Source organism: Aethalodelphis obliquidens, unplaced genomic scaffold, assembly GCF_003676395.1.
Source record: "Aethalodelphis obliquidens isolate GAN/ISIS:26980383/991018 unplaced genomic scaffold, ASM367639v1 scaffold9, whole genome shotgun sequence".
In the NCBI taxonomy this organism is placed as follows: domain Eukaryota; kingdom Metazoa; phylum Chordata; class Mammalia; order Artiodactyla; family Delphinidae; genus Aethalodelphis; species Aethalodelphis obliquidens.
In genome coordinates this window covers 33,428,392-33,571,187 of record NW_020837953.1, presented here as the reverse complement: position 1 = coordinate 33,571,187, position 142,796 = coordinate 33,428,392, and the positions used below count along the sequence as shown (strand labels likewise).

General features: G+C 50.9%; 2 protein-coding genes across 2 annotated transcripts in view; one reads left to right on the top strand and one right to left on the bottom strand.

The window, feature by feature from the left end:
• CLIC4 (CLIC family member 4) overlaps positions 1–5,349 on the top strand; it is an 86,657-nt gene extending 81,308 nt beyond the window's left edge. The window contains exons 5-6 of the mRNA XM_027109671.1: positions 952–1,133; positions 1,832–5,349. Coding sequence (XP_026965472.1) covers positions 952–1,133; positions 1,832–1,996 — 347 coding nt within the window. The 3' untranslated portion in view covers positions 1,997–5,349. The remainder of the gene's footprint in view (positions 1–951; positions 1,134–1,831) is intronic.
• Positions 5,350–54,315: 48,966 nt separating this feature from the next.
• Positions 54,316–116,892, bottom strand: RUNX3 (RUNX family transcription factor 3). The gene is made up of 6 exons (XM_027109670.1): positions 116,717–116,892; positions 82,904–83,172; positions 80,866–81,022; positions 73,164–73,268; positions 62,224–62,382; positions 54,316–57,480 (listed from the first exon to the last, which is right to left on the bottom strand). Exons 1-6 carry the CDS (start codon positions 116,772–116,774, stop codon positions 56,936–56,938), a joined length of 1,293 nt encoding a protein of 430 aa, XP_026965471.1. The 5' UTR covers positions 116,775–116,892; the 3' UTR covers positions 54,316–56,935.
• Between the last annotated feature and the right edge of the window lie 25,904 nt (positions 116,893–142,796).

The window sequence follows — 142,796 nt, the reverse complement described above, 5'->3', positions numbered from 1 at the left end:
CTTTGCCTTTTTCTGTGATGGATCCAACTTTATTCAAAGTTATAACTAATATGGAGTGTCACCTCATGATTTTAACTTTCTTTTATGGCCAAGTACTGTACTCATCAGTGTGAACTCATCTATTCTGGGAGTGGGAGGTGAAGGTGGGTTGAGAGGATAAAAGACAAAAAGGGATAAGGGAGGATCTGTCTTTTTAACGTTAGTTTCATATTCCTTTCTAATGATGTTCGCATCCCCTCTTTGCTAAGGGTCACTAACCTTGACTTTCTAGATATACAGGGTGGCTGCATCCTGCTTCTCTCTGAATTATAACATATAGTATCTTGATCTATTTTGCTAATGAGGCCTCCAATTCAGATTGTAAATTGAACTTTCTAATCTGACCTCTATTTTTCATGTTATTATAAGATAGTGCTATTTTTGGCTTCTTACGAATATTAAGGCAGTGCAAAAACTTCAGGCTTCTCTGCTTGGAGTGGAGTGCTTAGATTGGAGTTTCTTAACACAATTCATGGATATAAATCCAAATATTTTTACGGGAGCAGGACTTAAAATTGAGGGCAAGAATCTGTCTTGGCAAGATTTTCTTTCCTAGATTTGAAATAATAGGTTTGCCTTTTCTCACCCATTTTTCCCCCCAGTTTAAATATCAACTGTATTGGGCCATGATGTGTTTGTATATGGGGCATTTAGTTATTAACAAATTTTTATAGATACCACTATCTGAAATTATCATGCTTTTTAAAATATTTATCTATAATTTTATCTATAAATTTGTTTGTCTTATCTTTCTCCCCCAAGTAAATAAGCTCCATGAGAGCAGGAACCTTGTCTGTTTCGTCCTCCTGTGTCAGAGAAACATTTGACAAATAGTTATTGACTGAAGGAGTAATGCTTCTACTTGGGGCTTGGGTGGTTTTTCTTCTTAGAGTATTTCCATTTTTCTTTCAGCATTGGAGAGGGGTCTCTTGAAAACACTGCAGAAACTGGATGAATATCTGAATTCTCCCCTCCCCGATGAAATTGATGAGAATAGTATGGAGGACATTAAGTTTTCCACACGTAAATTTCTGGATGGCAATGAAATGACACTAGCTGATTGCAACCTGCTGCCCAAACTGCACATTGTCAAGGTAGGCCTGCAGGATGTGGGGCACTATTACACCTAGTATCTGTTTACTAAGGCAGCACTTCCTCTGTGTAAAACTTGGCTGATCTTCTGACACGCACTATTTAGCACCCCCCAAATAGTGTAACTTAATGTTGTTCAGGCAATAGTTGAAACACCCTAGGGTTGATTAAATGGAAAATTATGTCTTAAAATCAAGGCATATGAGAAATAGGATTTTTTTTTTCTGCGACTGCATAAAAATTCAAAGATGTAACAGGTAACTTTGAAGTGGTGGCTACACTGACTTATAGCATCAAACTTTGTTCTCTGATCACCTGGCTTTTTCTTTTCAAGGCAGAAAATATTTATTGAGCATTTATTGTGTGAAACACTATGCTGTGTAGGATGGTTGTGCATTAAAGATCAAAATCAAGAAAAACAGAGATCTAGTGTGTGTGTGTTTCAAGTATTTATCCAGTGATTATACTTGGCTGTTTCTCTGGATGGCCAAGGCAGGCATTTGCGACGACCATCACACTTCTCAATCTCTGGTGTAGCGTGCAGTCCTTATTTAAAAGTCTAGTTAGAGTGAAGGTGACAGACTTCAGGTAGAAGCAGTTTTCAGAGATTCACAGAATTAATTTGCCCTGAAATCAGATATATGTCTGGTTTATAAGACATGGCATATAAATGTTAATTTTTGATCTCTTTGTATTTCAGGTGGTGGCCAAAAAATATCGCAACTTTGATATTCCAAAAGGAATGACCGGCATCTGGAGATACTTAACTAACGCATATAGTAGGGATGAGTTCACCAATACCTGCCCCAGTGATAAGGAGGTTGAAATAGCATATAGTGATGTAGCCAAAAGACTTACCAAATAAAATAACACTTACGAGAGAGATGTCTTCACATCTTCCCCTAAGAACATGCTTTTCCTAACAGACTGCTCCTCTTCCTATAAAATAGAAACTTTATTTTGCACAAACATGCAGTTATTCCAGATTAGGATAAAGGATAGACAAGGTATAGTAGCTATCTTTAAATATATACTCCTAAGCAGTATTATTTGAAAATTCTTTTACCCTGCCTACCTCCCCTACCCCGTATCCTCCTAATTTGGAGACACTCCATAAAAACTTTTCACTTTAAAGGCAGTTTGCCATCTCTCTAGAGCCCTCACCACTGTCTCCATTCACTGTGTACAGATGGCAGAACTTTTGAGGTGCACTGTTTAACTGTTAAAATAGTAATCACAACCTCATCAGGCCCAAACTGGTGCATAATGCACGGTACAAGGAATATTTATGTATTTTTGGAATTTTATAATATTTAGTAAGAGTATATGAAAGGATTGCTACTGTATCAAAATATTGTTTCAATTTAGTCTATCCTGGATATGTACTAAAGGATGTTACCACCAGAGAAGAGAGCCTTCTCCAGAAAGTCACTACAGATATTGCTATGTTACTTTGTATGTGGATTTTTACTTTTGCCTAAACGCATTTATCCTTCATATCAATTATAATATCTGACACTACGTAGAAGCTAAAAGTCTAGAGGGAGGAACAATATTTGCAAGATCTTCTTCAAGCCTTTTATGCATATAAGAGAAACCAATGGGCACATGATACTCTCTGTCTAAATATGTTACTGGTTATATGTATTTTGCCCAGTGCCATTCATTTGGAACATTATTACTTTCTTCCTTTATTTTAAAAATGCTCCTTTTTTTAGGTAGGCATCGGCCTTGCTGTTTGTAGATCGTTTGAGCAACACTACGTACACTGATATTTAGTTGATTTAGCTGTAGCAGTACAATGGTTAGTAATGTAAAAACTAACCTAAGGAATGTAGTGTGGGTTTGTCAAAATATCAAGTAGAATTTTGTTTCTAAAGCACATTTAATGTGGATAATCTAAAGAATGCATTATCCATCCTATATTAAAAACAAGATAAAACACATAGATTACCACTCCACCCCCATTTACTGTTAGACTTTGGGTAGAGGATGGTTCACTTCTTTTGGACTAAACTATAGTTGTGATGGTGACTACACACTGACTGCAGTTTTGCCTAATCTCAATCATTGCACTTCCTTCAGTTAAATTTTCCTACAGCCACATTGAGGAATAGCAGTCTTCATGTTTGTTTGTTTCTTAAATTGAAGTCCTAAACCAGGAATTGTGTTGTAACAAGGGAGGATGAACTTGGTGAAAATAAAACAAAAGTTTGCTATGTATTTATTCATTAAAAAAAAAAAAAGACTTTCTATGTACTACTCCAAAGACTGTGATTGTGACTATAATAATGTTTTGGTAATTTTTATACCTAACCTGTTTAAGAAATGCTATTTCTCATAGGCTGCTTTTGGAAATTTTAAGTATATTGCTTTAAAATGGCAGTGTTTTCTTCCCTATGATATGCTAACGTTTAGTAAGCACTGGCTTTATGGAAGCAGCTTGATTTTTTAATAAGCATTCTGCATTTTTTAAACCTATCAGTGACTAGCTTGGTATAGAAAGATAAGAAAAACTCCATATTGTGTCCATTTCGCTCAGGGAGATTTCTTTGCTTTACCTTTCTTAGAACTCCTTATTGCTGATCAAAAGTTTGGGTACCCACCTTTTTGTAATAAAATGTTGGATGATGATTTATCTTGTTCCAGGAAGAAGCATTATCAGGTTATATATTGAGAAATTCTATAGCAGTAGCTTCCGTGGGTGAATATGTCACCTCTGCACCAATACACAGACAGTCATCTTCACTTTTCACTTACTTTTACGATAGTGGTAACTTGGCATCAGGTGATATTGAATCTTGCCTCATAGCTTAAAGCATAGAAAAGATTCAAGAGAAGTGGGGGTGTCTATTTCAAGTGAACAGTGGACTAAGTGGTACAGAGTAGAAGACTAATGAGGAAAGAGCTACAGTCCTCAAAACGGATGAAAAAACACATTCTGAAACTCAGTTGTGAAGTGTTTTCCACTTTGGATATTTATTCTCTTCTTCTCCTTTTTAAAAATTTATCCCCTGATTGTACTTGGCTGTCTCTCTGGATGTCCAAGGAAGGCAAGGTCTATCTGTTATAATTTTGATGAAGGCAGAATTATTTTTCTGTTGAAAGACAAATCTTATTACTTTATCAGGGAAATTAGATGAGGTTGAGATTGGCAAATGAACGAAAGCTACTAAGAAAGATGATCCTAGAATATGCTTTTTACCCCATCTTACATTTGTGGAAAGATCATAGCTTCATGTCTTGGGAGATTTGGGACACGAAAGTTTTCATGGCAGTTCATGTAGTATATGGGCTGACACAGTAGAAATCATCTGTTATTATTTCTACAACTACTGAATCATTTTCCCCTTCATTTAAACCCCTTTTGTTCCATTTAAACAAGATTAGACTCTGAATGGAAGATCTTACTAATTTCCAAGGGATTCTGAGAAATTTTTGTGTTCAACATTTGGAAAGCTGTCTACTGTTTCAGTTGATGTAACTTCCTTTTTTAAAAAATGTAGATGCCGATTTTCTATACAGTTCTGTTATTTTCTTTTACTAGGATTGTTGACTTTAGTGATAAAATTCATGTAAGATTTTATTTCTTGGTAACTTTGGTTTATACAACTACCTTTATTATTATTTTTTAATACAACTATCTTTAAACCCTTGAGCAATCTGTATACAATGAAGAGGTTTCTGACATTTATTCTTACACTCAGTTGATTGACTTTAGAATTTAGGCATATTTACTTCTGTTGTTTTGAATCTCTCCAGAGTTGCATGTAGATAGCTTTTGTTTCTGTGCATTTAAAATATCCATTTAGAAAATATCTACATGGTAAAAATGAGAAGAAATAGAAATGTATTTTTTCATGGACATTTTGATACACATTTCATCAAGTTTATCGATTAACCAATTTCTTACACTGGTTATAATCAGTATTTGATTCAAAGAGAGGGAAGCATTCATTATTGTTATAATATATGGGTTTTTTTATTCCATCCTTTACAAATTACTAAGGCTGGGGCTGTCAAAATTATATTTTTATCATGGAAAAAAATTTCAAATCCCCCAAATCATAATGTTGAACAGAATTGGAGTATTTTCTTTAAATCAGTTGAAAAGGAAAATGAAAGCTTATAGAATGCTTGTATTTTCTTTTCTGTCTCTGGAACCAGTATATTGCTGGCAGCTATTGTATTAAAAAATAAAATATATTTTCACTATCATACAAGGTTCTTTTTTACCCCCTCATGAAAATAAATAACAATTTGGGGTAAAAGTGTTTTATTTGAGACTACTTTTTTTTCATGAGTGGCGATTCAGCACATTTAGTAGATTAAAGGAGGAAAACCATATGTTCATCTCAATAGGTGCATAAAATAATTTATAAAAACTTTCATGCTACCCATTCTTAGCGAAATAGGACCAGAGATTAACTTTTTTTAACCCAATAAAGACATCTGCCAAGAACCTACAGCAAATTTCATACATAAATATGAAACAGAAGCCCTCTCATTAAAGTCAGAAATAAAACAGGATTGCCTTCCGTCACAGCTATTATTCAGCTATTTTCCATAGCTGCTTTATTAGAGGCATCCTACACCAATGCAGTAAAATCAGTAAAAAGAATAAGGAATGGAAAAGAATAGACCAAATGACTTCTTTGCAGATGATGCATACATAAAAAATTCAAAATAACCTACTATTAGAAATAATAAAATTCAGGGGCTTCCCTAGTGGCACAGTGGTTAAGAATCCGCCTGCCAATGCAGGGGACATGGGTTCGATCCCTGATCCGGGAAGATCCCACATGCCGCAGAGCAGCTAAGCCCGTGCGCCACGACTACTGAGCCTGTGCTCTAGAGCCCACAAGCCACAACTACTGAGCCCGTGTGCCACAACTACTGAGGCCCGTGTGCTCTAGGGCCTGTGTGCTGCAACTACTGAGGCCCGTGTGCCTAGAGCCCATGCTCTGCAACAAGAGAAGCCACTGCAATGAGAAGCCCGCACACCGCAACGAAGAGTAGCCCTTGCTTGCCGCAGCTAGAGAAAGCCCGCACGCAGCAACGAAGACCCAGTGCAGCCAAAAAAAAAATAATAATAAAATTCAGATGCTTACTAGATAAAAGATTTAGGAACAAAAATCAATGTAATTTCTATATACTAATATTAACTACATTAAAAATAAACTAGGGCTTCCCTGGTGGCACAGTAGTTAGGAACCTGCCTGCCAATGCAGGGGACACGGGTTCAAGCCCTGGTCCGGGGAGATCCCACATGTAGCAATTGGGCCCGTGCGCCACGGCTACTGAGCCTGTGCTCTGGAGCCCATGAGCCACAACTACTGAAGCCTGCATGGCTAGACCCCGTGCTCTGCAACAAGAGAAGCCACCGCAATGAGAAGGCCATGCACCACAACGAAGAGTAGCCCCTGCTCGCTGCAACTAGAGAAAGCCCGTGCGCAGCAAGGAAGACCAAACACAGCCAATAAATAAATCAATAAATTTATTTTTTAAAAAAATAAATAAACTAGTAACATTGGTTTCTTCTGGAAGAAAACTGGGTGACTGAGAAAAATGGATGGGAAATTGTCAGTGTATACTTTTTTGAGCTTTTAGAAATTTGTACCATAAATATATTACCTATTCTAAAAAATTAGAAGTGTTTTAAAAGATAATCTAATATATTTAGGATCAAGTCTAATAAAGAATGTGCAATTCCTTTATGGAGAAAAGTACAAAATATTATCAAAGGACCTAATAGAAACCTGCTCGGTGGACAGGTGTACCATGTTCATGGATGGAAAATGTAAAAGTATAAGAATTTCAATTCTGTCTTAAGTAATTTATAAATGCAATATATTTTCCCAACAAAATCCCAAGAGGACTTTTTGGGAACACAGATAAATGGATTTAAAACATTCATATGGAAGAAGTGTGGCCCCCAAATAGCCAACATATATCTGGAGGGGGGAGGGAAAGAAAGGAAACTTACTTGACAAGATATAAAGTCTTAAAATAGCTTATAGTAATTGCTGGGTAGGATATAGTAAGTCACACAAACACAGCACTCCTGCTGCAACTACCAGAAAAAAACTGGTTTAAAACACTATAATACTATTCTTAAACATCAGAAAACTGGAAGCAATGACTAAATGAATTGGATTTCAGAGGAGAAAGCCTTTCTGAGGTGAACTGATGGTCTGGCCATTTTTTCCTTTGGGGGCATTTCCTGATTCTGGGCCCTGAAGTGAGGATTGGGTTTGGCCCATGGAGAGGGCTTTACTGGGTAAAAGAAAATCATACGGCTCTTGGTGATAGGGCATACTGGAAACCGGAGACATCTTAAATATGTGACTGGTTTTCTCACAGGACATTTGCTGAATTCCAGAGCTCTACATGCCATGCTAGAAGCTAAGCCCAGGGCCTCCAAGAGGCATAGTGAAATCTCCCACGATGACACAATACTTGGGAGACAGAATTTCATTAGAGGGAGGGCTTACCTGAAACACACCCGAAAGCAGCTGCAGCTTAGTGGTTGCCAGTCACTAGGGGTGGGAGAGGGAATTGACCACAAATGGACGTGAGTGGTCTGTTTTAAACATGGATTGTAGATGAGGGTCTAGTATCCAGAACATATAAAGAATTCTTACAACTCAATAATAGAAAGACAACCCAATTAAAAAATGAGGAAGGATTTAAATATACATGTCTCCAAATAAGATATACAGGTGACCAATAAATACATAGAAGCTTAACATTATTAGTCGTTGGGGAAGTGTAAAGCAAAAACACCCTCTAGGATGGCTATAATTAAGAAGACAGATAAGTGCAGTGATGTGGAGAAATTAGAACTCTCATACATTGCTAGCGGGAAAGTAAAATTGTGCAGCCACTTTGGAAAACAGTGCGGCAGTTCCTCAAAAAGTTAAGGATAGAGCTACCCTATGATCCAGCAATTCCACTCCTAGGTTTATAACCAGGAGAGTTGAAAACTACATCATTGTACATAGATGTTCATGGCATCATTCTTCACAGTAGCCCCAAATGGAAACAACCTACCTAAATGTCCATCAACCAGTGACTGGATAAACATACCCATATCATGGCCATTAAAAAAGTACTGATACAAGCTACAACATGAACCTTGAAAACATTATGCTTAGTGAAGCCAGACACAAAAGGCTACATATTTTATGGTTCCACTTATATGAAATGCCCAGCATAGACAAATCTATAGCGACAGACAGTAGATTAGTGGTTGCCAAGAGCTGGAGGAGGAGAGAATGGGGAGTGACTGCTAGTGAGTACAGGTTTCTTTCTGGAGTGATGAAAATGTTCTGGAATTAGCCAATAGTGATGATTGCACAACTTAGTGAATATACTAAAACCCACTGAATTGTATACTTTAAAAGGGTAAACTTTATGATATATAAATTATATCTCAATTAAAAAAAAATTACAACGGGGGCAATTCTGCCTGCTTAAAACTTTTGGATAATCAGTGTATACACAGGTTGATTAGCAAAGTTAGTGATGTCGATTTCCCTTGTATTTGAATTAAAGTTCAATTTAAATGTTTTCCAAAATAGTTTCTTAAAGAGGAAAGAGGAAAAAAAAATTGTGCTAATGGCTGCTCAACTTTATAAATTTACTAAAAATCATTTAATTTTGTTCATCTAAAATGGGTGAATTCTACAGTTCGTAAATTATACCTCAGTAAAGCTGTTTGGAAAAAAAAAGAAATAAAAGCTCAAATCTGAAATTAAGAATTCATCATGTGGGTCTAACAGCAGAGTGCACACAGCAGAAGACAGGATTAGTGTTTGAAGATAGGCCAATAGAAAAAATCCAAGCAGAGAGTAAAAAGAATGCACAAACAAAACAAACAAAAGAGCATAAGAAACATGTAATTGAGGTCCCAGACATAAAAGGGAATGGGGCAGAAGCAATATTTGATGAAATAATGGCTGAGAATTTTCCAAAACCGTTGACAAACATCAACCCACAGATTCATAAAACTCAGCAAACTCATTATGGAATAACAAAACAAAACAAAACAGAACACACCTAAGAATATCATAGTCAAACGGCTGGAAACCAAAGACAGAAAATTCTAAAGACGGCCAGAGAGAAATATCATGTAACCTTTGAAGGAGCGATGGCTGACTTTTCAGCAGAAACTTTGGAAGCCAGAATCTTTAAAGCACTGAAAAAGATCTGCCAACTTAGTGAAAATATTCTCAAAAGGGAAGGAAAAATAAAGCCATTTTCAGACGGACAAAAGCTGAAAGAATTAAGCACCAGCAGACCTGTGCTACAAAAATACTTAAGGAAGTACTTCAGCCCAAAGGAAAATGACCCCAGATGGTAGTACAGAACCAGAAGGAAGATGAAGAGCAATGGAAAGGGTAAATATATGGGCAAATATGAAAGAGTATTGACTACTTAAGCAGCAGTAATGTCTTGAAGATATATACTGTTAAAAAATATATAATGTGGAATACATAACTGTGGCTATATATTATACATATATAACACCATGGAAGGGTGGAAGAAAGGTTTAAGTGTATGTACTTGTATGATCCTTTCATTATTTGGCAAGCGGTAAAAGTACTAATTCAAGAAAACGAATAAATTGTAGATAAATACTGTAATCTCTAGGGAAACAGGTAATATTAAGATAATTATGAGAATAACTTAAAAATCTAAGATTCAAGGGGAAAATGGAATTAAAACAAAACCAACAATGAATCCAGAAGAAAGGACAGGGACTTCCCTACTGGCGCAGTGGTTAAGAATCCACCTGCCAATGCAGGGGGTATGGGTTCGAGCCCTGGTCTGGGAAGATCCCACATGCTGCGGAGCAACTAAGCCCGTGCGCCACAACTACTGAGCCTGCGCTCTAGAGCCTGCGAGCCACAACTACTGAAGCCCACGTGCCTAGAGCGCATGCTCCGCAACAAGAGAAGCCACCGCAATGAGAAGCCCATGCACAGAAACGAAGAGTAGCCTCCGCTTGATGCAACTAGAGAAAGCCCGCGCGCAGCAACGAAGACCCAATGCAGCCAAAAATAAATAAATAAATTTTAAAAAACGAAAGAAAGGACTAAAGGAACAAAGGACAGGACAACTTGGAAAAACAGCAAAAGTTTAGCTATAAACCCTACACCATTAATTATATTCAATATAAGTGTGCAAAACAATCCAGTTAAAAGGGAGTATGAAACTATTTAAAACAATCAAAGCCTAATATATGACATTCACAAGAAACAAACTTTATAAGGACATAGAAAGGTTGAAATTAAAGGGTTTAATTCATTGACACAGCAAACACAAGAGAGCAGATGTAACTATTTATCATAAAATGCAGGCTTTGAGGCAAGAAGTATTACTAGAGACAAAGGACATTTTATAATACAGCCATGTATAATGTACTTTTATAATGATGAAAGTTTTATTCATTAGGAAGATATAACAGTCCTAAATTTATATGCACCTGATAACACAGCCTTGGATACATACAGCAAAAGTTAATGACGCTGAAAGGAGGACTAGACAAATACACCATCATAACTGGAGTTTTTTTTTTCTTTTTCTTTTTTTTGCTGTACGCGGGCCTCTCACTGTTGTGGCCTCTCCAGTTGCGGAACACAGGCTCCGGAGGCGCAGGCTCAGCGGCCATGGCTCACGGGCCCAGCCGCTCTGCGGCATGTGGAATGTGGAATCCTCCCGGACTGGGGCACGAACCCGTGTCCCCTGCATCGGCAGGCGGACTCTCAACCACTGCGCCACCAGGGAAGCCCATAGCTGGAGATTTTTAACATAGCTCTCTTACTGACAGAATGAGCAGGAAATAAACCAGACCCACCCCCACCCCCCAACACAGTAAGGAATAACTCAATTAAGTAATTTGACTTAATTGACATTGCAACACTACATCCAATAACTGTAGAATGCACATTCTTTTCAAGTGCACATGGAGCTTTTAGCAAAGTAGTCCATTCGCTGGCCCATAAAGCAAGCCTCGACAAATTTCAAAGGAGTGACATCATACAAAGTATGTTCTCTGACTGCAGTGGAATTGAACTAGAAATCAGTATGATTGAAAGACAGCAAGAAAATCCCCAGAATAAGGAATCACTTACAGCATGTGCAACAAGCCTACACCCTACAGTGAAATTTAAACATTTTAATTTAACAGACGTATGTTCGGTAAGCCTGGAACGATTCTAAGCACTTTACATATATTAACTCAGTCTTCCTAACAATCCTGTGAGATCTAGACTATGATTCCCACGTTATGAATGAGGAAACTGAGGCATAGGGTGGTTAAGAAACTTGCTCAAGGTCACACAGCTAGTGAATGACAGCAAAATTAGAGGCCAAGAAATATAGCACTGTGCAGATCGTGCTCTGCAATCTTGAGACGTGCTTTTATTGATACTTTTCTCATTAGGGTGGACTTGGGTTGCCAGGTAAGCGGAGCCCATCTGGAGCAAACCTATTCTTGTGTTTCTTCTGTGGGGCAGGTTTCTTGCGAAGGTAAAGGATCCAGGCCCAGACAAGCCCCGCCTTCCCCTGGGGACTTACCATCCCAAGGGCGTTACCACCTCCTGCCCAGGAGGCAGTGGCCGCGCCGCGTCCCCAAGCCCTGCCAGCTTTCCTTGCCCGGGATGGTCGTTCTAAAACGACCGGCAGGGGGCGCAGGCTCCCCTCCTTTCTGCCCCGCGGCTGCAAGCAGGGCTGTGACAGCTGCAGGACCTCGTCCGTTTGGGGAGCCGGCAGCTCGGTTCAGCCACTTCGAGGGCTTCCTTCCTCTTTATCAGATCTGTCAGGGCTGCTGCGCTGTGAAGGCACCTCCGGCCTCTTCCCTCCTTCCTGTGGCGAACGGACGCTCCCCCCGAAGCCGCTAATCTACACCCCGGCGCCTGCAGCCCGCCGGAGGCCGGGCCGGCCCCCCTCGCACCTTTTTCGGGGGCGGGACCCTGCTTTGAGGTCAGATCGCCGGGGGCTCCGGCTTCCCCCCTAACTGGCCAGGGCCGCGCGTGCCCGTTTTCCGCAGCCCTTTCGCACTTGTGCACGCGCTCGGCTCTCGCTGGCCCGCGAGGCGGCTGGAGAAAGCGCCTCCGAAGCAAAACTAACAGGTCTGATGGCAGTTGGCACGAGGGGGGAAGAGGTGCTGCCGCGGTTAGTCCCGGGGCTCCTCCCCGCCTCGCCCGCGCCACAGCCGGCCGCGTGCCGCCACCGCGCCAGGTGCGGGGCCGCGGGGCCGAGCTCCCGAAGGCGCCCCGTGCGGCGCCCAGCTGACCGCCACCGGCGTGGAAGAGAACCGCCCGCACGCCTCCCCGAGAGGGGCCCTGCGCAGTGAGCTGAACGTGACAGCTAGGAGGGGGTTCCCCTCTGCAGACGGCCCTGGAGGGAGGAGTGGCCTCACGGGAGGCGAGCTGTCGTTGGGGGACAAAAAAGGGAAAGCCAGTGACTCGCTTCTGATCCCATTTCTTATAAGAAATGAACATGCTTCCGTTTTTCCCTCGTTCTCTGATTTCCTCAATCAAGTAAAAATAAATGATTTTCCTTAAACACTATGCGCCAGTTATCGTACTGAGTTTATATACATATAGGTATAAATATGTTTTAAAAATATATAACTGTTTCAAGTCTTTTAATCTTGTCAATAGTATCTTGGGGTAGGGATGATTATTACCCCCATTTTAAAAATAAGAAACTTTAAGCGTCCAGAGGTTCAGTAATTTGCTCAAGCTCACGCAGCCAGGAATGCATGGAGGCCGTCTGGCTCCAGAGCTTAACCATCAGGGCGCTGGATTCCGTGCTGTCACCTCTCCTGTGCTGGGAGGGGCTCAAGTTGGGGACTCAGGAAGGCTGGTTTCTTGGTCCAGCGGTGGAAGCAGCCCGGAGCTCCCCAAGCAGACTTTTCCAGTAGGAAGGCTGCACCATGCCCACTCCAGCCTCCCAAGCGCACAGGGAAGTCGGGACGAGGCAAGCAGAGCTAAGGGCTCTAATACCACGTACCAAGTGCAGGGACCAGCGCTCCATTTCTGTGTAATAAGGAGGGTCCTGCTTGGTGAGAGGGGGACTCTGGGAAGCCAGGGAGAGCAGAAGGGGCTCTCCACCTCCTTGGCTCAGAGACAGATGTGCAGCAACTCCCTGCTGTCTGTAGAGGTCACTGTAAGGTCACCCTTACAGAGGTCACCCTGCTGTGGATGAACGGGAGGTTTCCCCACCAAGGAAGGGGCTGGAGAAGAAAAGCCCAGGACCCTCTCCACTCCCTGCCTTCACCGGCACTTCAGCGATGTGATCTCATTCTCTGAAATCGTTTACTGTAGAGGAATTGTTCCGCATCTCTACAGATGCTCCAGGAATCCCATGGACCTTACCAGAACCTTAAGGTTCCTAATTTAATTATTTTAAAAATTGAAGATAAAGACAAAATGTACATGAAGCGGAGCCCAGCTCATGGATGCACATCACTGCCTTGATTATCAACAGAGGGTTATTGGTTTCTTTTTAAGAAGAATTCTGCCATGTTCTAAAGATACCTTTCACCTTGCTATTCCAAACCAACTTTCATTATCAGATGCATTTTAGAAATCATAGTGACAGCAGTGCTAGAAATACTCCAGCACCTTTGGTTCATCACTGAATGAACTAAGGATGAGTGACTTGCCCAAGACCCCATAGGTAGTTAATTGCGGCATGGGGACTCCTAGGACAGTGCTCTCAGGACTAGACAGCAGATTTGGCATAAACACATGATGGCTACCAGGTAGGGGCAGAGTTGCCACTAGAACCCCTTCTTGATCCCCTTGTCCATGGCTTTCAGGGAGTCCCCTTACTTCATAAGACATGGGTTTAACATAGTCCTTGGCATCCAGAATCTTTATCTCATGTTAAAACACACTTAACTTATGAGATGCTCCATTCATTAAAAAATAACACTTTGAGCTCCTCCTGGATGCAAGGCACTGGCTGGATGTGAATGAATGGAGACACGTGACTTCTACCTTCTGGGAACTTCCAGGATCACAAGGGAGAAAGACATAAACACAAATAACCAGGCAATAAAAGCAGAAGGTGAGAAACAATTCACAAGAGACTTAAAAGCACTATTCATTCATTCATTTTATTGAGCCTACCTCATGCCAATTCATAAAGGGAACAATTGCTTTTCACTAGGAAAATCGAGAGTGTATCAAGAATAATTTTTTTTACAGGTTTTTAACTGCTTAAGTGATTGTCAAAGTAATTCTGCACATTGTAGAAATTTTGGAAAGTACAGAAAAGGGTAAAGAAGCACGTACACAAATTTCCCCCAAATTCACCACCCAGAGGCGGCGTGTTTTCCAGTCTATTGGCTAAAATTTTTTTCTTTAGGAAGTTTAGAGCTTGCTTCCCATTGCAAACCGATTACATCATAAGCATTTCCCCACGTCATCTGGAACCCTTGACTATTACATGGCTCTTTACCCAATGCTTTCAGTCATATGGACACACGGTAATTGACTCAACAGCTCCTGGACTGTAGGGCATTTAGGTTCTTTCCAGCTTTTCATTATTACACGTTCGCATTGCAGAAAACATCTCTTTACGTACATACATCTTCGGCTGAATTTCAACTTTTAGGTTTTGGAGAAAATAATCAGAAATGTGAGTCAAAAGTACAAACATCTTAAGAAGATTGATAAATATCACCAAATTATTTGCTGAAAAGTTTCTAAAGAAATGGTAAAAAAAAAAAAGTGAACCAAAAGTAGGAACATTTTCCAGGCTTTCGATAATCACCAAGTGGCTTGCCAGAAATATCTCATGAATTTACACGCCGCCAGCGCCTGTGCACGAATGCCATCTCTCTGTGCTTCAGCTAGCAGGGAGCAGTGTCTTTGATAACTTAATCTATCTTATTTCTATTTTCATTTCTTTGACCTTTAGAGAGATTGAGCGTTCTTTTTTCCCCCAAAATGTTTATTGGCCACTTATATTTGCTTTTCATTACGTCCTTTGCCCTTTTATCTGTGAGCATCTTCGTATTTTTTTATATTGATTTATGTTGGTTCTTTATAAAGTAAGGGTTCTAACCATCTGTCTGTGGTATTTGCTGCAAACATTTTCCCCCAATTGTTTGTCTTTTAATTTTGCTTGAATTTTTTAATCACACCAGAATTTTTTGTTTTAATGTAGTGCGGGACTGTCAAGCATTTCCTTTGTGGTTTCTTCCACAGCTTTGAAGCTTAGAAAGCCCTTCCCCATGTAAAGATCAGTTGGTGAAGGGAGTTCCCAGGTGATGGATACAGTGGGCCCTTGGCCGGGTGGCAAGAGGTGACACAGTCTGGGGTGCATGGGTTGTCTTTGTCACTTGAGGCCAGATCAGGGACACCTTTTAAGGCTGGGCTTGTGGTTACAGGTGGGGGATCGATCCACTGACCGTTTTTGAGCTGGGAGATGGCATATGGGAGTAGTTTGCCAAACAGAGTCTGTGTCTTCAAGATGCTACCTGAATATTGGAATGTGTGATTTCTACCGAGAACAATGTGGAACCTATTCTGGAAAGCTGTTATGGGAAATCCAAAGTTTATAGCTCAGTGAAACTTGAGAATTTTCTGCACTGTCTTCTGAATCTGCAGCTGTTTGGGGATTTGAGGGTGATGTTTCTGCTCTGATACTGTTACTATCAGCATTGAGAGGGCCCTTCCAGGCCCGCACATTTCCTTACTTCCCAGCAAGTTAATACTTACCGCTCTGTTTGCACGTCGCTGACATGCCCTCTCTGCTTGACGTGGCTTCCCTCCCAGCCCGGCTGGACCACGAACCTCGAGAGCAGGCCTCCACTCTTCTGCTTAATGAAAACGGCAGTTTCAATAACCCGATTCTGCTAGAGAAACCGCACTTGAACAATTTGTAAAATTTCTGGGAAGGAGTTATTCTGGGTGGCCAAATTTTTGGTGAATAAAAAGCTTACTCCTTAGAAGACCATGTTTTAGTTTCTGGTTAGACACCCTGTGAAAATGTATTATACCTCTCGGCCCTTTATTCATTCTCTTCAACAAGACAGTATAACCCATTCCTAAATGAAATACTTAGAAGATGTTTAAGTTACCCAGAATCCCTGCCTCCCAACACAAACATTTCAGTTTTTTTCCCATCCTGTCTTCCGCGTGTGTGCATTTTACAGGGCTGCAAATCATTGTACAGGCTCTCCTGAGGTTCTGCCCTTTTTGTGGACCAGGGCCTGATCATAGGTGTCTAGATTTCAAACAGTGCCCATAAAATGATCATTTGAGACATTTCATATTGAATTATAGTGTGCATACAGACTCGAGCACAAATCATAAATGTACAGCTTGATGAAGTTTTGCAAACAAAACACACCCATGATCTAAACTCTACAGCTCCCAGATCGAGGAGTAGAACATTACCAGCACCCGGAGGCCCCCTCCTGCCTGGTCACCGTCGCCAACCGCCTCCCAAAGAGAACTCTATTCGGATAGCACAGATTAACCTTGAGTGTTTTGGATCTCTGTGCCAATAAAATCAGAGAATATCCTCTTTGGTATCTGGCTTCTTTTGCTTAACATCATGTTTGTGAAATTCACCCATACTGTGTGTGTAGCAGTAGTTCATTCACTTTTCACTTCCACTGCTGCATGGTATTCCATCGTGGGCGGCGTTGGTTGTCTATTGCTTTGGAACAAACTACTCCAAAACCTAGTGACTTAAAACAATGACATTTATTATCTCTCATAGTTTCTATGGGTTAAGAATATCAGGGGCAGCTTAGCTGGGCAGTACAGGCTCAGGATCTGTCATGAGGTTGCCCTTGAGACATTGGGTAGGGCTGCAGTCATCTGAACCCTTGACCAGGGCTGGACATCCGTTCCCAAGATGATGCAATTGCATGGAATTGTCCTTGAGACATTGGGTAGGGCTGCAGTCATCTGAACACTTGACCAGGGCTGGACATCCGTTCCCAAGATGGTGCAATGGCATGGGGTTGCCCTTGAGACATTGGGTAGGGCTGCAGTCATCTGAACCCTTGACCAGGGCTGGACATCTGTTCCCAAGATTGTGCACTTGCATGGCTGTTAGCCAGAGGCCTCAGTGCCTCTCTGGGGCTTGGGTTTCTTTATGACGTGGTGGCTGCCTTCCCCCAGAGTGAATGATCAAGAGACCAAGGCAGAAGCTGCAACATCTTCTAGACCGTCTCCTTGGAAGTCATACATGATCACTTCCACCCGACCCTACAGGTTACCAAGTCAGCTCTATTTAGCATTGAGAGGGAAATTTCACCAAGGCATGACTACCAGGAAGTGAGGATCATGAAGGGCTCCTTGGAAGCTGGCTACTACACACGGATAAACTATCCATTGTAAAAGGTCACTTTTTATAGCATCTCCCATCACATTGTTGTATTATAAGTTATTTGCTGTTGTAGTTAATATTGACACGAACATATTTATGCATGTCACTCGCTTTCTATTTTTTCTGCTGAAGTAGTTCTTAGAAATACATCCCTGGGAATGGAATTCCTGAGTCAAAAGATCTCAACCTGTTTATGACTCTTGCTCTACTGTCACTTATAGCTTCCAAAAGGATTGTTCGGATTTTCAGTGCTACCGGCAACCAAATGGTAGACGGAGTCCACTGCAGCTTTATCTACATTAGGCATTAACACCACCAGACAAAACATTGTACATGGAACATAAAAAGACACTCTGTCATCAAGAAAATGGCAAACAATAGACACCAGTCACTGTTCTGGGATACAATACTGTGATGCCTGGAGGGGCAGCTGCATCATGAAGAACTGGTGACTCTTTTCTAAGAAGCCCCAGATAATAGGTACTCTGAATGTCTGTAAATCAAACTGGTTTTGAAATTGCATTTTCTGCCACCTCGTGGAGAGGCAGCATGGTGAGTGGAAAGAGCAGTTGCTTTCACTCTCAGCGTCCCCATCTGTAAAATGGGGATCATGGCACCAAACTCCCAGGGTCGGTGTGAGGATTGAAGAGATAATGGAGGAGATGTTCCTAGCACCATGCTTGCAACATGCTAGGCACCCAACAGACATTGGTCGCCCCCTCTCTCCTGCTCCTGTTTCCTCTTCTTGGTTTAACAAGGATGTGTTACCCTCACTGGCTGAAATACTTCGTGTGATATGTCCTTGGTTTCTCCTGGAGGGAAAAAAAGAAACATGGTAATTCTTTTCTAATTATAACAGTGATGTGTGTTCATCGAATAAAAATTTGGAAACTGTGGGAAAGTACAAAGAAGGAAATAAAAATTACCTGCAATTTCACGCCCCATATCTGCCACTGCTAACATCTGGGTGTGTCCTCAGGGGTGTTGGGCCACTTTTTTTTTTATTATTTAATTTTATTTATTTATTTTCACAAAATCTTTTCTACCGGCCTTATTTTAGGAAGGCAAGAATCTTCATTCTTGTCTAAATAATAGTAATAATACTAGAAAGTGACTATTTCAAGTATATAAAGCCACTTTTTGAAATTAATATATAAAGATGAAAGTGCCAACATGGAAATACATAGTACTAAATTAGCCTGTATTACAGGTGGAGTAAGTTAATTTTGGCATTAATTTATTATGCATTTTTATTATAACATTTTTTCCAATGCCAATTATTTTATTTATTTTTTTAAACAGCAGGTTCTTATTAGTTATCCATTTTATACATATTCATGTATATATGTCAATCCCAATCTCCCAATTCATCACACCACCACCACCACCACCTCACCGCTTTCCCCCCTTGGTGTCCATAAGTTCGTTCTCTACATCTGTGTCTCAATTTCTGCCCTGCAAACCAGTTCATCTGTACCATTTTTCTAGGTTCCACATATATGTGTTAATATATGATATTTGTTTTTCTCTTTCTGACTTACTTCACTCTGTACGACAGTCTCTAGATTCATCCATGTCTCTACAAATGAGCCAATTTCGTTCCTTTTTATGGCTGAGTAACATTCCATTGTATATATGTACCACATCTTCTGTATCCATTCGTCTGCTGATGGGCATTTAGGTTGCTTCCATGACCTGGCTGTTGTAAATAGTGCTGCAATGAACATTGGGGTGCATGTGTCTTTTTGAATTATGGTTTTCTCTGGGTATGTGCCCAGTAGTAGGATTGCTGGATCATATGGTAATCCTATTTTTAGTTTTTTAAGGAACCTCCATACTGTTCTCCATAGTGGCTGTATCAATTTACATTCCCACCAACAGTGCAAGAGCGTTCCCTTTTCTCCACACCCTCTCCAGCATTTGTTGTTTGTAGGTTTTCTGATGATGCCCATTCTAACTGGTGTGAGGTGATACCTCATTGTAGTTTTGATTTTCATTTCTCTAACAATTAGTGATGTTTAGCAGGTTTTCATGTGCTTCTTGGCCATCTGTATGTCTTCTTTGGAGAAATGTCTCTTTAGGTCTTCTGCCCACTTTTTGATTGGGTTGCTTGTTTCTTTAATATTGAGTTCCATGAGCTGTTTATATATTTTGGAGATTAATCCTTTGTCCGTTAATTTGTTTGCAAATATTTTCTCCCATTCTGAGGGTTGTCTTTTCGTCTTGTTTGTAGTTTCCTTTGCTTTGCAAAAGCTTTTAAGTTTCATTAGGTCCCATTTGTTTATTTTTGGTTTTATTTCCATTACTCTAGGAGGTGGATCAAAAAAGATCTTGCTGTGATTTATGTCAAGGAGTGTTCTTCCTATGTTTTCCTCTAAGAGTTTTATGGTGTCCGGTTTTACATTTAGGTCTCTAATCCATTTTGAGTTTATTTTTGTGTATGGTGTTAGGGAGTGTTCTAATTTCATTCTTTTACATGTAGCTGTCCAGTTTTCCCAGCGCCACTTATTGAAGAGACTCTCTTTTCTCCATTGTATATCCTTGCCTCCTTTGTCATAGATTAGTTGACCATAGGTGCGTGGGTTTATCTCTGGACTTTCTATCCTGTTCCACTGATCTATACTTCTGTTTTTGTGCCAGTACCATATTGTCTTGATTACTGTAGTTTTGTAGTATAGTCTGAAGTCAGGGAACCTGATTCCTCCAGCTCTGTTTCTTTTCCCTCAAGACTGCTTTGGCTATTTGGGGTCTTTTGTGTCTCCATACAAATTTTAAGATTTTTTGTTCTTGTTCTGTAAAAAATGCCATTGGTAATTTGATAGGGATTGCATTGAATATGTAGATTGCTTTGGGTAGTAGAGTTATTTTCACAATGTTATTTCACAATTTTCACAATATCAATTAAATCTATCTGGTCTATTGTGTCATTTAAAGCTCGTGTTTCCTTATTAATTTTCTGTTTGGATGATCTGTCCATTGGTGTAAATGAGGTGTTAAAGTCCCCCACTATTATTGTGTTACTGTCAATTTCCTCTTTTATAGCTGTTAGCAGTTGCCTTATGTATTGAGGTGCTCCTATGTTGGGTGCATATATATTTATAATTGTTATATCTTCTTCTTGGATTGATCCTTTAATAATTATGTAGTGTCCTTCCTTGTCTCTTGTAACATTCTTTATTTTAAAGTCTATTTTATCTGATATGAGTATTGCTACTCCAGCTTTTTTTTGATTTCCATTTGCATGGAATATCTTTTTCCATCCCCTCACTTTCAGTCTGTATGTGTCCCTAGGTCTGAAATGGGTCTCTGGTAGACAGCATATATATGGGTCTTATTTTTGTATCCATTCAGCAAGCCTGTGTCTTTTGGTTGGAGCATTTAATCCATTCACGTTTAAGGTAACTATTGATATGTATGCTCCTATTACCATTTTCTTAATTGTTATGGGTTTGTTTTTGTAGGTCCTTTTCTTCTCTTGTGTTTCCCACTTAGAGAAGTTCCTTTAGCATTTGTTGTAGAGCTGGTTTGGTGGTGCTGAATTCTCTTAGCTTTTGCTTGTCTGTAAAGCTTTTGATTTCTCCATCGAATCTGAATGAGATCCTTGCCAGGTAGAGTAAACTCGGTTGTAGGTTCTTCCCTTTCATCACTTTAAATATGTCATGTCACTCCCTTCTGGCTTGTAGAGTTTCTGCTGAGAAAGCAGCTGTTAACCTTATGGGAGTTCCTTTGTATGTTACTTGTCATTTTTCCATTGCTGCTTTCAATAATTTCTCTTTGTCTTTAATTTTTGCCAGCTTGATTACTATGTGTCTCTGTGTGTTTCTCCTTGGGTTTATCCTGTATGGGACTCCTTGCATTTCCTGGACTTGGGCGGCTATTTCCTTTCCCATGTTAGGGAAGTTTTTGACTATAATCTCTTCAAACATTTTCTCAGGTCCTTTCTCTTTTTCTTCTCCTTCTGGGACCCCTATAATGCAAATGTTGTTGCATTTAATGTTGTCCCAGAGGTCTCTTAGGCTGTCTTCATTCTTTTTTCTTTATTCTGTTCCATAGCAGTGAATTCCACCATTCTGTCTTCCAGGTCACTTATCTGTTCTTCTGCTATTTATTCCTTCTAGTGTACTTTTCATTTCAGTTATTGTATTGTTCATCTCTGTTTGTTTGTTCTTTAATTCTTCTAGGTCTTTGTTAAACATTTCTTGCATCTTCTTGATCTTTGCCTCCATTCTTTTTCCGAGGTCCTGGATCATCTTCACTATCATTATTCTGAATTCTTTTTCTGGAAGGTTGCCTATCTCCACTTCATTTAGTTGTTTTTCTGGGGTTTTATCTTGTTCCTTCATCTGGTACATAGCGTTCTGCCTTTTCACGTTGTCTATCTTTCTGTGAATGTGGTTTTTGTTCCACAGACTGCAGGATTGTAGTTATTCTTGCTTCTGCTGTCTGCCCTCTGGTGGATGAGGCTATATCTGGGCCACTTTTTATTTTCAGAATTCTAAGGTGTGGTTCCAGGCCAGTGGACACCTCTGTCCAGGCCCCAGTGATGTCTTGGATAGGGTGTGTGCTGGAGCCATCGGGTCCCAGCTATGATGGGGTCCCCAGGCGGTCGCACCTTTTGCTGCACGTGGGAAGCAGATAGAATTTCAAGACTTGTCCTCACTGACTATGGAGAGCAAGACCAGGAACCCTGCAGTGGGAAGGACTGTCTTCGTTCTTCCCCTTTCCCTTGCAAGGCCCTGACCAAACTCATCCAGGCTTGGGCACTTCCTGTCTCTGGACCTCAGTTTCCTCATCTGTCAAATGAGCATCTGGGCTTCGATTTGCAGGATTAACACTGTGAGGCCCCAGAGATGTCTGTGTAGCCTGTATACACCCACGTCTTCTTTATTTCTCAGGTGCCCTCACCTTCTCCTTCTTAGGAGGGGATGAGCCTCCCACAGCTTCAGATCGTGGTAGTACCCGGGCCATCTCAGATCATGCTCCTTGGGAGTCTCGAGTCGGGCAAGGAGCCCCTCTGAGAGCTTCATGAGGAGGAAATGAAAGAACACGTGTACAGGCCTCTGTGCGGATATAATCGAGTTGTTATGGCACCACCAGCGAAAAGGGACTGCATGGGTTCAAATCCCAGCTCTGCCACTAACTGGCTGTGTGACCTTGGGCAACTTCCTTAAAGCTCTGTGCCTCACTCATCTCTAAACTGGGAAAGATGAAGATGATAATGTGTGGATTAAATTGTATGTGGATTAACTGAGTTAAGCTGCATGACGTCCTTGGCACGTGGTAAGGGCTATGTGGGTAGTGGTATTATTACACCGTCCAGAAGGTAGTAAGTGCTCTGAGATGTGCGCTATGTAGAATTGTAAGCAGTTTCCAAAAATGCAAATGTGATTGACATGAAAAGTGAGCTTCTCCTCTGTCACCTATTCTCACACTCCAGAAGTAACCACTGAGAATAGTTCAGTGGGCCACCTTCCAGATCTTTCTCTAGAAGTACATGATGAGCATATATAGGGAGTGTTTTCTTTTAAAAGCATGATACCTCGCATATTGCTCTGCAACTTGCTTTTTCACTCAGAATATCATGGACATACTTTCATGTCACAAGGTGCAGATATATGACTGTTAAATGTATACCTCCAACTCCCTGTGAGGGACAGTTAGGCTATTTCCATTTTTTTTGATTATGCAAATACAGCAAGGAGTATTGTCGCTACCCTGGGAGGGTCGGGTCAGAGATGGTGAGGGTTCTGAGTGGCTCTACCGTGTCACCCTGGGAGGACCCCCTAGATAGCCCCGAAGGAGGCAGGGGTCTGCCCAGGAGGTTCCCTCCTGGAGGTGAAGATAGCAGTGCACCTTGGAGACAGGACAATGGGGACTCAGATGACCCTGAAGCCCCTTTCTCACCATTGCCTTTTAAAAAATATTGTTATTAAATATTTTTATTATAAAAAATTTCAATGAAAAGATGCAAGACTAGTCCAACGTATAGGTATATACCTACCATTAGATGTAATGGCTGTTGACACTTGGCCACATGTGTTTTACCCATTTATATGATATCTCTATCTCTCTATCTCTAGCCCTATATTTTGGCTAGAACATTTCAAAGTAAGTTGTAAACTTCATGACATATCCCTCATAAATAATTCAATAATTTCTTAGGCTCAACACCTAATAAAATTAACACGTATTTCCTAATATCATCTGATAATAAATGGATTTTCAAATTTCCCAAGTTGTCCTCTCTCTCTCTCTCTCTCTCTCTCTCTCTCTCTCTCTCTCTCTCTATATATATATATATATATATATATATATATATATAGTTTTTACAAACCAGGTTCCAGTGAGCTGGGGCTGGATGACAGTCCTTGACAAACGTTGATCCTGGTCTGTTGACGGGAAGTGGCCAGGGCTCTGTAAAACTCCTCACTGCCTGTGTGGTACTTCTGGGCAGATTAGAAAACGTGCCCCTTGTGGGCACAGCTCACATGCCAGTGCACCTGGCTTAGTGGAGTCAGATTGGATTTCAACCCCAATGCCAATGACAGCACTTTGTGCAGTGCACAGACTAGGCAACCACATGTGGCAGCCCTGACTGGGAGGGGCAGTTTGGTCAGCAAGGCAGGGCAGAGATATTCCAGCCTGAAAGCGAGCAAGGTTGTGGTTCACAGTGGGCTCCCTGTCACCCAGCAACAGCAATGACAACGGTGGCGTTCAGTGAGCATCACTCTGCTGAGTCCTGCACTGAGTGCTGTCTTGAATCCTCTTGTGTTTTATTCACGACCAGGTGAGATTGGTGCCAGTAGCATCCTCACTTTAGGGATGCGAACACAGGCTCAGAGAGGTTCAGTTATTTGCTCAAGGCTGCACTGCTCATAAGGGGCTGAATCAGGGCTCTGCCCTGAGTCTGTTGGTTCTTGGGACTGTACCTTAAGAACTGTGCCCCACATGGCATTGTCAGGGGGCCTAGGAGCCCCATTCAGGGCCAGGGCATCAGGGGTTTCATTTAGTAGATCTGCAGTGGGGTCTGAGCAGTCAAATTTCAAATGAGTCCCCCCAGCCACCCTGGGGGATCCTGGTTCCTGATGTGTCACTCACCGCACACCCGTTAGTAACCACTGGGTGGCAAGAGCATCCGGAAATCCAGGGCCCCAGCCCTCTCTTGGCCACTGTTGATGGCTGTTTGCTGACCTGTAGGTCCCCAAGGCAAGAAGTCCCGTCACCTGGAGGTGCAAAGAGCATCAGGAGGCATTGGGAATTCTGTGACTGCAGCCACCAAGGGCCCCAGTCTTGTCACTCCCCCTCCCTGGGCATCAGACATGGGGCAGGATTGGCAGGAAGGAGGCAAGGTTGGGTGTGACCCACAAAGGCACCCAGCTGTCCTGGCGACCCTGCCAGCTAAGCAGCCCCTGATGGTGAGACAAGCTGGAACCTGGAACCCTTTGCTTCAGTGCTTGCACCTGAACGCACCTCTCCTCCAGCAACAAAATACAAAGAAACTGAATGGGACTAAAAATAACTGTGTGCATGCGCAGTTGGGGCAAATTCTGGACAAAACATACAAAGAGACCAAAAAACCCAACTGCAACTTTCGAAGAGCCTGGAGCAAAAGCAGGCTCCTGCGCATGCCCCCTGCACACACCACCACTAAACGGGTGGGCAAACCCCCTAAGCCACGCCTCCGGCCAGACCCCTGGACACACCCCTACCCTCACCCCATATAAGGAACAAGCTTGCCCCCCCCCCGCCCACCATCGGGAGCCAGCAACCAAGGGAAACTGTTGTTTGTTCTCTCTCCCCGCTGCTGCTGCAGAGGCCCCAGTAAAGCTTGCAGGAATTTCTTGTCTGGCTTCTGATCAATTTCTATTGATTAAGGAGGCCAAGAACCCTGGTGGATAACAATGGACTGGGGAACATGACTCGCCCTGGGCTCCCCCAGAAACAGGGTGATGTTGCTGGCTTCCCTAACCCTGGCCATGACCACAGCTGGGGTCTGGGGAGTCCTGGTGGAGCTGTGGGGGCCGATGGGAGGGCTTCCTGAAGCCTCCAGCTCACAACTCTTAAAGGAGCAGGAGAGCATGGAGGCGGGGCTGGTGCCGAGGTCTCTGCCCCTGGTACCACCCCCAAGCCGTCCTTCAGACAATGGACAATTTACCGCCCACCTGCCCAGAAGCTGGCCCCGGGGCTTCGGGCTCTGACCGGCACTCCCTCCTGGCAGGACCCGTTGTTAACTTTGACGCATTCACTACGGGCCCTCCACAGTTTGGGTGTGTGCTTAGGGCTGGGGTGCGGCCTTGAATAATTTCAATTCTGCACTCACCAGTCTACGACTTGCCAGATTACCTGCTGTCCGGAACAAACATCAGAACCCAGTTCTCTTTCTCAATCGTCAGATAAAGTAGCATTTTGTATAACTGGGCCTCAAGGAAATCGGGCAGGGCTTCAGGAAGACCAGCAGCAGACCCAAAGCGCGCTTGGATCGTGACTCCTTCTGGTTTGTTTTGGAGGGAGAGACAGTTAGTAGAACTTCCTGGCTGCTGCCTGAGCTATGGAGGCTCAGGGCGAGGCGGGGGGTGCAGGGAACACTCTTGGTGGGGCCAGTGGGCAGCGTCAGACTGAGCCATAAATCTGTGGGGAGGCGGGATCCTGAGATTCCCAGAGAGGAAACTGAGGCTCAGAATGGTCAGGGGTGAGCCCAGGGTCACACAGTTTGAGGCGAAGCTTCTATGTACAACTGAGTGGACACCAGGCATCTTTCCAGGACACCCCCTGTCCCTCCTCCTGGTGACAGAGCCCATATTCCCCCTTCCCCCGCCCACACTCAGTGGTAGATGCTCAGACCCCATCCTCAGGGGACCCGTTTGTCCCTGCTCTCATTCACATCCAGTTTTCCTTTCTGACTGCCAGTCTGGGTGACCTTCGGTGACTCTGGCCTCACACCAGCTCCCTAACCCTACTGCAGACCCTAGCTCGGGCCCTCGGGACAGGCCTGTTCCCTGGCGGGACACTGCTCGGCAGTCCCTCCCCGAACACGCCTGCTCCAGCTTCCTTGGTCCTCTGCTTCTCTCCCCCTTACTCCTGACCCCCGACACAGGCTCTCCCAAGGTCCCTGCTAATGATAATAACATGACATGAAAAATAATACCTCCCATTCACCAAGACTGTACATAGCCCTGTGCTAAGCTCTTCCAAGCCTCATCGGGCCCTCATCCAACCCCACGTGGGGAAAAACTGTCTCTTCCTGCAGTGGGTGAGGGGGAGGGGGGAGGGGCGGAGGGGGGAGGGAGGGACGCGCTGGCGATTTTGCCCCACTCCCACCCCCATGGAGGACCTTCTGATGGTTTTGATGGTTGGTCAAGATGTTTCCCCCAAGAGGAAAAGAAATGAAAGTGGTGTGTGTGTAAATGAGCGTGCGAGTGTGAAGGAGAGATGTGTCTTCAGCCAGGCCCAACACCTACACCCTATGGGAGGGGCAGGAGGACGATAAAGTGAGACCCGGCGCTCCACGCAGGTGACCATGACCCTGGAGGGTTCTAACAAAGGGACTCTGCTGGGATGGTTCCCGAGTTCTAACCTTGCAGGTGTGTTTTCTCCCCAACCCCTTTTTTTCTCGGAGCAGATACGTGTGTGTGTGGCACATGTGCATTTGTATTCACCGTGATCCGATCCTGCATCTCCCCCGACTCCCTGCATCTCCCCCGACTCGGTCCCCTAGACTTTCCCGGAGTCGTCTTCTTAGCGGCTGCGTGCTTCATCGTGTGAGGGGATTTAATGCCGCTTGTAAAACACGATGTTTTCTTTCCCCCTCTGACTCTCTCTCAGCCCCTCCGCTCGGCAGCCCGGTTTCTCCCCTGCGTTTGGCCAGCTCCATAAAATAAATACATCTACTGCACAGGAGGAAATGACCTTCGGGCCTGGGGGCCTTTTTAATGGGGCCTGAGCTCCCGCTGACAGCTCCACGCTTCCCGGCTTACCTGCTCAGCACCTAAGGCTTTGCTGGGAGCCTGGAGCTTTGGGGCGCCTCGCGGAGTCCTCCAGTCACCCATTTCTCACCCGGCTTTACCTGCTGAACCTCTGTCACGACTTCCGCCCACTTTGTGCTTGCTTTTTTTATTTTTTTCTTTTTAAGTAACGAAAGAAATGTGTGTTTGTCTTTAAGACTGTAAACGGCACAGACACGAAGGTCCTCGCCTCTTCTTGTCTGAATCGCCTGCACTGTCTCCAGAGCAGCTATGGATTTCTCACCCCTCATTTGGAGTGGAAATTGCTCGAGGCCCCTGTTGGAATCCCTACCCCAGCGGGAGGCCTGGCTTGTGACAGGCCCTTGGTAAAGGCTGAACGAATGAATGAGTGAATGAAGATGTGCTGAGCAGTCTGTCCCTGCCTGGGTGGTTCATCTCAGGAGGCACCTGTTCAGCCTTCCTGCTTTGGGATGTGGCCCCACTCCTTCCTCCTCTGTGACCTGGGGCAATTGTCATTTACTTTTTGAAACTTCAGTTTTTTCATCTGCATAATGGGGATATTGCCTGCCCAGCTCCCATCACAGGCCTGTGAAGTTCAAGGTAGAAGATGGGAGGGAAACACTCCATGAAAGATGAAGCATGAGGACATCTCTGAGACGAAGTGCTGATGGGAAAATCAAGTTCAGGCTGAGCCACGCGGGATGGTGATGTTCATTATTTCAACTGCCGCCCCCCCACCCCGTCCCATCTCTCCAGATGAGGAGAAAAGTGTCTGGAAATTTCTCACCAAACCAACAGCGGTTGCTAGGAGCTCTTTAGCTTTATTTACAATGTTTTAATATTTTTGTAACAGAAATGTACTGAGGTTCTACTTTTGTATTGAAAATATTTTAATATATTTGTATATGAATAAATAATAATAATAGTCTCCATTTATTGAACTCTGACTCTGTAGCAGGCTGTGAGGATCATTAAGATGCCCATTTTACAGATGAGGAAACTGAAGCCCAGAGGAGTGGGTGACTGGCCCAGGCTCACACAGCCAGGAAAGGTTGAGGCCGATTCTGACCCCAAGCACAGCTGACCCCTGTGGGAGATTATTAGTCCCTTAGTAGATATTGATCACAACAGCCACTGGGCAACTGGCTCGGTAGGACAGGATGCAGAGCGGCCTCCTCACACAAGGGCAGAAACAGCCCAAAGAACATGTTACCAGGGACAGAATTTATGACATCGTGTTGAAGAGCAAGGGTTTGGGCATCAGAAGGACACGCCTGTGTCCAAGCTCTGCCACTTCCTGGCTTTGTGACCTCAGGCAAGCCCCTTCACCTCTTTGGGCCTCAGTTTGCTCATCTTCGAAAGGGGGTGAGAAACCACCTGCCTGCCAGGCTCTTGGGGATTGAGCATATTGTGGACATGGCAACACCGTGTAAACTGTAAAGTGCTGCTTATTCATTCCTGAGAAGTGCATTTATAATGCACCTGCTTTCACGCCAGGCAGGCCCTTCTCATGACAGACGAGGTCCTGGTCCCCCAAGGTGGCCTACAGGGCTGGAACCAGACAATCAACAGGGAAACCAGTGAGAGGATTCATGGGTGGTGACGCGGCGGGGGGCGGAGGGCTGGTGCTGGTGGGATGGAGCCGCCTCAGAGGCTGGGCCCTGCGCGGGTGGCTGGTGGAGGCCTCTCTGGGGAGGTGACATCTGACAGCGGCCAAGACGTGGGAGGTCCATGTGTCACGCTCTTTAGGGGAAGTGCCCTGGGCAGAGGGAGAGCCCCAAGGAAGGGAAGAGCTGGCGTGGCTGAGGGGTGAGGAAGGCCAGGGCGGCGAGAGCAGGGAAGGAGTCGGAAGGACTCCTGAAGACAGTAGGTGGCTTTCCCAGGGCTGCGCACGTGACTTCTCGCGCCGCCTGGCCGGGGGCCCGTCAGGTGGGGTCTGTGTACACGTCTCAGGAGGCGGGCACGTGTCAGAGGACATGTGTCCTTTCCTTGAAGCCGAGAGAGGCTTCCCCACTCAGAGAGGGGAGAAAGCAGGAGCCCTGGGCAGGGCCACTGGGGAGGCGGGAGGAGGAGGCCCCTGCCCAGAGCCCCTGGTCCTCTGGAGCGGCTCCAGTGGGAAGATGAGAGGCCAGGCAGGATTAAATGTCAGAAATGGGGCCTGGGAGCAAAGCAGGGGGGATCAAGGCGCAAGAGGAGCCTGATGTCCCCAGATGCGGGGAGATGTGCACAGGCCCAGAGCGGAGCCCAAGGCGGTCCAGAGGCGGGTCCGGGGGGTGCCCAGGGAGGCTCTGGAACACATCTCCAAGGCAGGTTTCCAGGTGCCCTGGGCAGAGGCAGACGTCTAATGCCCAGCCACTGATCATGATCCTTAGCAAGATGGATCTTTCCAGAAATGTCATTTTCTCCCCAGGGCAATTGGTTTGATTAGGGGTGCCCGTGGGACGTCTCAGGAAGGTGGTTAGTGCCATCCACTGCCCTGCAGGGGTGGAGTCTGACAGTGTCACTCTGGCTCCCTGAGTCGTTTCCTCGTCTGGAAGACAGGAAAGCAGTAGCATCCCACCCGCAGCTTTGCTGTGAGGCTTGAGGCGCTCGTGTTTGCACAGCCCGCTGCTCAGCACGTGGGCCAAAGTGAGGAAGCAGCAAAGGGGGCTGTCCCGGCCCTGGGTCCTCCAGTCACAGGATCACGGACTCTCAGGGTGGAAGAAAGGTCGAAGAATCCACCCCTCCATCCTGTAATTGATCACTTCTGTGGTGTCCTGCTGGGCAGTGCCAACCTCAGCTTGATCTCCTCTGACAGGATGCTCACTCCCCACCCTTCAAAGTAGTGTATTCCATCTTAGGCAGGTCTGTTGGAAGTTCTTCCTGATGTGGAACCCAGCTCTATACCCTGGGGGGGTCTCCTCCCATGGGTTCCAGTCCTTTCTCTTGGGACCGCATGGAGCACATCACACGTCTAATCCACATACGAGTTACAGTTATCTGGGTCTGCTCTCTGGTCCCCCCAGCCATTCTCCATCAGGATGCTCCAGGCCCCCCACTCTTCTTATCTCCCACCTCCCACCCTTCTCGTTTGTCCAGATCCTTCTTCCATGCAGGGCTGAGCACAAGACTCTGGCTGCAGAATGCAGAGAAGATACAGGGGCCTCCGGCATCCTCATATAGGGTGGGCTTACCTGACATATGACCTTTGCCAGCTCTCTCTCGCTCTCATTCTTTTCTTTCTCTGGGCGTCCTAAAAGCACAGGCACAGCTGTCTGAGGCCTGGAGGTCTTAGCCAGAGGAGGGTCAGGCTGAGTCAGCCTTGTGCCCAGAGACCAGAGGAGACCCTGGCAAACCACCGTCATTTTTAACTGAAAACATGTTTTCTTCCTCTCATCTTTATTTTTATTAATTTATTTATTTTTGGCTGCATTGGGTCTTCGTTGCTGCGCGCGGGCTTTCTCTAGTTGCGGCAAGCGGGGGCTACTCTTCGTTGTGGTGCGCGGGCTTCTCATTGCAGTGGCTATTCTTGTTGCAGACCACGGGCTCTAGGCACACGGGCTTCAGTAATTGTGGCACGTGGGCTCAGTAGTTGTGGCTCGTGGGCTCTAGAGCACAGGCTTAGTGGTTGTGGTGCACAGGCTTAGTTGCTCCGTGGCATGTGGGATCTTCCCAGCCAGGGCTCGAACCCATGTCCCCTGCATTGGCAGGTGGATTCTTAACCACTGCGCCACCAGGGAAGTCCTTCCTCTCATCTTTAAATGACAAAAATGAAACAAGCTCACTGTAAAAATGTGAAGCAATTCCAAAGTGTATAGAGTAAAAAGCAAAGCCCTTTTTCATTGCTCTCTCTCTCCCCAGATCTTAACCTCTGTCGACAGATTGGTGAGTCTCCTTCAAGGCATTTTTCTTTCCACATGGAGAACCTTTTTTCCTCCCAAAGGTAGCACTACACATAGTGATCGTTCATTTATCTGGGACAGGTTTCCATGTCGGCACATAGAGCGCAACCTCATTCTTTTTTATTTTTTAAACGAAATATGAAAAACAACTTTATTAACTCTTCTTAGAACAATGCTGTCCCTGAGGCAGCCACGTAAATAGCATAAAAGGTTTACTGTGAAAAACGAGTTATCTTCAGTCCCACCCCCCACACTGACCCCTGCTATGCGTTCTCTGAACCCCCAAACACACAGGGGAGGGCAGGTCATACTGCATTTGGTCTAACGGCTACCCCGGGGGGCTAAGTGTGGGCGTGCCATGCTCTGTGACCGACCTCCTACTAATGTCACTTAGCTTATCTGCAGCTTTTCACTTTTAAACAAGGCTTCAGTGACCCCACTGCACTGATACGCTTAGGCTGGCGTAGGAAACCTTCCCAAGGGTGGACTGGCCGGACCACAGCATCGCCAGTCACAATCAGGGTACCAGCAGACCTGAGACCCTGATTCCTGGGAGGTGGCTGGGAACAGGATGACGCAGGAGGGGAAAGAGTCCCGGGCCAGGAGTCAGGAGGCCTGGGCTCTTAGAGAGTCACTTCCCCTCTCTGAGCCTGTTTCCTCTACCTCAAAAGAGGATGCTGGCCAGAGGGCACGGGCAGCCTTTCTTGGCTTGCATCAGATGCCAGTCCACAAAACGTGGCAAGGACTCTTCTCCAGCGCCCTGCAATTCTTCCCTGCTGTCCGAAAGGACTCTCTCTGCTCTGGTGACAATGAAGGGCTACTGGACTTTTCTGATGGCTTGGGGGTGGTTCACTTTCTGCTCTAGGACCTCTCTGGGTGGAGCCAGCCTGTCCAATGCCCCATCAGAGGGAAGTGGGCACTGGGATGGGCAGGGGGCTGTGGACTCCTGGGTGAGAGTCGCGGGCTTACAAAGGACCTCCCGGATCAGCCTCTATCCATGACTTGTCAGGACAAGGCTCTTCATGTGGCTTCAGGAAGGACTTGTGTCCTTTCAGACCCAATCGAGTAACAGACACGCTCTAGGTATTTCAGATAGAGGGACTTAAAACAGGGAGTTGGTCACCCAGGTGTATAGGAGAGCCGAGAGGCCAGAGGGGTGATGAGTCAAACCAGAGATCATCCACCGTGGGAAACTGCCACCACCCAGGCGTGGAGGGACCAGGGGAGGCGGTGGGGTGGGCAGAAGCCAGGATCCTGGGCTACCTGGTGCCAGCTGGAACCTTGCTGGGTGGAGCACAGAGGGAAAGCAGCTGCCGCCAGTGACCCCACCTGGGGCAGACTTGAAGTGGGGAGGAATAGTCCAGCTTCTCTCTTCACGCCCCCCTCCTCCAGGTCCTCACCCAACTGGAAACCGGCTGGCAGGACAGCCTGGGCAATGCAGCCCGCAGGCATCAGCCCCATGCAACACAGACAGGGAGGTATTTGAGAATGGAAGCTCAGGACTGGCCTGTGACTCCTTGCTTAAATGCTTCAGGTGCTGGGGAGCTCACTCTCTAATCCTAGAGGGAGCAGCAGCAGCTCATTTCACTGCCTGCTGAGTATGAACGTTGGCTCAGGATAAGGAAAAGATGTTTGCGACTCCCACCCTGAAGATGACGGTTCGTCTTTGGAGCAGGAGCCCTTTGTGTAAGACAGTCGCCTCATGCCTCCCGGCGTTGCTCATGCTGTCATAGCTGCCAGGAATGCCCTTCCCACCCTCCACTGCTCAGCTGACTTTCGCCCACCTGATGAGATTCAGCTCTTCCAGGAAACCTCCCAGCACACCCATCTTGGGTGACGCTACCCTTGTGCCCGTTCAAAGCACCTCGTGCCTCCTTCTCTACTTGGCACTAATTGCATCACATCACACATGAATTTCCACGTTTGTCCACCTGATTCAGCGGAGCACAGAGCTTGATGGACACGACTTTGCCTCCCCAGTGCTAACATACTAAATGTTTTGCATGCATTGTTTAATTCTCCCAATAACCTGAACTTAGGCACTATTATCCCCATGTCTCAGCTGGAGAATCTGAGGTTCAGAGAGGAGAGGGTCCAAGCCCACTCGGCTCTGGGGGGCAGACAGGGATTTGAACCCTTTTCCCTGGCTGTGAAGACCTGGGGCCAGTCCACATGGTCTTGGCACAGCATAGCTGGGCAGTGGGGCGGAAATGCATGGGATGCCTCCCTGGGAACGTTTTCAGTTCATCTCTGGTGCCTCATTCCCCGCCCTCTGTCCAAGCCCCTACGTCAGTCCCTTACAGACGAGGAGGCCGTTCCCATGGCCACTTCTCCATTCTGAAATGACCAAGAGACCAGGCTGGGACGGGAGGTCTAACCACAGATTGACAGATGTTTCCACATGTGGAAGTGAGTTTGAGCCTTGACGTGTGTTTTCACGGTTCCCCTTTCACTCTCTCCCTTGGGTGATGTGTTCCAGTCCTGATCTTGATGCTCTGATGTGTTTCATGTCTATTGCACACACTCCTTAGACTGCTCTTAACAATCTTTCTCGTTAGCAGAACACTTTCTAGTTTGCATAGCACTTAGATATGCAACAGCTCAGGGGATCTTCCCAGCAAACCTGGGACTTGGTGCATTTGATAGATGGAGGCTCAGAGAAGCTAAGAAATGACAACGACATCAATTTGCTGCCCTTTGTTGAGCTCTTTTATGCCTCACTAAAAGCATGAGGCTCAATCATGCTGCACACAGCATCTCCTTTAATCTTCCCAGCAGCTGGAAGAGGTAGACAATATTATCATCCCTGTTTTAGAAGTATGGAAACTGAAGCTTGGAGAGGATAACTGACTTGCCCAAGGTCACAGAGCAGCAAATCCAGACTTAGAACTCATCTCTTGATTCCTGGCCCAGTGCTCTAAACAGTTCTTGAGAACAGCTGTAAAACTGAAAAAAATACATTACTATATTTCAGTAAATCCACAACATCATTGAACATAGATACACCAGTATTTTATATACCCTAGGATATAAAAATGCTGTCGGTTAAACCAAGACACAATACGTTATCACTTAGGATTTTTTTGTTTCCTACTTAGTAAAAGAGCTCTTTTAGACTGAGATGCATATCATATATATGTATATATATACATATCATTCTTGTGCATAATAAAAGGAAATTTATATTAAATTTATGTGAAATTTATATTTCACATAAATTTATGTGAAATTTATATTAAATTTATGTGAAAATAAACTTCTTCACATTCAAAATCTGACTCTGACTCAGAGTGGCCAAGGCTGGTGCTTTTTCACACGACATCATCCTCTGTGTCGGCCAGCGCTGGTGACGCAGACCTCACTCTCTCTTTCTATTTTTAAAAACATTTTACTGCACTACAGCTTCCATATAATAACATGCACAAATCAGAAGTATATCTGATGAGTTTTTTTTTTTACATCTTTATTGGAGTGTAATTGCTTTACAATGGTGTGTTAGTTTCTACTTTATAACAAAGCGAATCAGTTATACATATACATATGTTCCCATATCTCTTCCCTCTTGCGTCTCCCTCCCTCCCTCCCACCCTCTCTATCCCACCCCTCTAGGTGGTCACAAAGCACCGAGCTGATCTCCCTGTGCTATGCGGCTCCTTCCCACTAGCTATCTATTTTACGTTTGGTAGTGTATATATGTCCATGCCACTCTCTCACTTTGTCCCAACTTACCCTTCCCCCTCCCCATATCCTCAAGTCCATTCTCTAGTAGGTCTGTGCCTTTATTCCTGTCTTACCCCTAGGCTCTTCATGACATTTTTTTCTTAAATTGCATATATATGTGTTAGCATACGGTATTTGTCTTTTTCTTTCTGACTTACTTCACTCTGTATGACAGACTCTAGGTCTATCCACCTCATTACAAATAGCTCAATTTCGTTTCTTTTTATGGCTGAGTAATATTCCATTGTATATATGTGCCACATCTTCTTTATCCATTCACCTGATGATGGACACTTAGGTTGTTTCCATCTCCGGGCTATTGTAAATAGAGCTGCAATGAACATTTTGGTACATGACTCTTTTTGAATTATGGTTTTCTCAGGGTATATGCCCAGTAGTGGGATTGCTGGGTCGTATGGTAGTTCTATTTGTAGTTTTTTAAGGAACCTCCATACTGTTCTCCATAGTGGCTCTACCAATTCACATTCCCACCAGCAGTGCAAGAGTGTTCCCTTTCTCCACACCCTCTCCAGCATTTATTGTTTCTAGATTTTTTGATGATGGCCATTCTGACTGGTATGAGATGATATCTCATTGTAGTTTTGATTTGCATTTCTCTAATGATTAATGATGTTGAGCATTCTTTCATGTGTTTGTTGGCAGTCTGTATATCTTCTTTGGAGAAATGTCTATTTAGGTCTTCTGCCCATTTTTGGATTGGGTTGTTTGTTGTTTTGTTATTGAGCTGCATGAGCTGCTTATAAATTTTGGAGATTAATCCTTTGTCAGTTGCTTCATTTGCAAATATTTTCTCCTATTCTGAGGGTTGTCTTCTCGTTTTGTTTATGGTTTCCTTTGCTGTGCAAAAGCTTTTAAGTTTCATTAGGTCCCATTTGTTTATTTTTGTTTTAATTTCCATTTCTCTAGGAGGTGGGTCAAAAAGGATCTTGCTGTGATTTATGTCATAGAGTGTTCTGCCTATGTTTTCCTCTAAGAGTTTGATAGTTTCTGGCCTTACATTTAGGTCTTTAATCCATTTTGAGCTTATTTTTGCGTATGGTGTTAGGGAGTGATCTAATCTCATACTTTTACATGTACCTGTCCAGTTTTCCCAGCACCATTTATTGAAGAGGCTGTCCTTTCTCCACCGTACATTCCTGCCTCCTTTATCAAAGATAAGGTGACCATATGTGCGTGGGTTTATGTCTGGGCTTTCTATCCTGTTCCATTGACCTATCTTTCTGTTTTTGTGCCAGTACCATACTGTCTTGATTACTGTAGCTTTGTAGTATAGTCTGAAGTCAGGGAACCTGATTCCTCCAGTTCCTTCTTTCGTTCTCAAGATTGCTTTGGCTATTCGGGGTCTTTTGTGTTTCCATACAAATTGTGAAATTTTTTGTTCTAGTTCTGTGAAAAATGCCAGTGCTAGTTTGATAGGGATTGCCTTGAATCTGTAGATTGCTTTCGGTAGTAGAGTCATTTTCACAATGTTGATTCTTCCAATCCAAGAACATGGTATATCTCTCCATCTATTTGTATCATCTTTAATTTCTTTCATCAGTGTCTTATAATTTTCTACATACAGGTCTTTTGTCTCCTTAGGTAGGTTTATTCCTAGATATTTTATTCTTTTTGTTGCAGTGGTAAATGGGAGTGTTTTCTTGATTTCTCTTTCAGATTTTTCATCATTAGTGTATAGGAATGCCAGAGATTTCTGTGCATTAATTTTGTATGCTGCTACTTTACCAAATTCATTGATTAGCTCTAGTAGTTTTCTGGTAGCATTTTTAGGATTCTCTATGTATAGTATCATGTCATCTGCAAACAGTGGCAGCTTTACTTCTTCTTTTCCGATTTGGATTCCTTTTATTTCCTTTTCTTCTCTGATTGCTGTGGCTAAAACTTCCAAAGCTATGTTGAATAAGAGTGGTGAGAGTGGGCAATCTTGTCTTGTTCCTGATCTTAGTGGGAATAGTTTCAGTTTTTCACCATTGAGGATGATGTTGGCTGTGGGTTTGTCATATATGGCCTTTATTATGTTGAGGAAAGTTCCCTCTATGCCTACTTTCTGCAGAGTTTTTATCATAAATGGGTGTTGAATTTTGTCGAAAGCTTTCTCTGCATCTATTGAGATGATCATGAGAGATTAATACAGGCAACTCTATGCCAATAAAATGGACAACCTGGAAGAAATGGACAAATTCTTAGAAATGCACGATCTGCCAAGACTGAATCAGGAAGAAATAGAAAATATGAACAGACCAATCACAAGCACTGAAATTGAAACTGTGATTAAAAATCTTCCAACAAACAAAAACCCAGGACCAGATGGCTTCACAGGCGAATTCTATCAAACATTTAGATAAGAGCTAACACCTATCCTTCTCAAACTCTTCCAAAATATAACAGAGGGAACACTCCCAAACTCATTCTACAAGGCCACCATCACCTTGAAACCAAAACCAGACAAGGATGTCACAAAGAAAGAAAACTACAGGCCAATATCACTGATGAACATAGATGCAAAAATCCTCAACAAAATACTAGCAAACAGAATCCAACAGCACATTAAAAGGATCATACACCATGATCAAGTGGGGTTTATTCCAGGAATACAAGGATTCTTCAATATACACAAATCAATCAACGTGATACACCATATTAACAAATTGAAGAAGAAAAGCCATATGATTATCTGATGAGTTTTTGTCCACGTATGTATACATCAGTCGTGGGCTCATGGTTAAATATCTAGGAATTTTGCACACTGGTTTTTAAACTCTTGGTCACTTAAAATGAGCCATGGTGAAAATATTTACACCATGGAAATTGGCAAGCGCTACAATTCAGGGTCTCCCCTCCCCCCCTCAGAGACTGGTTTACGAGCACCTCATTGAGTGTGACCACTGTAGTGGTCAGGAGAGAGTTTTCCAGCAGCCTAGAAGGCCCCTTTGTGCTCTCCCTAGCCCACCTCCACCAAGGAGCCTCTCTGAAGCAGCATTTCTTACAAGAATTCACAGATAAATTGAAAGCCAAGGGTCCTTACATTGGCCTTGCCTTTTGTGGCTCTTCCCACATTTGATCCCCGCGTGAGGAATGCGGCTGAACACGTCTGCTTTACGGACTCCTCCACCCTCTACCCACAACCGGTTGGTTCCTAGAGGTTAAAAGAATACTCTTTTATTGTCTCTAGGGTTTTCTTCCAAGCCACAGAAACCCATACCAGAGTGCTGGGCAGGCAATAATGACTCCATCCAGAGGGCTCCCGGCCAGCAGATACTGGGAGACGCACCCTCATTTCAGAGCTATTAAAATGTGAAAAACCATGCCTCTTAGAATGGCTGAGTTACAGCGTATTGTTACACCTTTGAACATCTTTCCCTGCTGAAGCAGTTTCCTTTGAGAAGCAGCTCGTCTTGATGATTAAGCTCCGTAAAGCAGATGTGCCTCCGTTTCCTCACGGCCAGCAGTCTCACTGGTCATCCCATCCCTAAACAGGTGGCATCTGCCCATATCTCTAGGGTGTTACTACCTCTGGCCCTGACCTGGAAAGAGAGGGAAACCGTGGCTCTGACACCTGGCTGCTTCTGGACCATCTTTTCTGGGTGCAGACGAAGGTGGGGCTTGTGCTCTCTGGGGATGGTTCAAGGTGTTCTTTATGGGGTCTCACCTCAGACAGACCCCTCTAATGACTGTTTCGGGGTCAGTGTCGTCTTCCCAACCTGGCTGTGACCTTCTGCAACTTTGTGTTCCCTCAAAACCCAGAACCGGGCTTCCCTGGTGGCGCAGTGGTTGAGAGCCTGCCTGCCGATGCAGGGGACACGGGTTCGTGCCCTGGTCCAGGAGGATCCCACATGCCGCGGAGCGGCTGGGCCCGTGAGCCATGGCCGCTGAGCCTGCGTGTCCGGAGCCTGTGCTCCGCAACGGGAGAGGCCACAACAGTGAGAGGCCCGTGTACCGCAAAAAACAAAAACAAAAACAAACAAACAAACAAAAAAACCCAGCACACCCGACACGGAGCAGGTGCCCTGGAAATATTTAAATGAATGAGCCAATGACAGACCCTGGTGGAGGGACGTCATCCTGCATCCTGTAACCTGCCTGACTCCCTGCCCTTGAGAAAGTTCCCTTTTGTGAAATTGACAGGAGCGACTAGGATGGCATGCAACATGGCTTCGCAGGAACTCTGAGGGGTTCACTGAGAGCATCGTTATGTGACCCCTTTGGAGACCTCAGGACCACCCCTTCCTTCTGTGACTTGGTTCAGGCTGCTCTACCCTAACCCTGCCTGTTGGGTCCAAGGACTGCGTCTCTGGTGGGTGGGGCAGGGAGGCTAAGGCTGAGACCTGGCCTGGAGCTGGCGGAGGCGGTGGCCGGAAGCAGCATCCAGATTGAAGGGGATTGAGAGCAGAGGGTTTAGATAAAACCCCAGAATAGCAGGGAGATTGCAGTGAGTTTGCTGAAGATGGAGCGAGTGGATTGGATCACTGGGAGTCTGGAACGGACCTAGCATGTGCTTCAGGAACTGTGGGGAATTCAGAGGGAAGTACACAGACCAGAATATCTGGGCTCGAGTCCCAGTCCTGCCACCTCCAGTCCTCATGACTCCAGGTGGTTACTGCTTTCTCTAAGCCTCAATTTCACCACCACGATAATAGCCCTGGTCCTGCAAACCTCCCAGTTATGGTTATGGGAATAATTAAAATGTGCTTACGTGATAGTGAGTCCTTGCTCAGAGGCCAGACCCGGAGCGCTTTACAGGAATTAATTCAGTGTTTCTCCAAGTGTGGTCCAGGGACAGCAGCAGCATCAGCATCACTTAAGAACTTGTTAGAAATCAAATCCTGGGGCTCCTTTGGAATCTGAAACCCTGGGAATGTGGCCAGCAGTTGGTATTTTAACAACCTCCCCAGGAGATTCTGCTAAAATGTAAAATTTGAGAATCACGGCATTAGCTTATCAGCCTGCCCATCCCTCCTGTGAGGTAGGTGCTGTTATCATGAAGAGTAGAAGCCTCAGTCATGCCAGATTGTCCCCAGTTTTTCCAGACTCAAAAGCATTTTTCTGAAAAAAGCTATGATTCATATATCATACAATTAACCCTTTTACAAAGTGTACAATTCAGTGGTTTTTAGTATAGTCATACAGTCATGCAGCCATTACCACTAATTCCAGAATATTTTCATTGCCCCCCATAGAAATGATGTACCTTCTAGCAGTCGCTCCCCATCCCCCTTTCTTCTTAGCCCTTAGCAACCACTCATCTATTCTGTTTCTATGGATAGACATTTCTAAACATTGTGAACAATAGACAACGTTAATGTCAATGTCTCTTCTGGACATTTCAGATAAATAGAATCATATAGTATGTGCTGGTTTGTTTTACTTAGCGCATAATGTTTTCAAGCTTCTTCCATGTTGTACTTGATTCATTTTCATGGCCAAATAATACTTCATTGTATGGATACAGCACATTTTGTTTATCCTTTCAACCACTGATAGACAGTTGGATTGTTTCCATTTCTTGTTAATTTCATTGCATACTGAATGTACAATTCAGTGACATTTAGTTCATTTACAAGGTTGTGTAACCGTCACCTCTATCTAGTTCCAAACATTTAATCACTCCCAAAGGAGACCCTGTACCCGCTAAGCAGTCACTCCTCAGTCCTTCCCCCCCAAGCCCTGGCAACCACTCGTGTGCTTTCTGTCTCTATGGATTTAATTATTCTGGATATTTCATATAAAAGGAATCATATAATATGCGATCTTCTTTGTCGGACTTATTTGACTTAACATAACGTTTTCAGGTTCATCCATGTTGTAGCATGTGCCAGTCCTTCACTCTTTTTTATGGCTGAATAATAGTTTATTGTATGGATAGACCACATTCTGTTTACCCATTCACCCACTGATGGACATTAGGGTTGTTTCTACCTTTTAGCTAATGTGAATAGTGCTACTATGAACATTCATGTACTTGTTTGAATACCTATTTTCAATTCTTTGAGGTATACATCTAGGAGCAGAAATGCTGGGGCATGTGGTAACTCTGTGTACAACTTTTAGAGGAAATGCCAGTCTGTTTTTTCAAAGTGGCTGCACCATTCTACATTCTCACCAGTAATGTATGAGCGTTCCAATTTCTTCACATCTTTGTCAACACTTGCCATTTTCTTTCTTTTTTAAACATTTTGGCCATTCTAGTGGATGTAAAGTAGTATCTCATTGTGGGTTGGATTTGCATTTCCCTAATGATTTTTTTTTTTTTTTTTGCGGTACGCGGGCCTCTCACTGTTGCGGCCTCTCCCATTGTGGAGCACAGGCTCTGGACGTGCAGGCTCAGCGGCCATGGCTCACAGGCCCAGCCGCTCCGCGGCATGTGGGATCTTCCCGGACCGGGGCATGAACCCGTGTCTCCTGCATCGGCAGGCGGACTCTCAACCACTGCACCACCAGGGAAGCCCCTAGTAGTGTCTTTTGATGCACAACATTTTTTATTTTGAAGAAGTCCAATTTATCTACTTTTTTCTTTTGTTGCTTGTGCTTTCGTGTCATATGTCTAAGAAGTCATTGCTAAATTCAAGGTCATGAAGATTTAACCTCTATAAGCTTTAGTGCTTACATGTAGGTCTTTGATCCATTTTGAGTTGGTTTTTGTATATGATGTGAGGTAGGGGTCCAACTTCATTCTTTTGCATACGGATATCCAGTTGTCCCAGCACCATGTGTTGAAGAGACTAGAAAGAAGCAATATTTTATTTTATTTTTTTATTTTTTTGAGGTACACGGGCCTCTCACTGTTGTGGCCTCTCCCGTTGCGGAGCACAGGCTCCGGACGCGCAGGCTCAGCGGCCATGGCTCACAGGCCCAGCCGATCCATGGCATGTGGGATCTTCCCGAACTGGGGCACGAACCCGTGTCCCCTGCATCGGCAGGCGGACTCCCAACCACTGCGCCACCAGGGAAGCCCCAAGGCAATATTTTAAAGAAAAATGTTAAGTAAAACACCTGTGTAGCTGATATGGGCCAGATATGGGAAAAAGTGGAGAGACGATACTTGAGTGAGTGAAGTTTGGGAGATGCTGTTTCTAGTGGATTTCTGTTCCTTGAAGATTTCCTCTGGCCTGGGAAGATGCTCTGTTTAGTGAAAGATGCCAGGTCTGAGGTGATAGGGCTGTTGGTCTCCCACCCAGAGGGACAACTTGGCAAGGTCCCAGCCAGGTTTCACCTCCCCTGCTCTTCCTAGACCTGCATTCATGGACAAGGGGTCTCCAGGAGCAACGAAGAGCCATCCCTCTTGCTTGCTCACCTGGTGCCCGTCTGCTCCCTCCTCTTCCCCCAACTGGGCCTTGGTCCAGCTGCCAGGCCCAGCACCTCTCCCATCTGGCCAATGTGGTTCCAAAAACAACCTCAGGAGCATTTGGATGTGTTTCCAGGCCAGACTAATGGTGCTCCTGTCCACAGCCCAGACCCAGGTTCCTGTCGGGTGGGGTGGCAGTTCCTCACCTCCTGGAAGGTGATGGAAGCGTGTGGTTTATCCTTTGCTCGTTTTGCTTTTGGAACGTAAGTCTCTTTCCAAGTCTCTCTGGCCAGATGATGACAGTGCAGGCCCGCTGGCCTCCTCATCAAAGCCCCGGGCTTCCATGTGCTGCTTCTGCTGCCCGTCACCCAGGCGCTTCCAGGTGCATTCATTTCCTAGGGCCGCCGTAACAAAGGGCCACAAACTGGGTAGCTTAAAACGGCAGAACTGTGTTCTCTCACAGTTTCGAAGACTAAAAATTCGAAATCAGGTTGTTGGCAGAGTTCGTTCCTTCTGGAGGCTCTGAGGGAGAATCTGTTCCATGCTTCTCTTCTAGCTGCCAGTGGCTGCTGGGCTTCTCTTCTAGCTGCTGGCGGCTGCTGGCGAGCCTTGGTGTCCCTTGCCTTGCAGATGCAACATTTCAATTTCCGCCTTCGTCTTCACCTGATCTTCTCCCTGTGTCCCTGTCTCTGTGTCTTTTCTCCTCTTATAAGGGCACCGGTCATAGTAGATGAAAAGCTCACCCTACTCATCTGATGATGACCTTACCATCTCATCTTAACTAATTACATCTGCAGTGATCCTGTTTCCAAATAAGGTCTGAGGTTCCAGGAAGGACATGAATTTTGGAAGGGACACCGTGAAACCCAATGCTTGAGGTGAGAAGTTGTCGCTCTTGGGAAGCTGGCTAGAGCTGATACAGGGAAGGAGGCTGGAGCTGACATTATGTTTCTGTGACCCTCCCGGGTGCCTTTGCTTCTAACAGCCTGCACCTGTGGCTCTCTTCAGGGGCCTCCCCTTGAGCTACTAGAGCTGTTTTGCTGACACACACGTGTACACACACACACACACACACACACACACACACACACACACCCAGAAGTGCCTGGGCATTTTTGTCCCCAGGGCAGCCTTAGCATGATAATGACTGGCTGGTCCTCATGCAGGAGTATGAAAGCCCAGTTCACTGGCCTCCAGTTGGGAACAAACTCTGAGGTGCAGCTGACACTTCAGAGGCCTCCACAGGTCAGGGTTGAGCTGACTAGTTCACTTTCCAGGTCCAGATACCCCCACTCTGTTCATGGCTTGTCCTGGGAGCACTTCCTTAAGAAATTCACTTTCACATAGAACCTCTTCTAAAAGTCTACTCTGGGCAGCCCAGCCTGAGACAAGTACCCATACCTTGAGCCTGCTGTGGCCAGGACTGATGCAGGAACCCAGCCCAGGGGAGCCACGAAGGGACCCACCTCACAGGGTCCCAAGATCCAGTGATTTGTGGCTGGTGACGCTTTGTAAATGGACTCACCCACTGGGGCCCCTGAGGAGTCTCCCACACATCCTGCTCAGGCCAGTCTTCCCAGCCGTGCCATCTGAGATCTTCTAATTTTGCAATTTCAGGCTGCTGACCAACCAGCTTGGGAGTCAGTGCCAACGGGTAGTCCTTCTTCCTCCACATGAAGGGGACAACTACATGCATCGCTCATTGCTGTGTGCCAGCCCATGACTTGAGTCCTTGACTCCTCTGACAGTTGACCGTAGGGAACTATGACCATGAAGTCACAGGAGTGTGTGGAGGGACAGGTATAGATGCAACACAAGTGGGCAGCATGGGCCTGGCACACCTCTTCATGGAACCTGCTTGGATCTTCGGGACCTGATCAGTCCCAATTCCAGATATGTCATTTCCATTCTATAATGGATTGATGCTGGGCCCTCCTAATATTATGACTTGGTGGATTTGATAATACCCAGCTCACAAGGGGAGCTCAGATGGTATAGTTGCTGGGCGTCTCATGGTCAGGCATGCAGTCTCTATTAGGATCCAGGAGAATGCCAGAAATTATCACAAAAAAAGAGTAGTTCTCTGGTGCAGAAAACCCAAGGAGTGTGCACCAGCACTCTTCTACTGGGGTTTGCCAAAGACTGTGCCCAATATCCTTATCTAGCACCGTGGAATCTTCTTAGTTACATGGCTTAAATAACGGGGCAGCTTGCATTGCAGACTGAACCTCCGCAGAGTTATCTCTCTTTTTGTCTCAAAAGTGATAGTTTTATTTTTTTTAATAACAAATGTTGGTGAGGATGTGAAGAAATTGGAACCTTTGTTCACTGTTGGTGAGAATGCAAAATGGTACAGCCACTGTGAAAAACAGTATGGCAGGCCAAAACAATCTTGAGAAAGGAGAACAGAGCTAGAGGTATCACATTCCCTGATTTCAGACTATACTACAAAGCTACAGTAATCAAAATAAATGGTACTGTCACAAAAATTGACATATAGATCAGTGGAATAGACTAGACAGTCCAGAAATAAACCCACACAGTTATGGTCAACTAATCTACAACAAAGGAGGCAAGAATATACAATGGAGAAAGATAGTCTCTTCTATAAGTGGTGCTGGGAAAACTGGACAGCTACATGTAAAAGAATGAAATTAGAACATTTTCTCACACCATATACAAAAATAAACTAAAAATGGATTAAAGGCCTAAATGTAAGACATAAAACTCCTGGAAGAAAACATAGGGATAACACTCTTTGACATAAATTGTAGCAATATTTTTTTGGATCTGTCTCCTAAGACAAAGAAAACAAAAGCAAAAGTAAACAAATGGGACCTAATTAAACTTAAAAGCTTTTGAACAGCGAAGGAAACCGTCGACAAAATGAAAAGACATCCTACTGAATGGAGGAACATATTTTCAAATGATATGACTGCTAAGGGGTTAATACCTAAAATATATAAACAACTCACACAATTCAATAAAAAAAAAAAAACCCGATTGAAAAATGGGCAGAAGACCTGACTAGACATTTTCCCAAAGAAAACATACAGATGGCCAACAGGAATATGAAAAAATGCTCAACATGGTAACCATCAGGGAAATGCAAATCAAAACCACAATGAGATATCACCTGACAGATGTCAGAATGGCTATAATCAAAAAGACCACAGATAACAAATATTGGCAAGGATGTGAAGAAAAGGGAACCCTTGGACACTGTTGGTGGGAATGTATATTGGTGCAGCCACTATGTAAAACAGTATGGAGTCTCCTCAAAAAACTAAAAGTAGAGTTACCATATGATGCAGCAATTCCGCTCCTGGACATACATCTGAAGAAAATGAAAACACTAATTCGAAAAGATACATGCACCCCAATGTTCATGGCAGCATTATTTACAACAGCCAAGATATGGAAGCAACTTAAGTGCCCACCAACAGATGAATGGATAAAGAAGGCTTGGTGTATATATACAATGGAATACTACTCAGGCATAAAAAAGAATGAAATTTTGCCATTTACAACCACGTGGATGGACCTGGAGAGTATTATGCTTAGTGAAATAAGTTAGCTACAAGGATATATTGTACAACATAGGGAATATAGCCAATATTTTATAATAACTTTAAATGAAGTATAGTCTATAAAATTTTTGAAGCACTATTTTGTACATCTAAAACTAATATACTATTGTAAATCAACTTAAAAAATACCCACCCCCTCCATCCCCACTATGGCAGCTTCTCAAAGAATTAATAATAGAATTACTATATGATCCAGCAATTCCACTTCTGGGAGTATACTCAAAAGAATAAAAAGCGGGGTTTTGAAGATATATTCTACACCCATGTTTATAGCAGCATTATTCACAATAGCTAAAACATGGGAGCAATCCAAGTATTCATCGACGGATGAATGGATAAGCAAAACATAGTATATCCACACAATGGAACAATATTCAACCTTAAAAAAGAAGGCAATCCTGTCATATGCTGCAACATGGGTGAACCTTGAGGACCTAATGCTAAGTGAAATCAGCCGTCATAAAAAGACAAATACTGTATGATTCCATGTATATGGGATACTTAGAGTAGTCAAAAATCATAGGGACAGAAAGTACAGTGGTGGTTGTCAGGGGCTTGGGGGTTATCATTTAATAGATACAGAGTTTCTATTGTGCAAGATGAAAAGAGTTACGGGGCTGGATGATGGTGATGACTACACAACAATGTGAATACATTTAATACAACTGAACCGTATACTTAAAATGGTAAAGATGGTAAATTTATGTTATATGTATTTTAACACGCACACACACACACACACACAAAGCTGGTAGCTTTCTGATCACCTAATAAATAGGTCAGAGTAGTATTGCCAAGTGTGGAATATGCTGCTTCAAAATTTAGAGAGGCCAGAGATGGTGGCTTAAAACAATAAGAATTTGCTCTCTCAAAGTTCTGGAGGTTAGAATCCTGAAATCAAAGTGTTGTCAGGGCCTTGCTCCCTCTGAAGGCTCCAGGGGACGAACCATTCCTTGCTTCCTCCAGCCTCTGGTGGTTCCAGACATGCCTTGGCCTGTGGCTTCTCTACTCCAGTCTCTTCCTCTGTGGTCACATTGCTTCCTCCTCTGTGTGTCACTTATAAGTACATTTGTCATTGGATTTAGGATCTGCTCGGATAACCCAAGATTATATTCTCACCTCGAGATCCTTAACTTAATTACATCTGTAAAGACCCATTTTCCAAATAAGGTAATAATCGCAGGTTTCGGGGATAAAGACGTGGATGCATCTTTTGGTGGGGGGACTTTTTTGCCTGCTGCGTGGTAGAAGGTGCAGAGTGCAGCGACTTCTCTTAGAGGTGAAGGCGTGGCATGCCTCAGCTCCCTTTCCCTTACTGTCTTCATTAACATGTCGGACCCCTGAATCCTCACGGGGTGTATCTTCCACCCTCTGGCACCCATGTTCTTGCCACTCCCTGCTCCTCAGGTTCACAGCGGCAGGGGAATGGGGCACTGGCCCAGGGAGGGGGGTATGGGTAATGTTCTGGAAGCATCGACACACTATGGTGTGTCTGATCCTCTAAACATTCCAGACACCACCCTGGGCCACCAGGTTGGCTCTAGCAGCTTAGAGATGCCTCCTTCCCTGGAGAATTGCTCTCCTCCCCATAGTAGGGATCTTACCAGGGGGGTTACTCCCCTCTGGCGGGGGCAGGTCAGCCACACCGGCTGCCTGGGAGGCAACTCAGTGGTGCAATTCACACTTCAGAGGCCCCCGTGAGATCAGAAGGAGGCCAGTCTCCAGCCCAAAGACATCACGGATTAGTTTTCTTCCCCTGCTCTGTCCTACTTCCTTCATTCCACTTCTGAAAGCCCAGCCCACAGAAATCCCTACCGCTGGAGCTGCTCCTAGGGAACCTGAGCTAAGACAGCCCCTGGCGGTGTTATTATGATGGGGCTCAGGCAGGGCCGGGAAGGGGGTTCTGCGGTCCCTGCCGTGTAAAGGCAAACTGCTTTGTCTCCTCTCTGCCGCGGGACATCATGAAGAGAGTTTGCCAGATCAATAGCTGTCTGCCGGACTCCAGACCCGCTGACCTGCCCCAGGGAAGATGCCACCTGTAGCGGAGATTCAGCCACACCTGGCCGAGCTCCTGGCAGGCTGCGTCCCCTCCTCAGAGGGCCCTTCCCTGACTACGTTGTCTTCTAACACTCCGTCTTCCTCCATCATAGTCTCCCATTTTATTTTTTGTAGCCCTTATTCCTTTCTGAAATCATGGCATGTATTTGTTTGTTTACAGTCTTTCTCTCCTACTAAGGGCGTCAGCTCCATGGGGCTCAGGATTTTGGCTTATTCACGCTGCCTCCCAAGCCCCCATCACGGTAGTAGGTGCTGAACCAATGTGTGTCGAATGAATAAAAGAGCGGGCCTGTGTTCTTTCCCTTGAAGTCGACAGAAGTCAAACGACAGGGTTTTCTACGGAGGTTTTAAAGTGGAGGCCACTTCTGGGGGTCACCGGGGTGGGAGAAAGCAGGTCTAGGTGGGCTGTCTTCCAGGTGGTGAAAATCCCCTTGGCCTGGTGAGCCCCTCCCTGGCTGGGCTTCTTGTTGGGTCTGGGGCAGACCTCAAGGAAACATAACATTTTTAATAAAACCTCAGGGTCAATAAAGCCAAATGGTCTCGGGTGCCCCTCCTGCTGGCCCCAGCTGTTGATGTTAGAAGTCAAGAGGTTGGGGAGTCGCCCAATTCCCGTGTAGTTCGGGGAGACGTAAGCTAGAAGGGCCTGGCCCATTTTGTACGAAAAAAACAAAACAAAACAAAACTCACTTGTCCTGGAAAGATTCCACCGCCAGCCAGAATCAAAGGTCCATTCAGAGTGACAGAACCGCTCACATTCGCCGCTAATGAAAACCAAATTTCTCGTCCCCCTGAGCGTTTCCAGGGGCTGCAACTGGAAGGGGCTGCTGTGGGCTCTTGGCCACCCCTCCTGCCACCCAGAGGGCCCCACCGTGTTAAAATAGTTTTATGATAATACTGGCCACGTATTTTTCTAATTTCGGGCGTCGGTGGTTTAGAACTGGGTTGTTTTCATGGAAAAAGAAATAGCACTTGTTTGAGGCAGGGAACTGCCCCCTCGGCTGGTGGTCCCACTGGGTGTGCCTGTCCAGGGCGAGGGAGCCCTGCCACCAAGGGCCTGGGTCCCCTCAGGGAGGCCTCATTCACAGGGCGTCTGTCCCCTTGAGTATGCAGGACAGGCTGGGGGTCGCCAGAGGGTCCAGAGACGGTGATTTCTGTCTTTCGATTTCACACTTCTGTGAAATCTTAGGTTCACAACTCAGAAAGGCAGACACATCGCTCTCAGATGAGAAGAAAGGGCTGTAACGCCTGTGTCCTCCCTGCTTCTGTTTTTTTTTTTTTTTTTTTTAAAAAGACATTTTCTCATGGCTTTTTCCTTTCTTTTTCCCTTTGATGGGCAATCTTTATGGCCAAGATGAGTCATGGGGCACAAACTCAGGTGTGCAAGAAATTACACCTTTTTCCTAAAATGAACTTAATTCTTACTTTGAGCCCCCAATACGTTTAGCTAATGGGAAACTTAAGCTCAACTTTTTCAGGTATTGCTCTGTCCTTGTTAGAAATGGAAGGGAATTCTTTCCTTGTTCTTCAGTTTTCTTATCTGTAAAATGGGGATAATGATAATATAGACCTCAAAGAGCTGATTTAACATGGCAAAATATTTATAATAGTGCCTGGCATGCAGTGTTAGCTATTATTATCATTCCAAAGATAAACTCACAGAGAAGGCACCAAACCCAGCATGAGGTTATCAGGGAAGACTACCTGGAAGAGGTGACACCTCAGCTAATGTCAAAGGAGTTGGTCCAAGCATGATTTTGAACTCCTCTGCTTGGATATTCATCAAGGTCTAGAAGTTTAATACACTATGCCCCTAACAAATGTGCTCACTTTAGAAAACTTGAAAAAACACTGAAAAATATGAAGAAGAAAACAGAAAACAGCTATAACCCACAACCTTCCAGTGAGTTCACTCTAGATTCCTTTTATTTCTATTTTTTAAATTACATTAATTGATATACTGTATATACAGTGTGTACCTGGCTAGAAAAAATTTATTCCAGGAAAAATATTTATAGAAAATAAAGATCTGGATGGGGGAAAATCCCTGAAAGTATTAACAATGGTTATCTTTGGAGAGGTGGGGTTATGGGTAATTTTTCTTGTCCTCTTTTTGGTAATCTGTATAATCTATTTTTTCTCTGTAATTACTACTAATTACACTAGTATTATTTGGTGTAATTTTAAAATGTGATTTTATATCTGTGAGTCTGTTTCTGTTTTGCACATGCATTCATTTGTATTATTTTTTAAGATTCCACATATAAGTGATATCATACAGTATTTATCATTCTCTGTCTGATTATTTCACTAAGCATAATATTCTCTAACAAACTAGCAGTTACCAAAGGCGAGAGGGAAGGGGGATGGACAAATTAGGTGTATGGAATTGACAGATATAAACTACTGTGTAAAAAATAAGTAAGCAACAAGGATATATTATATAGCACAGGGAAACAGCTTTATCTTGTAATAACTTTTAATGGAGTATCATCAGCAAAAGTACTGAATTACTATGCTGTACACCTGAAACTAATATAATATTGTAAATCAACTATACTTCAATTTAAAAAATTTGATTTTAAAATTTAATACATCGAATTTGGGAACCTCAGACTCAGGATCTTACAACCATTACATCTTTGGGCTACAGAGGAGAGTGGGGTGGCAGGACCAGACTCTGAGCCCTGGACCCTTTAGTCTGAGAGGCTCCATGTGGCCTCGGGGGTGGTGAGGGGGTTGTCACGAGCCAGGACATAAGGCTTCACTAAAACATGTGTGGGGGGTAGGGATCAGGGAGAGGGCAGGGTTGTTGTTATTACACACTTGGCATAACAAAAACTATTATCAAGACCTTGTCCCCAGTGGCCCCATCAAATGCCATGAACCCAAGAAATTGAGAGACGCTTGAACCTGAGGTTTGGGGCACTGGATCCATCCTATGACTTTTGTGCTAAAGATGCCTTAGGGAACACTTAGCTCCCCCTCTGACCATTTTGCACAGGCTTCACCCTCCTTTGCCTGGACTATTGCAGTAGCCTGTGAGCAGGTCTCTTCGCTGCACTCCCATGCAGTTCATATTCCAGGCTGCCATGGTGACTCCCCCCAGCAGACGCACAACCATCTGAACCTGCCCCGACTCCGCAGTGCCTGCAGGACCAAATCCAAGCTTGACCTTCAGCCCCTGTGACCCCCTGGCCTGCTCGTCTCCCATATCCCCTTGCCATTCCTCTACCTTCCCCACTGTCCTCCCAGCTTAGACACACTCCTGTCCTCCAGGCCTCTGCACGTGTGGTTCCCTCCACCTAGAGGCCCTCCTGCTGCTTCTCTGAGTAGAAGTTCTGCTGGTGAACTTCTACTCATCTTTCCATCTTGTCTCATCCGCACCGTGTATCCCACGGGTTAGCCCTCCTGTCTTCCTGTCTGTCCTCTGAGCTCCCCGGGAGCACAGCTGTGTCTTATTGGTCTTTTTTCTTGCTGGCTGGCACATGAGGGTGGATCGAGGCCTAGGTCTGTTTGGTGAATGAGTGAATGAACTCTGGCCAAGGCCTCGCAGACACCAGGCCCAAAGAGCAGAGTGGGGTATGTGGCCCAAACAGCTGCCACCCATTAGGACGACAACGAGGTCACAACGGTTTCCAGCAGCTGGCATGGGCACAAAGGAAGGGAGGCTCCAGAAAGCCAGCTCGGGGGCTGCTCCTCTCCCCTTCGCTCAAGGGCTTCCTCCAGGCTGGCTCAGGGCAGGCTCCCTCTGCGGGTGAGTATAAATATATAAAACAAACAGCGTGCCGTTAACTGCAAGACTAAAAATAGGAAGCCTGGAATCCGGCTCCCCGGGCTCCTCTAGCTGCTGGACCACATCGGTGTGGATGTGGGTGTTGAGGGGATGCGGCCCCTCGCCCCCTCCCAGCTCCCCAGCCCTCGTGGGGAGGAACGGGGGGCACCCTGAGTTTCCGCAAGGAACAGTTCATTCTTTCACTCCGGTGCCCCCCCCGCCCCCGTCCTTTGGACAGCTCATTTCATTTACGACCCCAGAATGAACCGACCCACTGAGGTGCATTCCCCGGTGGCCAAGCTGCGTGTCTGCTGCAGCTGAGAGCTGCCCCCTGGGCCATGCTGGGGGGGCCTGGCTGGCTGTGTTTGTGGGGTGCAGTCTGGGGAAAGGGGGGAGTAAGGCAGGCCTGAGGCCCTTCCCCAGAGCACCGGTGCTGGCCCCGCACCGGGCAGCTCCTCACCGCAGCCTCCTTCGGCCCTCACAGCTCTTCCCTTGGTCACACATCATCACCTGGGGCCTGTAGACCCCTGCCGGGACATCCACCTCTCACTACAAAAGCCAAAGCCATCCCCATGGCCAGACGCCCAGCACTTTCAAGTCTGTCTGGGACCACTTCACCCCTCAGGAGGTGCCAAGATCAGTCCAGTGCCCAAGGAGACCACCCCTTGGAGTCCCAAGGCCTGGACCACCTCTCTTGGCCTCTGGCCAGGCCGGACACAGGCTGTGGCCTGACACGGCTGGTGAACCCGTAGGCACTGCTCAAACTGCACCAGCTCCTCGAGCCTCACAATGGAATTCTAGAGTCCAGGGGCTCCCAGACTCTGGAACAAAATGGCCCCTTTACCCTTGATGGGAGGTGCAGGAGGTGGGGGGCTCGGGCCTGGGCTCCAGCAGGCTGGGGATGCTGGGCCAGGGATGTCAACCTTTCCTTCAAGCCGAGTAAACCCCTGTCCCAAAGCAGGGCCTTTGGGGATCATGGGACTTGATACTACATACCTGGCATACAGTAGGTGCTCGTGTAATATCTGAATAAAAAGGGAGGCTCAGAGAGGGACAGGGACCTCCCACAGGCACATAGCTAAAGAAGGAAAGAAAACCCTTCCTCCACATCAAGATATTTTCCAGGCCCTTCTGGGATGAACCCCCTGAGGTTAGGAAGTTCTTTCCAACACCTAACCTGAATTCTGGCCATAACTGAGGCAAGTCCCTTTTCCCCCTTCTCTGGAGGGGCATGTTCACTCTCCCCACCTGCTGCCACCTGCAGGCTGATATGGTTACTGCAGCTCTTCCCCCAGCAGCCTGTGTGACCTCAGGCAAGTCCTGGACTTCTCTGGGCCTCAGTTTCCCTTTGGGAACCTGGGTGTGCTGGTCTGTGCTTGCTAGGGTTAAGGTGATGGAGCTTTGAGTCAGGGGCTCTGGAGGCCACACCTCCTCTTGTATCAGCTGTGGCACCAAAGTGTGGCCAGCGGGGAGGAGCTTGAACTGTGCTCCCTCATAACCTCCATCATTCTCTACAAAGGGCCCCCAAATAAACACACATTACGGAAGCAGAGTGTTGACTTATAGATGCTGCTTCAGGACCATTCTTGCTCATCCGGGTGACGGCACTCAGAGCACACCCACAGAGCAGTTCTGCAGCTCTGGCCGGGATCCTGCCTAGAGAAGACTCTGCTGGCCCTGGGGCAGAAGCCGTGCTTCAGAGCAGAGGGGCGGGGATCAGGGTTTAGGCCGGGGAAAGGGGAACTTCCTGTTGGGTGTTGGGTTTCAGGCAGACCAACCTAACTGAACAGGGCAAAGTCTTGGGATTAGCTTTTGAAGTATTTTCACTCAAAACTAAGGTGTTTTATGAAATTTCCCGTCCCCAAGCCCCAGCTGGACAGGCACGGTGGGCCAAGCCTCTGTGCTGGCAGGCTTGGGGAGGCTGTCAAGCCAGGGGCCCACACCCTCACACCCGTCGCCCTCACCATCAGCCACAAACTCCTCCGCGGAGCTGTGGGGCCAGGTGACACCCCCTCTTTGCACCTTAGTCGCCTCATCTGCAAAATGGGGGAGCTGACGTGGCTGATTGCTTTGCAGTGCTGACTGCTGCTAATTTATCAGCATGGCAGCGAACAGTTCCCAGAGATGGGCTCTCACCAAGGCTGCTTCACGGTCCACCTGCCTATGTCCCAACTCAGAGCCTGGGGGATGAGCTGGAACAGGTGTTCCGCCTATTCTGTTGACTTGTGAAAAGTCATGGGCCGCCTGCGAAGGGAGAAGGGACGGTGGCACCTTGAAGACCTGATATTCCTCTGGGCTTCCAGCCACACATGGGAGAGCCCTCGCCAGCTGTACTTACCCAGGGTGGTCTCTGCGGCCCTTCCGGATGGAGCCGGATGCAGGGAGGCCAAGGCGCTGGGGAATCTTCAAAGCAGTGCGGTCAGTCCTGCTCCTGTCCCCAGGCCCGGCCCCATTCCTCCCTGGCCATGGCGGGAGGACTCCCATCCTCTCCCACCCCCATGCATACAGCTCTAGAAGTCTGGCATTGAGATCCTTCAACACATCTCAGAGTTATATTATTGTAACAAATCAGTCAAAATTCCATTTTACTGTTAAATAGTATAGAAGACAGTTTACTGTACATGGAAGTTGTGCATTAAAAACAAACACACCAAGCAAATTATAGTGCAAAGCAGTTTCCATCCCTCCCCACCTTCTTCCCAGCCCTGGGTCGGTTTTACGGAAGATATGAGTGTAGCAGGTATTAACTCCTCAGCATGACAATATGTCACAACGTATCCGTACCCACCACCAAGAGGCTTACAGTAACATGGTGCCCAAACCCCTTCGTTTCCTTGTGCTTTCTAAATCAGTGTGTTTGCCTAGTACAACTTCAAAGCAGCCTTGTAAATAAGGACCCATCTTTACCAGCCCAAGCTGTCTGTACCCACTGTGGGCCTTAAAAAACTCAGCACGGCTGCCATCACTTTGAGTCAGGGAGTTTCGGGGAGGGGGTCAATTTATTTCCTGTCCCTGCCCCCACCGGGGCTTGGATGTCAGGAAGGGGGAGTAATCTGGGGAGGGGCTACAAAGTGCTGGGCACTGGGAACCCAAGGGTGCCTCCCACTGGGGCCTGGGGCCAGTCTACAACCAAAGAGAATAGGAGAGGAGGAGACACGAGGGCAATGGATTTGTAGCTGCTTCCTGAGAAGGGGTGGAGATAGCCCCCCGCCCCTCCCCCGGCTGAAGGGAGTCAGCAGGATACCCCCAGCAGCTATTTTGAAGAGATAAAAGCAGGGGACTGCTTTTTCCAGTGAGGGCAGGACAAGAGAAGCTGTAGCTCCTAACCTGTCTGAGCGTGCATCCCATGTGCCTATCTGGCGGTTGTCACAGGTGCGGTGGCAGACAGGTCACGTGCTATTACAGAGACAACCGCTAAGGAGCATTTTGTAGGGGAGATTTCCACATCCACAGAGGATGGGGCTGAAACGATGGCTAAAAGCCACATGCTGCCCAATGCTTATAAGAGTTTTGTCCTTTTCCACTTACACCTTTCGAGAACTAAAAAATTCAGACATGGGTTTTTTATGCCTTTCTAGAACGAAAAATACTCGGACATGCTTAAACCCTTGGGCAAGGCCTGCTTTCCCATTTGTAAACTGTAATACTTCCCCTGTGAGCAGAGCAGGGGCTGAGCTGAGGCTGCCAAGCCCTTCCCAGCTCTTGTGTTCTGCCATCATGCAGCCACCGTACTCCCCCACATCCTCCCACCTCTACCGGGACACCCACACGTCCTCTCGGACAAATGCCAGAGAGCCACAGACTTGAGATTCCAGCATCTCACCAGTGCTCCTTTTGTTCTGCACCAGGTTGGCCTTTGGTGCAGGCTGGTGGGATGCTGCTGAAGGACTGTGGCCCCTTGAGGAGGTTTTGGGATCCTAACAATTCCACACTCTCAGAGGGGTACCGTTCACTATCATGGGGGCTTTTTCTGTAAGAGATCGTGTGTCTGAAAATGTTTGACAAGCTTCTTTCTCTAAAATCAGCTTTAAAAACTGGTGTTTTGTTCAAGACTGCTTTGGAAGCAGACTGGTTAAAGACGGGGAGCTGTGTGTCAGAGACTGGAAGGTTAGGCTGGGCCTTCCCACGAGGCTGCGGGTCCGGGGCACAGCTTGGCTGTGCACAGCTTGGCTGGACCTAGATGGGCCAGGGATGCTGACATCTGACCCCATGACCCCTTACCCCAAGGCTTTCTGGTAGGACCTGTCTGGTCCTGGTGCTCTCTCCAAAAATGGCAATTTTGAGACCAGCCTAGGGGGAAAGGGACCCTTCCCAGCCCCCACTGAGAGAACAGAGGGCGAATGCCTTGGACTGGTAAAGTGCATGGAAGACCTGTCCGCAGGTGTCTTTCCTGGTTTTAGGGGCCTGCTGCCGCAGGCCAGTCTGCTCTGGGGCCTGGGACCCACGGACGGCTGGGATGGGGTCAGGGCCCTTAGCTGCCAGGAGTTGTAGGGAAACAGAGCTGAGGGGCGGGCCTGGGGGTATCCTCATTCCATCTCTGCTAGCGATTCCCTGGGGCCTCTGGAGGGGTTCCTTCCCCATCCAAACCATAAGTGAGCCCCTCTCAGGGCTGGGGGACCTTCCAGTTGTGACTCAACTTGTGTAAATGCAGAGGGAGGGCTGGGCCCACAGGGTGCGGGGTCTCTGAGGAAGGCAAGGGTGGGGAGGTCTTTCTAGGGTCCCGAGGTTAAGAGGCCAAACCGTGTGGGCAAATGCCACCTCGCTCTAGAACAGAGATGGTCTCTGTCCCAGGAGGCCTGGGCCCCGTGACAGCAGTGGGCATAGCTGGGGACAGCCAGGTCATTCCAGGGGAGGTGGCAGGAGGAGGCTACTTCTCCCAAGGGGACGTGGGATGAGATGAGTAGGATCTGGGCTGGGGGTGGGGTCCTGGGGGAGGTCCCGACCCCTCTGTACAAAGACGTGGCTGGACCAGATGCTCTCAGAGCCAGCTACCAGCTCTGGGCCCCAGGACCACGGACCCTGGGCCCACAGCTGCCGTGAAGCGTTAAGTCCCATGAGTGCCCTGAGCCTTGGAGCTGGGCCCGCCACTTGTCTGGAAGGTTCTTGGGGTCCCCGCCACCAGCGGGAGCAGTCCACTTGGACCCGGGCGGTCAGTAGGGCCGCCACACGGCCTCGTCCATGCGGCCGGGCGTGCTCAGCGCGGTAGGCGAGTTGCTGTGGCTGCCATCGGCCTCCACGCCGTCACTCTGGCCACCCAGGCTGGGGTTCATGAGGTTGCCGGTGGCGACAGAGGCGGCGCTGCTGGGGCAGGAGGCCAACATGCGGGTGGGCGAGCGGTCGCCAGCGCTGCTGCTGCCGGCCACCATGGAGAACTGGTAGGAGCCGGAGGACGCGCCATAGTAGAGGTGGTAGGGGGAAGGGCTGGCCTGGAAGGGCCCGCTCTGGTTCTGCGGGGCCCCCGGGTAGGGCGGTGGGAGGTAGGTGTGGTGGAAGCGGCTGGTGGCCGGCATGCTGGCCACGCTGAGGCTGCCGATGCTCGTGCCCGAGGGTGTGGCGCTGTAGGGGAAGGCGGCCGACATGGCCCCTGGGTAATGCATCCGGGGGTCGGGGAAGCGGCTCTCCGGGAGGGTTGGCAGCGCTGCGAAGGAGCGGTCAAACTGGCGGGGGTCGGAGAAAGGGTTCAGGTCGGAGGTGCCTGGGGGACAGCAAGGAGGATGGTCAGTCACTGCCCGACACCACCCCGGCGGCCTTTCTTCAAGAATGACCTCGGGCTCTGGTTTACAGGCCCATCTAGGGGGATCCCTGGTGCTACGTGTGGCTCTGCTCCCACCGCCCTGAGCTGCTTGGGGGCTGGAGCCTGCTGATTCCCAATCCGGTCCCACCTGGGAAGCAGGTGCGAGCAGGGGTCTGGGCTGTGGGTGGCCCCGGGCGCTGCCGGGGCAGGCAGAGGAGGGGGAGGGCTTTTCTCTCCTCCCGGCATCCTCTTCCCAGCCTAGCCATGCAGAGGCCTGTCGAGGGGGCAGGTGGGCTCCCCGCTGGGCTATGGGTGCTTGGGGAGCCAAGGGCGGGGCCAGCACAGGCCGCCCAACAGCCTGGCCTGGCAGGTTCCCCTCCCTCTCTCGCTCTCGGTAAAGAGGGTCTCCAACGGTCCCGTGAGATTGGGAGTCAGGCCCTGCTCTCGCAGATGAGGAACCAGGCAGAGAGAGAAAGATGGCTTCTCCTGATGCTGCACAGAAAGGACTGGAACTCAACACGAGGCCTCTGCTTTCTGCTCCCGCTGGGGTGTACGTGCGTGTGCGCCTGCACCTCTCCTGCCCAGGTGGGGCTCAGTTAGGTTACGGAAGCTTCCGCCTGTGCTGTGGCAGCTGGGTCCACGGCAGCTCTGTCCATCCCCCACCACCCCCCACCCCGGCCTCAGCCTGGGCCTGTGTCTCCAGGGCTGCCCTGCAGGCTGGAGCTGACTGGTGGCCAGACAAGGATCAGATGCCACCCTCACCCGCCTCCACAGCAAAGCGAGACAGAGGGCAGCCAGAGGGGCTTGGTGGCCTGGACCCTGCCCTTGTCACAGAGATACCCAGTGTCCAGCCCAGGCCTCACCCTGGCTCCCCCAGGAGTTGGCTCCAGACAAAAGTATCCCAGTCTCTGCCCCGTACTTTTGTAATCACAGACCCCCCCAAACCTCAACACTCAAAGGGGCTTCAGGATTGAGTCTAAACCCCTTGGTAGGAAGACTGAGACTCAGAGAGGGTGAGGCACTTGCCTAAGTGTCACACAGCACATTGGACCTACACAGAATCCTAGGGCTCTCAGTCCTGAGTTCTGACACGTGCCTGAAGGGTAACTGTCCCATCTTTGAGGCAGCACAACTGTGTGGTCTCTGAGGTTGGATACTTATCTTAGTTCTGACACTTACTAGCTGTGTGTCTTTGGGTAAGTCACTATACCTCTCTGTGCATCAAGTTGTCCCACATGAAAAATGGAGACAATAACAATTCCTAGGGATTAAATTAGTTAATACATGTAAAGTGCCTAAACTGGGCACACAGCAGGGGCATGATGAGGGTTTGTGCTGCCACTGCAGCTGTGACACCTCCTGTTCTGGGCACTCAGGAGAACCGGCTCATTCAGGGCCCTGCAAAGCTGAGCCCCTGACCCTGGGCCTTCCTTGTACCCTGGCCAAAGGGGTGACTCTGGGCAGCAGTGGGGAGGTGGATGAGCCCCCAGCAGCAGTCTAAAGTCTGTCTGTTCCCAAGTCCTCTGTCCACCAAAGACTAGGGGCCAGAGAGGGCTCAGGAGGAGGCCAGCCTCTGCCCCTGGCCAGCTCCAGGTGTGCACCGCCTGCCGTGCCTGAGGCGTGGCTGAGCTGCAGGTGCCCTCAGGCCTCACTTCCCCAGATCTGCTTGAGGTGCTGTGCGACCTCAGAGAGGACTTGTAACTTCTCTGGACTTTGGGGTCTTCCCAGCTCAGCTGGGGGGGTGTTTCCTCAGCAGCAGGCTCTGGTCCCGGATGTGGATGATACGGGATGAGGCTCCGGGCTCCAGGTGGGGAGATGTGGGGGCTAGGGGCTGGGAGACGGGGGCCTTCTGGCCCATCTGGACCCTCCCTAACAGATCCCTTGGCTGGTCAGTGCTGCCCTGAGGCCTAGGGGGTCGGAGGAGCCTGGCTCCTGCCCTCATCTCTGAACCCCAGGGGAGGAGCCTTATTGGCAGCGCCTGGCACCCCGAGCACAGCCGAGCATGAGGCTAACACTTGCCCTGAGCCCAGGGGAGCGAGCGCTGCCGCCTGACAGGAGGGAGCCCAAACAGGGAGCCCAGGATGCGATGGCAGGGCTGTAGCCTGGGCCTCCGTGCCAGGTGGGCCCTCAGGGGTCATGTGGGCTGCGGGCAGGCCTGCCCGGCCCTCTCACCGTCCTCTCCTGCCTCCCTCCCCGGGTGGGGGGAGTGTCTGCCCTCAGCACCCCCTCAGCTCCTGCCCCCAGCCCCGCCCCCTCCAGCCCAGTAGCCCCAAGAAACCCGAGCTGGCCAGGCCTCTGTCGAGCAGCCAATCCCAACACTGGAAGGAAATGTTTATTTTCTTCTCCAAATTGCCCCAGCTGCTGTGTGGTGGCTGAATGAGGCCTTTGAGCTGTGAGAAGCCCCCATTGTGGGCGGTCACAGCCAGGGGGCTGGGGGCTGGGGTACGGAGGGGTTGGGGCCTCGGCACTGCTTGCCAGTCACCAAAGCTGGGGGGTCAAAGCTATTAACAGGAACCAAGAGAAGTGGTGGTGGGGTATCCTGAGGGGGACCCCCAGGATGGAGTCTGAAAGTAGAGGCTTGTCCCACCAGGAGGGGAGGGCCAGTGAGAGGGACTCCCCAAGCCTGGCCCTGCCAACACCCCTGTGACAGATACCTCCTTCTTCCCACTTTGCAGATGAGAAAACTGAGGCTCAGAGAGGTGAAGCGACTTGCCTAAGATCACACAGCCAGTGCCTGGCAGAGCCCGAATTCCTAGCCAGGTCCACCTGACTGCAAAGTTCACGTTCCTTCCTTGGTCTTGGTTGTCAAAAGCCCTTCCTCTCACTCCAAAGGGGACAGGCCTGAAGACGGGGAGGACTGGCTGGTGTGAAGGGCCACAGAGGCTGCCTGAAGCCCAATGCTGTGGGTGGCTAGCGAGCACCCTGCCTCAGGATACAGCAGAAGGGGAAGGACTGGGTCAGCCACTATCCCACACAGGCCCGACCTCCTCTCCTCCCAGCCTCGGGGGAGGCAGGGGCTCTGCCTGCTGCTGGGCTAGGCCTGGCCCTCTGGGGCTGGACGGAGGGTGGGTAGGCCTGCCTCAGGCTCCAGCAGGTGCTGATTCCCAAGCTATGTCCACACAAATGGAAAGAGAGGTGGGTTCTCCTTCCACGGGAGCTGCTGGACAGGACGCCACTGTTAGCCCCCACCTGCTGGGTTCCAGGGCCCCCCGGCTGGGCCCCAGCTCTGCCCATGTCAGGGAAAGGCCTGGAGTGTTAGACCACTGTACCTGCGCAAAGGCTGGCCTGCCAGGAAGGGGAGCGTGGACAGCTTCTGGGCAGGGGTGGGCATGAGCCCAGAGGACATCTTACTGCCTCTTGAGCTCAGACCCCTCTACCCTGCAGCCCCCCTGGCTCAAGAGTTGCTGAGTGTTTCAAACTCGACAGCCCATGGCTAAGAGCCTGGACCTGGGGCCTCTCCCCACCTTGGGGGCTCAGCAGGGCCAAGGCCCAGCTTCCCAGGCCAGAAGGGAGGTACCGTCTCTTCACACCACGGGGCTGCATCAAGTCCCCCTGCCATGGCATTGTGCCTGGCACACATGGCCAGGGCTGGGGGCAGGGCCTCCCTTAATGGAGAGACCCAGCAGGGACCCCCTCGCTTGTGCCCTCAGAAGTACAGGAAGTTCCTGGGGGCGGGTGCTGTGGACACTTTGAACCTGGGCATTGATGCGCTGTGTGACCCAAGAGTGGCCCTTAACCTCTTAAGCCTCAATTCACTCATCTGCCAAATGGGTTCTAACCAGGACCTGGAGGACCAAGAAAGAACAGACACCCACGGTGCATGACGGCCGCAGCCAGCCCTCCCGGCCGCGTCCAGCACTGCTGCCGAGCACTCTCCACCCCTGCCTGGCCTGAGGGTCAGCTGCGCACTCAGCCTCCTGCACCCCAACCCACCGGCCAGGAGAACCTGGACAGCAGCGTAGATGTTCACCATCTGGCCACCTACCGAGCACCTGCTATGTGCCAGGCCCTGTACACCCGGACGGCCTGCCCGAGACAGGCTCACACGTGCCTGCCGTGTCCACCTGGCCAAGGGGTAAAGACTCCATCCTGGGCCTCCGCCCACAGGCCTCCCTCCTCCTTCCTGTTTGGGAAGAGTCTCTGGGCCAGGCGGGGACCTTTCTCAGGAGATGCTCTGTCTCTCTCCAGGGACAAATTCACTTCACAGTTTACAAAGTTTGAGTGCAGTAACGTCATCTGAATGTCGCCCGAGGCCCAGGCAGAGGCATCCACCACCACCCCGCTTTCAGATGAGAAAGCTGAGGCCTGGGGGGCTGTGACGTCCTTGGCAGACACGTGTCTGTCTCAGGCTCCTGGGGCGAGGCCTGCCCAACTGTAACGGGTGCACTGGGGGACTAATACCCATTTCCCGCCGGGCACAGGGAGCCCCTGGAGGGCAGGGACTGTGCCTGTCTATTCATCCCTGGGGCCAGGCACCACGACGGCACAGGGTGAGTGACAGTAAATGTTTGCTGAATGAATGAAGGAAGGGCTGAGCCCAGGACCGGGCAGAGCAGGCCCTCAGAGCAGGCCGCGTTCCTTTATAACAAACACCAGGGTGGTGCAGCCGGCGACCCTGGGATGAGCTTTGGGTCTGGAACAGAGAGACCGCTTCCAGGCCGCCGTCCCCTTCTCCCACCGCAGCCCCCCCTCCCTGCGCCGTACCTTGGATGGGGGTCTGGGCCTGGCTGCTGAAGGGGCCGGCGGTGCTGAGTGAGCCTCGGGGGCTGGGCGCGCTCGGCGTCACCCGCATGCGCAGGCGCTCCAGCTCCCCGAAGCGGTCGGGGAACGCCTTGGTCTGGTCCTCCAGCTTCTGTCGATGCCCTGCAGAGCATGAGAGCCTGTGAGAACCTGGTCCCCGTGAGTCTCGGGGGGCAGAAATGCCTTGCTCTGCCGGGAAGTTCTCTCTGAGGTCTACTCTTAGGCCTCTGTAGGGAGAACCCAAAGGCCACTACCGATGTCTCTTCTGAACAGAGAATGGTCAGTACGTGCTGCCCTGGGGCTGCCATCATCTCACTCCTACCTTCTTACGCCACAGGTGAGGCTCAAAGAGGTTCCAGGCCACAGAGCCAGTAAGTTGTGGAGTCAAGATTTGAACTCAGGGTTCAAATCAAAGCCTGCGACCTACACCTCTACGTTACGCTTTTTGGCAGAAGGGGAATCTGAGGCAACAGGCATGGGAAAGGGGCTTAAGCAGGCTCCCATGGGAGGCAGGGAGAGAACCCAGAATGCCCCCCAGCATCCATCCTGCCTGCCATTCACATCTGCAAGAGGAATGGGAGATGGCCCCGGAATGGGAATGCTGGCTCCTCCAGGCCAGAGCTACCCTGGGACCCCCAGCACATGCCTTCTCCCCTCTGGGTCTCAGACAGGAGGGGAAATTCACCACGATGCTGGGAAGTGGAGTGGGGCGCTGTGTGAGGGGCTGGACTCCCATCTCTGTCCCGAAGCTGGGAACAGGGGACCAGGGCACCTGGCTTGGGCATCACACTTGGAGAAACCGCCAGCATTTCCCAGTATCCCTCTGCCACGGCCCACACAGGAAGGACCCCAGCCTCGTCAAGATGGCCATGCCCCTGCCTTTAAGCAGCCAGCCGAGGCCACCCTCAAGCCTTCTCGAATGACATCAGGCTTGCAGGGACCACCACCTCTCTCTCTCTCTCTCTCTCTCTCTCTCTCTCTCTCACACACACACACACACACACACACACACAAACACACCACTTTTTCAATTACTCATTTTACATTTCACAAGCAAAGTATGAATAGCTACAAAAATAAAAGCATTACAGGTAAGGCTAATGGCCCCTCTGACCCACCCTAAATCCCTGCCCAGAAATCCCCACGTGATCAATTTGGAGGTCTTTCTTTCCAGCCGTTTTTTGGTTTCACGTGCATGCAAAACACAGAGCAAGTTTCTCACAGAACTTTCTTGAATGGTCTCAGCCTGGCTGTATCATTCTCTAACTTGCTCTTTCAGTAGCACACCTGGGGGGCCACCTCAGTTTCCTTATCTGATAGATGGAGAGAGTAACCCAGCCCCAGAGAAACAATAGAGTTCCCGCAAAACCTTGGGAGCCCACCCCGGGGCACAGTGAGGGGCAACAGGTGGGGGCGGGACGGCCTCACTAAGCCTGTGGGTGTCCCTCGTTCCTGCTCGTCACATCCCCTAGAGGCCGCAGTCCCCTCAGCCGTTCCTCTCAGATGGACACTTAGCTCACTTCCAAATGATCCCCCTGCATACAGGACTCCCAGGAATATCTCTGTTCACACACCTCCTTGTGTCGGGGGATTTCTCCAGGGCAGACCCTGTGTTATAACAGACTCCTCACTGAGAGGACCGGACATTCCTGGGCTCTCCTGATCAGCCTGTCAGCCGAGGTTGGCCCGTTCGGCTCCACCTGACCCTGAGGGAGGAGGCCAGGCAGACAGGTGGGCCTGGTCCTCTTTTTACAGACAAGGGAACTGCAGTTCAGAGAGGTGAAGAGGCTTGCCCGAGGTCACACAGCGAGGAAAGAGGGAGGATGTCTTAGACTTGGGATCCTTGGAAAAGAAGTGTGGGGAGGGGCTAAGGGAGAGGGGAAGGCTTGCCTGAGTCCTGGGGTCTTCAGTGACACGAGGAATCTTCTAGATTGACAGAGAAAGAAGAAGGAGAGAGAGGTAGCGGGAAGTAAAACAAAACTCCTCACCAGGCTTGCTGAGGCTTGGAAAATGGTGTCCTAGGGGCCTGGAAGGTGTGAGATGACTCTTCACTGCCACTGGGAGTGAGGGGACAGAGGTGGGGACTTCAGAATGGGCCTGACTTCTGATTTTCAAAAGGGGGATGCAATGCATTCTGGTACCCACAGGCCCCTAGTCTTGCTACACACCACTGTCACAAGCTCAAACAGGCATGTGAGAGCCCTTAGAAATGGAACAGGTTGTCCCAGGAGCCTCAATGGGCTCAGCAAGTCACCAAGAACCAGGGACCCAATTTCCCCTCCGAGGAGGCCCCAGGCCTGAGCCCATGGGACATCCAGCTGCCAAAATGAGACCACCTGGCTCCCAGCCGGGCCCCCCACTGCGCCTCCCAGGACCCTTGGCAACAGGAAAAACGTGGGCTGGGGGTAGTTTGGCTGGAGCTGGGGCCACCAGGTTAGATGACTATGGGGGCTGGGCAAGTCGCATAAATGAGGCACATGGGATGCGTAGGGCCTGGGGCAGACTGGAGAGGGTGGGCCTCGTAGAAGGGGCCGTTGCCATCCAGTCCAGCTGACTGGTGCCCTGGTGGGGGTGGACCCAGTGTTGCCAGAGCTTCCAGTTTACCGGAAGCCATAAACCTGCTTTTATGTGAAGCCTCCCGTATTTTATGTGTTGGCAATTCAAATACTGAAAACAACAACAAAATAACTCGACCACTGTGTAGAACATGTCCTGTTCAGGGGCTGCCGGTTTGCATCCTCCAAGCTTGGGATTTCATTTGCTGGTTGGTTGTCTAACCTTAGCCATCGAGGACTGGCTCATGTATACCCCTCAGGACGTGGTCTCTAGGGAAGTGCCGGACGGCCTGGCCTCAGTCCTGATCGGCCTTGGAGGAAATGCTGTTGCCCTGGCTGCCGAGGCCACTGAAAATGGCAAGGCAATGTGGATGAGCTGGGGCATGAATGAAGTCGGAACAATCTCAACAGGCAGGAAGCCGGCTGGATAGATCTGGAGACCGCAGACTGACCTGACAGCAGCTCAGGTGCAGAGGATCTGGAGGTCTTAGTCAACCACAAGCTTGAAGTGAGCCAGTGGGGTTACACGAAAGCTGGTACAAAACCTCAGGCCTCGTTATCGCCACTGGCTAATAAAGTCCCGTTTCTGAGTCACACTGTGCACTATGTGTCTAGAGATACTCCTCTGGGCCAGTGGAAGGAGGGAGGGGTTCGCAGCCAGCCTGGGTCCGAGGATGGGCTCTGCCGCCTGGTGGCCTCACCCCTTTCCCCCACCCACCCCGAGCCACGGTGTCTGCATCGTGGTGCCCTCGCAGGTCGTGGTGCTGGCCAAATAAGGTGACCGGACGCTCTCCACCCACCTGGGGCCCCACCATCTGCACGGTCACTTCTACCCCAGCCTGTGCCAAGGGACGCAGGATCATCATCCCCACACAGAGACCAGGACACGGAGGCCAGGAGGCTAAGTCCTGTCCGGGACACAAAGCCAGGACAGCGGAGCTGGCGTCGGCACCCAGACCCCGACTCCAAGTCCAGTGCTCTTTCTCCTGACACTTCCCTTTTGGTCCCATTGTACAGATGGGGCCACTGAGGCTTCAAGATGAGCCCTACACTAAGCGGTTGGTCTGGGATATAAATCAGGTAATGTGGTCCCAGAGCCCACGCTCCCACCACATGCTGCTCTGCCTTCACGCAGGGCAGACTTCCTGGAGGAGGAGTTTTAACAGCACTTGGGGAACTGCTTCCTTGTTGCTGTGGAATGCTGGAGCCACGGCCCAGGAGGGGCAAAGGGGAGCTGAGATGACTCCACGTGGCCAGGGCGCCACAGAGTCTCAGAGCCACGGGGCCTGGGCCTTCACACTGGGAGCAGAGCGGAACTCCCTGTGCCTGAGGAAAGAAGATGTGCCTTCAGAATAGACCTCTTTCATTCGGCTGCCCACAGTGAGATCTGGGTGGGGAGCCCTGGCCCAGCTCACTAGGTCAGCAGGGGCCCAGCCCTTTCATGCTGGGACTCAGTTTCCCATCTGCACACACTGCTCACTGAGGCCCCTCTAGCTTTGAAAGTCCCTGACTTAAGACTGCAAGACTCAGCCACTGGCCAGGATGAGCCCCCCACGGGCACCCCCATCACCGCCTCCTGCTGCTGCTGCTCCCAGGGTTTCTCTAGTATTTATTCTCTGCCTCTTCCAGGAAGCCCCCTTCTCCCAGCACCTTGCAGGCTAAGAGCAGTAGCTAGCAGGAACGGAAAGAAAAACAGTGGCCGACACTTACTCAGTGCTTCCTCCACTCCACTGTCTAAGCGGTTGACACGCTCTGCCTTGTTTCACCTGCATTACCCCCATGAGGGGGTCTACCACTGTCCCTAGTTCACAGGTGAGAAAACTGAGGCTCAGTGAAGGCCAGGGACATGCTCGAGGTCACATAGAGGCACCTGGCCACCTTGTCTTCCCGGAGCCCATCTTGTAGGAAAGGAGCCTGGGTTTGAAAAGTCAGGGGCTCCAAACAATGGGTGTTAGGACCCAGCCCGGGCCCAGGGCCCAGAGCAGGTGCAGGATTACAGGCCTGGAAAGAAGAAGATGAGAGGGTCTCAGTGGACTCCACCAGGAGCCCTGCCCTGCTTGGAAGCTCAGTGCTGAGCGTCCAACCCTCTAATCACACCCTGCTCTAACCCACCAAGTCCCTCTGCTCCTCTGGGCCTCAGTTTCCACAGCTGTCAAGTGGTTATCATAGTGTCTAACCTCTGAGTTGAGGATGAGTTGGAGGACAGGCCCCAAGTGTTTCAAGGTAGAGCACTTTGTGCAGAGGAGGGGGACTGCCTGGGGACGGCCCCACCTTGGCCCTCTGGACCTCGCTTGGGCTGCCTGTCTGCCTGCGGCGCCTGGGCTCAACTCACTGACAGCCCGTGGGACGGCACCTGCTCCGATCCTCACTTATGACCCTCTAGGACCCAGCGGCCCAGGCCTGTCCCAGGCAGCTCTTACCCACTGGGCCACAGCTGTGTCACCTGTGAAGTGGAGCTCACACTCTAACTCCTGAGTCTGGGGACAGGCCGGGAGAATTAAACAGCCCACCTGGCCGTGGCACTCAAGGACGGCACTCTGGGTTTACAACCCCTCCTCAATGGATCTGGACAGTGGGAGGGCCCAGCCTCACAGGTGTGTGAGAAGGATAAAAGTTGGGGGAGGAATGCTGGGGCCCAGCCAGGTGGGTGACTCACCCGGCATCTCTCAGCACCGGGCCAGCACCGGGTCCCCACACCTGCCAGGTACCTGGTGCTTCAGGGGGAAATCCAGGGGCCATCAGGGCCACGCCCTTGCCTTCACGCTGGCCTGACACAAGCCCCCGTGATGAGAGTGGCAATCGCTTGAGCAGACATCTACGACGTGCCAAGCACTGTGCCAGGCAGGCCACGCGTGTCGTCTACAAGGGCCACGATCCTCCGAGAGGCCGCTATCATCACAACCATTTTACAGATGGGAAAGTGGAGGCACATGGTCAAGGTCAAACCTGGACTGGTCAGCGTGTTGCATGGAGCTCAGCTGCTAAGGTCTTGACTTCCCAAGACCTCCAAGAGAGCAGAGCTGGGTTCCTTGGCAGTGAGGCCCGACTGGCAGGAGGCCAGCTCAGTGTCCTGCCGCGGTGGGGTGAGGGGGGCAGGAGGCCAAAGGGAGCAGGGAGCGGGGAGAAACAGAGCTGGGCGGGGCCCCAGGAGCAGCGTGGTCTGCAGGCAACAATGTGGGCTCCAGCCATGGGGCCCTTCTCCCATCGGAAGCCACTTGGCCACCTCCTCGGCTGCCCGGCCTGGCCCTGGTGCGGCCACATCCCATACACAGCAGCCACTGTCTGTCCAGCCGTGGGGTGGGGCACCCGGGCCCAAGGCCCGCTCTGCGGCCTGTCAGGAGATTTACCCCTGGTTCCTAACAGCCGAGCAGAGTCGTAGATGGGGGCTGAGCCCCAGGTGGTCTGCCGTGAATTGGCCCCCTGTGAGCAGATGAAAGCCAGTCGGTGGCTAGGCAAGGAACCAGGCGGGTGGGGGGCCAGCGGCTCTCCCAGGGGCACAACTGGGGCTTCCAGTGGCCTGGGGTTGATTAGGGGAACCGGGGAGGTCCAAGGTTAACCCCTTCCCACCTGCTGGGTGCACTCCCTCTGGGGGCGTGGGGTCCTGGGAGCCAGGGGCCAGGAGCAGTTGCCTCTCCTCAAGCTGGGCATCCCTCCAATCCCACCTGGAGCTGAGGACAGAACTGTGGCAACTTCAGGACGGCCACAGTCCTAAAGTTGCAGGCTCAGGGTCACTTTTCCTGCCCATGTCGTCTCCTGCCCCCAGCAGCCCCAGTGGCTGTCTGCTCACCTCCTTCAGGCCTCTGCTCAAATGTCACCTCTTCAGGAGGCCTCCCCTGTCCCCCTCCCACTGTGGGTCCCCGCCCTGCACTCTCCACTGCTCCCCCCCCAACCCCCAGCTTAGATTTTCTTTGCAGGGCTTCTCACTACCTGAAATTAAACTAGCTAATCATCTGTTTACCTCGTTCATTTATTCAACAAATATTTACTGAGCACCTACTAAGTGCTCATGTCCGTGTTCCAGGGTCTACATCAATGTCTGGCAAAGCAAAGAACCCCCACCATGGAGCATATATAGTAGACAGGGGAGATGAAAAATATGTGAAATAAATGAGTGAACTATATAGCATCTTAGGAGGTGATAAGTAAAATGAAAGCCGGGAAGTGTAAGGGCGAGAGGGGGATGCCTGTGTGTTTGATTAAAACAGCGTGGTCAGGGGAGGGCTCACTGAGAAGTGTGAGTAAAGACTGCAAGGTGGGAAGCAGCGAGCCACACGTCTGGGGTTGTTGGGGGAGGCGTGTCCCAGGTAGAGGGAACAGCAGTGCAAAGGCCCTGAGGCAGAAGTGTGAAGCTGCCCAGTTTGAAGACTGGTCAGGAGGCCAAGGTGGCCAGAGTTGGGTAAGTAAGGAGAAGGGTGTCAGAGAGGAAGGCAAGGGGTAAAGGGCACAGATCAGGTTGGGCCTCGTGGGCCATGGTGACCATAGCATGGTTTACCATTTCTCCCCACCCCTAGTGTGTGAGACCCAAGAGGGCCAGAGCCCATCTGTTGGTTCACTGCAGTGTGCCTAGCTTCTAGAATAGTGCCTGATACTGGTCGGTACCCAGACCAGGTCGGTACCTGATTCTGGTCGGTACCCAGAAAAATATTTGTTGAAACCATCCCATGTACACTTTGGGGAAGAAAGGGCCCTCAGGCAAGATGTCAGAACAGCCCCCGGCCCATGGCCTCAGGCAGCATGGAGAACCTGTGTCCTGCCCTCTCAGCTACGGCACCTGCTAAGCCTGGGAGACAGGGTGAGCAGTTCCCACGCTGCAGTCTACCCCAGGCTCGCCAGGCGCTACACCGCCTGCTGCCCCGTATATTGGATCCTGCTCCACTGCTTCTTTACCAGCCCCCGGTGACTCTGAGGGACACCAGCACCGAGAACCTCAGAAACCAAGGCCACACAGGCAGGAAGCCACCAAGCCAGCCTTCAAACCCAGCCGGCCACCTGGCTGCAGACTGGGCACGCTCTGCAGGGCAGCGGAGGGGAACGACCTGGCCACAGAACCCACAGCCGGGCCTCGGGGATCTGCAGGCGCCTCTCCCCGGCTCCCGGGACCAGCCTCTGCTCCCACCCCTCCCCACGGAAGGCTCAGCCCTCACACGGAGTCGGGGGTCACAAAGCAGAAGAAAAGCCCCGAAGGGAAACCCTGTGACAATCCATCAGGGTTGTTGGGTACCTCCTGCAGGCCAGGCAGCTGTAATTCACGTAAAGCTCACAACTCCCCGGAGCAGAAGCTAATACCATCCCCATCTTACAGACGAGCACACTGAGCTAGGAAGGCCCTTCTGAGCGGCCCTTGTCTCCCTGAGCCCCAGGCTGGAGCCCCTGCGGTGCACCGAAGCTCACCCTTGGGCAAGTGGCTCGGTCTCCTGGCCTGTCTCCTCCTGGGGTTGTCGAGGATCCATTAAGAGACTCCGGGGGACTTCCCTGGTGGTCCAGTGGTTAAGACTCTACGCTTCCAATGCAGGGGACGCAGGTTCTATCCCTGGCTGGGGAACTAAGATCCCACATGCCGTGCAGCACGGCAAAAAAAAAAAGAGGCCCTGCACAGGGCCTGGCACACAGGGAGTGCTCGTTGACCAGCAGCAGCTGAGCTGCCCTCTGACCACTTATAGGTGGGGAAACGGAAGTTGGGAAAGGAGGAAGATTTGTCCAAGGTCGCAGAGTGAAGGGCAGGTTGGGGCTGGAACCCAGGGTGCAGGTGAGACCTGCCCTGGGGGCCGGGCAGGGGGAAGAGCAAGCAGGTGCTCAGATGGGAGACTGGGAGATGTGCCGCCACCCACATCTACTCTTTTCTGTAAATGAGCCTCTGCTAAGATTTTGTTTCCAGTCACTGATCTGGCCCGTACCGCCTTGCTTCTGACTCCAGCTTCTCTCCGCTCCTGATTTCTTTCCCTTCCTCTTGCTGCCTCGACCTATGCCACCCCTTCCCCTACCAGCTCACCCCGAGAAGGGGCTGTCTCATGACTGGGGGACCTCAGGAGAGACGAGCAGGCAAGGACTTGACCGGGGGCTTCCAAGGGTAGGGCTGAGCCTCCACCCTTAGCCAGTGGCCTCGGCTGGGGAGGGTGGGCAGCTGCTCTGAGCTGGGCAGGGCTGAACGTGGAGGGTTCTGAGGGATTCCAGGCATTGGCCGGTCCCTGGGTGCCTTCCCCCGAAGCTCCCAGCGCCCTCTGCCTCTACACAGTGGGTGCTCACTCTTTCGTGGAGTGGCTCCTAACAGCTCATCATCACGTTGAGCCCAACCGCGGCTCCCATTCGTCCTGATTCTGCCCCTGGAGACTTCGAGTACGATACCACCTCCCTCAACGGAGACCTGATACCTCTATTACTATGGCCTGCGTTTCTCAGCAGCCACCCTGCTGCCGACCAAGAAAGGTTCACCATCGGCTAACGGTGCTAGTGGTGGGAGTACAGAGGGGGTGCCAGGTACCAGGGATAAGAGAATACCACAGATACAGAGACTCACAAGGACCCTCTGCTACAGCCAGATGCTATCCACAAGCCATCACTGATCTCCAGGCCTGCAGGCTGGGTGGTATCATCCCACTTCCTGGAGGAGGCAGCTGAGGCCCACAGAGATCAGACCTTGCCCAAGGTCTCCAAGCCAGGCAAGCTGGTTCAGAATCTGCTCTCTGCACCAAGGGCTTATGGCTCACAAGGGCTTCCCAGCCATCACCACCTTGAGACTCTTGGGGTCACTGACCCAGTTCACAGATGACAAAACTGAGCCCAAAAGGGAGCCACAAAGTCCAAGACCAGGGGCATGGACCCATCCACATCCAATCCCAGCAGGAAGGACTCAGCAGGAATCTGGCCAGGGCAGGTGCCAGCTGGGAGGTGAGTAACTTGGGCCTGATCACCAGGTTCAGGAACCCGAGGCAGGGTGGAGGAGGTGTGGCCCTGAGAGGCCTACAGGGAAACTCTTCCAGGGCCACCGGGCCCAGCTCTGAGCCTTTCCCAAGTGGCCAGGTACTGGAGTGGGCCCAGGAACTGGACAGATGGGGAGCCAGGCCTGGGTGGCCCTCACTGGCGCTGCCCTGGTACAGCCACACCCCATTCTCAGCCTCCTGCCTCAGGCCCACTTAGCCCTGGAACTGGAATTGAAGGCTGCCTCTGGGAAGACTGGCGCCTCCCTGCACCTGAGACAGTGTGACGCCCTGGTCAGGTTCTCAACATCCCCAGGGCTGGATTCTCTCCTCCCTGGAACTAGTGACCCTTTGGTTCTGGATCCCATGAGACAATAAATGTGAGAGGGTTTTCTAAACTGTAAAGGGCCACAGTTACAAAGAGAAGGACACGGCAGCTCTCAATACACCAGGCATGAGCATGCCGTGAGTGGGGGCCAGTCCACACAAGAGCTCTGCTCAGAGCTCAGGAAGCAGCCAGTCCAGCAATGACCAGCTGCTTCTTTGTTTCACTCATTCATTCAGGGAACACAGGCCTCAGGCCCACTGTGGCAGCTGCCCCTCCAGTTTCCCCAGTCTGAATCTGCAAACTCTAGGTCATTCAGCAGGCAGAAGCAATGAAACACAAACTTTCTTTGATGCTAAAGTGCACGGATCAGGGCTCCCTGCACAGAATATGTGCTCAATAAATATTTGCAGAATCAAATTTGCATTCCTGATCTCAAGATGTGGGTCCTGGGGTCAGAGTGTCTGGGCTCTATGTGACTTAAGTCACATGCTAAGACTCAAAGAACGTTTCCAAGGAGGGGATCTGGCCTTGCAGCCCGAGCAGCCCCTACTTCTGATGGCTCCCTCCCTCCGCCACTGGCAGAGGAAGCTGGGGTGGAGTAGAGCAAAGCTGGCCCAACCTCCACCCTCACACACACACACCACACACACACCACACCACACACACCACACACACCACACACACACACACACACATGCACCACACCACACACACCACACCACACACACCACACACACACATCACACACACCACACAGACACACACACACCACACAGACACACACACACACAACACACACCCATCCTTTTCCTTTCCTTAAAGGTTGCAAATCCATACTCCCCCAGCCGGCCCCCAGTGGGCAGTCATCCCTTGGGGTACAGGGAGCCAAGGGCAGGTCAGGTTGGTTCAGTCATCTCCTCTTCCCAGAATGGCTTCCTACAGCCCGGGCTAAGCACAGGCACATGGTCGGGGCGGGGGTGTGGAGCGGAGGACTGCCGTCCGCCACCGCTCCCAGGATCCAGTGCCATCTGTCTGACCTCGGCGACCGCCCTTCCCCCGCTGGGCCCTCCTCCCCGACCCAGGGGGCTGAGTGGCTCCGGCACTTACGTCTGGGCTCCCGGGGTCCATCCACAGTCACCTTGATGGCTCGGTGGTAGGTGGCCACTTGTGTGGGGTTGGTGAACACGGTGATGGTCAGTGTGAAACTCTTCCCTGGGGGGAGTGGGGAATAAAGAAGAGGTTGGCACCTGGAGCTATTCACAACACCCTGAAGCCCTAATCTTCCAGAAGGAGCAGGTCTCTCTACTTTGAACCTGGGCAGAAGATAGGGTTCTGGGTAAAATTCAAGCTGCTGGGGTTGGCATTCAAGGCCCCAGGAGGTCTGGCACCAACTTTACCACATTCCCCTGCCCCACGCTCTGGCCACCCTGGCTTGCTTCCTCCCTGCTTCTTGGCCTTTGTTTGTGCTGTTCCTTCTACCTAGAGACCCTTGCGATTTGGGGGTGGGGAGCTCAGATGAGTACATATTTTTTTTTTCATGAAAATAATTAGTGATCTTTATAGAAGACTTTGAGAACACAGAACATATAAAAAAGAAGAAAAAAGAATCACCCACAGTTCCACTAGCCAGAGATAAACACTATTAACATTTATTTGGGTGTTCTTTCCTGCAACCCTTTTTGGGCGAGTGTGTGTTTTTACATAGTTGCAATGACACTAAAATAAGTATTTCCGTACCCTCTTTTTTGTTCACTTAACATCACACCATAAGCACTTATGTCATTAAAAATTCTTCATAAACTTCATTTTTAATGGCTGCAAAACATTTCAACTCCTGGAAGCCTCACCTTTGACTTATCCACCTCCTTACTCTTGGGTGTTACCTGGCTGCTAATTGCTTATTGGCGTGTGCAGCTGGGGCTGAAAAAGGACTGATCTGGGAACTGCAGACATTTCATTTGTAGACACAACTGTTATTTCCAGAGCTCTGTTCTATTTTTAGATAGACATTTGGCTCCAAAGTCTCCATTCAAAATTCCTGAGACGGGAGAAAACTTTTAAAATCATCATTTTTGTTTTACCATGTAAAATAAAACGAAAATGGCCTTCTGTTTATAAAAATCTTTGCCTACATCTCTGCTTACTTCCTTAGAATAGATTCCAAGAAGCGGTGAGTGATTTCACCGCGTCAGAGGGTTGGGAGGGATTCAGGGGCATTAATCTCTCCGGTGAGATGGCTCTCTGGAGAGGATCGTCGTGATTGGTGTGGGCCCGAGTCTACCGTGATGCTGTCAGCATCTTCGTGACCTCATCTATCAAGGTGGAAAGATCTCTTAAACACTCTTGACTTTGTCGCCTTTGTTCTATTACTAGTGAGACTGAAATTTTTTATATGTTTATCATCTATCCTAATCCAACACAAATCACTGCTTCATGGGCTTTCATACTTTTCTATTAAGGTTTCAATGCCTTAAGGAAAAATCACTCTATCAAGCTTGTTAACACTCTCCTGTCCTGTTTGCGGCAGTCGGTTTCCCACTCCACTGGCCTTTACATTTCGCTTTCTGACACAAGCTGATTTGCATTTTCAGTTCTACCTCTTGCTTGTGATTTCTCCTGTCATTTTGTGTTTAGAAAGGTTACCTTCAATCAACACCATCCTCTCTACCTTCCACGTTGAATTCTTTGATTCTTCGGGGGGTTTACTGGTTGGGTTTTTCTTCAAAGGGCACCCCAATTTTCCCAGCACCTTTACTGAAGTGAGAGTCCCCTCTCCCGCCCTGTTCTCTACCAGCATCAAAGTCTCCATGCGTGTGAGGCTGGGGAGGGGTGTGGGGAGAGCTTCGCTGATCCTCAAGTCAGATTGGCCTCCTCCTGCCCTGCCCCCGAGCACCCCTGTCTCTGGTCCCCAGTTACAGGCCCGGGGACTCCCCGAGGGCAGGGGCTGATGGCCCTGTGCACCTGTGTCCCCCCAGGGCTGTCCCCGTCCTCCCAACACATCTCCAGGGCAGGCAGGCCTGATTCCATATTCCCACTTCACAAGTAGGAGATGAAAGCTGGGGGGGGGGGGGGCGGCGGGGTGTGAGAAACGGTAGCTTAGCATGGCTGGTACTTGTTGATCGGTGATGGAGGGAAAACTCCAGCCTCAGAAAGAGGACAACCCAGCACAAAAGAAAACCAGCCAGGCTCCCGGGGCCACACCCAGGAACCCAAGGGCTTCTGAGACTGGGGGGATGTAAGGGGGTAGGGGGACAGAAGGGGTTTAAATTGAGGTGTGACTCAAACTGGGGAAGAGTGGGGCCTCTCTGGAGGGATTTGCCAGAGCTGCCAGCTGGAGGCAGGGGTGGAAATGCAACCCACTCCCGACCTGGAGCTCTGGGCCAGACACCCACCTGGCCCTCACTCAGACCACAGGGGCGCTTTCCATGCTTTCTGGAAACAGGAAGTGCAAAGGCCTCCCGCTCCAGGCCCCACCCCTCCTGGGACCCTCCTTCCCCCCTACTGCTTCCCCTCACTCTGAGGTCTTTTCCCTCCTGGATCCTTCCCCCAACCAGTAAGGCCCTCTCCAGGGGTCCCTGAGCCTCTGACCCTTCCGTCACCTCCTTGGTACCGCAGGGTGCCAAGCCGCTGGGTAGTTGAGGTTGACAGCCCAGGGCTGGATGGGCCCCTGTGCCCCGCACTTGCCAGCTCCCTGGAGTGCTCTATTTCTCACCTTCCTTCCTTCAGGTCATCACTGAAAAGTCACCTTTCCAGTGAGGCCCTCCCTGCTCACTTTATCTAAAGGAGGCTTTTTTTTTTTTTTTTTTTAAGGAGGCATTTTTAACTTGGCATCCCTCTTAGAATTGAGCGGGCTCAGAAACTGGGACAGGAAAAGAAAAAAATGACAAATGTATTGTCCCTAGCCTCTAGCTGAAATTTAGCATCTCTCTTAAGTATGAACGTAGGCAACAAACCACAGAGGCATTACAGCGGTCCCTGTGACCTTGTCACCAACAGACGTCACACATATTTACATATCACATTACAGACGTTGCAGATTTCTTTAAATATCTTTCATGCTCGTCACAACTTCAAAGTCACGGTCGTCATCAAACCCGTTGCTAGATCTTGTTATTTAACAAGCTAACAAGGCAGCGCATTTATCACAATTTTTAAAAACGTTTTGCTATGTTTTAATATAATTGGTTTTCATTGCCATCCTTTGTATTTTATTTCATTCTTTAAAAGCACAATTCTGAGACTGTCAAAGGGGTCCATGGGGTAATGAAAGGTTAAGAAGCTCACTCTGAAGCGTCACAGACCTTCCCACTCCCACTCAATCTGCTTGAGTTTCCTCCTAATGCTTATTACTTCTAATAATCTACCTACTTATTTATTTTATTTTGTCTCCCTTTACTAGATTATAAGCTCCCTGGGGGCCAGAACTTTTGTCTTGTTCACTGCTATGTCCCCTAGGACAGCATCTGGCATATAGTAGGTGCTCAATAAATGTTTGTTAAATGAATTAAGGGCAGAGGTTACTGCTCCCATTTTACAGATTAGAAAACTGAGACTCACAGAGGGGCAATGAGTTGACCAGGTCACACAGTATCCAGGCAGAGTGCCCAGGAAGGTTAGAATGTACTGGAGCCTGCCCCTTCGCACCGACCCTAAGCACCTACTCCTGGGGAGTGAGGAGCCCCCACCAGGCAGCAAACCACAGGCTTGCCCTGAGGTCACCAGCCCACCTTAACAGCTTCCTCCCAGTTTCCAGGCCTGACACCACCCCTCCCAGGTACCCACAGAGACCAGGGAGGGAGGAAGGGAGGGGCTGGCACTTGGGAGCAGGAGTGGGAGGGAGGGGCAAGTGTCAGGTGCCACAAGAGGCAGGGGTCCCACGAACCACAGGTGGGGAAAGCTGTCTCCCTGAGCGCCCATCACCTCTCTCTCCACCTGGCGGCAAACCCATCCGCCCACCTCTCCACTCTCTTAGAGCAGGAAGCTGAGAGGACAAAGGAGGTGGACAACTGTGCAGGAACCCCGGGCAAACTCTCAATCAGCTGGGAGCCCAGGAATTGCAAATCAAGGTGCTCCCACTGGCCCTGGTAGGAGGCGGAGAAGTCCTGTCTGGAAATAGTTGCTCCTTGGGGCTGAGAGTGGCCGTAGGCGTCCCCACAGGACCTGGGTCCCTGGATGGAGCAGCAGACACAGCGGGGTCTGGCAGTGCGCCCTTGGGCAAGTCCCTGTCTCTCTTTGCCTGGGTTCCTGTGGGACAAGCCCCACTCACTGGGGCCTCATGGACAGCGGGAGGGGACATCTCTGGGGGCCTCTGGATTTGTTCAATGTCGACCAGGAAGCCATCCACTCCTCCCCCACCAGTGGTCCCCCTAAGCCTGCACCTACACGTTGGCTCCCAAATCTGTCTCCACACACTACGGTTTCTTTTTCACCAGGTCATGACAGTTCAGGAAGTCACGTTGTTTTCATCTTTACCTAGGCCAGTGGCCCCCTCCTAGACAGCATTTTGGGGATGTGTGCTGCATGGTCCTCAAGAGGTGGGATGTGGAAGGCAGGGGGGGATGCAAATGTCTAGCACTGCACAGGGCAATCAACTATTCACTCTTCCCGTGTGGGAAAAACTTGCTTATGTAGATTCTCTGAGCCATGAGCCTAACTCAGTTTTAGATAAAACAAGGAAAAAGTTTTTACACTCTTTTGATATGTACTGAACTTTCTGGGAGGGAAGACAATTCTTTTTTTTAAAAAATTTTGCTCAGAATTTTGCCAAGAATTGCTCACAGCTTCAGCGAATCATGTCACTGACGGCAGTGCCACGTTCAGACTTTGAGTCATGTACACCTGGCCTGTCGGGTCGGCCGCAGGGGTCACGGGGCTTCAGCTAGAGGTGCAAACACCCATCCACCTCACAGTGTCTGTCATCTCGCCCCAACATTTACATATTCAAATAGATACATCATTATAAGTTACTTTTCCTTTTTCTCTCCATTATAGCTATGGAATTATATAGATTTTGAATATGCACACAGGTGGATAGATTAAGTTATCTTGCGCGTTTCAATTGTAGGATGGTAGAGGGCGTGCTGCAAAAATTTGTTGTAAGAAGGGGCACTGCGGCCGGCAGGGCGGGGACCTTGGCCCTAATCACTGCAGGAGAATGACTTGGTTTCCTTCCCTTCCTTCTTTTGGTTTACACCTTCAGGCTTATCGTGAGAGCTCTGGGGTGGTATCGTGCGTATGCCTTGTACGGAAAGCTATCTTCTTGGAATTAAGACAGATTCAAGGAGTAAAATGCAAGGAAACAAGCAGAAGTTTCCATCTGGTTTCTTAGCTCTGGCAGAAGTCAGAGAGGCAGGGAAAGGCTCTGAGTCCAAAACCCCAGCCTGTCCTGCCTCCTAAAGTGGCCCAAACTGTCTGTGTCAAACACCGATCTGTTCCTCAGAGGGAATTTCCCAGTGGGCAGGAGGGGCACGGCAGATGCGGAGCTGCATGCCACAGGACCCCTGTGTCCTCCTATCTCACTGCCAGCCGCCTCCACTTCTCCCACTCGACACTTCACACTTTCTGGGTTTCCCCCACCCCCGCCCAAACCACACCATAATCAGAAAATCAGTGACTGTCACCATTCAAAGGGACTGCAAAGATCTCCTCCAGTCCCAGGCATTTGAAGTAACAAAATCTCTGACCTGTATCCAGCTCTCAGCATGTGCCAACTGATATGCTAGTACCCGTCTCCTTGATGCTCACAAAAATCCCACGAGGTAGGTAACATTATCATCCCCATGTTACAGACGATGAAACAGAGACACAGAGAGGTTAAGCCATTTGCCCAATATCATCCAGCAAGTCACTGGCAGAGCTGGAACTGAAATCCAGGTCGGCTGGTTGTAGAGCCCAGGCTGTTGAAGACCATGAGCCTCCAAGGTCTGAAAGTCCCGTCAAGTTCCACGGGCATCGGAGCGCCCACTCAGGCCTCTTCTGCCTCCCAGGACCACTGAGACTGGCAAGAGAATGGCTGTGAGGATGCCTCATAGACCCAGCCTCCTGCATCTCCCAGAGCCATGACCCCAGCCTCAGCCTTGCCTGCTCCAGGAACACGCTGCTACACAATGCTTTGGAAACCTATCTCCCTCCCGGTGGGCCTTGCAGGGTGGGTGCGGGTCTGTGGGTATAAATACCACAAAGAAATTGTTTTCAGCAGCAGAAGGGCCAGGCAGGGTCTCAGTAACGCAGAATCACCGTCTCTTCGCTTTCCGGAGTTCACCTCCCAGAAGAGGGTGTAGGTGCTTCACTGGGCTCCCAAGACCGACCTCCCCTTCTGCTGCAGCTGTAGGGGGTCTCCCTCGCCACCGCCATCTGGGCCTGCGGACCTGGCCACCACCCCGCCGTCCAACTGCATCCAAGCAAGCTACCACCAGCCAGCGGCGAGCGACTCTCCACTCAGGGCTGGGGCTGGGATTAAGTTGCAAAAGGCTTGAGAGATTGGGGATGACAAAAGGGGCTTGAAGACTAATTAGGAGCAGCAATGAAAGCTTAATTCATAAAAGCAAACATTTTCCATCCATCAACCTGCAACCAGTTAAGGGCAACGTCTGAAAGAAATCTGGGCGTGGGGAAGGGAGCCAACAGGAACAGGAAATGTTTGAAAGAATGTAAACTATTTCAGTTTCATAAAAAGTAACAAGTAAACAGTTATTACATGCAAATAATGCCCTGGTTTTAATTAATGCTGAAAAGTCAAAATATGTTTGACATTTGTATGTATACACTGAGCGGCTGGAGAGGAAAAAATGGTGCCCAGATGCCCTTTTCCGAGCAGGACTGGCGGCTCAGAGGGAACTAAAACCTTAAGCAGGTCTTGTTTATTGGTGATGAAAAGTACCATTCTGCCTCCGCCTCTGTCGCAACTGGAAGCAGAGGGAACCTAGCTCACTTTCTTAAGCGGGAGGGGCCGGCTGGTGCTTGGGAAGGACACTCCCCCCTTTTCAGCAGGCTGGTCTTAAAGGGCCAGAGAGCCCTCAAGTCTCCATTTCACCCCGGCAGGGGTTCTAGAACTTCTCCACCCAGAAGTGATGACGGGTTTCAGGTCCCAGCAGCCTCCCACTCAACAGCCCCTGGCAGCAGCCACAGCGGCGTCTGGTCCCGCCTTCCTTCATATTGCCTGAGGAAGATCAGACAGGCAGGGTGGCACACCAGCCATGATTCTAGGGTGGGAGACGGCAGGCTTCAAGCTATGCTTTCCAACATTCAGCATCCTGCACTGCATTCGTTTCTTTTCTAAACCACCTTAAGGCTCGAAGAACTGGTGAAACTGTGGCTTCAGGAGACCGCAGCTGGGGAGAGGCAGCCTCAAAGTGTGGGGGAGATTCCACCCCAGTGGGGAGACTGGCTGGGGCGCTGGGGACCTAAAGACCAAGGATTTGTCTAAATCAGCCTCGAAGCATCCTGCCAAAAAAGACTGACGAGGCCCCATTCTGAAGACAGTGATAGTCTACTATCTTCTCCCAGCACCTTTGTGAGACAAGGGTGCTTAACCGGGAAAGAGGGGAGGTGTGGAAGACTTCACAAGTTAGTAAACCCCAGAAATGGGAAGAAAGTTGTGTCTTTTCCGGCAAAAGACCCTAACGTTCTTCACATCCTCAAAAGGGTCTGTAACACCCTAAGGGGTTCCAAACCGCTGTTTTCGACAGAGCTGGCCCTGAAGACCTGTTTCTGGGGCTGCCACAGGGACCCCAAGACCTCGCTCTCAGCTTCCTTCTCCCCGCCTTTGCCGTTGCCAAAGTTGGGCTGGCGCGGTCTCCCTCCCGCTCACCTCGCCCACTGCGGCCCACGAAGCGAAGGTCGTTGAACCTGGCCACCTGGTTCTTCATGACGGCTGAGGCGTTGCGCAGCTCAGCGGAGTAGTTCTCATCGTTGCCGGCCATCACGGTCACCACCGTTCCATCTGGCACGTCCCCCAGAGCCACCACCTGAGGGCATGGGGGCAGGGGGACAGCTTAGGAAGGTAGAGGAGGCCAAGGAAAGAAGGGGAGGAGCTGGGCGGGCAGCTCCCCTAGGTCCCAGGCGCACTGCAGATTTTTCAAATGCGGGTTGGAGAAGAGGTTAAAAACAAGAGCGACCTGCCCCCCAATACAACAAAAATCAAAGGACAAAATCTCTACCTTCCACACCCAAATCCTAGATCAACTGGCTAAGTCACGTCCTGAACAATTTATCCTTTCAATGAAATTTAATCTAAGCGAAAGCAGTGAATGAGCGCAGGCAGTATGTTGTGGGGTGCAGTTCCTCTCTTCCCTTCGGCTTGAGCAAAAGAGGAATCAACACGCTCCTAGCAACCAAGTCTCTAAATGAAAATAATATCATCAATAATAACGGGACTGCTCCCCACATTCAATTAATGCCAGAGCCCTTTGGGGTACAAAATGTGGCCCTGAAATGCAGCCCAGGCCCAGTTTATCTGCCTCTGCAGAGCCTGAATTCGTTATGCAGGGAAAATGCAAAATGCAAAACAAACTGGTGTTTTCAGAGGGGTTTGTCCAGAAACCCCCTTTAAAGTGAGAGAGGGGCTTTTGATAGCAGGAGGATGCACCTGCTGGGAATTGCAGGATGGGGGTGGAGATGCCCCCCTAATAAGTCTCCCCCACGCCCCCATCCCAAGGAGCATGGGGAGGCAGATGCCTTTTGAAAAGGAATCAGACTGCAAAGGCAGTCACAGCCATTTAAACGTGGCCACCGCGTGCAGGGACTAGGGATCCAGATGGTAAAAATTTCAAGGAGAAAATGTTTGGGGTCTGATTAAAAAGGCCAGATTTCCTGTCAACATCCTGTCTTCTTTTAATTTCAAAGATTCCTTTTAAGCTCCAAGTGACAGTAAAACCTCCGATCTGAGGATTAAAGTCACACGGGCTTCCCCCTCCCCCTTCTCCCCGGGAGATTTTCCCCACTGGTATTTTAAGATGTCACCCGGGAGACCTCAAAGAGCCACTCATCCCTTTTTCCAATTTGGAGTCGTCTTAATGGGACCAAGGGCGGCCTCAGCTGCCAGGAGCCGCTGTTTCCAGCCACCTCAGGCACCCGCCACCCCCAGCCGCTGGCCCTTCCTGCCTTGCCCTTTCTCACGGCAGCTGTGAGAGGTTTAGGGGAAAACCAAGGCGTTTTCGTTTCATCTCGCTGCCCCCTTAAAAAAATGAAAATGAAACAGTCGCCTACTCCCCAGCAAAGAGAAAAAGCTCCTCTGAATGACTGGGGGTTGCCAGGGGTGGGAGCGCCCCCAGTCTCTGCCTGACATTCGGGATCCCGGCCGCAACCGTTTAGGGTTCGTTTAGGCCCCCGATCCCGGCCTAGAGCCTCCCGGTGTAAAATTTCAGAAGCCGGGAGTTGACGGTGTGAGCAGGAAGTGTTTCTGAAGCAGTGCAGAAGGAGGGGTGCTGCTCCTCTGAGAGGAGGGTAGGCCCTCTCCACCCTCCGCACCCCGCCTCCGGTGTCCTCGCCCTGGTCCCGGGGCTCCTCTGCCCCGCTGCCCGCAGGGCTGTGTCCGAGGGATCCGGGCTGGGGAAGAGCGAAGCCCCATCCGCCCGTTTCCGCATCAACATCTCTCCGCAGGGCTCCCCAAGGGTGGAGGGGCCAAATCCTCTAAAAGTCGTCCGTGTCGGGTGCATCCAAGAAGGAACGCCGAAGTCCCCGGCCGGAGCGCGCAAAGAGACCGCAAGCGCCTGTGGCTCGGCTGCTGGGCTCTAGCCGCGGGGTCGCGGGCACGTCCCCGCCCCTCCCTTTCTGGGGCCCTGGCTCCAGCAGCTGAGACGCCCGAAGGCGCAGGGCCGGTGTCCTCCCGCCCAGGGCCCCGCACTCACCTTGAAGGCGACGGGCAGCGTCTTGTTACAGCGCCAGTGCGAGGGCAGCACGGAGCAGAGGAAGTTGGGGCTGTCGGTGCGCACGAGTTCGCCCGCGTGGTCCGCCAGCACGTCCACCATCGAGCGCACCTCGGGTCGGGCGCGCCCGCCGGGCCCCACGGCCGCCTGCGCGCCCAGCGCGCCGCTGTTCTCGCCCATCTTGCCGCCGCCGCCGCCGCCGCAGGGGAAGGCCGTGGAGGGAGGTGTGAAGCGGCGGCTGGTGCTCGGGTCTACAGGAATACGCATAACAGCGGCCGTCAGGGCACCGGGCGGGCGGCGGCGGCGCGGCTCCCCCGGGGGTGGCTGGCGCGGGCGCCTCCTCGGCAGCCGCTGCCGCGAGAATCGGGAAAGCAGAAGCAGCCGGGCCGAGGCCTCAGGGCGCAGGGGGCGGCGCCCGGGGACGCCTCCCCTGGGCCAGCCAGCCGCGAGGCCTCGCTGCCCCGACGGCCGCGCAGCCTGTCCGCTAGTCCCGCATTCTGGGCGAGCGGCCCGCGTGTGGCCGCCCTCGCGGCGATCCCGGTTGCCTTGAGCGCGGCGGGGCCCGCGCGGGCTGTGCAGCCACCGCCGCCGCCGCCTCCCGCCCCCGCAGCCCGCTAGCGGCCTCCCCACCGACTCCGCAGCCGCAGCCCCAGAGCAAATCCTCGAGAATCAAGTGGCGGTGCCGAAACCGCCCGCGAGGGGTTAGTACCCCGGGGCCCGAGGGGGCGGGGCCGGCCCGAGCGACGCGTCGTGCAGCCAATCGGAGCCCCCATCGCGGGCACCTCGGCAGCGCTCGCGGGGGAGGAACGGGGACCGCAGAAGGCCGCCCAACGGGGAGGGGCGGAAGGCTCCGCCCCGCCGAGGACGCCCGGGGTTGGGGGGCCCCCAGCGCGACGACCCGGGGCTCCTTGAGAGTTCTGAGGAGCCGGAGCCGAGGCTAAGAATTTGTTTAAAACGTCTAGTCCCTACAGAGGCTCATTTGCCGCCGCCTCCAGACCCGGGGGCTGCAGCTGCTCTTCTGTCGCCCTTCCCGGCCGCCCGCAGCCAGGCCTCCCCACTCCAGCTGCTTTCGGCCTGTGAAGCTTGCACTCTCAGCTGGGGGCCGTGGGGGCCTCAAGGCCGGTGACATCCAGCGGGGAGCTGCCCCAAAGTGGCTTCTCACTGCCCCTACCTGTCCCGCAAATTATTTTGACCCAAGAGCCTCCACCGCATACGAGATTACGCGCGAGCCAGAGGCCTCTGCAGCTCCCAGCTCTGCGCGACTTTTCTCCCGGCCCCGGTGGCCCCGGTGCCAACCTGGGGACAGAGGGAAGGGTGTCCCTTATGCGCCCTCATCGGCTTGGGGGCGAGTAACCCCATTTCTCTCCGCTCTCCCCTCAAAATAACTTTCAGCATCGCGCAGGCCTGTGTCGTTCTTCGTTGTGGCGGCCTGAGGGTCTTCGAAAAACGCGGTGGGGCCTGAAAAACGCGAGTGTTTACTCCTGCCCCCCGCCGACCCCGCGCGCATGTAAACACTGTCCTGCATCGTGGAAGAGGACGCGAGTCCCTGGTGAGAGGAAAACTGTGCAGATAACGCAGGAATGGCTGCAAAGCTAAGGGCCCCTTCTTCCAAAGGAGGGAATTTTCATCCACCATGTGGATGCAAACTGGCTCCCGCGGGTCCACGCCCACCTCTGCCCGGGCGGTGCGCTTGGGCCACGCGGGCAGGGACCAAAGACAGCTCTGCCGAGGCACTGCTCGCCGGCCCTGGGTCCTCGCTCCCACTCCTGGCCGCGTGGCCCAACCATTCCCCGGCGGCAAGCAGGCAAACAATCCCTTTCCCGCCTCCTAGGCCGGGCGAGCGGGCGTAGGGACAGGCTACATCGAGGAGGGGAACTGGAAAGATCAAGCCGCCATGCACACTGGATTATCGCCACAGATGCGCTCCCTGGAGTCTGGGGAACGAACGCGTGCAGAGCCTCCCCGCCGTTTTGCAGATCGGGTTGGATATTCGTTGTTTCCGGCACTCGACAGGTGCAAAACGACCGATTCCAAGCCTCGGGAGCAAAGAAGCATAGGATCTGAAGGTGGCTGCAAGATCTCGCCCTGGATCTGACCCCGGCCCATCGCGTGCCATTTCGTCGTTACCAAACGAAATCAAGCCCTGCGTCCGCTCCAGGGTGGACCGGCTCTGGCCCAACCTCGACCACCTGGAGAGCTGATCCCCACCCCTGTCGGAGCCTCACATCAGTCCCTCGGGCCATTTAGAGAACAGGGACGACGAAGGTCCATCACTGGACCTTTTTATAGAGCCTACACGTCGGAGTTGCAGATCGCCGGGGCTCAGGCCCGCTCGCTCACGTGAGCACAGACACTAGCCGCAGAACTAGAAGAAAGTGAGGAATCGGGACCTTGGCGCATCCAACCTCTGGGAGCTTCCTGCCAGGTAGGGCCCGGGGCCAGGGAGGACGGGCGACGCCGCACTGCCCTGGAGCGGCCAGGACCCGCTGCCTCTGAGGTTCGTAAATCCGGTTTGTCGAATGGTTTTGGTTTGCAGCCATGCCCTTCCTTGTCTCTCCGCCTGATTTCTCCCTCTCATCCTACGGCTGGTTTACAAATGGGTTTCCTGAGAATAGGACTCCTGTGGATCTTGGCACCTGGCATAGGACCCGTCATGGCTCCAGCCCTAAGGAAGGCGCTCGCTGCCAGTGGGCGCCAGAACCAGGGAACCTGGGTTGTAGACGTAGGAGGTCCCCGGGGCCGCCGGGGGAGGAGCAGTTCCGAGATCCACCGCTAGTTGACGCCTGCACTCTGCCAGCCGCGGAGATGCCCCGACAGGCTCTGCGCACAGATGTGCGCCAGCTGCGGTCCCGCGTTCAGGCGCTGCCGGCCGCCTCCTGCAAGCTGCCCCTTCTGGACAGACCTCTCGCCCTATTCCTCACTATCTGTGCGCTACGTATCGGACAAACCAGTGGCCTTGTGGTAGACCAGAGGCTGCCCTCTCCGCCCCCAATGGACAAGGACGCTCTCTGCCTTCGCATCTCGGACACCGGAGGGCTCCTGCGCCCTCCGACCCGCTGCAGAACGTTCCCTCTGGCAGAAATGCACAGCACTTTCCTGTCCTGTTCCGGAGCGCCGGGGTTGAGGAGCACTCACAGAGGAACAGACCAGCTCTTTCCCAATTTCAACCTAAGGCAAACCTGCTTTGTCCCCACCCCAGACTGACAGACCTAGGGTCACACCTCTCTCTCTCCTTCTCTTCCCACCCCCTCTCTCCCCGTTTTTCGAAGGACAGTTACAGTTGGAAAGCTCCCAGTCCCCAAGCTGGGACACCCAGTTACCCTGTCCCTTCCCCATCTTATGTGGACAGTCATCTCCTCTCCTTCTTCTCTGGGACCGATGGACAAACAGCCCACCTAAGGGAACGCCAAGTTGTCCACAGCAGGGGGAGGAAGCCAGGAGGTCTGGACCTACCTTGGCCCAGAGCTGGGTAAACACGGACACAACCTGGAGCCTGCAGAGTCTGGGTTCTGGGAGCCACTCCTCCCGCCAAGTGTCCTCCACCCCTGGAAGGGGATCCATGGGGTCAGAATGACCCTGTGTCGGGCACCCTCCTCCTGCTGCAGGAGAAGGTCTAGGAGTGCGCTCCTAGCGCACTCCCGGTAGTGAGGTGCCTGCACGTCTCTCCCCTCCCACCAGAGAGAGCGCTTCTGAGGGCAGGTCTGATTCCTAGGGAGTCCCAGTGCTTGGGGAGGGGTGAGGACCCCCCAGCCGTGCCAGATAGTGGACGTATATGCTCTGGAAAACCTAAGAGGTCCATTGGCTGTGGAAGGAGCTTTGGTCTGAGGTTCCACTGCCTGAGTTCTTCCACCACCTACTGTGATCTAGGGAAAATTGCTTAAAACCTCTCTGAGCTTCATCTGTTTCATCTGTATAGTGGGGGTAATAACAGTGGCCTCCTCATAGAATTGTGTGTAAAGTGCTTAGCACAGGCCTGGCACATAGGTGGTGCTCCATCCATTCTAGCTGGCACTGTTGTTTATACTAAAAAAATAAGTCCTGATCACCCCTTGTCCGGGACCTTTGGCAAGTCCCTTCCCCTCTCTGGGCCTCACGTTTCCCATTTGTGAAATACCCAGTTCCCAAATTCAAAGCTTCCCCAGACTCGGAACCTAGTCCTTGGCAATCCTGTCCCCCTTGGTTCTCCTGGGGGCGGCCTGGGGGAGCTAAGGAATGTCCAGCCAGAGACAGCTTGCAGGAGGGTTTTCCAGCAACCATCACAGGGCTGCCGGTGCCTGGACCTTGAGGACTCACCTTCCCCTGGGCTCTCAGACCCTCACTCTGGAAACCCACTCGCCTCACCCCCTACCTCCCCACAGACACTTTCCCAAGTAGAAACTGACCTCAGCCAGCACTGTCAGCCCTCACGCCCTCCCCAGGAGGCGGCTGTTCCCTTTATCCTGAGTCTCATGGGAGCCCCAGTCCAGAGAATAGACAGAGGACAGTCATGCAGAAGCTGATGGTTTCTCCCAGCCCGACCTGCACACCCACTCCAGAGAGACCCATGGTGAAAGCTGTTTCTTTCCTAGTGCCCTGGAACCCAAGGTGGAACATTCCTGTCCCTCACTGAGCCTCAGTTTCCTCTTCTGTGAATGGAGGTCATTCTAATCGCTCCATTTCACAATCTGGCGGGGAGGGGCATTGTGTTTCACCATATGAAAAATACCATCAATTGTTCCACGTGAAAGAAAAAGGAAGAGAATGCTGCTGTTTAAACTAGGACTTGTCTGCATCCTTATTTCAGATATATATTTATACATATGTAAGTTTTATTATATATGCTACCTATATATCATATATTAAAACATACATATATAATTAGTGAGAAAGGGTCATGAAAAACAGTAATACGGTTGAGGGGTTGCTGCCTCCGGAGTTGGGAGCCTTCACCCCCGAGAATCCATCTCTGAGGCTGTCCCTCCTGGGCAGCCTCTCAGGAAGGCTCCTGCTGATGGCGCTGGAGGAGGAGGACAAGTGGCTTCTCAAATTGCAGGGTTTTTTTTTTTTTTTTTCTCTTTTGGAAAGGGCCAGACTCTGAGGGGCGGGAGAGGGAGCTGGGGAGAGCATGGTGAGTAGGACACAGCTACAGCCTCTGCCGTTAACTGGCTGTAACTTTTGCCCAGGGTCTGCACCTCTCTGAGCCTTGGTCCCCTGGACGATAAAGTAGGAAGAGAAGTAACAGCCATGTTGGCTGAGGTGTTATCACGTCCAGGCACTGTGTTTGGGCTTTAAGTGCGTCTTTCGATCCTCATGTGTACGTGGTGGGTGTTACGCCCATTTAAATGAAAAGAAACATGGCTCAAGGTTTTCTGGGCTAAGGAGGACAAGCACCAGATTAAAAGCTCAATCTGACTCAAAATTCGGGGAGGAGGCACCTCAAATGGTTATATACGTTCCTCCTCCCTCCCCCCACCAGTGGTTAAATGAAGAAATGGGAAGAGCCCAGTGTACAGATATTGAAAGAGCTCAGTACGGTTAGCTGTGATGATGGTAGGGGAGCTAGAGGCAATACAATTTGTTGAACAACGGTGGACTTGGAAATCAGCAGACCCTGCAGACTCCGGGAAGCGGGTGCAGGGGTTGTCCGCTCCCACAGCCTGCTCTCTTTTCATCTCGGAACCGACTCTCCTGGGAAGAGGCTGACTCAGCTGTAGTCCCCAGTATACAGATAGGAACACTGAGGTCCAGAACGGGGAGAGACTTGACCTGAGTCACCAAGGAAGAAGGGAGACTTGGACGGAGCTCCTGCAAGGCCAGGGGGCAGCACCACAGCCGGACGGCCTGACTTCCGCCCACCCTGCTGGAGCCCGCAGACGGAGCCGCGAGCCAGGGCTGCAGGGCATCCCTCCAGCGCCCCCTCCCGGCCAGGTGCGACCCATCGCTCCAGGGGAAGTGCCCCGTCTGGCTGCAGGCCTCACTTTCACCAACCTTCTAGGCTTTGGGCCGGCTCCCCGCAGTACCCCAGATGATTTTCACTGTGACCCCGGGTTGGAGCCTCAGGAGGTGCCGGCTCCCCTCTTGTCCCTGCAGCCGCGGAGCCCCCCACTCCCACTCCCACCCTGCTGTAGCTCCCCTGGGAGAGGGTGCCCAGTTTTGGGAATGCGAGAGGGAGGACGAAGGATAGAGGGGTGGTCTCAGCACAAGTGTGGCCAGGGGAGGGGAGGCGGCCCCAGCAGTAGCCAGGGAAGTGGATTCTGGCTTTGGCTCCCACCACTGGGTCTGGTCTTCCTACCACCCTCACCGTTCCTCACTTTGGTCATCTATAAAACGGAAATAATTCTGGCGGAGCGCTGTGGTCTATGACTAACAATTGCCCTAATTGGTTGGACTCCTGCTGTGTGCTGGGAGTGCTACCCCAATTATCACTAACCCTTATGAGGCTTCCGCAGGGTAGAGATTTTGTTTTCTCCACTTTACAGGTGGGAAAATTGAGGCTCAGAGAGTAAAGAGCTTCTTCCCTTTGGGCCTCAGAACCTGAGAGGTTCAAACAAGAAAGTCTCGAGGGCTCTTCTTTTTTTTTTTTTTTTTTTGCGGGATCGTAGTTCCCCCACCAGGGATTGAACCTGGGGCCACAGCTGAGTCCTAGCCACTGGACCACCAGGGAAGTCCCTTGAGGGCCCTTCTTTTAACATGACTCCTTGACACAGAGCAGGGCTCTGTCTCTGCTCTGCTGGCTGGTCACAGTGCATCCATCCACAACACTGGGTGGGTGCCAAGCTCCTTGCTGGCAGAGCCGTCAAATCAGAGGACTCCTCTGCTGGGGGGCAGGGAAGAGCAGGAGAATGGGGAGAGGGGCCTGGGTATCCTGGAGCCCAAGGGGGCTTCAGGGAAGGGCGTGGCCTTTCCCCAGGCCCTGGACGGAGCTCTCCGCTCTGGCAGTTAAGGAAAGGGCTCTTCTGAGTGGCTGTTGCCTCTTGCATCCCCTATAGTAGAGGAAAGACAGGAGGGCTTTCAGGTTCAAAATGCCTGCAAACCTTAATCAGGTGGCAAGAATAGGAGTCCAAGAGATTGGTAGTCCAAAAACCAATGTTCGAATAGGATTGGAACCACAGGGTTAGAACGCTAAGCTTTATTAATCATTACTGACAACAGTTAAAGTGCATCTAACCTCACAATATTTTTATGGGGGAGGTACAGTTATCACCCCCATTTTACAGGTGAGAAAACCGAAGACAGAGAGGTTAAGTAATTTGCCCAAGGACACACAGCTGGGAAACTGTGGAGCTAGGATTCCAACCAGGCAGCGTGGCCCCAGAGCCCACGTTCCTGACCACCACACTCTTGTTCTCATGGACCAGAATCAGTTGCCTGAAGTTACAGTCATGGAATAGAACTAGAATCCTGGCATGAGAACTGTGGGCAGGATTCAGAATTTTATAATGTCAGACTCCACAGGGCTCTGAGGTATCATATCCAAATCTCCTATTTATCGAATGGTGGAACCAAGGCCGAGGGAGGGGAAGGGTCTCACTCAAGGTCGCAGCTTTGGCCAGGGGCAGAGTCTGGAACCCCCTCTCACCGCCTCCCACTGACTGTGCTCCAGGGTGCCTTTCTCTCCATGCCACCTCCCCCCATGCCTGCCCACCCAGTGCCTCCAGGGCCCAGCCAGTCCCATTAGGGATTTTCCATCGCCCCAAATAGGTCCTAATGACTATCAGTCCTTGTGAAGCCTTAATTAATCTCAGAGGCCGATGGCTCTGAGGAGACTGGGGGCTTTGGCCTTACGCAGATGAAGATTACGGCTCCATTTCATGTGGTAGTAGAGGAACGCCTCAGACATTCCTGACAGCAATAAAAGCCACATGGCTTTCCAGCGTCGCCCTTGGAAAAGAAAAAAAGCGCAGCCCTTTGCGGAAAGAAATCAACTATGTGCTGTATGCATGGCATGAGATAAAAACGGGGCAGAATGAGGTGGAGAACAGTTGGTCTTTTATGTGGCCTCCGATGGCCACCGAGAGTGGCAGGGCCCAGCGGTCGTGATCCCAGCTGCAACCCCGGGGGACAGGGGTAGCCCTCCGCGCGGTGGTAGAAGCCACAGTGGCAGGGCCTCAGTTCCTCAACCTGAACTGAGTTTGAGCTGCCCCAGATGTCCCACAGGCAGGGCCAGCTTCCTGGGCCCGTGACCCATGCAGTCGCACAAAAGGGCCTTGCAATTGGATTCATGCTCTGCCGTCACTGCCTTGACATGCTTAATACTTTTTGAAGAAGGGGCATGCATTTTCATTTTACACCAGGCCCCTCAAATGATATGACTGGTCCTGCCCACAGGTCACCCCATCAGCCCATTGCCTCATGTCTCCTGGCCCCTTCCATGGGCCCAGGCCTGGGGAGAGTGTTTTTTGAGCACCTATATTGTCTGAGGTGAACTTTAAAGCAACCTCGTGAATTGGGCAGATGTGGAAACTGAGGCTCAAAGAGGCGTCCATGCGGCAGGGAAGCCTAGATTTGGAGTCAGGTCCCTCCGCATTCTGCAGTCTTTCATGTTCATCATGTCCAGTGGGGATGGTGATGCACACGGTCAGGCTTTTTTATTTCCAAATAACAGAAGGGATAATTGAGGCCTGACAAGTGAAGGTACTCATGGTCATACCCAGTCAGTGGGGAATGGGTCCCTCGGTCCTGGACTGGGCAACAGTGGACCTGGGCCCGGACCCATAGGGCTGAGGGGGAGGGGTGTCCCAGTTTATAGTTGTTTGTTGCACTTGTACATTTTTAGCTCTTCTGTGTGGGTCATTGCCTTGAGTCTGGCCTTGGATGTGGTGGGAGTCCTGGCCCCCCTCCCCCACTCTCCGTCCTAAACATCTAGAAGTCCTGTTTGTGACTTCACTCTCTCATGCTCCAGTTTTCCTCTGCTACCCTCATTGGCTGGGGAAGCAGTTGTGCCTTATACCTTGATAAACTCAAAGGGCTTCCAATCCTCTATGAATCATAGAAAGTTGGGGCTGAATGGAGCCTAAAGGTGGTCATGACTTATGACCTGGCTGCTGGCCCCAGGGGAGCCGTCCCCTTATTCCTTGCAGGGTAACCTCAGGCAAGCCCCTTCCCTCTCTGGGCCTCAGACACCCCATCAGGGAGAGAAATGTATTAGCCCACACTTGATCCCCAGGAGGACTGTCCATCTTCAATGTTCTAGCATTCCATGTTAATCTATGACTGGGGAAACTGAGGCCCAGGCAAGGTCATAGACTTGCTCAAGGTCACACAGGATGCTCACTGGCAGCCGGACCCAACTCTGAGGCTCCTGCCTGATGACCTAGCTTTCCTCTGCACAAACCTTTGGAGGGACCAACTCTGGTCTTGCCCTCCACAGGTCACCATGGCCTGTCAGGCACCTTAAGTGCCCAGGTCTGGAAGCCTCAGCTAAGGGTCCTCTTTAGGAAAAAATGTGCCTGGTGATGGTAATGTCCTTTTTTCCCCACTCACGTTTAGGTTGTGTCATTGTTTCCATAATAAAGGCCTTTATTCCAGGTGTTATAATTTGGCTAGAAAATGGGGAGGAAGGGTCAAACTCTAGGACCCAAGGGGCAGGTGAGGGATAGAGCTCTGGAAAGCCAGGAGAAGAAAGATCTTACTGGACCCAAGGCACACAGGGTACGTGTGCGCACACACACACACACACACACACACACACCTCTTCTCATGGGCACACTCACACGCAACACACATGCTCATGCACACACTCTCACACACACTCACTCGCAGCTCACACTCACACATCTATGTGGACAAGTCCTCATGGAGGCCAACACTGCTACGTCACAGCCACACATGTAAACAGTTAAGTGTATGTGTGTGCAAAGACGCTCACAAGGAGACACATCTGTCTGTGTCAACACTCACAGACCCATTAATGTAGACACAGATAGGCCTCCATAGGCACACGTCAAGTGCGTGTAGACACAGACCATCCTGTGGACAGAGCTACATGCAGACTTTGAGGCAGGTGTGGAGTGAGGGCTTAGAGCTTGAGTTTGTTCTCTAGCTCAGCTCTGGGAGGAGTTGAACCCTGGCTGTGGGAGTTTCTGCTTCTTCTTAGTTCAGGGGCATTGACTCTCTAGGTGGTTTGTGAGCCCAGGGCTTTCAGACGCTTGCCCAGTATCTGACTGTTAACCTCCTTCCCTCCCAAATGCTCCATGGAGGTGAGGGGAGCCTGCCCTCTTGGTCCAGAAAAAGGTGGCTGTTATATGAGGGTTGCAGGGAGGGTCCCTGAGGCAGCCTGGGCTGGAGGGCAGAGCATGAGCCTGGGGCCCCAAAGCCCTGGGGTCAGGTTCAGGCTGAGAGGCCCCGGACATGACACATCACCTTCCTGAGCTTCAGCCCCCTCACCTGTAAAACAGGCCAATTACTGCTTCTCAAGGGGTGTCGTGAAGGGGCTTCCGGCTCACATGGGAGCTCAGAGACAGCAGCTGCCACAGCCTGATCACCCCTGCAGGGTGCGTCACCCTGAGCCCCCTCTTTTAGGGCCTAGGTGACACCCCCAGGAACCTCAGCACGGGGAAGAGTATTGACGCCATGTCATTTGATGAACTGTTAAAGCAACTGGGAACTTTGTCCTGGGGAAGAGCAAGCCTGGGGCTGAGAGCTCTGCTTTCAGATCTCTGAAGAGCCCATGCGTGGCAGGGGACCATACGAGTGCTGGGGATGGAACTATGGCCAGTGGCTGTTGGGCTCCATATGAGGAAAAGAAGCAGAGACAGAATGAGACATTCCTCTAGAGGTAGAGAGCTCCCCGTCATGGGAGGTATTCAAGTTGAGGCCAGGATATTGTAGAGGGAATTTAAAAGTTGGATGGGGCTGGAGGCTGGACCAGGTATCAGTGTCTAGCTTAGGTTTGGCTCATAGTAAACATTTATTGAACAAATGATAGAGTGAAACCGAAGTTCCATTCGTGACCTGACAGTCTGTGATGCAGGGTCTACCAGCTCTGAGTTCTCACCCTGGCATCTTTACCTGCTAGTGTGTGACCTTGGGCCTCCTCCAGCCTCAGTCTCCTCATCTGTAAAATGGGGAGAATTGACCACCTTCCATGATCTTCCCTCCAAATACATTTTAGTAGTTCAATAGCTCACATCCTTTATTGCTGCCTTTCAGTTCATTCCAAAATGACTGCTCTTATAAATAGAAAATGACACTGAAAGCAGAAAGCATACAGACAAGCAAGATGATGGTTAACACAGGAGAGTGGTTCCCCTGCCCCGCCGTGGCAGGGACAGGGAGAAGGAGGGATGTGACTGGGAAGCGGACACTGGTGAGAGCCCTAAGGTCCACTTAGTGGGTTTTTTTTTTTAACATCTTTACTGGAGTATAATTGCTTCACAGTGTTGTGTTAGGTTCTGCAGTACAACTAAGCGAATCAGCCGTATGCAAACATATGTCCCCATATCCCCTCCCTCTTGCGTCTCCGTCCCTCCCACCCTCCCTCTCCCACCCCTCTAGGTGGTCGCAAAGTACCGAGCTGATCTCCCTGTGGCACGCAGCTGCTTCCCACCAGCTGTCTGTTTTACATTTGGTAGTGTGTGTATGTCAATACTGTCCTCTCACTTCGTCCCAGCTTACCCTTCCCCCGCCCTGTGCCCTCAAGTCCATTCTCTACATCTGTGTCTTTGTGCCTGTCCTGCCCCTAGGTTCATCAGAACCATTTATTTTTAGATTCCGTATATATGTGTTAGCATACGGTATTTGTTTTTCTCTATCTGACTTACTTCACTCTGTATGACAGACTCTAGGTCCATCCACCTTACTTAGTGGGGTTTTTTAAAAGCTAGGTGGTGGGTTTATGGATGTCTGTTTTATTATTATCATTTAAACAATATTTATATACACTCCCTGTTACTATATTTTACAATAAAATATTTTAGGAGAAAAGCAAAAGGTAAAAAAGCCCTCCCTCCCCGAAAAAGACCTCCCTCCCCGAAACCTCTGAAAAAATGATTGACAAAAATGCTGAAATTTGCATAGAGTTGCAAAACTGCCCATGGGGCATCAAAGTTGGAGGGTGTGTATTCTTGGCCAAATCACTGTTTCAACCAGATTGTCCTGTCCACCAGCTCACTCAGCTGAACCATCTGGTGGCCTTGAAGCCATCCTCACCATGGCAGCCCCCCATGTGGAGCATTTTGGGGTACCCAGCCCCTGCTGAGCATGCTCCCTACTGAGCTCCTTAAATCTTACCAACAGCTTTCTAGGTACATGTCATCGGGCCTGCTTTACAGACGAGGGACTGAAGTTCATTGAGTAAGTCTCCTGGACCCAGCTAGGAAGGGGCAGAGCTGGAATTTGAATCAAGATCTTTTGATGCTGAAATTGTGCCCTGCTGTATGCAGCAGCCCCACCCCAGGGGCCAGGCCCTTCAATATAATAACTAATGAGATCCACACTTCACATGTATTATTTCATTTATCCTCATAGCCACCTTAGGTGTTAAGTACCCTTATTATTACTTCCATTATAGCACTAGGAAAACTGAGGCACAGAAAGGTTAATAAGTTGCCCCGGTTCACACCTCAGATGAATGTCAGAGGTGAGCTTTGAACCTAGGCAGTCTGTGCTGCCCTGCCAGGCCCATGGGGAGCACAGACGCCATGGACACAAGACAGAGCTGTGGCCTGGGGTCCACAGATGACCCCCAGGAACCAAAGGCCAGCAGGAATGGATGGCTGGGGTTGGGGCATGCAGCAGGGAGATCTGCTCTCAGAGTGGCACCAGCCCTATGCAATGAGCTGTGTCTGTCCCTCTTCGCCTAGCGGGCCTGTGGCCCTTGGGGAGGCGCTGAGGATGTGGGCAGAACCAAACAGAGGCTAGAGCAAGCTGGGCCACAGGCTCAGACACTGGGCACTCTTTGTCATTTGCTGTTGGCATGAGTTTGTCCCTGGCAAGAAGGTGATGTTCATCACCTGTGCATCTCTGGGTGCCCCTGAGTGACTTCTGGAATGGGATCATAAAGTGTGCTCAGACCCTGGGTGGGGGCTGCACCCTCTTACTGCCCCATCTCTGAACCTCAGTCAGATCAGGGGTGGGCTTGATGCTCTGAAAGTCCTTAGCTCACAGAGGCCTGGTCCCATCCTAGGAGCGCAGGGGGAAATGTTCCCAGTCCTATCCTCGGGGAGCACTGCACTTGATGGGGGAAGAGCTGGGATGGAAAGGAAAAGGGGAAATAAGCAAAGGAAGGAGGAGGCTCTAGCTAGATTCATTCAGTCAACAAACATTTTTTGAGCACGTACTATGTGCCAGGGGTTATTTTAGGTGCTGAGGACACAGCAATGGACACGATAGCTTAGACTCCAGCAGGGAAGGCACAAGATAAACAAGGAGGCAAATACATAAACACGAAGATAGACAGTGGGTGGTCACTAATTCCTTAGACAGGCGGGTCAGTGAAGGTCTCTCGGAGGAGGTGGCATCTGCGCCAAGACCTGAAGGTTGAGGAGACTCAGGTGGAGGAAAGGAGAGGGGAGCTGGTGGGAGGGCCCACAGCACGGCAGGAAGCAGCTTCTCCCACCTGCCTTCTCCCACCTCCTCTGCACCAGGCACGTCCATGATTCTAAAACTTGTTTCCCCTTTTCTCCCTTTTTGCTTCTCCCACAATAGCCCTGAGAACCAGATGGGGCGAATTGAAGTAGCCTGACCTAGAGCTGAGGAAACTGAGGCTGGAGATGAGAGGGGCTTGTACTGCATTCCTTTGTGCCCCAGTGCCAGGACCCCACCAGGCCCCATACCCGGCCTGGTGCTCCTCAGGCCGGCCCCACTGTCCAGCGTGTTCTTCAACCTCCAAGTCCAGGCAGGCGACAGCCAGAGTGGAGTCAGGCCATGGGCACCGCTCCTCAGGGGTCACGGGGCTAGAAACGTGGGCTGCTGGGCAGGGCCTGGGAGGGACGGCGCTGGGGGCTATGCGCCCGGCCCTGATTGGAACAAGGTGGCGGCCCTGGGAGCCCAGCCGGGCTTCACTGATCTTGCCTGGTGTTCTAGCCACTGGGCGGGACCGGCACCGGGCAGGCTGCCGATTTTCCCAGGTGTGGGAACACCCTGGGGGAATGGCCTTTCATGTGGCTGTGGGGTAGGCATGCCACCCAGCACGTGGGGGAGGCCAGGGCATTGGGGGCACGCTGACAGTGTAGGGGCCTTCCGGAGACTTGGAACCCCACAGCCGGCCAATGTCAGGCTCCCAGGGACAGGGTCACGGACTCCAGACTCTGAGACACTGCAAGAATGGCGGAATCTTTGTCATCAGAACTCACATTTATTGAGTGTTCACTGTGTGCCAGGCACAGTGCTGAGCACTTTATACGGTTTAACTCCGTGCATCCTGGGTTCTATGATCCCCCCCACTTACAGGTGGGGAGACTGAGTCTCATCAGAGTTAAGTAACCTACCTAAGGTCACACAGTTCTGAGGCTTTTGTCCTAGAATATAAGATCCCTAGAATCAGAGGGTCTTGGAGTGCGGAAATCACAGCTGGTTGATATTGGGAAGACCTTGAAGATCCTTGAGTCCAACTCCCTTGAATCCCTTTTCCTTCTCATCTTGCGATACTTCTGAGGGGAGTTTGGCCTTTGATGTGAGTGGGTGTCAGCTTAGCAGAACAGGGTGGTACTGGGGGCAGGGGTTGAGGGCAGTTGAGGGCCAGGAGTGGGAAGGGCCATCACTGATTTCCCCCTTCCAATCAGCCCTATGGGGTTCTGCACGACTGCCCCCCACTCTTCCATCTGTCTGTCCTCATCTCTTTCCACTCTTTCCTTCCCTCATCCCACTCCAGCCACACTGGCCTCCTCGCTGGTCCTCAAACACACAATTATACCCCCACCACAGTGCCCTTGCACATGCTGTTCCCTCTGCCTGGAAAGCCTTTACATTCAGTCTGCATGGCTCAACTCCCCACCTCAGTCAGGTCCCTGACACTCCAGTGAGAGGCCTTCTTGGAGCCCCAGCAATAGGCAGAGTAATGGCTCCAAAAATGCCCACATCCCAACCACTGAAACTGAATATGTCACCTCACATGGCAAGAGGGACTTTGCAGATATGATGAAGGTTAAGGACTTTGAGATGGGGAGATTACTCTGGATTACCTGGGTGGGCCTAATACATCGCAAGGGTCCTTACAAGTGGAAGAGGGAGGCAGAAGAGGACAGTCAGAGGGAGAGTTGAGACAGAAAACTGACTGGGGAACCAGAGAGATGGCAGCATGAGAAGGACTTGGCCCAGTGTTGCTGGTTGTGAAGACAGAGGAAGGGGCCCCTAACCAAGGAAAGCAGATGGCCTTTAGAAGCCGGACAAGACGAGGAAATGGATGCTCCAGTAGCCTCCAGAAAGAAACACAGCCCTGCCAGCACCTTGCTCTTAGTGAGACTCACGTAGGCCTTCTGACCCCCCGGATCTGTAAGATGATAAATGTATGTTGCTTTAAGCTACTGCATTTGTGATGATTCGTTACAGCAGCAATAGGAAACTAATACATCCTTCTTCCCCGATTTATACTTATTTAGCACAGTTATCATTGCCTGATAAATTACACTTTCACTTACGAATTGTCTTTTCCCTCCCCCAGCACCAGAATGCCAACTCCAGGAGGGCAGGGTATTTTTTTTTTTTCATTTGGTTTCGCAGTCCCAGTTAGAGTTGCCATATTTAGCAAATAAAAATACAGAACACCAAGTTAAATTGAATTTCAGATAAACAACAAATACTGTTTTAGTGTAAAGTTGTCCCAACGATTGCAGTCATTCATTGTTTATCTGAAATTCAACTAATTTGGGTGTCCTGTATTTTGTCTGGCAACTCTACTCCCAGTGCCTAAAAAAGTGCTTGAGATCATACTAGGATCTCAATAAATATCTGTTGAATGAGTGAAATAAATAAATGAATGAATAAACATTAAATTCTAGCTTAAAAATCCTTTTGGCTTCCAGAATTCCTACAGGATAAATAACAGCAAATAATGAAAGCAAACAGTTTCATGGCCCTTCCTATATACCAGGTACCGTTCTGAGTGCATTACAATTACTAACTTACTCAGTTCTTGCAGTAACCGAATGGGGTCATTAGCCCACTTTACAGATGAGGAAACTGAGGCCCACGAGTGGCAGAGCCAGGCAGTGCAGGGCCCTCGAAGACCCTGGCTCACAGAACATTCTAGCTTTATCTCCTAATTCACTTCCCTGCACATAGTGGATTCTTTCTCTCTAATAGACCATGGTGCCTCTCTGAGGGGTGTTCCCCCTTTGCTCTGACTGCAGAACTCCTGCTCATACACCAAAGCCATGTCCTAATTCCCCTTCATTGTGAGACTGTCTCTGATGCTCCCAGGAGGACTTGGTCCCTTGTCTGAATGCACTGTATGTAAGGACTTGCTGTTTTGTCCTTTACTCCCCCAGACTAGGACCTCCCTGAGGACAGAACTGAGTCATTTTCAGCTCTCTGGCCGAGGAACTTAGAACTGAGCATGGCTCTAAGGGGCTTTCCAGAAGCATTTAAGGACCAGTGAATGAATGAATGAATGAGTGGTGAATGAATGAACGAGGGAATGAACGAACATCTTTCCCACTCTGGGCCTCAGTTTTAGAGTCTATGAAAGGGGAAGAACAGTCTCTAATCCCTACCCCCTCATCTCTTGAAACAAAACACAGTTTTTGCTGATAATAAGAATAATACACATTCATTAAAGAAAAATTGGAAAATAATAAAATTATGCAGAAGAAAATTAAAACCACCCATAATCCTGCCACCCAGAACAATTGTTAATATTTTGTTTTTCGGCCTTCTGGTATTCTTACTATATGTATAGATTTTTTTTCTTCTCTCCCTCCCCCCTCCCTCTGTCTTTCCTTCTTTTCTTTTCTAAGAGTGGGAACCTGTAGTCCATGTTTTGAACCTGCTTTTGAAACTCACCAACATACAGTGTGCATTTCCCCTTGATCTTAATCCTCTCCCTGACGGCAGGCAACAAAACTACACTGATCGGGCATGGTGGGGGTAAGTGTGTGGAGAGACCCCCCAGTTCCAGCTGGACCACCGTGGTATTCCCTCGTGGTGAGTCCTTTGAGGTGTTTCTAGATCTCAGTTATGCAGACACTGCTAGAACACCCCAGTGTGGACGTCTTAGCCTCGTCCCTGGTTCCTCCCTTGGAACGTGTTCCAGGGTGGGGACCCCCGTGTGGACACTCTTGGGCTCTCGACCCCACCTGCCTGCTTCTCCCCAGTCCCGCTCCTACCATTCGCCTTGGCTTTCTGGGCTTGGCAGGAAACTGTGGGAGTTATTTGACCTCCTCGGAAGAAAAACCCCCTCTACATCCAAGGCCTCACTGGTTCCATCCAGGCTGAAGATACCCATTTATTTAGCCATTTGTCCGCTTTATAGTCTAAGGCTCATGATTTCCATCTCAGACACTCGGTTCTAACTGAAACAGCCTCAGACATCTCTGAGGGTGCTCACGACCTCAGGCCTGCATAGACATCATGTGTTAATAATTCAATGACTGAACTTACCTCATACCAGGCCCTGTGCATCTCTGTGCGTCCCCACAATCACCCTTGGAAGTAGGGATGACTATCTCCCATCTTACAGATGAGAACACTGAGGGTCTGAGAACGAAGTGGCTTGGCCGAGCTCACAGAGCAGGGAAACAGGGCATCTGGGATTCACCCTAGGTTGGCCTGACTCAGTGTAAAGCTGACTCTTCTGTCCTCCAGGGGCTGCACCTGTGTAGACCCCTGATTCTACGCTGAAGAGCTGTGAGCCTTGTAATCTGGGGGTGCAAAGACCTAGCCCGCCTGCCCCTGCTGCCTGCTACCTGACGGGGCAGAGTCCCAGCATCACTGGGAAGTAAGGAGAGAGCTTTGGCCTACAAGCTGGGTGGGCCAGATTCTGTCCGCTGTCCTGATGCTGTGTGTGCCCTCACCCTCTCCATCTGTAAGATGGGAGAGTAGGGACTCAGATGACAGCCTCCTGGGCATGCGGCTTCTCTGAGCACAGCCGTGGTGATACTCACCGCTGAGTCAAAGGAAGAGAGAACTCTTGTCAGACGGGCCACGTCATCAGAGGCAGCCAAGCCTGGTTCTTGCGGGGTTGGAGTGGGCAAGTCTCAGTCCTAGACCTGACAGCCCCAGATGGAGCCTACTCACCACACACACCCCCAGCCCCGGCAGATGGGAGGCTATTTTTTAACCAACCCCACAGGAAGAAGAGGCCAGAAATGAGTTCAGGGGGTTAACCCAGGTCCCTGGGGACCCCTCCTATTTGCATCCTCTTTCCCCCACCAGCCAGGGAGCTGAGTGGACTTCACCTGGAGCTCCCTGGAGCCTTCCAGAGCTCCCAGCAGATCAGACTGTTGGAGCTGGAAGGTCCCCGTGTGATAGGCAGGGAAACCGAAGCCCAGAGATGTTGGACTAGGCCTGCTTTCCTCACCGCCCCCTCTGCTGTGTGCTTCCACCTCCCCTGCCTCCACCTTCCTGGGGTGACCCAGGGCAAGCAAGACCCTCCTGTCTTGGCCTCAGTTTTCCCACTTGTCAGATCATGAGTCCCCTCTGGGCAACTCTGAAGCGTCTCCCAGCTGGAGAACCTCCTTCTGCGCTGGGGCCTCCACTCTGTCCCATCAGTCCTGGGTTTCCCGGGAGGCTCGAGAAGTGTCAGCCCTGTGGACAGGGGCCAGGGGCAGGTGTCTGGGGGCCCCCCAGGAGAGGAGGAAATTCCTGGCCGGAGAAGCGGGGACCAGCCTGGGTAGGGGCAAAGCCGCTTCCCTTGCGGCCTCCCTCAGACCACACCACCAGGTGTGCCTGGTCCCCACAGACAGGGGTTCCTGAAAAGTCGGGTGTCTGTCACAGTGGGTGCAGCCGCTGATGTGTGTTTGCCTCTGTGAGTGTTCACACGTACGTGGTGGGGGTGGGAGGAACATGGGGGCCAGTGGGCACACGGGCCTGGGGGGACCAGACTTTGGTTGCTGAACAGGGGCAGCTTGTGTCAGGCCCTACCACAACCACAGGTCCCCCCCAGAACCCCTTGGCTGGGGCTGGTCTAACCTGAAGGTGGAATGCACGTGGGGGAGGGGAGCATGCAGGGCCGGCGTATGGGGGGGAGGGGCACATGTGACGAGGGGGTATATGTGGGGGAGGTTTGCATGTGGGGGAGGGGATCATGTGGGGGAGCGGGGCACGCTGGGCCCAGCGCCCTGGTGCTGTCGGGGCCTCCAGGAGCTGGGACCCCAGTGAAGGTCTGAGGGGAGCTGACTCTGACTTGCCTCCTTTTTACTGTCTGTTTAAAACAACACTGTTAATAAATAACATTAATTGAGGGTCTCACATAACACACCCCTGGCCCCGTGATACAAGTAGAATGAGCACAATGAAAAAACTTGTACAAATACAGAAAAACACCTAAAAAATGTTGACGCCTGAAATCTTAGAGCCAGAGTGAATACCATGTGTCTTTGAGGAGGAAGGTGTCTCTAGAGCCTCTTGATATAAATCATCTTAATTCTCATACCCTGAGCATTTCACTGGGGCCGGGGGCGGAGCTAAGCACTTGAAATACTGTCTTAGTTAATTGTCTGAACTGTTGTTCTCTCCCTTGTACAGATGAGGAAACTGAGGGAAAGGGAGCTTAAATATGACCCTCGGGGAGTAAGTGGTGGAGCTAAGATTCGAACCCAGGTCTGGCTAATTTGCAAGTGCAGATCCTCCCGGGGTCCAGGACTCGGCTCCCCTGGGAAAACTGTGTTCACTCATTCATTCCTCCAGCGGTATTTTCTGAGCACTCTGAGGAGTCAGATCTAGCTCAGCACTGGGGACTTGGCCTTGAACAAGACAGACAGGCCCTAGTCGGGGCCCCCAAATGGTCACAGACTGAGCCCCAACCCTGACCACAGCTTGACCCCCTACGAGCTGTAGTCCCGCCTCCCCCAGTCAGCAGGGGCCTTTACGAGCTTTTCATGGGCCACAATGTGTTCAAAAGCCAAGACTCACCAGTCCACTGTCTGCTCGGGCAGGGAGGCCCCCAGGAGCCCACTTACCGCCCCAGGCCCACCACTCTGGGCCAAGCCTCCTTGGGGCAGGGGGCTGCGTGCTGGCCTGGGGCCTGCCCGGGCAGGGGGCAGAGAAGCCCAGCTCCCCTCTTGCCTTGGCCGAAGGGCAAGCCTCCACTCAGAGCATGGGGCCACCCCGGAGTCTGAGCTGGTGTGCACCCCCCTGCAGCCCCTTTTTAGCCAAAGATAAAGGTATTAAGAATGTCGAGAGGCAACCGCAGAGCATTAAACGCGAGTGTGGGGACCTTCTGAGCTTGGAGCCCTGCAGCACCCCATGGGTTACAGCTCACGAAGCTGGCCTGCCTGAGGGAGGGACCCAGCTCAGATGGGAGGGTCAGTCACCCAACTTCCACCCCAGCAACAAAGCCCCTGACATGCAGGGGTGCAGGGGGAGTGTGGGGGTGTGTGCCCAGCACGTATACTTAGGAGCTGCCTTTTGTGCACCAGGCTGTGCCCATGGGGGACACTGTGGCAGTGGTGAGCAGAGCCTGGGATTGAACCCCAGCTCCACCACCTACAAACTTTGGGAACTTAGGCAAGTGACTTCACTTCTCCGGGCCTCACTTTCCTCCTCTGCAAAATGGGGACACAAGTACCAACTGGTTGGGTTTGTCCGAGTTAGTAGTGATTATATCAAGTGCTGAGCCCAGTACTGGCACGAGTCAATTTCAGAGGTGACCCAGGGCAGAGGAATATACCCCCCGGTAAGCAGGGGGGTCCATGAATAGGGCCAGAGGCATGTCTTGTGTGCCCCTCGCTCCACATGGAGGATCCAAGAGGGGAATTCCAGAGGACTGCTGCAGGATGCCCAGGCAGTAGGCTTGGGGCGTGGGGCTGGATCACACAGAACCTACACTAGGTGGGAGGGACCCCTGGGAAAACTGGGCATCCCAGGGAGAGGAGCCCAGAGGGAGAGGCCCCCACCAAAGTGCTCAAAGTGCTGTTATGAGAGGGATAGCAGGGGACCCTCCCTGCCAAATGAGAAAGGATCCCTTTGCTTGGGCCATGCGTGGCCTGGGCCAGCTGTGGGATTTGGGCTTGGCTCCTTGGAGTGCTTTATGAGCTCAACTTTGGCTCAAATTACGCCCCCCACCCCACCCCTCCCCGCTCCCACTGCTCCATGCCTCAGTTTCCCCAACTGTGCACCGAGGAAGGAGAGGACCACCCTACATCAAGTGCTTTCTAAGTAGACTGTGCACTGTGTTTTACAAACCTCCCTCTCTTGGTCTTCAAATGGTTACTGGCCCATTTCTCAGAGGAGGAAACTGAAGCCCAGAAATGGCAATGACTCACCCAGCAAGAAAGCAGCAGAGCTGATCCTGACCGGCCAGGCTCGTGGAAGTGCCGCCAGCCCTTCCCAGGAAGGAGGCCAGTGGAAGCCAAGGGATGTTCCTTTATCCGGGAAAACCTCAGTTAACTCAGAGCTAATGTGCTGCGGTGAGGTGCACAGGCTCCGGATGCAGGTTTGAACCTCAGGTGGGTGATCCTGGGCAGGTGGTTTAACCTCTCTGGGCTTCAGTTTTCTCATGGATAAAACAGGCTTAATAATAGCACTCATTTTGTAGGGTTGTGAGGATCGAGTGAGCAAAGATGTGTAAGGAACTTAGTTTCTGGCATACAGTAAGAGCCATGTAAGTGTTGACTGCCAATGTGACTATTTAAGAGTTGAATTGTCATAATTTATATTTTCTACATAATTATGCACTTATTAATTCCAATTTTGTACTTTTCCTTTTGCATTTAGGATCCAGCAAATTTCCCTTTCAAGTTTCATACAATTTCTGCTCCCACAGGCCTGCAGCTATGGTGGATTTAATAGCTTTCCCTAGAGCAGCTTTTCCCAAAGTGGGCTCTCAACACACCAGCTCCTTCAAGAAGCCAGTGTTCGTTAGCATATCAAAGGCTCTGAAAAGTCCTGCAGTAAAACCCTCTGTGGAACACTGCTTGATATCGTCATTCCTGATCTTATCTGGCCACGGAGCCCCCTTTATTTCTCTTTTTTAAATTAATTTTTATTGGAGTATAGCTACTTTACAATGTTGTGTTAGTTTCTGCTGTGCAGCAAAGTGAATCAGTTATACATATACATATATCCACTCTTTTTTAGATTCCCTTCCCATTTAGGTCACACCACAGAGCACTGAGTAGAGTTCTCTGTGCTATACAGTAGGTTCTCATTAGTTATCCATTTTTTAGTTTGTTTGTTTGTTTTGGGGGGGAGTACACGGGCCTCTCACTGTTGTGGCCTCTCCCATTGAGGAGCACAGGCTCCAGATGCGCAGGCTCAGCGGCCATGGCTCACGGGCCCAGCCGCTCTGCGGCATGTGGGATCTTCCCGGACCGGGGTACGAACCCATGTCCCCTGCATCGGCAGGTGGACTCTCAACCACTGCGCCACCAGGGAAGCCCTAGTTATCCATTTTATATATAGTAGTGTGTATATGTCAATCCCAATCTCCCAATTCATTCCACCCTCCCTTCCCCCCTTGGTAACCTTAAGCTTGTTTTCTACATCTGTGACTCTATTTCTGCTTTGTAAATAAGTTCATCTGTTCCATTTTTCTAGATTCCACATATAAGCAATATTATATGATATTTGTCTCTCCCTTTCTGACTACTTCATTCTGTATGACAATCTCTAGGTCTATCCGTGTCGCTGCAAATGGCATTATTTCATTCCTTTTTATGAGCCCCCTTTATTTCTGCTCAACACCTGATAACATCTGCTGAACACACGTTGGGAGATGCCCCACTCATTTCCTGGTTTCTAGGAAATGGCAGAGCTGTGAGCGGCGCCCCTCACAGAGACGAGTGGTTCCACCTCTACAGAAATCATCTCCAGTAACTTGCTTCCATTGCTCAGCTGGTTCCCTGCGTTCTCATCATCACTGTCTGATTCAGTCCCCACAGCATCCTGGCGAGGTCAGTAGCGTCAATATCCCCATCTCACAGGTGAGGAAACTGAGGTCACGAGGTTAAGTGGCCACACAGCCAGTAAGTGGCAGATATGGGAGGCAAACCCACAACTTCTGATTCTAAACCCCACATTCTTTCTTCTGTACGTTGATAAGAAAAATAAAAACAGATCTCATTCTGCCAGGATCAATCTTCCCTGGTGATATGCTTTTAAAAATCTAAAGCCTTTTTTTCCCCTATAGCACGGAATATATTACAAACTTAAATCTTCAGCAGCTTTTTTCTGCTTACGAAAGCAATCCGTGATGGTTGGGTATAAAACTTTTCGAACATTTTGAGTTGGAAAATGAAAAGCTCCGTAACCTCACCTCAAGAGATAACCTGGGTTAAACAGTTGGGCATACACTCTTCTAGATCTGCATGGTCCAACATGTGCTATTTAAATTAAAATAATTAAAATAAAATAATATTAAAAATTCAGTCTCTCAGTCACACTCTTTGTGGACCTGGGTGGGCACATTTCAAGTACTCAGTATTCACACGCAGTGAATGGCTACAGTATCGGGCAGTAGAGACAGAACATTTTCATCATCACAGAAAGTTCTATTGGACAGCATTGCTCCAGACTCTCCCAAGACATATCCCGACATATATGCATAACAATTGTTAGTATTTTTGGTGAAGTTCCTGGATATGTCATAAGTCTCCGTATGGCCTCACCCATAAAGGGAAGAGACCCTCTAGAGGCAAAAACCAGACACAGGGAAAAACAGTCTAGGCAGAAATACACTGAGTGTTAGTGGTTTTCTCTGGGTATTGAGATTACAGAGTTTATTTTTAAATTTCCTAGGTCCTTCAGGTGATCTACAACCTAAAATGCCGGTGGGGTGGGGATGTCGGGTGGAGTTATGTTTTCTCTAATGTTCTTGCTGGTTCTAAAAGCTTCAAGGTATGCTCTTGCCCAAGGCTTCATTTATTATCATTGTTTTTAAAATTGTGGACTTGTGAAGAATGGAGGCCTGCACAAGGCAAAGGAATGAAACACCCAAAAAGGAGAGGCAGACAGAGGTTCATTTTCAGGCCAGGGGCCCCTCCAGCCTAGGGCTGCTTTAGGCAGGGCTGGCTTCACGGGCCTGCAGGCCAAGCAGTCACACAGGCTCCCTTGCTTAGAAGAGTCCCACGCTTGGTTTCACTCTCTGCAGTTGCCATCTTGAAATTCCTAATGATTTTTGACCAAGCGGCTCTGCATTTTCCTTCTGCACTGTGCCCTGCAAATTGTGTCGCCGGCACTAGTCCCGGGTTCTCCCGGGGATGGGTCTCGTTTTGGCTGCTCTGACTTGTCCTCGTCAGACCACAGACGATCCCATCCATGGCGCACTCTGTGTGTCTGAGAAAAAGTTTGCTTTCGTTGCTGAGGTGTGTGTCTAGAGAGTGATAAAAATAGGGCTCGCAGGCAGGTGCGGGCAGGCCCCTGTGGTCTGTGTTCACACACTTACGTGCACTCAAGGCGCACATCTACACTGGCCTGTTTCAGAGAGCGGCCTGGTTCGTCACAGGATGCTCTGCCCCACATCACTGCCCAGCTTGGATCCTGCCTGGACCCCCACTGCCTTGAAGGCCATGCTGAACCTCTAGGCCTGGCTCAACTGCCTTCCAGTCTCTTCTCCCTCAACGTCGCCACAGGACCCACAGGCCCTCCCATTTCTAAGCAATCCTCTCTACGTGGTCCTTCTTCCATACCTTTGTCCATGCTATTAATTCTGCTTGGACTCCCCAGTGTTCCTTCCTTCCCAGATCTACCTGTCTCAGATTCTACCTTTTCTGGGAAGCCTTCTGGAATTATTTGAGAAGGGCCTGAAGGTACTCTAATTGCATAGAAGAAAATATGAATCACCTTGCCTGGAGGAATCAGGGAGGGCTCCAAGGAGGTGGTGAGCCTGGGCCTTTAAGAAGAGATGTCTGCCAGGTAGAAAAAGGAGAGTTTTGTCAGGCTGGCTTTGATATCAGACAGATTCTGACATGAATTTGGGCTTCACCGGTTCCTAGCCACATGACATTGGGTGAGTTACTTCCCTTTGCTGAGCCTCAGTTTCCTCATCTGTAAAATGGGGATAATATTGATAACACCTACTACATGGATTAGAGATTAACTGATTAACTGAAATTAGAACCACCACAGTGCCTGGCACACAGCAAGTCATCAACAAACATGATTCCCCTCTCCCTTCCTCAGTGTCTTCCTTCTGTAAAATGTTAGTGTCCATCGCCCATTGCTCTGGGTCTGTCTGTTTATTCATCTCTGCAATGGAGGTAGTGGTGCCCAGCACACGGAGCTGTGATGAGGGTTCTATGGGGTGATGGGAAGTTACAGAAGTCCCAGGAGCCTGAGATTCTACATCGATAGGAAGGGTAGAAGCCGAAGGGGTGCTGGCCTTTCTCACTGGGGCATTTTCCTGAGGCAAACTTTCCGCACCTCACGAGGCTGTCAGCTCCAGGAGGTCAGGCACCTGTGTCTGTTTTGTCTGCTCCTGAATCCTCAGTGCCCAGGACATGGCATGCAGGGGATGCTCAATAAATGTCCACTGAGTGATCAGCAGCACCAGTGGGCCCACATCACACCCCAAGTCCTGGGCACTGGGAATGGGAGAATCCAGGAAAACCAGCCCTTTCCAGGGAAAACTGTCTTCAGATTGGGACCACAACACAGGCCACAAGCATTTCCCAAGCACCTGCTGTAGGCATGGCTCTGCCCAGCCCAGGGCAGACCCTTGCTCCACAGACAGATAGGGAGAGCTAGGGAGCGCCGGGGAGGAAGATGACTGACACAGCGATTTGGGAAGAGGAAGAGAGACGAGGGGCGGCCGGTGGGGCCCTGGCTGGGCAGGAGCAGGCCGACCCCTTGCTGCAGCCCCGGCTGATGGGAGGCCCAGCTCACCTGCTCCTGGGAGTGTGGGGCTGCCTCTTCCTCTTCCTTGTTTTGAAAAAAAAGTTTCCCCTAAATTTACAAGTAATACATGTTCAGCGTTTAGTAGTTTGGAAAACCTACAAAAATCACCAAGAGAATTAGAAATAAAGGTTCCCCGCCATCACTGCATCACGTAGCACTAACTACAACATTTTCGTGTTGTCCTTCCAGTCTTTTTCCTAAGGTGGCCTTGTTCCCAGAGGCGGCTTCCTCTGCCTGCCCCGAAAGGGATATGCCTGCGGTACAGGGGAGAGCCAGGCTCAATGCCGTGAGCCCCTCCCACCCCTAACATGGGGCTCCAACCATGCTGGCCCTGATGCCTCTTCCTAAGATATGAGGGAGCCCAGAGCTGTGGGTGAGACCTCAGCAGGGCTTCCTCCATGGGGGTAACGGGGGGGCAGAACTAGGGTTCGGTGAGGGAGGACGGAATGGAAGTCCTCAAGGTGGGGGCACTTTCGGGGCCATGCCGTGTTGGCCTTTAGCCACTGGGCCCCCCGGGCGAGTTGAGCCTGGGGCAGGGGCATGACCAAAATGGACCTCCCTTCTCCTCCCCATGCCCTTTCTTTTCAGCCCCTTTCATTTGAGTACCCCAAGTTTTCCTTCCCTTAACACCTTCTACTTGCTGTATACCCAGCCGCTGTTCTCTTAACAAAGGTGAGCAGATCAGTGAACTCACGGGCACTGGACCCTGCGTTCTAAAAAAAGCCCAGCCAGCAATGCTTCACCCCAGAGGGGCCGAGTGCCGCGGTGGAATTTAAGTCCACCAGTGTCCGCTTTCAGTGTCACACAATGAAGGATGTTCTGGGGGGCTGACTTCGGTCACCCCTGCGAATCATAAGTTATGGCATCCGCCCTTTCCGCCCACACGTAAGTCTGAACCTTTTGCCAAAAACACTTTTCCCAGACGCGAAAGAAAACCCCAAAGAGGAACCTAACCCTTCACACGGCTGCACCAATTGGATGTGAGAGCTCAGGCACCCACCAGCAAGCGTTTCAAAGAACGAGCCAGACGGCAAAGGGGAAGTGAGGGGAGAAGCTGGAACCCTCCCTGGAGGTCAGTGTTGGTCCATCTATTCATTGGTCCTTTCACCCTCTGTCTCCTCCCTCCTCTTAGCAAGAAGCGCTGAGCCTGACCTGCTCCCGGGAGCACCCCACCCAACAGGAGGGGGTGGGGGGAGTGAGGGCGGGGGCAGGGCTCTCCCGAGGCCTGGAGGGGAGAACGGGGGAACCCGGGAAGGCTCCCCAGAGGGGGTGGCCTTTAGGCTGGGTCTTTTTTTTTTTAAAAACATCTTTATTGGAGTATAATTGCTTTACAATGGTGTGTTAGTTTCTGCTTTATAACAAAGTGAATCAGTTGTACATATACATATGTTCCCATATCTCTTCCCTCTTGCGTCTCCCTCCCTCCCACCCTCCCTATCCCACCCCTCTAGGTGGTCACAAAGCACCGAGCTGATCTCCCTGTGCTATGCGCCTGCTTCCCACTAGCTATTTTGCATTTGGTAGTGTATGTATGTCCATGCCACTCTCTCACTTTGTCCCAGCTTAACCATTCCCCCTCCCCGTATCCTCAAGCCCATTCTCTAGTAGGTCTGCGTCTTTATTCCTGTCTTGCCCCTAGGTTCTTCATGACCATTTTTTGGTTTGTTTTTTAGATTCCATATATATGTGTTAGCATACGGTATTTGTTTTTCTCTTTCTGACTTACTTCACTCTGTATGACAGACTCTAGGTCCATCCACCTCACTACAAATAACTCAATTTCGTTTCTTTTTATGGCTGAGTAATATTCCATTGTATATATGTTAGGCTGGGTCTTGAGAGGAGAGAGGCAGGTTTCTCACCTTCCCCATCCTGTTCAGAGTCAGACTCTTTTGCCCAGGAGGAGCGGGACCATGAAATAGTCATAATTTCCGTAATTATGGAGGTCTTGCCTCTGCACCAAGCCCTATATTAAGCACGTAATATACATGATCTCATTAACCCACCCAACACATCCTGAGATGGCTACCGTTTGTTCTCCCGATTGTACAGATGAGAAAACTGAGTTCAGAGAGGCGAGGCACTTTGTCCGAGGCCACAGAGTGAGGAAATGACGGGCCTGGCTGCAGCCTGGGCTTGTAACTAACTGCATTTCATGTGGTCTCTTCCCCAGAGGACACCCTCTTATCCATCCCCATCTCTGGGAGCCATTGACAAGGGGCCTGACAGTCCCGCTACAGTCTCCCCCATGCTTACCTCTCTCCAGCACTGAGAACACCAGGCGGTTCATGCTGGAGATGGAGCCATGGGGTGATACGTGGGAACATCTGCCAGGTGGCAAGTGAATGAACATGGGGAGGCGGCGGGGCCGAGGGGCTCAAAGAGGTGGCCGTGCTGAGTGAGCACTTGCTATAGACCAGTGCCGTGCACAGGGCTTCAGGGCAGGGTCACATTCTCCCCTGCAACCACCCTAGTCCCATCTTATAGAGGAGGAAATAGACTCAAAGAGGTGAATTAACGTGTTGGCTCACCCAGCTATCTCACAGCTTAAACCTGGCTTGATTCTTAAACTGTATGCGAGCCTGGTCCCCGAGCAGCTGAGAAAAGTTGGTGCTCCTGCTACGGAATTCGACTTCACACAAGACCACACATCTCTTTGGACCTCAGCTTCCCCATCTATAAACCGAGGCGGAGGCCCTCTGCCTGCCAGCTCCAGCGTTCTCCTGGATTCACGCACTGCTCCTGCTTCTTGTGGAGTCTCCAGGCGTGACAAGTCTCGCTCCCAGCCCAGCTGTGTCCCTCCAGGAAGCGCTGTTTCAAGGCAGGTGATGGAGGGCTCATGTTCCAAATCCACTGAGGGATAAAGCCCTCCCTTCCTACCTCCCTCCGTCCCCTTCCAGCACGTAAGGGAGGCTACTGGGCACCAAGGCGGGAGTAACTGGCTGATCCCCCAGGCTGGCCTGGGCCCGGAAGCTCCCAGGAGGCCAGGGCTCCCTGGTGGCCACAGGTAGTCCCGGGGAAGACCCCTGGCAGAGGGGTGTTTGAGCTCAGTCTTGAAGATTGGGTGAGACTCCTCAGCTGCCAGCTGGGTACCCCCCGGCTTGGTGGATTTGAGGAAGGGTCTGCAGATGAGGCATCCCCAGGAGACGGAAGTAGGAGCTGGTGTTGCGGCCGCCCCACCGAAGCCTGAGCCCAGAGCACAGGTTCCCTGCCTTTGGAGGAGTCTGGACTGGCTCAGAGGCGAGGCTGGGGTCAGGGGGTGCTTCTGCCTCCCTTCCCTAGGAGGCTTCTCGAAGGTCAGGTTTGCAGGCCCTGTTGCTCAGGGGCATCTAACTCCTGGCCGCCCTCCGGTAGCCGAGCGGGCCTCAGCTTTGATGCAACCCCCTCAAGACTGAGGCGTCAATGGGCTCTCTATGTGACCAGTGGGGCCGCTGGGGGCCGCCGGCCGCCGTCGTGGGCGCGGGTGAGGCCTGGACACACAGTCCCACTGTGTGGGGCCGGCTCATGCCCGCCCAGACCCTGTGGCCAGTGGGGGACTCCCAGGAATGCCCTTCCTGCCTGGGGGGGCACTGTGGACTGGCAGGGTGGTCTGGGGAGATGGGCGTGTGCAGGGCGGCCTCAGGAGCCGCCGTCAAAGGGCACCGGCAGAGGTGGTGCCAGGCAAGCGCCAGAGTGGCCGTGGGTGGCTGGCGGTCAGCACCTTCATCTCCCAGGGTCACGGGGTGGGGGGGAGGCGGCCAAGGGCGCTCTACCCAGGGTGACCAACCATCCTGGGGTGCCCGGGACTCGGGAGAGTCCCCTGTTGTTTAGCCACTGCCCAGAGCTGAGCACAGGACACGGTGAGTGACCTCTCTGGTCGCGGCAGCTCTCCTGCCATCCAGTGACCTCTGAGTCAGACCTTCCTGGCTAGACCTGCCCAGGGCCGTTCTGTGAGGCCTGCCTCAGACCTGAGGGGCCATTTCCCACTCCTTCCAGGTGTCTTCAGCTGTGCAGCTGCCCACTGCTGCTCAGAGAACTCTGGCCAGACAGGCCCGTCCTGGTCCCCTTCCAGCACCTCACCACACATGGTACCCGCAGCCATCCCAGGAGGTGCCCACAGTCATCTCATCCTTTCCTGCCTCTGCATCTTTGCCCACCCAGGCCATTGCCTCTGCCTGGGACATCCTTTCCCCGCCTGTCACCCCCTCACCCTGCAAGGCCCCGCTCCAGGAGGACTGTCCTCCCCCAGGCTGACCAGTGCCCCCTCTCTGATCCCCCAGCCCCCTGTTCTTTGTGCCTTATAAATTTATCACACCCCAGTGCAATTTTCAGTTTACCCGTCTCTTTCCACACCAGATTGTGACTTCAAGGGTGGAGAGCCTGACCTAGTCACCCTTGTACCTGAGCTCCCAGCACAAGGCCAGGCTCCTGATAATTTAAAAAAAGGAAGGCATTTATTGAGCACTTACTCTATGCCAGGCACCCTGCTCATTTAATTCTCTCCAGAGCCCATGAACTTGGTGTAATCATCATTCCCATTTTACAGATGGGGAAACAGACGCACAGAGTGGTGAAGTGGCTCGCCCCGGGCTATAAAGTTAGCGAAGGGCAGAGCCAGGACTTGAGCCTGGAGAGTCTGATTCCAGAGTCCAGCTTGAATCTCAGTATCTACTCCTTGATAAGCTTTTGTGGAATTACTGAATAAAGGAAAACCTTTGTCTCCCTGAGTCTCCCAATTCCTGCATGTGGCAGTTTAGATCCATTTCCTCCAGTTCCCTCCCTGGAGGGGTGCCCACCCTCAGTGTCCTGGGGAGAGTACTTTTGTCCATGGGGGTGCAGTTTGAGGGTGCTGTGAGAGGGACCTGCTGCAAGGGGGACGCCCCCAAGGGGTTCAGAGAAGGGCCTCGTGGAGCTGGCCCTCCATGGGTTGTGGACGGGCCCTTGGGCAGCATCAAGGCCATTGCCCACATTTGTCAGGTGGGGAAACTGAGGTCCAGAGACCGGAAGGGACTCGCCCATAGTCACACAGTGTACCATTAGGCCTCAGCTTCCGCATTTGTCAAAGAGAATATTCATACCCCTTCTCCTACCTGGGAGAGTCCCGGAGAAGAGATGGGAGAAGGTGGTGAATTGCTCAGGGCACAGGGCACCCCCGGAGCCCCCTTTGGCCTCTCAGTGCCTGGCATTCTGCCATCAGCCTGCAGCTCTGTGGGGTAGGCACCGCCCTCTTCATGTCTCCTCCTCACCCTCTACTTCGTGTGGAGATCAAATGCCTCTTCACGCTCTCCGCAGACCTCTCTGTCACAGGGAACCGAGAGCAGTTCCGGAATCGGGAACCCAGCCTGAAAAGCTCTCGAGGGGCAGTGATGTTGTGAGACCTGCTGGCTCCACTGCCTCCGGCTGAGGAGCTGGGACCGCAGGCCTGCATTCAGGGGGGTCCGTGAACTCAGGCGGGAAACACGTGACAGCTCTCCTTTCACTGACCTCTAACTAAAATGTAGCATCTTTTGCCACAGTGATCTTGTCACCCATGGAAATCACAGATATCCTCCAGTCTCATCAGGGCTGTCACGATTCTCTTGAAATACCATGTATGCCCGTTCCTGCTGAATTATGACCATTACTACCTCCACTGAGAGGCCCATGGTCACGGAGTCACAGACTTGCTTTTTTATAGTTGGATAACTGTATTTCCATAGATTTGGGGTTTTTTCATAGCTCTTTGTATTTTGTTTTATGCATTTAAAAATTCGATTCTGCGGAGTCTGTAGGCTTCCTGAGACTCCAGAAAGGTCTGTGGTTCAGGGCAGGTTAAGGGCCCTGCATGGGACAGCATGTAGCCGAGCACTGCGGACCCAGAGGCTGGATCGCTTTGGGGACAGAATTGGCATCTGCAGCCCTTTGAGCCTCCGGAGACAGAATCCCCCGAAGTGAGCAGAATGTGGGGGACAGAACTGGGCAGGAGAGAGGGGACCAGACAATGGGACAGAACACGGAGCTGCAGGGAAAGCCTCAGACCCCAGACCCTGAGGCCTCCCCCGGACCCTGTCTTACAAGACACATCTGCATCCCTGCCCACCAGGCATCAGGCCGCTCTGTGCACACAGCCGGCCCAGAGCCACCAGCTCTCCTTTTCCTCTCCCTCTGTGCCACCGTTTACCATCTCTCGGGCCCCATGGCATCAGGAGCCCATCCTAGGTGGGTGGCCCTTTAGTCCTGTCTCCCAAGTTTCCTTTGTTTTAAACTCGACATTTCTCCATCTTGCTCACGGAGGGAGAAATACAGATTACAAAGACCCAGCAAATGGTTTTTATAAACTCTTATTTTCTTGCCACAGAACTGCCTTTAATTAGCTCCGAGGACTACAAAGGGAACAGCGTTATAATAGGAGCCGCTTGAAGGAAGGAGCCCATGGCGCTCGGCTCCCAGACCTCGGGCTGCTGCTGGTCACCAGCCACAGGCAGGTCTGACGGGAGCGCCCCCGCCTCTCCCCACTCAGCCCCCACATGCGGCCACACAGCCTGCCTCAGCTTCTCTCCAGGGAGGAGGAATATGTCCTGCTCTCAGACAAGCCCTCGCAGAAACCTCTGGACAATAGGCACCCACATGTGCCTCAGTCCCTGCCCAGAGCTGGCTGCCCAAGGACTGGCTCAGAGTCACGTGTTAGCCCACAGCAGGACAGGCAGATGGGCAGAAGGGCAGATGGACAGTCAGACCGACTTCTGTGTCTCAGCTGATCACCTCAGCTGAGAAAAGGCAACGCCAGACCCCCAGACCCTGGAGTTCCGGATGCCACTCAGTCCTTCTATCCTGGAGGAGGACTCATCCCCGTGTATAACCCAGAGACACTGCCCTCATACACAGTCCGTTCCCAGCCTCAGGCAATTAGAATGTCACAGCCAGAGGGGCCTCCATTTGGGGCACAGAGAGGTTAAGTAACTTGTCTAAGGCCGCTCAGCAAGGCCACTGAGCTGGGACTCAGACTCAGGGCCTCTTGACCTCCAGTCTCAGGGGCCACAGCCCCCCTCTGGGCTCCTGCTAGCGGGGAGGAAGGCAGCAGGGGGGCCAGACAGAGGCAGGAACAGTCTCCCCCCGAGTTCTAGCCTCAATCAGAGGTTTCAAGCGGGGGATCCCGGGACCCTATCCTTTCTGAGGCACGTAACTTCAACCTCCGGGTTCCTCTAGGCCACGAATAGAGGCAGAAGCCACCCAGAAACACTTATGTCTACCCGGGACCAAGTCCACAAGACTTCCCGAGGCCTGCTCCCTCAACTCCGATCCAGTTTCAAGGCCACACAGAGCTGCACGAGTTCCAACAAAAGCCTGTAGCCCCTTCTCCCTCTGCTTCCCTTACCCCAGGGATCACTCAGAAAATGCAATGCAGGAGAAGTCCTCGGGAAGGTCTCTAGATCCCAAGGCGTAGACTTGCCCCCTGCCTGCTCCACGGCTCTGCTCAGAAGCTGGCTGGGCTCTGGGGGATCGGAGTATCTGAGTGTCTGCCTGAGCACAGGTAGAGGGTCTGAGCTCTCTGGATGGCCCAGGGGCTGGGGCAGCTGGGCTCAGGAGCCCTGATGGTGAGGCGGGAAGCCTCGGGTCACAGGGACACCCCCGTGTCCGCTCCACCCCACGACCCTCCGAGGTCTGGCCTCTGAGGTCTTGAGGTCTTGTGGTATCCATGGCGCCCACCACGAACAGTCCCCACCAGCTGAGGATGAAAGTCCACAAGGGTGCTCCGCTGCAGGAGACCACGGAGGCCACCAAGCCCTCTTCCCACCTCAGGCTTTCAGAAGCCAGCGGATTTAGGTAGTCAGCCCGGGCACTTGAAAGCAGCCTGGGCTGGCGGTGGAGGGTCGCGGTCCGGGGACTGGCCACAGCTCCCCACCCGAAAGGGGGATCATTACTCACCGCGGATGAAGGTCGGCGAGTAGGTCGGGAAGGAATCGAAGATGCTGTTGGATGCCATGCCCCGCTCTGAGGAAGGCGAGGTTTCAGCCCTTCAGGGGGTTGGGTTGGGATTGACTTGGTTGGCTGTCGTTTTATTTTTTCCTAGCTACTTTTGAAAATAAAGCGGGGGGGTGCTCCTGCTTTTTGTTTGTTTTTTTTGTTTTGTCCCTTTATTCCCCCTACTGCTATGAAAAAGAAAAAAGCAAAGAACGCGAGAGTGTGTGTGTGAGCGAGAGAGAAAAAAAATCCCCAAGGAAAGTAAGTTTCTGTTTGTACCCAAGAATTTGGATTCCAGGTCCCACAGGAATGTCTCGCCACAAATTTTCAACAGAAGCGTATGCAGAGTGTATCATTAGATGACGGGAAGGGGCCTTTGGCAGCCAGGGCACGAGTCGCAGGGCAGTGAGAGCAGAGCCAGCCCAGCATCAAGCGCCACGGGAATGAATGAATGAGGCTCGCCCCCGGCACAGCTCAGCTCAGTGGGTGTGAGGGCGGCCCGGGGGTGGGAGAACGGGGAGCCAACCAGCTCCGGCGCAGGGCCTTGAAGGCGGCTGAGGGCCTGGCCTTGTGGTTCTGTGGTTGAGGGACCAGGCCTTCACGGTGTCAACCCGACCTCAGCTCACAGGATGCAAGAAGTCAGCTCGCGGCCTTGGCCCATTGGCTGGGCGGCGGTCACCTGGGCCGTGATGTCACAGCCTCTTAGAAGATCTTGTGGCTGCCTCTCTTTCTTTTTAGAAAAAAAAAAAAGAAGAAGAAGAAGAAGAAAGAAAGAGAAAGAGAGAACAAAAAGGGATGGCTTTTATTTGTGGAGCTAGCCTCAGCACGCGGCCCAGAAGCAGAACTGGAAGCGGCTGGAGAGGGAGTGGCGTTGGGGGGGGGCGGTTTGGATCCTGTGGGAGATCCCTTTTTAATTAAGGCCAGTGTTGGCCCGGGCAGCCGGGAGCCCTGCAGGCCCTGCATTGGGTACCGGGAGCCCGGATCCCCTCCAGGCCCCCCCACCCTGGGCTGCGTGTGACTCTCACGCTGTCATCGTCCACCACTGCAGCTGGGGAGAGGCGTCCACATGTGTGGCTGGGTAGCACTTGAGGGCGATTTTAGGGGAGTTGGGATTAAGTACAAAGGGAAACACATGAAGGGATGCCAGCGGCGCTCACGCCGAGGCCTGTCTGCCTTCAGAAAGGCCCTCCTAGGGAAAGCTGGTGGCATGGCCTTGCCGAGGGGCCCTGTGCAGAGCTCGGGTTCTGAGGCCTGCGCCAGTCGTTCAAGGCTCTTTGCTCATCTTGCCTACATGTGCATCTCCGTAGCGTTCTCTGTTCCAGCCTAACGTGCCTGGGCTTTCCTGCTTCTGGGTCTTTCCTCTTGCTCTCCCACTCCCCGCTCCCCCAACGCTCGGCTCCCAGTGCCCTTTGTCAGCCCCTGTTTGAATGCTTCCATTCCCAGGGAGACTCCAAAGTAGGAAAGACATGGAGGATGATTCAACGCCACACTTCCGTGTTCCCAGAAACCAGGTCAGGCGTTGTGGGGGAGGGTGGCGGTTTCACCATTTCCCTCGTAAGTTCTACTCTCCCATTTCATGGGCCAGACCACTGAGGCCCAGAATACTGAAGTCAGCTTGTGCAAGGCCACACAGTATTCGGAGTGGAATTAGAATGTCAGCCGCTGGCTCAGCAGCCTGGGCCTCAGCATTGACACCACAGTGCTCTGCAGCATCCTCTAAGCTAAATCCCAAGGTTTCCAAGAGTCCTCTGCAGACGGGGCACCACCACCTGGCCCCTCCCAGGAAGCCCAAGCTTGGGGCCAGACCCCGGCACCAGCCTCGGACTCACGCTCTTCTCTGTAAGCTAACGCGGAGCAGAAGGGGCATCCGGGGGAGGAGGGGCTCATCCAAGGTCCCAGGGAGACTTGCTTCTGCCCCCAGCCTCACTGGGTCACCCGGGAGCAGGATGCCCTAGGAAATTTGTTGTCTGTGCCTCATCTAGATCCTCATGAAGGCTCAGTCTCCTCTTCCTGACTGGCAAGTTGGTGGAGGCAGGGGATGGGGGTGGAGGTTCTCATTTGTCCAGAGAGGAAGCAGGTTTACAATGAAAGCCACAGGGCTCTGGAGTCAGATTCAAGTTCCAGTCCAGCTCTGCTGGATCCCAGCTGCAAGACTATGGGCCAAGTCACTTGCCATCTCTGGGCCTCAGTTTCCTTTCCTGTAGAATGGGGACGACACATTTCTCAAAGAGACAGGCAACTGGGTGAGGGCACCATGAAGGTTGGTTTCCTTGTCTGAGGCTCGGTGATGTAATTTGGGCTCTGTTATGAGTAAGTGCAGGAAAAGAACCATCACAGTCACATAGGAGGATAGACTGCCCCTGCTGGAAACTCATCAGCTGGCCTGGCCCGAGTAGGGCCAGGGCGGGGGGTGGGGGGGGAAGGAGGGGCGGTCAGCGGCACAAGTAGAGCCTGCCAAGGGGCCTTGGCCTCCTGAATAAATTTGGAGCGTTTTGGAGTCTGCCACGTTGTGAAATAGATCAGAGATAAACACAACTGGAAAGACCCCCTTTAATAGAAGTGGAAACTGAGGCCCCCAGAGGGGCAGAGACTCACCCTACCTCACCCGTGAGTCAGTGGAACCCGGGCCCCTGCTTCCCAGCCCAGGAGTTGTTTCCACTCTGCCGACACCACCTCTGGTTTCTAACGTACCACCCTACGCACTTGTCTGTTTTTTCCACACATAAGAGTGGGCCCCCCATAACACCTATACTTTGGTCACTCTGAGGGACTCCCCCTCCCTGGGAAGCTGAGCTCAGGCCCAGGAAGGGGGCCCAGGGGCACTTCTGTGCAGCAGGTGGTTTACTGCTTTCCTGGGACCACGTGGCAAATGCTTACTGGGTGACGAGTTTGGTTTTTCCCTCAAGAGGCTTATAATCTCCATGTGTCTCTTCAGAGGCATGTACCAGACTTTGCTCGAACGCCTGGAGGCTGCCTGGGGAAGCAGAAAGAACCTTCCCGAAGCCTGACTTTGTTCCTATGAGCTGTGAGATTGTGGGCAAAAGGCTTTTTTCTTCTGAGCCTGCTTCCTCGCCTGTGAGATGGGGCCAACAGCAGGACCCACTTCTCAAAATTTCAAAGAGGATTAAATGAAAACAAATATTGTGGGTGTGCCTGGCACATTGTAGGTGCCCAGTTCCTGAGATTCCCTTTCCTGCCACTTCTGACCCTGCACCCTCTCGGCATGCTCTGGGCAGTCAGGTGTCCTCTTGTTCTCCACTGGAAAAAAAAAATCCAATACCTTAGAAGCCTCTGAATCATTAGATCAGGTTAATCCAAAACTTTGGTTGAAGAAGGAAATCATTAAAAAAAATAGTAATGTTCCTTTATTTTACCTTTAAATTTATAAATGGCCTCCCTCTTGTTCTTCTGTCTCGAACCAGCCCAGAAGGCGTCTCCTACAATTTCCAGATTTGTCCTCTTTAAAGTGGAATGCAAATGTAAAGATGCTTACAAAGCAATTAGCACCCCGCAGCATCTAGACCTGACTCCTTCGCCCAATCTTTTACGTTTCACCCATACCCAATTCAGTTTATTTTTTAGCAACTTGCCTTCACCGAGTCTTTCCAAGGTGTTCAACTTTGGAAAGTTTTCACAGAGATAGACACTCCCGTTTTGCCTCATACCATGAACAACATCACATCACCACTAGTGAGGGTCCAATTAGGAAAACAGAAGCCACTTTGAGTGATGGACACCGAGGGAAGGAAGTTAGTTCAGGGATTATTGGCAACCCAGGTGATGGAAGAGCTGAGAAGCCAAACAGAGGTGGGGAGGAGCCCCAAGAGTAGCCACAGCAGGAAGCCACTGCCACCATTCTGCAAGAGGGACACAAGGAGGAGTGTTGCCGCTAGGGTCCCCAGTGGAAGCAGGAGCATGATGGCCAGTCTTGCATTTGCTGGAGCCGCAGAGGAGACTCAGCTGCCATGGAGGGCCCCTGAGACAAAGAATAAAGCAACCTCTCTTCCTGCCGTCCTTCAACCTCCTTCTAGTGCCTTCCACCAGTCGAATGGAGCTGGAGCCGGCTGACGTAGTGGCATCAGACCTCTGCATTATAGAGCCGAAGAGGGGAGGGAGTAGATGGGTCTGAGGGCAAAGTGGCCCAACACTGGCATGGTATTCAGTGGAGTTCTGTAACCATGGAAACCCAGCTGGAACGAACGGGTTTGGGAACAAACCCAACAGATGTTTGGCAAGTTGACAGCTCAGTGGGTTGGTGGGACCAGAAGGTGTGGATACCAGCGAGGGATCTGCTGGCCAAGGGCATCCACTGGCATAATACACCAGAAGAACCAGTGAACCCCATGGGCCATTTACATTGGGGTCAGTTAAGAAAACACCTACTGTGAATGGTGATGAAATCCTTTTTCTTAACCTGTGTGCAGAGCTGATACTTTCACTACAACCTTGGGTGACTGTGATTGGGGAATTATGAGCATTGGCTGCCGGGCCTGTCGATGAACCTTACAGTTTACAAAGGTGGCACACTTCTGAACCCACTGGACCCTCCCAACAACCTGCGGGATAGGTGTGGCTCTCTTCACTTTTCTGATGAGGAAAAGACTAATCACAGGAATTAATCCTGAGTTTTAGCTTCTAGGAGTCAGCACAACCAGCTTGGACAAAACAGGCAGCAGATTTGAGGTAAGGTCTTAGAGTTCAAATCCTGGCTTTCAACCAGCCAATCACAGCACTGGGTCCAAGGAAGGTACTGGAATGATATTTGATATCTACTGCAAGCTGCCCGAGGGTGGGGGTGTGTGGGGGGGTGGGGGATAGGGCAGAGAAGCGGGGGTGGGGGGCTCTACCTTCAGAGCTCAGCACAGAGACATCAAGATAAGATGTCTCTTCCCCCATCTCCCCTTATCCCCCCAGCCAGATCCACCCCCTGCTCTATCGGGAGCTCAGGTCAGAGGATGAGGCCTGCAAGCACACAGCCCACCCAGGGGCCAGGATACACAGGCCAAGCCAGGGATCATCAGCCTGCCCTCCGCCTGCTTTCTGGGCTTCTCCCCTCCCCGCCCCCCGCCTCTCTCTTTCCTGCTGTTTGTTTCAAAAAACTGCTCACGGTGCCCCCTTCAGAACCAAACCCCTCCCTCTCCTCCCCCTTCCTGCCTCAGCCCCCTTCTCCAGGCCCTCCCTTTGCTGGAACCCACGCTGCCATCTCTGTGTAGCTGCCATAGGCTTGGTGGCATTAAGGACAATCTTGCAACAGTCTTCACTCTCAGCATCTGCTTTACCAGAGACCCTGATAGCTCCACTCACGGCCTTTCTTCCTGCCTGAAATTCCACCATCAGTACACGTTTGGATTTGGATACATTTCGGCCATAAGCCCTCTGTCAAAAAGGCAGGTAGAAGCGGGTGGAGGAGTAAACAGAGCCCCCTGCAGGGGAAGAACACAGGCTGGGTTCTACCCAGCTGCCCCCCAAATGGACTTGTTGCCTCTCTCTCTGGCCAGAGTTTCCCTGCTGCTTAAAATAATGATCCACGTGCTCCCCCATCCCACGGCCACCTGCACACGAACATCCCAGGCAGACAGAGCAGAGATGCTTCTCTCCATCTTTACAGCTGGGGAAACTGAGACTCGCAGAGGCAAAGGGCCTCATGTGCAGTCGCAGGTGTGGTAAGAGGGAGTCAACTGCAGGTCTGCTGCCGCCACACCCAGCCATCCCCAGGGCGCCCCTTGACTTCCCTTTTCTCCCTCAAGTCCCCTCTAGGGAGGTTGACATGCTGGGGCCTTGGAGTCCGGAGAGTGCCCTCAGGCTCTTCCTGGCCGCGCGATGTCAGCCGGTCCTGTCCCCACCTCGCTGCCCTCACCTGTAAGATGGGGAAGATCAAAAGCCCCTGTCTTCTCCCAGGGTGGGCGGGTGAGGAGGGAACCCCTGGGAAGAACACAGGTAGGCAGCTGGCTGGGGTAAGCTCTTCTTCTGTTGCTGTTTTGTGGCGGATGGTCTGAGAGCCCGGGCGGCAGCATGTAAGGGGTGAGGGTGTCCTGTATGGAGGGCAGGGCTGGTGGTAGGAGGGGGCGTGTGGCTGACTCACAACTCTCCCAGGCTCCTTGGTGCTCCCAGCAGCTTCCTGCCCTCCCATCCAGTCCCACCGAGGCCCTGCTTCCAGCAACGCTGACTCTCCTGGGTTCGGAAGGCCGATCCCAGTCGAGGGCCACCCGAACCCGAGTCCCAGGCTGCAGGACTGGTCTCCCCGGCCAGAGTGCATCCCTCCCGAGCCGCCGGTCCAGCTCAGAGGCCTCTCCTGTGCTCCTCTGAGACCTGGAAAGACTGGCCCCTGACGCTTCCTCCCTCAGAGTCCCAGGCCCCTCAGAGAAAGCAAGAAAACTCCAAGCTGTAGCCCCTTTGGGCTCCTAAAACGAGCTCTCTCTGGGTTTTTTGGTGGAATAATCTATTTTTAGCATCAAAGAGTGCTGCCAGGGGCTTAGACCTTCTGAGGGACAGGCTTGGTCTGACCACAAACCCTGCTGGAGGTGGGCACTCCTCAGCGGGGCGGGGTGGGGAAGGAGGGCAGCAAGGAAGGGTGTCCCCAGCCCACCCTGCCCCGACCCCCAGGGCCACACGTGGCAGACGCAGGCTCAGGGCTCCTTCCTTTCCTGCTCAGGGAGCCCCCCCGCCCCCCATTTTCTCTCAGTGCTTTCTCCCCGCAAACGCAATACTAATAACCATAACAATGATCATAAACTAGCACTCCCCGCATGCCAAGGACTCTTCCAAGAGCTTTAGGTAAATTACCTCAATTCTCACAAGAATCCAATCACTTAGACAAGGAGACTGAGTCTCAGAGAGGTTAACTGACCTACCCAAGTTTGGCTCAGGACGGATGGAGCCAGGATTTGAACCCAGACAGTCTATTTTATCATTAGTTAGTCTCATGTTTCAGCTGAGGAAACAGAGCCTTAGAGAAAGGAATATATGTGCTCAAAATCACCTGGACAGCAAACGATGAGGCCAGGATTCACGACAGGGCTTCCAGGGCATGGCACCTATGGCCTCGGTTCATTCTCCCAACAAATGGTGTTTGTGTGTGTGTGTGTGTGTGTGTGCGTGTGTGTGTGTGTGCGTGTGTGTGTGGTGGGTACTATTATTCTCCCCCCCTCCCATTTTCCTGAGGAAACTGAGGCTCCGACAAGAAAAGGGACCCACCTGAGTTTGCAGAGCTAGGAAGTGGTGGAGTCGGGATTTGAACCTCATCTGTTGGAATTCCTGAAGGCTTTGCTAGAAGCTGCCAGTCTCAATCCCCACCCCCACCCATCCCCCAATCCCTGCTGCTTTCTCTGAGGAGGCTGGGCCCCAGGAGGAGCCTGGATAGGGTTGTAATTTTTAAAAAATGATTTGGTCTTAATGTCCCCCCCACCCATCTCCATCCCTTTCTCTCTCCTTCAATCATAATGACCCCGTTTGCAAGGGTGTGCTGGCCAGCAAATTTGCTGACCCAGGCAAAAGGAAGGGGGTGTGTGTCATTATGTGGTTGGGAAATGGTGAGGCATTTCATATGCCACCGATCTAGTATCCCAGGAATTTCTGCAGCCCTCAAGGAAATTAAAGAATTAGCTACCATCCAGGGCTGTGGCTTCCTCCTCACTGTGTGTGTGCATTTTCTTGACTTTAAATAGGATGCTCTGAGCATCTGCACGTAAGTGGCAGCATTGTAGGAAGAGGGGCTGCCTGGGGTAAGGAGAAAGCCCTGGCCAGTGAGGCTACAGGCCGAGGCTCAGAGAGGGGCAGGAACTTGCCCTAGGCCACACAGCTAATGCCCAAATCTGCACCACCCGACTTGTGGCCTGATGCTCTTTCCATGCTGCCAGGCTCTGCAAATAATTTGCTGTGTGAAATCAGACAAGTTCTTTTTCCCTCTCTGGGTCGTTTTTCCTTATATGTAAAAGGACAGGGTGAGATCATTGTCGTAGTTTGGGCTCCTCCAAAGACAAACCTTGAACCTAAGGACTAAGTGTAAGCAGTTTATTTGGGAAATGATCCCAGGAAGCAGGGGTGAAGGGGGGGGAAGTGGCACAGGGGAGGGAAGGTAGCCCATACAGGGCACAGCTTGCCGCTCTGGCACCTGGAGCTTTACCCCCCCGGGACCCCTCTGAGGAAGTGGGTGGAACCCGCACAGAACTGCTTCCCCAAGGGCCAGGGAGCTGGGAAGTGTACCCACCAACTCCCATCTCTCATTAGTTGAGGGTTATTCTAAGAGTAATGACTCTCCAACAATTCTTGCTGCTCCCCTTGGGCAAAGCTCACTCAAGACCAGAAAATGTCCTCAGGCCGACCTGTTCTTTAGGGCAACTGTCTATTTGGGGAGGGTGTATGATTTCTAAGGCATCCCTTGGCTCTGATAGATAAGGATTTCTTATTTCATAGGCATCTTCCTCAGTATCCTTCCTATCAACCCTTCTGAGCTGTCATGACATTAGGGAAGTAATGTGTTAGCACAGTAGATGAGGTACAAAGTCATACCCTCACTGCCTGTCCCAGAGCCTGAGCTTCCCCTATCCATGCTTCAGCATATTTAAACACTTTTTAAATAGTGTTTGTTGAAACCCCTCGGGGTCAGTGTCTCAGCGGACCCTCAAGGAGGAAGGTACCAGGGAGTAGGCTGAATGGGGGGAGAGGGACTCTGTCCTCCATCACTTTGACCAAAGAAGTCTGCTTTGTCTTTTAATTTTTAATTAAAAATTTTTATTATTATTCCCTCAAAGTTATGCTCATGATTTAAACAAATACTTCTATAAGGCGCTCCTTCCCACTCCTCAGAGAAAACCATGTTCAACACCTCTAACTGTTTCTTTTAGTATTTCCTCCACTTCTCTAAATAATATGTTTACCAAATTCATTGTGATTTTTCAGTTTTAGATATTATCTACTGACTTTCCATATGAAAGAGGATTTAGCTCCTTTTACCTGGCCTTCTCCTTAACCATGTACCTTTCTATCCTCCTAGGATAGTAGTTATTTTGGTTAGATGAGCTGTTAGCATTTCCTTTTTTCAACTGGGTAAATGCCTTCCCGGCTGGGTCATATAGTATGCTCTGATCACATTTCCTTGCTTGCATAGCCTTTTGTTTTCCCTGGAGTTATAGTTTGTTTAGCTTTTCATTTGCATAATTTTCTGTGTGCTTACCACAAATTTATTCCCAAACTCTCCACTAGTTGTCCAAATCTCCTATTATGAAATTCAATGGCATCGATTCCTTTATGGAGTCCTCTCTCCTGGAATATCCTAACCTGCTCCAGTCTAAACTGGTTGCTCTCCAGGTCTGCTACTCAGCTATTAACCTGTGATCTTTCTACACTGATATCCTGGGGTTCTCTTTGCCCCCTCTTACACCAGAAGCTCTGTTTTCTGGATCCTTTCTCTTTCTTGGTTTATTTCCTTGTTTTGATGGAGCACATCTTCCAGTAAGCTTCCCAAGAAAGGATGCATGTGAGGTAGATTTATTGATGAGCATTTGATGACGTCTTTAGTCATACTTCACAGGTAGTTTGGCTGGGCATAAAAATCATAGTTAAAATAATTTTCCCTCTTCAAAGGTATTTCTCCATTGTTTTCTTGCTTGTTGTGCTGCTACTGATAAGTCTGAAGACATTCTGATTCTTAATCTCTGAAAATAGCTTATTTTTTTTTCTCTCTGAAAACTTTGAAGATATGCTTTGTCCCAAGTGTCCTAAAATTCCACAATTATATGCCTTTGTGTGGTTCTATTTTCACCCGTTGTTCTGGACATTCCATTAATCCTATGACTTGGACTTTTATGGTGATTGATCCTGGCTAGTTTTCAAGAATTATTTCTTTGATTATTTTTTCCCCTTCCCTTTTCACTGTTCTATCTTTCTGTTGAGGCTTCTAAAGTTCTAAATAATTTAAGAGTCTCATAATTTCTAAAATTCTTATCCTCTCTTCTGTTTCTTTGTGTTGTGTTTTTGTAGTCTTTTGGGGGGAGATATCTTCATATTTTTCTTTCCATGTCTCTATTAAGTTTCTAATTTTTGTTATAATAATTTGAATTCATACTTTTTGATTTTCTAATTATTACATTTCATCTCTTTTCTTATTGCATAGATGCAGTACCTTCTCCTTATCCCTCTGAAGATATGAATGATAGACTTTCAAAAAAAGATTTCATCTCCCTGTCTAGTGTGTTTCTTTTCAGTTACTTTATTTTTTCCATTTTATTTTGTCTTGTCTTTCCTGGTAGAGTCTTTCTTCATATGGCTGATGTTCCTTGGCTGTCTGCCCTGTTTAATAGAGGGGCACTAAACTCTGATTAGAAGCTCCGTGTAATTGAGTCCAGCCTGACTCTGGACTTCATAGAGGGGTCTGAGTAGGTCAATTCCTTGGTCAGTATCTTTAGATCTTTCCCCTTGGTCTGCTCAGATTCCTTGGGGTAGACTCTCTTGATGTCTTTAGAGGGTATTGGACTGGCTGCCAATATTCTGGGCCAAGAGGGTTATAAATGCACATATGTAACATTCTCCTGATCCTTCATGATCCTTCATGCCATACATAACCTCTATCTTTTATGTGGCTGGTGCCCTCCTGTCCAGAGACCCTCTGATTTTTGTTCTCTCCAAAAAATAAACCTCAAATATCCTACTGAGGTGGGAGAGAGAATCTGGGGATCTAACTGCTTCCTACAGACTTTCGAACGTTCCTCCTGTTCTCAGTCCCTTCCCCACCTGCATTTCTGGATGTATCTCTTGTGCCCAATCCCTGAGTCTTTGGCAGTTTTGCCATGTAAGAAGCTGAGTGCTTTCTGCTTTCCCACGGCATGTCTGTGGGGATTCAGGTCGCTCAGGTCTGCCAAGTCAGTGGCTTCTCCCACAGATGCTTTACAGGTTCCTACACTTTGCTGCTGTTATCTTTTCTCTGTTCTCTCTGACCTGGTAGTCAAATAACTTAAAATAACCCCCCAAACCAAAAAACACACCGCCAACCACCTGGCCGACAACAACACTCTACAGATAGGAAGCAGAGGTAAACTCATGTCTTCAATCCACTCCTTTCTGTTTTCTAGAGTGTGGGGAAGATTTTGATTGAAATAAGAATTCTAGATATATCTTGTTTGTGCTTGGGAAGACTCAACTTTAAAAGATGTGAGTTCTCCTCCAAATTCACTTATAAATTATATTAGCAATTCCGGTAAAAACTCCAACAGGATTTTTCAGTAAAACTTGACAAACTATTTCTAAAGCTCATGTGGAAGAAGAATGGCCAAGAAAAGCCAAGACAATTCTGTAAGAGGGGAGCTAGAAGGGTCACCCTGCCCGATATCAGGATCTAGGATACGTTACAGTCATGAAGTCAGAGAGATACTGGCACGAGATGACACGATTAAGCCAGTGAAATAGAATAAAGAACCCAGAAACCGATGCCCCTATAAGGGTGCATCTGTCAGGATCCTGGAGGAAACAGATGTTACCCTCAAAGCCTTGACTAAGGAGCATTAAGGAAGCAGCTCTTTATGGAGGTATGGGCAGGATCAAGGGAGCAAGCAAGGGATGCTGATGGTCCCAGATTCTAGCAGCAATGGGAAACCATCACCCCAGCCTGTAGGGACGAGGGAGGGGAGATGGTTCGGGAAGTCAACAGCTCTGGGACAGGAGGTGACTCACAGAAGGAATGCAGACACTGCCCAAACCATGGCCGGCCAGGCAGGGAAGGAGCACCTCCTACAGTGCCAGAGGGCATGGAGACCAGGTGAGGCAGGCCATAGATGGTAGCCTCCGGGTACACAGAACAGTGCAGAGAAAGGTGACAAGCAGATCTGAGCGTGGGGAATGGAGAAAAACCAATACAAATGGAAATAGCCAACCATCTCCCGGGTAGTCCACGCAAAGGTCCCACAGACAAGGCAAATGCCACAGCTCCCAAAGGGACTTCATCAGAACCCCCTTCTCCTTCTTCCGTGAATGGCACGGTCATCTGCCCTGTCCCCAAGCTGGATCCTGGATCACTCTCCTCTCTGCATTTACTGTTGAATTTACCTGCAAAATAATACCCATGCTGCTTCTTGCCTGGTGGGATGACAGCTCATCCTCCACCTATCAGCCAGGTAGGCGGAGAATCAGTCAGTACCCTGCCTACGCTTTCAACAACATCCCATTTTCTACAAGAAAACCCTGGTCTTTCCCTCCCCCTATTCCTCCCAGCTCCAGCCTCCCAGGCCAGGTGTGGTGTCTTCACAAGTCTGTGGCTTTGCCCCTGCTGTAATCTCTCCCGAGAGGCCTGCCTGCTCCCTACCCCTGCTTCCTGTCCACGGACAACTCACTCCTCTGTGAAACAGGCTTCTCAGCTTCTCCATATTTCTAGCTGCTGTCATTCCTATGTCTGGTCCCCTCCACCTTCTGTGAGTTTTCAAAAATAGGAAGTGTGTCTCCAGATACTGGAAGAAGCACTCATGAATGTTTGTTGAATGAATCCATGATCGAATGACCAAATAAGGAATTGAATGAATGCCCCTCCTTTTCTGAAATACTGAAAAAGAGGGGGCTTGGGCAGCTGGGCTCGAACTTCATTTCATTTACTCAACAGCTGTGCACTGTGCACTTACTACATGTCACATCCTATGCTTCGTACTGAGGACACAGCGGTTAAAACGACAGGCATGACCTCTCCTCTTGTGGGACTTAGAGTCTGATGGGGGAAGTCGACATTTGACAAGTAAGTTCACAAATAATTACTGAATTTTAGTCATGGATGAAGTGACATTTTACAGAGTCAGGAGCCGTTGTGACCCATGGGTGAGGGTGAGACCTGTGAGGAGTGGGCCTGGTGGAGGCCACAGCATGGGCAGTGACCAGAGGAGGACAGGAGGTCGGCCTGGTTTGGGAGCTGCAGAAGAAGGCCATGGGCCCGGGGAGAGGGGAGGCTGAACAGGTACCCAGGGGCCAGCTCTGGAAGGATGTAAAGGTGACCAGAGGTGAAGATAGTGTTGGTGAGTCTTGGGGGTGTAACATGATCAGGTTTGCATGTTCTAAGTTTTCTCTAGAGAACTAGTTGAAGGGGGACTGAGGGCTGTGGTCAGGGGCGTCCTATACATACACACAGGCTGCAATCCCTGTCACCAAGGGCAGAGGGGCAGGGTGACCCCCACCCTCCTTCCCTCCCCACGCAGTCTGCGGTGGCTTCCTGTTAAGGTTAGCCCTGGGGTCCCTGTCCCAACCTCCCTGAGATAAGCCTGCCTGCTCTGAACCTGCCCCCTCCAATACCCTTCATGAGAGTCTCCCCGGCAACCCCACATTTTTGGAGAAAGGGACAGCCTCTCCCAACATCCCACCCTTGGCCTGCCTGGCTCTCGTGAGTTGAGCGGTGAATCCCCAGAAGATTATGTCCACATCCTGGAACCTGTGAATGTTACTTTACACGGCAAAGGAGTGAACATTATCTTATATTGTAACAGGTGTGCTTAAATTAAGGCTTTTAATTTAAAAATTAAGAGACTATCTGGGTGATCCAGGTTGGCCCCAAGTGCCGTCTCATGTGTCTTAGAGGCAAAGGGAGGCCACGCGGAAAAGAGGAGGCAGGGACCAAAGTGACGCAGCCACAAGTCAAGGAACGTTGGCCCCACTGGAAGCGGGAAGAGGCCAAGAGGGGACTGTCCTCTAGAGCCTTCGGAGGGAGCTCGGCCCTGCCCACAACCTGATCTGGGCCTCCTGGGCCTCAGATCTGTGGGAGAATACGCTTCTGTTGTTTCAAGCTGCCCAGTGTGTGGTTGTGTGTTTCCGCAGACCTAGAAAACGAACATGCAGCTGAGACACCCTCGCTGCCTGGAATCCTGGACTGGCGGCTCGGGGCACTGTCCAAGGGTCCGATAGCGCAGGCCTCACGCGTGAGGCGTGACTGGGCCAGTGTGCCCAGAAGGCCCAGCTTGGGCTTGCCACACGTTGTATTGTGCCCCAAACAGTCCTCAACTGAACCGAAGTGAATTTTGCACGTGGAAAGGCATGGACTTGCCAACCAGGCCAAGCTGGGTTCAAACCCCCTTCTGCCAGTTGCTTCATGGCATGAGACACAACTCTCGTGTCTGTAAATGGGGGCAATGGCAGCACCCATCCAGGCAGAGTGGAAAGGACCCGGGTTAAACCTGCAGCTCTACCACAGGCTGCTGTGCACCCAGGGCCAGCGCCTCAACCTCTCGGAACTTTTACTACCAGTTGAGGGTCAAGAAGGCATCAGGGAACTGGATTGGGGCAACCAATTGGCAGGCAGTTTCTGCGGGTCCCCTTGGCCCCAGGGTCAGCCCCACAGGCTCAGATTTGCCCATCAGCCCACCCCAGGAGGCCCCTCCTTGGCCTGTGGCCCCTCACAGGGCCAAAGACCCTCAGAAATGGTCCTGTCCCTGGGGAGGGGGGAACGGGCCCTCCAGGTTTCTTGAGGGGCCGAGAGGAAGTTGCCCGCCCCCGTCCCCAGCTCCCACCCCACCCCTGCCCCTCATGCGTAGATGTTTGAGTTCCCTCTTTCAAGGCAACAGATCAAAGAGCCTGAAGTTGCCTCAGGATGGGGGGCGGGCAGGAGGGGAGAGCTGACTGGGGGTTCATCTCTGCTGTGCCCTGCACTTCACCTGTTACACGCTACCCCTCGTCTTTACCCTCACCTGCTGACCAAGGTGGCCCTCTGTCCTCATTTGAAGCGTGGGAAACTGAGGCTCAGGCCAGGCAAGTCCCTGACAGCTCTGAGTGGAGCCAGCCTCTGCCCCCCGGGGGGCCCCTCCAGGCCTGCCTGCCTGCCCCGGATGGGGGCTGGACCCCTCCTCCTCCTGCCTTTCTCCCCTGCCTGTAGTTACATTCATCTCCCTCTCTAATTACAAAAGCAACACACGTTCAATGCTGAACACTTGAAAAGACCAAAGAAAAAAATGTAATAATTACCCCACACCTCTTACTTAGAATTAAACTCGGTCAATATTTTGGTGTGTGGACTAATATACACTATCAAACGTAAAATAGCTAGTGGGAAGCAGCCGCATAGCACAGGGAGATCAGCTCGGTGCTTTGTGACCACCTAGAGGGGTGGGGTAGGGAGGGTGGGAGGGAGACACAAGAGGGAGGGGATGTATGTACATGTATAGCTGATTCACTTTGTTATACAGCAGAAACTAACACACCATTGTAAAGCAATTATACTCCAATACAGATGTTAAAAAAATTTTTTTTGGTGTGTATCTTTCTCTTGAGTCAGTGTCGGTCTTTTTCTTTCTCCTCCCAAGATGTCATCACCATACCTGAATTTTCATGAATCTTTCCCCACCTGGATAGATAATGTTCCACAGTGGGCATTCTTCCCCTGAGTACAACAAGCTCCGGAGAGTCTGGGGGCCCCTCTTTGTGTGGAAAAAACCACACACAAAGTCACATACAATATGTCGTTTCTGGTGAGAGGGTCCCTAGCTTTCATAAAATTCCCAAAGGAAGCCAGGGCCCAAATAAAGGTTAAGACCCCCTCTTCTGCCCACTGGCCCAGGTCACAGGCGGGAGCTGTGACTGGGAAAGGCTAGCCATTTGGGTGCCCTGGGGGATGACCGTCCCCGTTCCGTGGGCTCTGCAGTGCCAGAGCTGTCTCTGCGGGAAGGAGCTCGATTACACGGGTGTTTGTGGGGAGAGGTCTATGGCCTACGTGCATCTGGGGTTTGTCAAAGTACAGATTCCCAGGCCTGCAGCCGCTTCCACCCAGTCCCGCGCGACAACCCTCCAAAGAGCCCTCCACTTCCACCTGCCTGTGCTGCAGAATGTTTGAAAAGTGCCCTCTGGTTTCTGAGGCGCCATTGGCTTTGGGGAGCTCGGGAGGCGTGTCCAGAAGAAGGGTGTGAGATGGATTCAAGAGGCATTTAGGAAGCCGGCTAGAATGAGCTGAGAATGACTCTGGGTTTGTGGCCTGGAGGCTGGGTGGTTGGTGGTGAGGAACACCAGGCAGGAGCCTGTTTGGTGGGGGCCATGGGGTGGAGCCTTTAGGAACACGGGGCGGAGCTTGTGAGGTCCAGAGTTGGGAAGGCTCCGGGTGGGTCCTGCCACATCTGAGGAGGTCTCCTGGAGGAGGTGTCCAGCAGGCAGGTAGAGGTACAGCTCTGGAGCCCAAAAGGAATTTGGGCATCACCTGCTCACACATGGCCATGGAAGGGTGGGTGTGAAGGGATCCAGACAGAGAGCTGGAAGCTGGGACACACCAGTCTGAGGGATCAGGAGGGCGAGGTGAGCTCGGAAAGGTGACTGGGGAGGTAGAGCGGGTTCAGGCGAGGGTTTGGAAGGAAGGTGTTGTTGATGGGAGCGAATGCTGCGGAGAGAACCTGAGACGTGACCGCGGATTCAGTGAGCAGGATGTTGCTGGTGATTAACCAGGTGCAACTTCAGGTGAGCGCGGGCGGGGGTTGCGGGGGCAGCAGAAGTCAGGCCATATTCATTGATTCACTCATCCATTCATCAATTCATTCACTATTTCAGGCTTGGGGCAAAGAGGAAAATGGTCTTCCAGGGGCCTAGGGCTGGAAGGGCTGAAGGGCTGTGGCCAGGGGACTGGGGAGGCGGGGGACAAAAAGGGTCCAGAGGACCAGAGGGTTCCGTGGGAGATGATGGGGGGACTCTCTGGGGTGGCATCTGGAAGCAGTGGGGAGGTGCACCCCCTTGACAGCGGGGAGAAGGTGGAGGGGCAGCCTCTCAGGGAGGGCTGCAGGGAGGCGGCATACTTTGGAAAGAGCCAGGTTCCGGGCAGGTGGGAGGTGAAAAGAAACTCCCTAAAGTGAACCATGGCCTGGGGGACCCCGGGGCTCCGTGGCGAGGTTTGGTGTGGTGGGGAGAGGATGGAGAGGCACAGAAAGCGCAAGTGACCAGCATAGGAGCTCTGGGCCAAAGAAGGCAGAGATGGGCTTCAGAAGTCCCAGGGCCCCCACCTGTCCCTGATCCTGCCTGATCCTTCCCGCCCCCGCCAACCTCTAGAATCCCTGTGCTTCCCATCCTCCCCGCATCAGAATCCACTCCCAGAGAACAACCAAAATGCCTTCCCTCTGAGGCCTGGACCACTGAGCCACCTTCCTAGCTCCCCCTCCCCTGCATTCTGGTAACTGGATAGAGCAGGCATTAGGCCGGCAGGGAGGCAGCTGAGACGGTGGGATTTCAGGCAGTGGGATGCAGAAGAGAGAGAAAGCTCTTCCCAGCATCACCGGGCCAGTGACTACACTGGCACTAGGGGCCTGGCCTCAATGTAATCCTGGGCCCTGCCACTCCTGGTGGCCCAATAAGGACAGCCCAGGACACAACCCTCAGCTCCTACTGAAGCTACAATAGTATTTCCAAGGCAGAGCAACCAGAAGCAAGAGAGAAATCAAGACACTTCCCTTGCCTGCTCTGTCAGCTCTGCATTAAGGCACATCAGATAAGCCTCTTGTCTTGTATGTGGTCGAGGTGTCAGACGGGCCCGGCTGCTGTCTGCTTCCCTCGGTGGTTCTAACTGTTCAGATGGGCCTCCGGGAAGCTTAGGGAGGGCGTGGGCAGAGGCCGCTCACTCCTGGAGCCTGGGCTGGGGTAGATTCCTCAGCCCCGTGGCAGCCCCAGAGGATGCAAAATGCCTGGTCCTGTCCCTGTCTACAGCCTCCCATGGTTCCCTGGGATCCGCAGCAGCACCTCCACACTCCTCAGCCTGGAGTTTGAGGCCTTCCAGGTAAACTTCTTTATGCTTCTAATCATGCATCTTGCACTAGCCAGGATAGGGTATACTTTGCACTTAAAAAAAAAAAAAAATCCAGGTCACTGTCCACAGGGATTCTTCCTCCTGGAAGTCCCTCCCTTCCTTCTGCCACTGTCTAAATCCTGCTCCCCCTTCATGACCCGGCTTTCGTGCCCCTCCTCCAGGAAGTTCCCAGCTGCCAACCTCATGCTTCTATTCTTCTGTGTTTTTTGTAGCCAAGAGGTCAGCTTCTGCTTCTGCTTGCCCCCTTAGTGCCTGGCACCGTGTGGTGTGTGGCATGGGCATCAGTGATTGCATCCACTGGATTTTCTACCCTGTTCAGGTTTAGCTCACATATTTTAAGCACCTACTACACGCAGGCCTTAAATTTCACAAACTCAGCCTCCTTAAATTTACTTAATGGTGTGGTGATGTTGGTACTACCGCCTCCATTTCCGTGTTAGGAAACCGAGGCTCAGAGAGGCTAAGGAACACCCCATAGTCACACAGCCAGGAAGTGTCAGAGTTGGGGTTGCACTGGGGCCTTCCTGAGTTCACAATCTGGGTGTTTCTACTCCATACTTTATCTTTCCATCTGGAACATTTTCCATCAGATGGGGTTTTGGAGGAAGCAGAGAGGAGTGATCTGCTGTTTTCACCTTGACATTTATTTCAACCTTCTCTTTCTTCTTTATTACGTTTTTCCTTATAACAAAAGGTATTTGTGTTCAGGTCTGACTCTTAAATCCAGTGCTCTTTCTAAGACACTCTATTGCCTCTGTTCCAGGTGGAGTCCCTGAGCCAGAAAAAGACAAAAAGTTCACCTGGACCATTTTCCCCTGCCTCCGGTCAGGACTCTTTTGACCATAACAAGTGACAGAAACCCAACTGTGATGGGTTAATATTATGTGTCAACTTGGCTAAGTGCTAGTATCCAGATATTTGGTCAAACACCAGTCTAGATGTTGCCAGGAAGGTATTTTTATTTATTTGTTTATTTTTGATGGAAAAGAGAAGAGTTTTTATTTGCTTTAATAAATAACCTACACATCTTAGTGATTCACAACAGCAAACAGTTATTGTTATACCTGTAAACTGAGGGCTGGTTGCCTCTGCTCTGTGTATCTTTGGATTCCGGGATGCAAACTTCAGAAGCAGCACATAGTGGAACACAAGCCACCATGAGACTGCACAGGCACAGTCATTAAGGCAGGATGTTCACTAACGAGGAGGAACTGAAGCACAGTGTGCATATATATTTACAATCCACAGCGCAAGCCCTGTGCCTAGTAGGTTGTAAGTACCTCATTTCAGAATGAGGATTCAGTCATTTTCAACATTATTTTGTCATCACTATGGGCATTGCTGAACTTTATCTAAGCTCTGTCGTCCCAGAAAGCAGAAACAATTAAAAATCTTCCTACCCTGTGTTCTGGACTAAGGCTGATGGCAGAGAACACTCTGCCCTTGCATGTTCCCACATAAGACAGCTTCCATCCTTTCCATCCTTCCTCATGGCTTCCATCAGACTTGTGGATGACTCTCTTGTTTACCTGCCTCTGTAAGACCCAGGCCCACTTCCTTTTCTTTGACAAGTTCTTCATTAATGAACGTTTTCGGGAAGGTATTTTTAGATGAGATTAACACTTAAATCCATAATCTTTGAGTAAAGCACATTATCCTCCCTAATGTGGGTGGGCCTCGTCCAATCGGTTGAGGGCCTTCAGAGAAAAAAGACTGACCTTCCCCAAGGAAGAAGGACTTCTGCCAGCAGATAGGCCTTCAGACTGGAGCTGCCACACCAGTTCTTCCACAGGTCTCCAGCTGCTGGCCTCTCTGCAGACTGTGCACCTGCCAGTCTCCTCAGCAGAGTGAGCCCATTCCTTAAAATCTGTCTCTCTCTCTCTCTCTTCTGCTTTCCTCTGTGTTGACTTCATTCCTGAGCAGGCTCTCCTCACAAGGTACAAAGAAACCTGCTCAAAGTTCTAACTTATTGTCTAAGCTTAGCAAAGCAAAGAAAGGGAGGGCTGCTTTTTTTTTTTTTTTTTTTTTGCGGTACGCGGGCCTCTCACCATTGTGGCCTCTCCCACTGCGGAGCACAGGCTCCGGACGCGCAGGCTCAGCGGCCATGGCTCACGGGCCCAGCCGCTCCGCGGCATGTGGGATCCTCCCAGACCGGGGCACGAACTGGCGTCCCCTGCATCGGCAGGCTGACTCCCAACCACCGCGCCACCAGGGAAGCCCTCCAGGACTGATCCTTATTGGCCTGGCTTGGATCACGTGCTCTCCCTCACACCGAGGGCTAGCTGCAGGATCCAGTGATCTGACTCGCTAGGCCTGGGCAACATACTAATCTCTGGCGCTGGGGAATAGTATCATTTCCACCCAAACCACATGGACTGAAATTATGTGTGTGTTTGGGGGCGGGGAGGTGGTGAGGGGAGTTCCTTGGAGGAGAATAAAGATGCTGCTTAAAGAAGAAGTAAGACGGGAGGGCAGCAGGCACAGACACAGATGTCCACTCATGAACCAAATCTTCCGTATTGCTGGGGACTTGTGAGGGATGTGTGAACCTTACAGGGGAGAAGGTGACTCATCTCCTTCCTCTGGGTGCCCTGCCTTCATTAATGCAGCCGAGAATCCCAGCATCAGTTTCAGCAGCCAGGTCACCCGGTCAATGCATCTCCAAGTGCGAAGCCCCCAGCCCCACACTGTGGCTCAGGCCAGCTTCTTCCTGTCGTATTTTGGATCCAAGTCCAGCACTTTTACATGTATCCCTCTGACTGTCTTGCGACACTTGAATGAAAGCTCCACAGAGGCTGGGGCCTTTGCCTGTCTTCTCTGTTGTGTTCCCAGCACCTGGGACAGGGCCTGGCCCATGTAGACACTCGATGAATGTTTGTTGAAACGAATGAATGAGATCAGCCTGTGGCTCCGGCCAGCTGAGACACCTTAGTCAGCCCCCAATCCCGCCGCTTCGGTATCTGTAAGCCTGGTCCCTCCCTGTTGGATCACACGTCACAGTTGAATATCAGCAACTACCGTGTGCTGAGAACAGGCCACATACTCCACACCCAACATTTTGCTCAATCTTCCATCTCCTCAAGAGCCCCACGAGGCAGTACTAAGTTCTTATTTGTCAGATGCAGAGCACAGGGGCTCAGAGGGGTCATGCAACTTACCCAAGGTCACACAGCCAGAGCACGCAGAGCTACGATTTGAACCCACACAGAGGGACAAGGCTGGAGCTCTATCCCAAATGGCTTCCAGTAACAATCATGGCAAACTCATACTGAGCATTTATCAGGTGCCAAGCATCACGCTAAGGGTCTGACATGTGTCATCTTATTTCAGTCTTTACAGCAGCTTTGCAGGGTGGGTGCTATTACATCCCATTTAACTGATGAGGAAACTGAGGCTCAGGGAAGTTGAGTGATATGCCCAAGGTCACATGCTAGCGAGTGGCTCAGCTGGGATTTGAAGCCATGATTGATTCCGGGCTCTTTGCAGCCACCAAGTGCTGACTCTCCCAGCAGTAACCCCTCTCCCCTCTGGCTAACCCTGATCTGATGATCTACATCAGGCATTGTTCTAGGCACTGGGGACACAGCCAAACAGAAGGGACAAAGATCCCTGCCCTTACAGACAACACTCTAGCGGGGGAGTCAGAGAGAGATAATAAACCACAAAGCACAATCAAAAATGGAATATATCAGATGGCGAAGAGCAGTAAGAAGGAAACCGTATCAGGTTAAGAGGACTGAAAGCTACGTGGGTGTCAGGAAAGGCCTCTCTGATGAGGGGATATTTGAGCAGAGGCCTGAATGAAATGAGTGAGCGAGCTGCACCCTTATGTGGAGGAAGAGTATTCCAGGCAGAGCAACAGCAAGTGCAAAGGTCCTGAGGTGGCCGCAGGCTTGAAAGTGAAGAGACCAGTGTGACTGGAGCAGGTGAGTGAGGGGGAGGGTGTGAGAGGAGGAGTCGGAAAGTAACACAGGCCAGAGCTGTAGGGCCTGAAGCCCATTGGGAGGATTTTGCCTTGTCTTTCCATGGCGGTGGGAGCCACGGGAGGATCTTGAGCAGAGGAGAGGCCTGATCTGACTGTGATCAGGTGATGCAGACCCACAAGGAAGGAGCATGGAGGACGGGGGGTTCCTCACAGGGAAACACAGATATTGTTTTCAAAGGAAGAGAGGACAGATGCTGGGGGGCCCCAAAACAAGGTGTCCATTGCAGCTGCCCAGCTCTGCAGAGGAGGGCTGGCATGTGGGACAGGGGCTGTCTGGAAGGCAGCGCTGGTGGAAGGGACCATGGTCTCTGGGGACACTTCCCCACCCTCCTCCTCTCTTTATGCTGCCAGTCCTTGGAAACAGTCCTGCCAGATGATGCAAAAAGGTCCTGTCTCAGGCACTCAAGGGACTGATTTCTCTTTCCAGCTCTCCTGCCCCCCTCTCCAGCCACTCAGGCTTCTCATGGCTTCTGAGCATGTCCACCCAGTCCAGCCTCTGGGCCTCTGCTCGTGCCATTTCCTCTTCCTGGAATGTCCTCCTTACCATCTCCACATGTTGCAATCCTGCCAGCCTGCAAAGGGGACCATAACTCACTGAAATGGGCTGCATGTGGGCCTGCCTACCTGACTTGCCTGCAAGCCCCAGGAGGGCGGGAGGAAGGTGTCACTTTCCAGCGTGCTCGTCACCTCAGCTGGGCAGGTAGGCAGGAAATGCTGGCTGAATAATGAATGATGAACAAATAAATTATAATTGAATGATGAAAGGGAGGGGTGAGGGATGGAGGGAGGAAGGAAGGAGAGAAGGAAGAAAGGTAGGAAGGAAGGAAGGAAGGAGGGGAGGGAGGGAGGGAGGACAACGCTGTTCAAATGTGACCTTCCTTGGGAGCCTCCCCTGATTTCCATGTTTCAAAGCCACCCATCATTTATCTCTTAGCATCAGTCATTTCGGGATATGCCACCTCATCTCTCCTTGTGAGTCCAGGAAATACGTCTTAATCTCTATCTTTTCCTCTTGCCTCCCCATCCCCTTCCCACGCCCTCCCTGGCGTGTGGGGCATATAAAGGGCTTAATAACTACTGAATTAAAATGACTAAAGGCCTGAGAAACATACCAGGGTCCTCCCCTACCAGGAAGATGAGTATTTTTCTACTGAAAGAGGGTAAGGCTTAAATCCATCTTTCTCTAGCAGGGGAACCTCAGACATAAAGGGGAAGTGAAGAAGGTGAAGGAAAACAGGGTTCCAAGTTCTTCAAGGGAAGAAGGGGGTATATGCTGGGTGTCTGCTGTATGCAGGTGCTTCACACAGACTCTGAGTTTATTTCCCCAGCAGCCCTGGGAGCTGGGTATTAGTCTTCTAATTGCATAGGAAGAGAAACAGGATTAGAGAGTGACAAGACCACAGTTACACAGCTGTTAAGAGACATGGCTAGAATTGGACTCCAGGCACTGGTGTTCCGGTGTAAACTGGTTCTCAAAAAAAACAAAAACCAAAAACCAAAAAGCCCTGATTTGTAGTGCTGGCCAATTTCTATGGTGTAAATACTCCCACCAAGGCCAATTTCAAGTTACCAACAACTGGCCTGCAAAATTCCCAAATGTTTCACCATTGCCTCCTGCAAGCTCACGGCAGCCAGCACCAGCTGGCTCCAGCACACCACTGAAGGTCTGTCTGACCCCCAGGCGAGGCCCCCTCCCACTGCCCTGGATGGGCGGACAGGCTGCTGGAGCTGACATGAGGGTGAGGGTGGCCCTGGAGGTGGGGGTAGGGATCCTCCCCATGCTCAAATTTCCCCTGTGCTTCTGTGGGCCTCGCTGGCTCCCTTGGCCCACTCTCCCTCCCTCTCCTCTCCCTCCATCACCTGCAGGCGCCTCCTGGTGCTTTTCCACACTGGGGTCCCTCCCAGATGCCCTCTCTGCTCCATCTCTCTTCCTTTCTGATTCTAGGTCCTTCTGACACATTTTCCCTCCCATTTCTACCTGCAGGTTTCTCTCTCTCTCCTTCTCTTGACTCTCCCTCCCTCTCAGGAAACTTTTCAAAGTCGGCTTAAAAAACAACACAGCGACTCACTTTACAGGTTTTTTTCCCCTGTTCTTGAGAACAGGACGTGAGAAGGCCAGGTTGAATTTCCTGTGTGAAATGATGTGTGGGGTTTCTGAGCAAAACAAGGGTCAGGCTGTGGTCCTGGAGGAGCTGATGCCAAGGTTGCCTGGAATCAAGCCTCAGACAGAGCAGCCCAGGGGGTAGCCAGGCCACTTCCACCCTCTCTGGATACAGATTTTCCGGACATGCGCTGGGACAGGCACAGAACATTCCACTACACACCGCCTTTGCGCCCCATTCATCCAGGCCCTCACCACAGGGCAAGAAGGGGCCCCGGCCAGTCCAGACCCTGCTTCAGCTCTTCCTGATGTGGGTGTGACCCCGGGCACGTCACTCTGCCTCTCTGAGCCTCAGTGTCCTCATCTGTAAAATGGGGATGATGAGGCCAGCTTTGGGGTCTTGGCAGTGAGAGACTAAATGTAGGTAATACACCCAGAAGAATGTCTGGCAAGTAGGTGGTGCTGAGGTAACACTAGTTATCTGTCCAGTGGGGAGGAAGCGGAAGGGAGGTGTTCTATATAGATGCTAACTGAAATCTCTACCCTGCATATGGTAAAACCATGGTTAATTGAAATTCTCTAGAAACTTCCAATAATTGGCTGTGGGACCCTAGGCAGGTTACCTAACCTACTCATGCCTCAGTTTCCTAATCTGTAAAGTGGAGTTTACAGATAAGACCTGCCACATAGGAGTATTACATGGGTTAGATGAGTTAACACATGGGAAGGGCCTAAAGCAATGCCTGGCGTATAGTAAGTGCTTAATTAGAGTCAGCTGTTATTATTGTTGTTCATTTACACATTCCTAACAGCCATTTGACAGGAGAACACTGTGACATTTCTCAGTTAAATTTAAGGAGGCTTCTGATTGGGACAGTCTCCGTAATTTTCCTCCTAGGCAGCATCATTCAGAGGCTCTTAAAGTGTCTGTGCTGCCCCAGCGTCCTCACACGCTACATGAGGTGATAACCGTCCCCACCTCATAGGCCGGGTGTGCACGCCGGGTGGGCAGTGTTGGGAAATGATGGCGGTGAGTATGACTCTTTCTCTTCCTGATGGCTCGGATCCCTCGTGCTCTGGACGTGAGGGCATTGCCTCTCTGTGCGGCATCATCACCCTGTGGTCCAGTTCCTGGTGTGCTGGTGGCCACGCCCCCATCTCCAGGACCGGTAAGGGACTCACCTGGCCACTCAGGGTTTCCCTGATTGGTTTGTGGCTGGGCATGTGACCCAAGATGGGCCAATGAGGGCCCAACCCTCAGTCTGGGCAGAGGAATCCCAGCCATCCCGATGGCCTTTGTCGTGTGCCCAGCACTGTCCCAAGCAAGTTTGTGCGTGCTTTCGTTGACCCTTCTCAGCATTTCTCTACTCCTTTTACAGATGGAAACAGGAGTCAAAAAGCCTGACGTCTGGTCCTAGTTCTGCCACTGACGCGCTGTGTGATCTTGGGGGAGGTCCTCTCATTTACTTACTCAACGGTTAAGTGTCAAGTGCTGGGAAATAAAACTGCTAACATTTACTGAACCCTTGTTATGCTCCCAGTGCTAGTCTAAATGCTTTACAGATGAGAGAAATGCTATTATTCCCATTTTAGAGGTAGGAAAACTGAGGCATCAACAGCTCACATAGGCGATTCGTGGGAGAGCTGCGATTTGAGTCCAGGAGTCTGATTCACGGTCCATGCCCTTAAACTACTAACTGTACCACTTGTGCTGAGCCAGGGGGAGTTGTCAGTTCTTCATGGAACAAGGGTAATGGCTCTTGGACCCTCTCTCCAGTTTCCTGTTTGGTTCTGGTTTCAAGGAGGCAGAATGGGCTATGTCCCTGATCTGGGACTCCCAGCTCTGACCTCACTCACCTGTGACAATGGGGTCCTGGCTCCTCTCGGAGCCTCACTTTTCCTCTGTCAATGAGCTGTGTTCTCAAAGAAGATGCTCCACACTCTTTCCACCTTCTGGGAATGGCTGGGCTCTTAGCACCTCTCTGCCTCCCACCTCTGCCCCATGCGGTCCATTCATTCCTCCCACCCCCAAACCCTGTTCGTCCTCTGGGAACTCACTCTTAGAAACAGTGTGTTGTAAATATATATCTCCTGGCCTCCCTCCCCTAACAGGGGGAGACAGACAGCTGGGGCAGGTGGGATTCAATGGTCCCGGGTTGGTATAGATCCACTGCCCACCAGCCACGCAAGCCTGTCTGGCCTGGCAAGTGCAGGGCTGTTTCTGCTGATC

What these genes read in the sequence shown, in the direction of transcription:
- RUNX3 (XM_027109670.1), bottom strand. Translation starts at nt 116,774, where the DNA reads ATGGCATCCAACAGCATCTTCGATTCCTTCCCGACCTACTCGCCGACC. An exon ending in CTCGCCGACCTTCATCCGCG is followed by an intron (nt 83,173 to 116,716) that starts GTGAGTAATGAT and finishes GTATTCCTGTAG; the next exon opens with ACCCGAGCACCAGCCGCCGC. An exon ending in CGCTGCCCGTCGCCTTCAAG is followed by an intron (nt 81,023 to 82,903) that starts GTGAGTGCGGGG and finishes CCATGCCCTCAG; the next exon opens with GTGGTGGCTCTGGGGGACGT.